We start from the raw sequence: 144179 nt of genomic DNA, 5'->3' as shown, positions 1-144179 counted from the left end.
AGTGTGACTCTTATGAATGAATGCTGGATGTGTATGGTATATACACAGATCTTCAACCAGGGTGGTTGCTTCCAGCAAAAGGGCCAAGAGTCAAGGAATGCTTGTTGAATCCAACACAGACACCTCAGTAACATATAAGTATAGCTTCTGTTAAAGGACTAAGTTTGATACAGTGTTAGAAACCATTATGCTTGTATAGCCCTGCTTTGGAACCTCTAAGCTACTGTACATAAATAAACTTAACTTTGTTTTATTTTAAAGTTCAGGCAGTGTCCTGTGAGTTATACTTCTTCCCACGCAGCTCTCAGTTATACTACCAAGAGGTCGTTGGGACACAATCTAAGCAAGAAAAGCTTAGTGGTGGCAGCAAGAGCTTGAAAAGGGAGGAAGAGAGAAGAACATCATTCTCTATAAAACTGGTCCCCAAAGTCATATAATTATTAACCTCCCTAGTTCTGGGAACAGATCCCACTCATCAGCAATGTCTCAGAATGGTGAGCAGGGTACAGCTTGTCACAGTGTGTCATTGTGATGGATATTAGGAATAAAATCACGTAAAAACACATCCTGAAAAACAACTGAGTTGCAGGAGCAAAAGTTGTAGGTTGAAAAATGGTTACAGGTAGGTCATCATCACAGGTGCCCCCTCTCTTACCTATGATCCCAAGGTGGCAGGAAAGTCCTAGTCAATCGCCTCAGGGCATGCGCCATGGCTGGAACCACAGAGCAAATACCAGGCACCATTGAAGGAGAATGGGGCTTGCGGTATTCGTAATATATACACCAAATGGTCACATTATATCATTATGTAATCATTTTATTACATTATTTTTATTAAATAGAAAAAACCCTTTCCCCCCTGGATTTCCCCCCCTCCTTTTTGAACTCTTCCCTTTTTTTAACTTTTCCCCTAACTTTGGGCTTCAAGCTCTAGCTATAGTTTTTGTGATTTTTCTTTTAATTTTTCACCTGGTCTTCTGTTCTGGGTTCTATCCTTTGTATTGCTGAGACTAACTTGCAGATTACCTGGTGTGGGAAGATACCTACTGAATTATTTAGACTTCAGAATTCTTAACGAATTCAGAATTCATTAAGACTTTTTAAGATTAGCTCTTCTAACCTTTTTGTAATTTAACTTGAAATGTTAACTTGATTTCTGGAGTGTGTGCTTCATTTTCTGGGTAGCTGGCAAGCAGTTGGTCAAGAGTGTACCCAATAACGCCACAGCTAAAATTTGGCTACTGGGGGATATTGTTAACCACCCAGATGGAAGTCTGAGGCAGTGTACAAATCTGATAAATAAATAATAAATCAATCAATAAACATTAGTAATCAATAATTCGAACACAGTGCCAGGAAGACTCGGTGAGCAGAGCCCACCAGCTAATGCCTGGCATGAGGCTGAGCAAGGAGAGCCCCAAAGTGGCAAGAGATGAGCTTGCACAGCCAGCAAGCAGGGCAAGAGGGAGGAGGCCACAAGGGCCGACTGGAGAGCAAATGGGAGGCACTTACCAGCAGTGGGTGCAACAATGGGTATTTCAAGATGACAATTTTAAATATAATATTTTTAAAAAATAGAATTCCACTATAAACACAAATTGCAACAGGAGATTTTATGAGGCATCCAAACAACATTAAAGTAAGTTGTGTAATTTCTTAGCACCTTCTATTGGTCGTCTGCTGACACTTTTTCCAAGTCAGAATAAATATAGTATTTTAAAGCAACAGGTTTTTCACGATTGTCAGCAGACTTTGCTAAGAAATTATACACCGATTCTAAACGTCAGCTGGATGCCTCATAAAATCTCTTGGCACACTCTGTGTTCATGTTGGAATGAGCTGCCATCTAGACAGACCCAACGTCCGTGGTTTCAGCATAATGTTGAGACATAAGAAGCTGCCCTATCAGGCTATTGATCCATCTAGCTCAGTATTTTCTACAATGACTGGCAGTGGCCTTTCAGGCTGGTTTCAGGCTGGAATATTTCTCAGCCCTGCATGGAAATGCTGGAGATTGAACCTGGGACCTTCTGCATGCAAAGCAGATGCTGTACCACTGAGCTACAGCCCTATCCCCATTGGAAGGGGGAGTCTATGTGCATATAGCCTAAACAGCTTGGGCCCTGGGTATTTAAGAGAACATCTTCTTTGCTATGAACCACACCACCCATTGAGATCATCTGTAGAGGTTCGTCTGCAGTTGCCACCAGCTCATCTGGTGGCTACTTGGGGACGGGCCTTCTCCACTGCTGCCCCGAGGCTTTGGAACAAACTTCTTGCTGAAATAAGAGCCTTCCCATGACTTACAACTTTTAAAAGGGCAGTCAAGATGCATTTGTTCACCCAGGCTTTTAATTAGATACTATTTTAATTGTGTTTTAATAGTTTTAGCTTTTTAATTTTAATTGTTGAAATGTTTTAATCTTTTATTGGCTGTTTTTATTGTTTTGTAAACCGCCCAGAGCAGGGGCGTAGCTAGCCCGCCGGCGGCCCATATGTGGCCACAGCGGGCGCCCCGATAGCCCCGCCCCCTGCGTCTGACGTCAGACACAGGGGATAGCCACACACCCTGCGTCTGACGTCAGACGCAGGGGGGGCGTGGTCTGGCTCCCGAACGGAGCCTTGAGGCTCCATTCGGGAGAAGCAGCTTAACTGCTGAAGGGGCCGTACGACCCCTTCGGCAGTTAGACAAAGGCTGGTGCTGCGTTTGCAGCGCAGCCCAGGAGCAGCTCTTCCCTGCAGGGAAGAGCCGCTTCTGGGCTGCGTTGCGAACGCAGCACCAGTCATAGCTCCTGAAGGGGCTGCGCGGCCCCTTCAGGAGCTAGTTAGGCTGGCACTGCATTTGCAGCGCCAGCCTTTGTTTAGCTCCCGAAGGGGCAGCGTGGCCCCCGCTCAGGAGCTAAACTACAGCCTCCACATCTGACGTCAGACGTGGGGGGCGTGTCAGGGCCGCGAATGGCAGCTCCTAATTGGGCACGGCTCGGGTTCTTTGAACCCATTCGCCCAATTATAACTACGCCCCTGGCCCAGAGAACTTGTGTTTTGGGCAGTACAGAAATGTATTAAATAAATGTATTATTAAATAAATATAGCTGGATTGGAAAATAGCCAACATAACATCTTTTTTAAAAGGTAGAATCCATGGGGGAGCCAAGAAATCACAGGCCAGCTAGCCTAACGTGTCCCAGAGAAAATGGTGGAAAGTATTATTGAAGTTAGAATTGTTAAGAATATAAGACGGAGGATTCTTACTGAGAAAGAAACAGCGCGACTTCGGCCAAGGGAAGCCCTGCCTCACTAACCTTTTGGAATTTTGAGAGTGGCAACAAAGATATAAACAGGGGTGATTCAGTAGACTTTATACACGAGGGCTGTTATAGCCAAGATCACCCAAACTGGGCCAGAACTACAGGCCTAGAAAGCCAGACTTCGGCTTATGTCAGTGCCAGGCATTCCATTAAGGGAGTCCCTGGTTCATGGCATAGTTTGAATCCTGACTGAACTGGTTAACTCCTGAAAATCAAGCCCAAAGGCTTTTGCTTTGTTCTTATGTTAATAGGTCTGGAAAAGACAGGAATTGATCCTGCATTTCCTCTGGAAGAAATTTGCAATGCTGATGTAACCTACAATTGCTTCCAGGCGCGTAACAATGATAGGGCAAGGGGAGACAGTTGTCTGGGGGCCCCACTGCCTGGAGGGGCACCCCAGAGGCACCTCATGTGACTCCCCATTGCCCCCTGCCCAGCCCCATAGCCTCTCAGCCACTTGCCCTCTTCGCCGTCTCTCCTGCTTGTTCTGCTGCCCGCAATCGAAGCAGCAGGCAAGCTGCAAAGAGCTCCTTTTCTCCCGCTTCTCAGCTGATCGGCGGGTGGGCGGGGCTTCCACGGAGGCCTCCGTGTAGGCCGCAGTGAAGCCTGAACTCGAGTAGGGCCCAAGCAAGCCAGGAAGGAGGAGGCAGCTAGAGTGTTCTCTGCAGCAGAAGACCCCTTGCTGCCCTGCTTAACCCAGACCAGCATTTGCCGGGTAGAGTGTGAACTCCTTTTTGTGGTTACCTTTCCCGCCCCCCCCCCATATATAGGGATCTGCTTGCCATAGGGCTTGGATATGGGGGGGGGAGGGACCGAGAAGTCTCTGAATATTTATTTTGAAACAGCTTGGAAAATTTGCTGACTTTAAAAAAACTATCTAAAAAGTCCTATAAGTGGCTTGTTTCATGGCAGAAAATTGCAAAAACTTCTGGAACAGTATTTTATTAATTTTATTTATTCATTCGTTCATTTATAAATGCACTTATGTTCAAGTTGTTTTGCAACCCAGAAGGTCTGAGTGAGAACTGTGAAGCATGTGTGGTGCTTTTATTTTATTTTTCTTGTGTGTGAACTGCTCCCCAATAACTTGCAGGGACTTCAGGGTAAATCTGGCCAACATGTGAATGCAGCACCTCCATTCCAGAGGAGATGTGTCTTAAAGGGCTTTAAAAGCCTCCTGTGAAAAACTTCCTGCAATCAAACTTCACTGAATTTGTTCAGAATTCTGAGAAAACAAACATAGGTTCACCCTGCATGGTTGAAAGTCTCCTTTGCTAATCTGCAGCGAGGGGCCCATTTTAATAATTCATCTTTCTAGTGTGTTCTAGGCATTAAAAGTAATACAAATGTATAGCACTCAATGTATATCACTATATATTGTGATGTGTGTGTGTATTCAGTGAAATGTATTTCTAGGCAGCATACTTATTTTGGAATATCAGACAAATCCTTGGGGGCCTGGGGTGTGCGGAGGCCCTGGACTTTGGGGGGGGGGGCATTTTAAAATCTTGTCTCTGGGCCCACTCCAACCTTGCTACGCCCCTGATTGCTTCAGTTGATTGTGTTAGGTTTCCTTGTCTCACGTATATTACCGATACCACTCTAAAATGTTTAGATATGAACACCAATTTAGAATGACAACCATCACACCTTGATTGCTATCTCTGAAGCACCCAAGATCCCTTCCTCCCCTCTACTGCCCTCTCTTCTTGATTTCTAACACCTCCTTGGGGGGTCTGTGACACAGCACAGTTACACAATGCTGACCACAACTATGCAGATTGTTGACAATCACTCCCAGGACAGGGGCTTCTTGATAAAGAAGAACAGAGATGGTTCTAATTTTTGTTCTCTCCTTGAGAAATGGACTTGATAATGCCCTGAGCCTATTGTTTATGGTTTTAAGCCATTGACACTTTTGAAATTCATGACGGATGTGTCTCTGCTTGGTGTTCAGATCAGAGGATTGTACTACTATAAGAATCAGGCACTCCAGGCATGGCTTCAGCAATCTTTTGCTCATATGTTGTCCAACTGGATAGCGAAAGCAGAGACTCACTACAGACAGCATCTGCCTGTGATTCCCTCCGCAGGGCAGGGATGCAAGGCTAACTCTGCTCTGTCTTGCTTCAGTCTTTGGTCCAAGATGCTATCATACAACGCACACCAGCAATGGACTCTAGCACACATCCTGTGGCAACGCTGGGATCTGGTAATCACGCTTTCACTGGAATACTACTCAGCCTCTGCCTTCCTTGGCATGATGCCATCCCTTGCCTAGAGTCCTTTCCTCCCTCCTCTTCTCCTTTCTCTCTCTTAGAATTGAACTTAGGTTATCTAGCTAGCTTAATACTGAGAACACACGCAACCAGCACATTTATCAATTAGGGTTTATGCACTACACTTAGAAACATGATTGACCTGATTGATATGATTGATTTGCTTGATTGCATTGAGAACCAATTTGCCTTAATAAAAACCATTGAACTATATGAGAGTATCTGTCTGTCTTTCTACCTCCGTGTCCAGATCATACATGGCTGCTGTATCAAGAACTTGTGCCACTAGGTGGCGAGAGTGAACAAGCCTCCTTCACATTACAACTAGCTCCAAATCATATACAGAGTGTGAATCAGGCTTGGCTCACAACAGGGCTTCCAATAAGCTCTTGACAAAGTCCCTCACCAAAGGCCCCTGAGTAAACTCAGCAGTCTTGGGTAAACAGAATGGGTCCTCCTATGGATCGCTAACTGGTTAAAGAACAAGAAACAGGGTATGAGCCATCTGGCAGCATTTGTAGTAAAGGGAAATAAACAGTTGTTATCAGGTTTGCTCTGAAGTGCAGTTGTTACCAACCTTTGTGAACTATGTTTTGGCTAAAGCTGGGAAGTTAACTCAATTGGGTGCAAAGCTGCGTACAGCCAAATTATTAACTCAGGTACGAGGAAAGATGGTTGTGGGTGATTGATTGTTAGATTGATTAGATTAGATTAGATTGGGAAGAGCATAAGATTTCAAGTTCCCTCCCTGGCTTCTCCAAGATAGGGCTGAGAGAGATTCCTGCCTGCAACCTTGGAGAAGCCGCTGCCGGTCTGTGAAGACAATACTGAGCTAGATGGACCAATGGTCTGACTCAGTATATGGCAGTTTCCTATGTTCCTATGTTCCTATTAAGTGCCATCAAGTCAGTGTCGACTCTTAGCGCCCACATAGATAGATTGTTCACACAGAAAGGCTGACCACATAGAAAGGTTGTGGGTAGGATACCCCAAAATCAGGATGACCGGGAAGGAGCAACGGAGTCAAATCAGGGTTCTTGAATGCAAAAGCTAAGTTTTATCGAAGAACATGAATTTATAAGTCAAAAGTAGTAATCAGTGCTCCGAAGAACATGAATTTACAAGTCAAAAGTAGTAATTAGTGCTCCGATAGAGCTGCTGGCAATGGTCTCCTTTAAGGAGTTTTAGTGTAGACCGTAATGAGCCACTTTAGGTTGGACGGTATATAAATTGAATGAATGAATGAATGAATGAATGAATGAATGGGGTTAATGCTCTGAGAATGGCACTTAATTATCTCCAATACACATTCAGAAGTAACACTGAGATGATAGACTTAAGGGCAATGGACAGAGAAGGAGAGTAGGGATCAGGGGCATCATTAGGGGGTGACCCATGGGGCACCATTAGGGGGTGACCCATGGGGCACAGGCCCTCAATGAATTGCTTAGAGTCCCAAAACTCATCAGCGCAGGTCCAGTGTAGCAAAATATTTTCTTAGCCTGTCAGATTTTCTTACCCAATAATATTTTCTGATGGACAGGAATGTACGTTTCTCTTACTCCATCAGATTTTCTTGCCCAGAGTTTTCTAATTGACAAGAATGTAATTTTGCATTACCCTGTCAGATTTCAATACTGGGGCAAGCTTTTCTTATGGGTAATGTTTTCTGATAGACCAGATCATACGTTTTTTATTACCCTGTCAGATACCAGTACAGAGATAAGCTTTTCTGATATGTCATGTTTTATGATGGACTAGACTGACATTTTCCAGCACCCATTCACAGTTCAATACAGGGGTAAGCTTTTCTGTTGGGTGATGTTTCCTGAAGTATTGAACCATTGTTTCTCATTACTCTGTCAGATTTTAATATTTTTCAGTAATGTTTTCTAAGGGACTAGACTCTGAAGGATTGGACCATAATTTTTCATTACTCTGTCAGATTTTAATATTTTCAGTAATGTTTTCTGATGGAAAGGAAAGGAAAGGAAAGGAAAGGAAAGGAAAGATTGTGTTGCCGAGTCGGTGTCAATTCCTGGCAACCACAGAGTCATATGGTTTTCTTGGTAGAATACAGGAGTGGTTTACCATTGCCTTTCTCCTGCGCAGTATGAGATTATGCCTTTGCCGTTGTCACTGAAGTGAGCATCCACTTCCAGCACCTTCCTATATTGCTGCGGCCCGATATAAGTGACTACAAATATATGTTTACTAGGCACAGTCTGGGAAGCACACCGGCAGGGATTTGAACTAACAGCCTCTTGCTTCCTAGGCAAGCTGCTTCCTCGCTGGTGGACTGTCACGACTGTGTTATAATTGTTCATTACTCTGTCAGATTGCTGTTTTTTCCAGTACCCATTCACATTTTAATACCAGGACAAGCTTTTCTGATGGGTAAGGTTTTATGATGGACAGGACTGAAATATATCAATACCCTATCACATCCCAGTGCTGACATAAGCTTTTCTGATGGGTAATGTTGTTTGATGGACTACACCATAACTTTTCATTACCTTGTCCGATTTCAGTACCAGAGTAAGCTTTTCCAATTGGCTGTCTCTGCAGTTCTCCCCCATAGGAAAGGAGAGCTGGTCTTGTAGCAGCAAGCATGACTTGTCCCCTGAGCTAAGCAGGGTCCACCCTGGTTGCATATGAATGGGAGACTTGATGTGTGAACACTGTAAGATATTCCCCTCAGGGGATGGAGCCGCTTTGGGAAGAGCAGAAGGTTCCAAGTTCCCTCCCTGGCTTCTCTAAGATAGGGCTGCGAGAGATTCCTGCCTGCAACCTTGGAGAAGTGGCTGCCAGTCTGTGAAGATAATACTGAGCTAGATAGACCAATGGTCTGACTCAGTATATGGCAGCTGCCTATGTTCTATGTTAATGAGTAACATTTCTGATGGACTGGTCATAATTTTGTATTGCTCTGTCAGACTAAGGGCACTGGCCAGAAACAGAGAGGCTGAGCATGCTCTTTCCTTGCCAGCTCTCCAGGAGGCTTTACAGACAGGGCTGTTACCCTGAATTCTCTCCGGAAGAGAGTGTGTGCATTCATGCACCAGCCAAACTTACCCCGAAGTCCATTAGAGATCCTTGGAAGCACTCCACACACAAAGCAGGCTTTGTCTACTGACTTCTAGCTTATCTTGATGTATTTTCGAGTTTTTAAAATGCTGGTTTTAAGTGAGTTTTTCTGAAAACTCCAGAGCAAATAGGGAGAGGCACTGACATAGAATCATTAACATGATAGGAGGGATACAGTCTTTAGGAATGCAGAGATAGGCTTTAGGGAGATATATATACACACACACACCCATTGGCTAGAAGGAAAACACAGAGTCATGCAATGTGAACCTGCACCAAAATAAAACCCGAGAGCAGAGGGGAGGGGCTGCTTCCCTCAATGCCGAGAGTGTAATTCAAAGTGGCTTTGCTCAACATTTAACCCGCAGCATGAAGCCATGTGCGAATAACTCACAGGCATTTCACAGCACTTCAAATTTTCCTTAAACACCACTGTAGTATTTCCCTTTTTGGAAAAAATTTTAGAGTTATTTGGGTGCAAATAACGCAAGCAACAAAATCTCATGTTTGTCTGTAGAATTTGGATTTGTTTCGTTCCCATTTTGAAGAAGGTAATAAAATCCGACCAGAATTGTGGGCGGAAAAAAGAAGCAGCTTCCTTTGATCATACTGAGCATGCTGCACTGCAGCTGAGCATGCTCAGTTGCACAGGGTAAGAAAATCTGACAGGTAAGGGGGGGAAATTATCTACACCGGCCCTGCATAAACCACTTCCATGATCTCTTCCAGAAAAGAATTGATCATAGTGGTACCTGCACAGAATATGGGAGAGAGCTCCTAGCCTTACCTAGCTTTCTGCTGCTTCCAACTTCATAGATGCTATAGAGACTTTATTAGAGACTTTTAAATTATGGGGGGGGGGCGTTATGATTGAGTTAAATGATGAAAAGGAAGACAGCAGGTCTGGGCCCCAGGTCTTTTAAGTACAAGTTATATCTACCTATCTTAGGTTTGAAAGGTTTGAGTTTGAGGGTTGCAAAAATGCTGGCTTCCTCCTTGGAAGTGCAGGGAGGAAACTGAAGCAGCAAGGCTTCAGACCATGAGGGGAGGCATGCCAACCAGTGGCAGAGCAGTGCTTCTCAGGGAGGCACTCCAAAGGATCCTCCCTGGGAAGATAAGAAAGCAAAATGCTGCATGCAGGAGAACAGATCTCTACATGCACATGCAAGGATGAGATACCTTTGAGAAGATGGCAAGCACAGAAAGCGGCACAATAAACACACACACTGATCCCAGTCTGTGCCCCAGAAAGCAATGAGGCGGGGGGGGGGCAGGTCTTATAGTCAGAAAGTGACCTGGGGACATGACTCGTTGTGATGAGGCTTGTTGATGGTCATAAACAAAAGGAATGGCAGTGTAGTGGCTGCTGAATAGCAAGTTCTTCTCAGGTACTCCTCAGGCATTTCTGTTAAGATAAAAGGAGATGTAGGGGCAATTTTTGGTGTGGGTTCTCTGTGCAAAAAGGAGGAATGTTCCGTAAGACTCATCCTGTTTAGCACTGGGATCCTTGTAGGAGCTGATTAACTGCATTTCTTGGCATAAGATCAGGTATGTAGCCTGGGAGTGCTCCTGGACTCAAAGCTCTCCCTGGTTTCTCAAGTTGAGGCAGTGGCCAGGAGCGTTTTTTATCAGCTTTGGCTGATTTGTCAACTACATCCATTTCTAGAGGTCAGTGACCTTAAAACATTGGCACATATGCTGATAGCCTCCAGACTTGATTACTGCAATGCGCTCTATGTGGGGCTGCCTTTGTACATAGTCCAGAAACTACAATTGGTACAGAATGTGGCAGCCAGATTGGTCTCTGGGACAACACAAAGGGACCATATAACACCAGTTTTGAAAGAACTGCACTGGCTACAGATATGTTTCCGGATGAAATACAGAGTACTGGTTATTACCTATAAAGCCCTTAACGGCTTGGGACCAGGATATTTAAGAGAGCGCCTCCTCTGTCATGAACCCGCCCGCTTTTTATGATCTTCTGGAGAGGTCCAGTTGCAGTTGCCACCTGCTCACCTGGTGGAGACTCAGGACCAGGCTTTCTCTGTGGCTGCCCCAGGGTTTTGGAATATGCTCCCTGCTGAACTAAGAGCATCTCCTTTTCTGTTTGTTTTCAGGAAGACCCCCAAGACTTTCCTGTTCTTGCAAGCTTTTTATTAGAATTTTAATAATTTTAATAATTTGTCTTATATTGTTTTTATCATGTTTTATGTATTTTAACCTGTGATTTTAATGCTGGGATTTGTACACCGCCTAGAGATTTACATATCATGCAGTATAAAAATATGATAGATAGATAGATAGATAGATAGATAGATAGTCTTCCTCCAAGTTGCTCTATTCTGATACACTCTGTGTATGCCCGGGAACAACAAACCACCACAGCAGTATTTCCCAATCTGCTGCGATCACATTATTGATCTATGAGCATCAAGACTGTACCCAAATCAGAAGAACTAATCTCCTTTCCATAAACTGGGGAGACATGCCTGTAAGGGTGTCTTAGCTAGAAGCAAAGATAACAGTGTAGCTATTGTGGAAAACCCAAAGATTAGGTCATGAGGGGTGCAACTAAGCCAGGGATGTGTGGTAATAATTCCAAGGATCTGTGCTAGGATTAGTGCTATTTAACTTGTTCATAAATGATTTGGAATCAGGGTGAGCAGTGAGGTCCCTAAGTTATTGAGGAAAACCCAGCTCCCTTGAGAAGTCCGTAATGCTGGGAAAAGTTGAAGGAAAGAGAAGAAGAGGACGACCAGCAGCAAGGTGGATGGACCACTGAGAGACCTTAAAGGCCAAGCTGAAGACAGATAATCCTGTAGAGAATCTATCTATGTGGTCACTAAGAGTCGACACTGACTTGACGGCACTTAATCAATCAATCAAAAACCATTCAGGATGATGAAAACCCCAGCAGTCCATGAAGCGCTCCAAAACTATATCTGGGCAAATATATCTATATCTACAATCTCTATCTCTATCTATTATCTTTATCTCTATCTATATATATAGGCAAAATATATATCTGATGAATGGTGGAGGAGGGGGGGAATGGCAAATGAGATTCCATGTAAGAAAGTGTAAAGTTATGCACTTCAAAGCAAAAGAACCTAAACATTTATAGCCTGATAGAGTTTCAACTGGCAGTGACAAGCCAGGAAAAAGAAAAAAGGAAAGTGCTCAATGAAAAAATCATCTCTGTGCAGCAGCAGGGTGGGGTGGTGGTGGTGGGAATCATTCTAAGAATTATTAGGAAACCTATTTTCAATAAAGCAGCTGACATATACATCAATGGTAATGAGAAAAGCAACCCACCCACCACATATAACATTCTATAGATCCTGATCTGTTATGAACATAAAAACCACAATTTTTATTTTCACTATGTAAATTGCAAACATGTGAAGTCACAATAATAAAAACACTAACCAAATGAAATTCCATAAAGTAATTATACTGCCATTCCTGCAACAGGTAAGTAAAAAAAGTGCACTGCAATCGTGCGTATTGGAGCTTGCCCAAAGTCTGTGCTCTTATTGTTGGAATTCCTCTGAAGAGTGTGTAGTCAAAGTTGTTCCTTTATGCCAACCAAACGCATTTCGATCCTCCTGATCTTCCTCAGTAGCTTTTGGAGCAACCCTTGTATAGCTTCTTCCTCCACTACAGCACTATAGAAATATCATATGTACATACATACTTATAAACTTATATACTTATGAATTATACATACATAATTATAAACATAAAACATCCTTACTTACATGGCATTCTCCAGGTAAAAAAGTACTTTTAAACTGTAGGTTTAAAGCCACTGAGGAAGATCAGGAGGATCGAAACGCGTTTGGCTGGCATAAAGGAACAACTTTGACTGCACACTCTTCAGAGGAATTCCAACAATAAGAGCACAGACCTTTGGCAAGCTCCAATACACACAATTGCAATGCACTTTTTTACTTACCTGTTGTAGGAATGGCAGTATAATTATTTTATGGAATTTCATTTGATTAGTGTTGTTATTATTGTGACTTCACATGTTTGCAATTTACATAGTGAAAATAAAATTGTGGTTTCTATGTTCATAACAGATCAGGATCTATAGAATATTATATGTGGTGGGTGGGTTGCTTTTCTCATTTCTCTTGGTTCTTTTACCCGCTACAAATTCCTTGTTGTTTTGTTCATATTCATCAATGGTGCAGTCCCATTTGGAATATAGTTTATTGTGTGATTCATTACATAATATAAGAACAGCCGTGCTGGATCAGGCACCAGGCCCATCTAGTCCAGCATCTTATTTCACACAGTGGCCCACCAGATGCCTCTGGGGAGCCCACAGGCAAGAGGTATGTGCATGCCTGTTGTTGCTCCCCTTCAACTGGTATTGAGAGGCATCGTGCCTCTGAAGCTGGAGATGGCCCACAGCCACTAGACTAGTAACCATTGATAGACCTGTCCATCATGAATCTGTCTAAGACCCTTTTAAAGCCATCCAAGCTGGTGGCCCTCACCATATCCCATGGCAGAGAATTCCATAGATTAATTATGCGCTATGTGAAAAAGTACTTCCTCTTGTCGGTCTTAAATTGTCCAACCTTCAGTTTCATGACCCCTGGTTCTAGTGTTCTGAGAGAGGGAGAAACATTTCTCTCTGTCCACTGTCTCTACTCCATGCATAATTGTATACACTTCAATCATGTCTCCCCTTAGTTGCCTCTTTTCCAAGGTATAGAGCCCCAGATGCTACAGCCTAGCCTCATAAGGAAGGTGCTCCAGGCCCCTGATCATTTTTGGTTGCCCTCTCCTGCACCTTTTCCAGTTCTACAATAGCCTTATTAAGATATGTTGACCAAAGCTATACCCAGTAGTCCAGATGTGGCTGCACCATAGATTTGTATAAGGGCATTATAATAGAAGCATTTTTATTTTCAATCCCCTTCCTAATGATTCCTAGCATGGAATTAGCCTTTTTTCACAGCTGCCATGCACTGAGATGACACTTCCAATGAGCTGTCCACCACAACCCCAAGATCTCTCTCCTGGTCAGAAGATCTTGGAAATCATTCCAAGATTTCAAAGTGCTCAAAAGGTTGCAGAAAGAGCAAACTAAATGATCAAGGGACAATAATCCTTATAAGGAAAGGCTAAAATGTTTTTAAGACTTTTAATATAGAATAAAAATGACTCAATCTAAACCCATTTAAACTGGTTTTCAGGCAGATTATGGGGTGGAGACTGCCTTGGTCAGCCTGATGTATGATCTCCAATGGGAAATTGACAGAGGGAGTCGGACTCTGTTGGTCCTTTTGGATCTCTCGGTGGCTTTCAATATTATTGGCCATAGTATCCTTCTGGAGCATCTGAGGAGGCTGGGAGTGGGAAGCCCTGCTTTGCAGTGGTTCTGCTCCTAAGGCAGATTAAAGATGGCATCTCTTGGAGACTATTGCTCTTCAAAACGTGAACTTTTGTATGGTGCGTTGTCCCCCAGGGCTCTATACTGTCCCCAGTGCTTTTTAACATCTACATGAAACCATTGGGAGAGGTCATCAGTAGGTTTGATTCAGGGTGTTAATCTATATATTTAATTCTCCTGGATGTGCCTTTAGAATGTGCGTTGCAGCACCCAGTTGATTGGCTGGGCAGCAGAGGTGCCTGATAGGCTGAGGCCGGGCCGCGCTGCGCCAAAAGAAAGGAATGGCCGGGTCGCGGCGAGCCAGTGGGTTGCAGTGGCAAGGCGATGGCAGGCCTGGCTGTGGCAGCGGCAGTTTGGCCTGGAGGCAGTGGCGAGGTGGCAGCTGGGTGAGGAGGCGGCTGGGCCACCAGGAAGAGGATATGGCCCAGGAGAGGACAGGCCAGCTTTAAAGCCAGCCAGAAACCGTGAGGGGGGAGGGGGGGAAGGACCAGCCCAGGTGGGAAACGCCAGCCTCAAATACCACACAGCTGTTCTGTGCGGGGTCAGCTAGTTTGTTTATATTACTGTAAACCACCCAGAAACGGAAATTTGGGGCAGAGAACAAGTATAACAAACAAGCAGGCTGGATAAAAATTGATATACATATTTTAAAGATTATATTTAAAATCAGATTTTCTTGCCTGGGTTGGATGTTTAAGTCCTTTAACATTTTAGTCTTTACTAGTGGTTTCTTTTTAAAAACAGTCTGGTTTAAAGTCTGAATTTAATACAAACATGTTAAAGTCTACACTTACAATTAAATCTTGATCATCTACCATACCCTAAGTTAAAGGCTGCTTTTTTTAATATAAAGGAGAGGGCATGGTGACCGAGAGGCCCTTTATCTTTTGAAGTCAACATCAAAAGTGACACAAAGATATAAATTATTTGTATTATATATATTACAATGAACTTCTTGCTGGAGCCAGGGACAAGCAAGTTACCACAAGTGCTAGAGTCCAGAGATGCCTTCCTAGCAGATGCCACTTGGAACATCCACTGAGCAAATGAATAATCTTGTGTGCCTATTTTATGTCCTTCATCTACCTGATCACTGCAATATGTCCAGTGCTCTAATAATAAATATTTAGGACCCTGCCTAGCAAGCAGCATAGATATTCACTTTCCATCCCATGGAATAACATTATTTTACCCAGTATCTAGCATACCTTGAATCTGGAGAGTTCCTATCTTGACATTAGTTAATATCCAATCCTATCGCTGGAGCTGAAAGGAAGCCCCACTATGTTCAATGAGACTTACTTCCCAATCAGTGTGCACAGTATTGCAGCCTTAGGGCCAAACCACGTGTTTCTTTAAACCTGTAGTTTGCCCTTGTGTATTTCATTTCCCCTCGAAACTTTAAAATAAAGTGGGGCAAGTGTTCAGCATCAGTACCATGGTACATGGGGAGTGGCTACTTAACTCTTTCTCTTCACACTGCATGGCACCATAGACATTTATTTATGTAATGATGCTTTGCTTCTGGAAAGTACTTGACATTTGAAAATCACTATCAGTCCCAGGATGGAAGCTCTCACTGGCTCCAGATTCAAGAAGGGCAATATATCAGTCTGATATATTGATTCTTGATATCAGCTTCAATAAGGGCAATTGTCAAATGTCAAGAAACAGAAACAAAGCATAATTAGTGGGCAAAATAATGTTTCTCCAGAAGATGGGAAATAAATGTTTGTGCTGTTTGTTAGACAGAGTCACAGATATTCATAATTTGAGAACTGAACACATTGTGCAGAGTAAGTCCTTGGAGGACATAAAATAGAATACAATATCATCCATATGGGCTCACTGGATGTTCCTGGAGGGATACAGCATAGCAGCTCCTGGACTCTAGCATCTGTGGTGACCTGTTCATCTCTGTAGGAAGCCCACAATATATGTAATGGTGATACTTACTATAGTTTCTAGGGATGTGCGAAAAGTTTCAGATACAAAACGTTTTGTACCCAAAACAGCCTGTTTCGGGTGTTTTGTAGACAAAACAAAACACCCATTTTCCAGATCCAAAAGTTTTGTATACATAACAAAACGTCCCTGTTTCGGCTACAAAACGTTTTGTTGTTTCGGACCTCCATTTTGTGGTGATCTCTCAGTCAGTCTCCATTTTGTGTTTGACATCTCTTTGAATTTCCCACTCTTCCAGCCTTCTGATCAGTGACCTAAATCATGGGCTGACCTGCTGATAATTCCCTCCTTGTTCCCCATTGGCTCTTTTGCTTCTTGCCACTCTTTACTGATCCCACATTGGCCAGGGAAAGGGTTGCTAACCTATGGGATGCTGGGTTCTGCTGTTTTTGTGGTGTTCTGAGTGTAGACTCTATGGTAGCATATTTATTTAGTTAGTTAGTTAGTTAGTTTTACATTTCTATACTGCCTTTCGTTAAAAACACAACCCCAAGGCGGTTTACAAAAATTAAAACATACAATAAAAAAGCAATAAAAAACATCAAGCTAAAAACATATAAAAACAGCCATAAAAACAATACAACAGATAAAAACACACAGAAGCCGCAGTAAAATTATGTAAAAGCCTGGGTAAAAAGCCAAGTCTTTACAAGCTTTCTAAAAGCCGTGATGGAGTCCGAGGAACGAATGGCCACTGGGAGAGTATTCCAGAGTCTAGGAGCAGCAACAAAGAAAGCCCTGTCCCGAGTGCACGACAGCCTGGCCTCCCTCATTGTCGGCACCCGGAGCAGGGCCCCCTCAGATGTCCTCATCAGGCGGGCAGCAACCCTTGGGAGCAGGCTGTCCCTCAAATACCCCGGGCCCAAACCGTTTAGGGCTTTAAAGGTCAAAACCAGCACCTTGAATTGGACCCAGAAACGAACCGGCAGCCAGTGCAGCTCTTTCAAAATGGGGGTGATATGTTCCCAACGGGCAGCTCTGGATAAAACCCTCGCTGCCGCGTTTTGCACTAGCTACAGTTTCCGGATATTCTTCAAGGGCAGCCCCACGTAGAGCGCGTTACAGTAATCCAGCCGCGACATGACTAAGGCGTGGGTAACCGTGGCCAGATCTGCCTTCTCGAGAAAGGGACGCAGCTCGCACACCAGCCGAAGCCGTGCAAAGGCACCCCTGGCCACTGCCTCCACCTGAGCTTCCAAAAGCAGAGCCGGGTCCAGTAGTACCCCCAAGCTGCGTACTTGCTCCTTCAAGGGGAGTGCAACCCCATCCAGAACCGGTAGAATCGCCTCATCCCGACTGGCTCTCCTACTGACCAACAGTACCTCCGTCTTATCCGGATTCAATTTCAGTTTGTTACCCCACATCCAACCCATCACGTCCAGCCCCCGATTCAGGACATCCACCGCCTCCCTAGGATCAGATGACAAGGAGAGATAGAGCTGAGTGTCATCCGCATATTGCTGACAACTCAGTCCAAGTCCCCGGATGACCTCTCCCAGCAGCTTCATGTAAATGTTAAACAGCATGGGGGACAAGACCGATCCCTGTGGGACCCCACAGGCCAACGGCCACGGGGCTGAGCAGTAGTCCCCCAGCACCACCTTCTGGACCCTCCCCTCAAGAAAGGACCGGAACCACTGCAACGCAGTGCCTCCGATTCCCATACTCGAGAGGCGGCCCAGAAGGATACCATGGTCGATGGTATCGAACGCCGCCGAGAGGTCCAGCAGAACCAACAGGGACTTACTCCCCATGTCTAGTTCCCGGCGTAGGTCATCCACTAGAGTGACCAAGGCAGTCTCAGTCCCATACCCCGGGCGGAAGCCAGATTGAAAAGGGTCCAGATAATCCGTATCATCCAAGACCCTCTGCAGCTGGGATGCCACCACACGCTCCATCACCTTGCCCAAAAAGGGAAGATTAGACACAGGTCTATAGTTGTCCAGGTTGGAGGGATCAAGGGAGGGCTTTTTAAATAGCGGTCTTACCACCTCCTCCTTGAGGCACGAGGGCATCCTGCCCTCCCTTAATGAAGCATTAACGATCACCTCCAACCATCTGCCCGTCCCCTCTCTGGCAGCTTTTATTAGCCATGAAGGGCAAGGGTCAAGAGCGCACGAAGTCGCCCGCACACTGCCCAGGATCTTGTCCACATCCTCAGGCCGCACCAACTGAAAAGAATCCAACACAACGGGACCAGATGGTACCAGAGGTACGTCTGCCGGAACTGCCAAAACTCTGGAGTCCAGGTCAGCACGGATGCTAGCGACTTTATCTGCAAAGCCACAGGCAAACCGATCACAAAGAGCTGTAGATGACTCCTCCCCCATTGTCTGGGGGGATGTGTGGAGCAAGGTTTTTACCACACGAAACAGGTCTGTTTGTCTGCACTGAGCAGACACAATGGAGGCGGAGAAAAAGAAAAAGCACCCACCACCACGGCATAGTCCCTAAAATGGGCTCTAGCCCGTGTTCGGTCGGATTCATGGCGACTCTTCCTCCAGCGTCGTTCTAGCTGTCGTCCGAGTTGCTTCATCGCCCTAAGCTCCGAGGAAACCCAAGGAGCAGATCGGGCTCCACCAAGCCGGAGAGGGCGTTTAGGAGCAACCGTGTCAACAGCCCGGGCCATCTCTCCATTCCAGAGGTCAACCAGGGCCTCGACAGGGTCACCAGCTCTGGACACTGGAAACTCCCCGAGGGCCATCTGGAATCCAAGCGGATCCATAAGCCTCCAGGGGCGGACCATCCTAATTGGCCCACTACCCCTGCAGAGGGCAGACGGAGCAGTCAAACTAAACCCCACCAGATGATGATCTGTCCATGACAAAGGAGTGATCTTAAATTCCCCCACCTCCAGATCATTTATTTCCCGGTCTGCAAAAAACAGATCCAGAGTGTGTCCTGCCATGTGGGTAGGGCCCGATACCAACTGAGACAGGCCCATGGTTGCCATGGAGGCCATGAAGTCCTGAGCCGCACCCACTAGGGGGGTCTCAGCGTGAACATTGAAATCCCCCAAAACAATAAGCCTGGGGGAACCCAAAGCCACCTCCGAGACCACCCCCGCCAGCTCAGGTAGGGAGACTGAAGTGCAGCGGGGTGGTCGGTACACCAACAGAATCCCCAGCCTATCTCGAAGGCCCACCCTCAAGGACAAACACTTGAAATTCTGAGATTGCCTGACCGGGCACCTGGAAACTGCGAGAGTCTCTCGAAAGATGACTGCGATGCCTCCTCCCCGACCCTCAAGGCGGGGCTGTTGCACGATCTGGAAACCTGGAGGGCAGAGCTGAGAGAGACCAACCCCGCCCAGCTCATCCAACCAGGTCTCCGTCACACATACCAGGTCAGCACGCTCATCCATAATCAAATTGTGGATGAGAGAGGTTTTTGCATTAACTGACCTGGCATTCAGCAGCAGGACCCTAATCCTCGAGGGAGTGTTCTCAGAGCTCCCTGGGGTCAGAGGGTTGGGAGAAGGGCCGGGAAAAGGAACAGGCCTCAATTGCCTGGACTGGTTTCCCCTGTAACGGCCTGCCCAACTCCCACCGCCATACCTCCCTCTGCCGGCTACCCGTGATATTACTGCCCCCACTCCATACCTACTTTTTCGCTCTCCCAGACACATCCCCCCCGCCAGACTAACCCACCACGGCTTCTTGGCTTAATAAAAACCAGAACCAGACTTGCGTAATCTTCTGCTGGCTTCTTAATTGTGGGAAGACGGATCTTCAAGGCAGAGGAAAGAGATCTACTGGGCCCCAGGCAGCTTGCCCCACAGCTGAGAGCCACAAGGATGAGAGCCCTTGTGCTCTCGCCCTTCGGCTCGCGCCAAGAGCCTCGCGCCCTTGGGCCAGCCAGCCCTATATAGCAGCCAAACCCCCACCCAAGCTGTTCCCTCTGTCTTCTTCCCCCAGGGCCCTTGGGCCAGCCAGCCCTATATAGCAGCCAAAGCGCCAGCACAGCAACAGCCCAAGGAGATGATGTTACACACCTGAGGAGGGGCAGAAACACAGACAGCATATGAGAGTGGATTCTTGTTTTTCACTGAAAATCTCATATGCTACCAGAGAATCTACAATGAACACCTCAGAAACAACAAAACCCAGTACCCCACAGGCTTGTGGGTGTGGGGGTGGTTGGCACCCAATGTGCACTACACAACCCCTCACTCTGGTCAACCCCAGTGCCCCCCAAGTGGAATTATTGGGCTGCTGAAACCTCCATTATTCCCCATGGGAGAAATCTTAAAGACACGTAAACTTCAACAAATCACAACTGATCAGCCCTTTGCCCAATTCCTTTGAAATAATTCTGGAAGTTTCCTTGCCCCCATTGGGCACTACCACCCACAACACTCTGCTCTGGGTGTCTCTGGTGACATTCTGCCCTTTCCCCTTGATTTGAAGCGATACATTTGCTGGAATCCCCATTATTCCCTATGGGAAAATTCTTAAAGATGTGTAAACTTAAAAAAAAAATCACAAAAAAATCAGCCCTTTGCCTAATTCCTTTGAAATTTGGGTGGTAGCTTCCACCCATTGGACACTACCACCACCACCCACTCTTTTTGCCCTGGGACCCTTTTAAAAAATCCAAATCGATTCGGATTTGGATTTGGAAAATTTGGCTACAAAACAAAACAGGGCTGATTCGGATTCAGAAAATTTGGGTACAAAACAAAACAGGGATGTTTCGATTCGGATACAAATCGAAACAAGAAAATTCCAAAATGCACACCCCTAATAGTTTCCCCCATGTCCTTCAAGTAAGGGCAAAACTACACACCAGGCCATTTTGGATATTACTTTCCACCCCAAACAAATCCATGTGCTTAAGAAGGGTGAAGTGCCAAGAGTATATCCACCCTGACATCTTTCCTGGTGCTTGATGTCCTTTTGGTGCATTTCTTTATCATTTGAACCATCGCTCTACACATGGCCCCAAAGCAAGTTTAAACTAGTGTTTAAATTGGTTTGTTTGTAGTTTAGACTAGAACTTGGGTTTGCATGTAGAGAGCGGTTTGGGTGAACTGCCTCCCAGCTGATAAATGAACATGCTGAGAGGATATTGTGACATTTCAGAAAGATGTCAGGATGTGTTTTGGCACACTCCCCTTCTTAATTGCACGAGCCAGTTTGGGTGGGGAATATTGTTTGAACTGTCCCATTACGTTGCAGTCAATGGCAGCTTCTCTCTTGGGGCAAATCATTTTTGAGAGGTCCTTTTCATCAGGACCACAGCACAGGGAGAGAGACTTTGAGCTCTTCCTCCTTCCCTCATGCTGTAGTCTCAATCCTGATCTCCCTGCAACTTCTATTTACAAGCAAAAACAAAAGGCCAAATGTTTAACACAGCATCTAGTATGGTCCTAAGTCATCTTGTTTAGTAAAGTGTTTTCAGAGAGAAAGTAGAACAGCAATCTGCTTGGTATAGCAGTCATCTTATCACTATGACATCACATAATAGAGGTTTATCTTTCTTTAATTGAATTATCCTCCAAATTTTCAAAAGATACCTATATTGAAGTTTGCAAATACATTTAATAAATCAGTTAGTTACAGGAGAGATAACTAAGCAACTAAATATTTAATTGGTTGATAGAGGTACATTTTAGGGCTATTGTTGGATCTGATATCATCATGATCTAATTGGATGGGATGGGGGGGGGGAGAGAATAAATCTACATCTTTGGGACAAGCTACTGTCTTTGGGAATGAGCATGTGTTTGTTGAGAGAGAGAGAGAGAGAGAGAGAGAGAATTTAAATACAGTATCTGTGAGTTTTTCTATATCTCTGCTTGTCAATAGCAAAACACATGCAGACCTGTTTCAAACATTATTATGAATGAGGTGGGAGACTGCATAAATTTGACCCCTTCACATCTTCATTCTAAGCACTCACTTCAGCAAGATCCTCTCCGTACATTTCTTCAGTCATCAAATAAATATTATGTTCATGATTTCTATATATCATGAATATATTATAGTATAATATTAATCTCTTCAGTCTAAAACCCATAGAGTTAACAGCAGCTAATAGTACCACGGCAAATTCTATTATTTCATAAGAAAGACCTCTCTGTTAGGTAAACAGATTTACCAAAGGTTCCCCACCACCTTTTCTTTTTCTTTTTCACTGTTATCCAAGTGGATGTCTTATCTGTACACACTGAAAAAGTTAAGGAGACAAAAGTAGTACTCTGGCCCTTTTTAAACAGAGGCTTAAAAAAAAACAGAGCAGGGGGAATACGTATTTCCATTGCTCCAGAAGTTTGGCAGAAAAATAATATACTTGGGGGTGAGGGGAAGCCTTGAAACATTGATAACCAGAGCCTGAGTATTTTGCAATTGCGGTGAAAGATCTGTCATATCGGTGTCGTTCTTTTTGGTTTTTTCCTGCCAAAACCAGAAACCAGTTTCTGTCTTTACATGCCCAAGTAAACAGCTGGTTAATATTACAGCTTCATTAGGAACAAAATCTCTTAATGATACAGACGAACAGCTTGTTCCCCCACCCCCCTCAACACCACCTTTAAGATTTATTTGCTTTGGACTCTATAGATCTATGTTTTAAAAGATACAAAAACATATGTTGCAAATGAGAGATAACTTACCAAGCAAAATGCAAAGAATGAGATTCCATACATATTTCCATGGCCCCATTATTCCTTTGGGGCTCTTTTCCGTACCTGTTCCATTAACGAGACTGACATTTTGCACCAACGGTTCTCATGCTATAAGCAGGGTGAGGCTGCACTGTCACATTCTCACCTGTAGTCATTTCTCATTTATCAGGAACAAACATTTTTTTTATTGTTCCAACAAAACAAAACAAAGACTACCCACTTATCCAGAATGGCTGTAGATCTTACATTATCATATCAGGAATTTTCTTGTTTCGTTGTTGCTTTTTAATTGCAAAGCTGAAACTTCATTTGGAACTCAGAGGCAAAAGAAATTTCAAATTTTAAGAGAGCAGGCTTTACCATGGGTTACTGCAAGGCTTGACTGCGAGTTCGAAATGCCCTTAAAAACTTATGCAAAGAGTGGATTTTTAAAGATCGGCTTACACTCCAACATGCAATGAAAAAACCCAAATCGTGTGTGAAGTGCTCCCTGATAACTCGCAGGGACTTCAGGGGTAAATCTGGCCAATATGTGAATGCACACCCTCTATTCTGGAGAAGATGCAAACTAAAAGCCCTGTGTGAAAAGCTCCTGCGATTAAATATTCAAGACCAAGGACAATGAGTCTAATTCTTACTGAGTATTCAAATGTACATACTGCCTTTAAACTCAGAGGTAGCATAAGACCATCAAGACTCGTAGCCAGATAGATCTGTCCTTCATGAATTTGTCTAATTCCCCTTCAGAGCCTTCTAAAATAGCAGCTGTCGCCACATCTTGTGGCAAGGAATTCTATAGATCAATTGTGTGCTGTCTGAAGAAGCACTTTCTCTTGTCTATCCTAAATCTCTTGTCAATCAGGTTTTTTTTAATGACCTCTGATTCTAGTGTTTTGAGAGGAGATAATCTTCCCTCTATCCACTTTCTCCACACCATGCACAATTTTATGTCTCAATATAAGCTTCAGCCATGGCCACCTTTCCTTGTAAGGATGATGTTCTGTTCCAATCCCCTGATCATTTTGGTTGCTGTCATCTGCATCTTTTCCAGTTCTACAAAATATTTTTCAAGAGTTGGACCAAAACTCTACACAGTATTCCAGATGCTGCTGCACCACAGAGTCTGTATGAAAACATCATCATAATAGCGGGTTCATTTTCAGTCCCTTTCCTAAGGATCCCTTCCATGGTATTTGCCTTTTCTACAGCTCTTGCACACTGGGTCACTGGTGTAGCTAGCACATGGGAGGCCTGTGTTCACCCTCCAGCATGTGGTCTCACTGGTAGCACTTGCCCCCTACTCACCCGCAGTGATGGGGGCCCCAATTTGCTCTCTGCCACTTCCTCCTCTGCCTGCTGCCACCTCTCCTCTCTGCCTGCTTTTCTTTCCATCTCTTCTTCCTTGTTTCCCGCTCATGCTGTATGCAAGTGCTTCCTGCTTCTACCAGAAGCAGGAAGCACTTACAAGTAGTGTGCAGCACATGGGCAGGAGAAGAGAGAAAGAGGAAGAGGCTGACAAGGAGAGGAGAGGTGGCAGCGAGCAGCTGGAGTTGGAGGCAGGAGGGCAGTGGAGTAGAGGTGTGCACGGAACCGCGGAGCTGCGGTCCGGCACTGGGGTGGGAGGTTCTAACAAAGTACGGGGGGGGGCTTTACTTACCCCCCAAAGAACGTCACCGTATTCTTTTGAGTAAGCGGGCGGCATACCTCCTTGCCGCCCGCTTCATTCCCCCTCTGGCGCGGCTCTTCTCCTTTAAATTCTCAACCGGGCGGCAGGGTATCTTCCAGTCCCTGCAGCCCGGCTCTTCATCAATGTCCCCGCTCGGCTGCCCCCTGTGCAGTCCCAAGACCCCTGCCGCCCCTTCCCTTCCCATTTCAAGGGGTCGGCAGGAAAACTCCCCTGCCGACCCCATCCGCTTCCCCGCCTGCGCTGCAAATGGCTTCTAGGAAGCCTTTTGTGCGCCTGCGCAAAAGGCTTCCTAGAAGCCATTTGTAGCGCAGGCGGGGAAACGAGCGGACGGCAGGGAGTTCTCCAGCCGCCCGCTCGCTAAAGAACTAGGACTTTAGCGAGCGGGCGGCGGGAGAACTCCCTGCCGTCCGCTCGCTTCCCCAGCTGCGCTGCAAATGGCTTCTAGGAAGCCTTTTGAACAGGCGCGCAAAAGGCTTCCTAGAAGCCATTTGCAGCGCAGGCGGGGAAGGGGACGGGGTCGGCAGGGGAGTTTTCCTGCCGACCCCTTGAAATGGGATGGGAAGGGGAGGCAGGGGTCTTGGGACTGCACAGGGGGCAGCCAAGCGGGGACATTGATGAAGAGCTGGGCGGCAGGGACTGGAAGATACCCTGCCGCCCGATTGAGAATTTAAAGGAGAAGAGCCGCGCCAGAGGGGGAATGAAGCGGGCGGCAAGGAGGTATGCCGCCCGCTTACTCAAAAGAATACGGTGACGTTCTTTGGGGGGTAAGTAAAGCCCCCCCGTACTTTGTTAGAACCTCCCACCCGAACCAAAACTACGCGTGTCCGGACTGGTCTGGAGGCCTTTAGAATGGCCTCCGAACCGGTCCGTGCACATGCCTACAGTGGAGGCAACAGGAGCAATCAGGTGGCAGGAGGTGGGGGCAGATGGGCCTGTGTAGGCGGATGGGTCCGTGTTCAAGGGACACTGCTAGCTTCATCACTGCACTGGGTTGACATTGGGTTGACATTGCTCTATCCACCACAGTGCCAAGATCCTTTTCCCCAGTAGTCAATAACAGCTTATATCCCAACAGTGCATATGTATGGATTATCATCATCATAATCATCATCATCATCTATATATTTATTTCTCCTAGCTATACCCGTTGCTAATCCCATGTGTGGCAGCTCTTGCGAGAGCAGCTGCCTGGGGGATAGCAATGGGGACAGGGAGACAATTTATTTTATTTTATTATTTTTTATTTAACACACTTCTATACTGCCTAAAACTCACATCTCTGGGCAGTTCACAACAAGCAAACAAAAAGTTAACACATTAGTTAAAATAAATGACCAAAAAAAACCCATTTTAAAAAGTTAAAACAAAATAAATGACATAGTAAAAGCTAAAACATTAGAACAATTTAAATTTTTAAAACAACATTTCAAAACAATGTTAAAACTATTAAAACAGTACTAGCTGACCCCACACAGAGCATCTGTGCAGTTGTGTACTGAGCCAGTGACATCCCTTGCAGCTCGCTCTCCCCCCCCCCCGCAGCTCGCTTGCTCTCCCCCCGCAGCTCACTCACTCTCTCGCTCCCCCCTGCAGCTCACTCGCTCTCTTGCTCCCCCCTGCAGCTCACTCGCTCTCTTGCTCCCCCCTGCAGCTCACTCGCTCGCTCTCCCCCCCCCCCGCAGCTCTCCCCATTGGGCAGGTCAGGGCCAGGCCATCCCACCACCACCTCCCACCTTCTCCTCCCGGCTGGTAGGGCTTTGCCCGCCATCTGCCCACCTCCTCACCACCACCATCATTTCTCCCTGCCACCGCCTCCTCTTCCTGGCCGGCAGGGCTTTGCTTGCAGTCCACCCACCTCTTCTGGCCGAAGGGGCTTCGCCTGCCGGCCCTCCACCTCTGCATCCTGACCACTGCCATTATTTCTCTCTGTTTCAATGCTGGAACTCTTGCACGCTCTAGAGCATCTGCATGTTAGTACTTGATTGCTCCCCTCACCTCAGACATCTACCCACCCTCACCTGGTCTGCACTCCAAATCCTCCTCCTCCATCCCATTGCTTCCATCCTCCTCACCCTTCTTTGTCGTGGCTGCAGCATTGCTGCTGCCTATTGGCCAAGCTGCAGTACCCTATCCCCAGAGACCTCCCCACCCTCTATAAGAAATAAGTATATAGATTTAATTAAAAGCCTGGGTGAACAAAGCATCTTTAAAGACTTTCTAAAAGTTGTCCGAGATGGGAGGGTCTTATTTTGGCAGGGAGTGCATTCAAAAGCTCTGGGGCAGCAATGGAGAAGGCTTGGCCCTGAGTAGCCAACAAACAACCTTGTGGCAACGGCAAATGGACCTCTCCTGATGATCTCAATGGGCGGTGGGGTTCATAACAAAGAAGACATTCTCTTAACTACCCAGGGCCCAAACCGTTTAAGGCTTTATAGATTATAAACAGCACCTTGTATTTTGCCCGGAAACTTATCGGCAGCCAGTGTCTTTCAATACAGGAGCAATATGGTCTCTCCAAGATGACCCAGAGACCAACCTGGAACCAGCTGTAGTTTCCAGACTACATACAAAGGCAGCCCCACATTGAGTACATTGCAGTAATCCAGCCTGGAGGTTACCAGCATATGTACCACTGTTCTGAGGTTGTTTATCTCAGAAATGGACGCAGCTGCTGTATCAGCCGAAGCTGATAGGAGGCACTTCTGGCCACTGCTTCAACCTGGGAGAGGCTCGGATCCAGAAGCACCCCCAGACTGCGTAACTGTTCCTTCCAGGGACGTGTGACTCCATCCAGAACAGGCAGATCAAACTACTCTCCCGAGTTTTAACCCCGCACAATGAGTACCTCTGTCTTATCTGGATTCAGCCTCAGTTTGGTATCCCTCATCCAGCCCATTACCTCCACCAGACAGGCATTTATGGAGGTTATGCCCACTCCCAATGATGTTGACATGGAGAAGTAGATTTGGGTGTCATCAGCCTACTGATGGCATCCTGCACCAAATCTCCTGATGATCTCTCCCAGAGGTTTCATGTAGATGTTAAAGAACATCGGACACAATACAAAAGTTCAGAATTTGAAGAACAACAGTCTCCATGGGACACCATCTGAAATCTGCCCGAGACGTAGGAGTGGAACCACCACAAAGCAGTGTCTCCCATTCCCAGCCCCCTCAGACGCTCCGGAAAGGCACTATGGTCGATAGTATCAAAAGCCGCCGAGAGGTCCAAAAGGACTTACAGAGTCACACTTCCTCTGTCAATTCCCAATTGGAGATCCTATAATAATTGCATCCTTAAGACAAGGAGGAATCCTGCCTTCCCTCAGAGATGCATTTATAATCTCTACCAGGCCTTCTACAACAACCCCCCACCCCCCACCAGATAGTAAATGCCATGTCAGGCAAGGGTCAAGAGAACAGGTGGTAAGTCACATCATTCCAATCAGCTTGTCCATATCCTCAGGAGTCACAAACTGGAATTGATCGAATTTAACCACACAAGAGGAGTCACTGGACACCTCCACATCAGACACTGAAGTAATTGTGGAGACAGCATTTAAGTTGGCCTGAATACAAGAGATTTCCCCCCCAAAGAATTCATTAAACACGTCAGCAGGTAATAAATGGTTCCAGATTCTGATTCAAGGGAGGAGGGGCACATACTAGCCCTCTCACAACCCTAAACTGCTCCGCCAGACATGAACTTGTGGATGTAATATGGGCAGAAAAGAATCATTTCTTTGCAGCACGTAGCATAGATGTTTGCATGTGACAGTTGTAATCTGTCAGATTTGAGTAGAGTCTTCCTCCACTTGCGCTCCAGTCATCTACCTCGCCGCTTCAGCCCCCGTATTTCTTTCATATACCAAGGGGCCAATTTTGAAGCAGATCAGAGAGGACACTTAGGAACGATCATGTCTACTGCCTCGGTGAGTTTGCTGTTCCAATTTTCCACCAGGGAATCAACAGGATCGCCAGCAGAGCCAACACTTAATCCCTCCAAGGCTTCTTGAAATCCTATTGGATCCAATAACCTTCTCGGGTAGACCATCATAATAGGTCCCTCACCCCAGCAAAGGTGGGAAGTTACTGTAAGTCCTACCTTAACCAGATGGTGGTCCGTCCATGACAATGGGGAAATCGCAGGAGTCCCCACCACGGAACACCACAGTGATCAGAGTGAAAGACCAAATCAAGCGTGTGACCTACAATATGCGTCGGTCCCGAGACTGCTTGGGATAGGCCCATAGTTGTCATGGCCACTATGAACTCCTGAGTCGCCCCGGACAATCTGGTCCCAAAATGAACGTTGAAGACCCCCAGCACCACAAGCCTGATGATATTTTCAAAGAACTCTAAGAACGTATTGAGGCAGGACTTTTCTTTGCTGATTCTCCTTCAGCAAGTTTGGTCTTCTAAATGCTTAACATTTTTATCTTTAATTATACTTTCCACCAATTTTCCTGGGAAAGACAGGTAACCATAAACAGCTAATCCAGTTTCCTGGATCCCCCTGGTTCCCTTCTTGTGTCCCCCTATCAACTTAGTAATGCCCAAACCAATGTGAAACAAATCAGGTACAGCTGAAGGGACACATAGGGACACCTCAACGGCATAGCTTGTGGTGATGTCATAAACCCTGATTCAAGATGGTGGACGTGTAGACGTTTGAGGTGCAAGTGGGCTAACTTGTGAACTGCTTAACCAATTTGAACCAAATTTGGTACAATTGTAGTGAGTGACACACAGGGTTACCTCAATGGTCTAGTTTGTGATGATGTCATCCATCTCCATTCAAGATGGCAGACATGTAAATGTTTGAGGCATGTGGGCTAACTTGTGAACCACCTAACCAATTTGAACCAAATTTGCGACAGCTGTAGGGACACATAGGAACACCTCTGTGGCATAGTTTGTGATGATGTCATCTACCCGGATCCAAGATGGAAGACATGTAAAGGCACAAGTAGTATAACTTGTGGACCTCCTAACCTATTTGAGCCAAATTTGGTACAGTTGTAGTGCGTGACACCTCAAAGGCATAATTTGTAATGATGTCATCCACCCCAATCCAAGATGGTGGACACGTGAACGTTTCAGGTGCAAGAGGGCTAACTTGTGAACTGCCCAACTGATTTGAACCAAACTTTGTACAGTTGTGAGTGACACACAGGGATAGCTCAACAGTGTGGTTTGTGATTATGCCATCCACTCCAATTCAAGATGGAAACATGAACATTTGAGAACCAATTTGGCTAACTTGTGAACCACCTAACCAACTTGAACCAAATTTGCTATAGGTGTAGGGACACATAGGGACACCTCAAGGTTTGCAATGATGTCATCCACCCTGATTCAAGATGGTGGACACGAGAATGTTTGAGGTGCAAGTGGGAACTGGATTGGACTAAATTTGGTTCAGTTGTAGGGACACATAGGGACACATTAAATACATAGTTTGTGATTATGTCATCTACCCCAGTTCAAGATGGTGGACATGTGAATGTCTGAGGCACAAGTGGGCTAACTTGTGAACTGCCTGACTGATTTGGACCAAATTTAGTTCAGTTGTAGGGATAGTGAAAGGAAAGTAGGCAGATTAGTTCTTACTAGAACTTGTTATTTTTGTTAAACAATGTTTATATTATAAGAAATCACACGGAGCCCTTCCTTACTGGAAAATCAACTTACGTTGCTTTGACCAAATATCAATATATTTATAATAATTTAGAAATTTGGATAACCGAGATGTGAATATGGAAGCTCTACTATGTATGTTAAATGCTAGCATATTGCTGAGGAACTGAGTTGTTATTTAATGAAACAACTTAATAATATCACACTGCTACTCAACAGAAGATCAGGACTAATGCAAAATAGTGGTTCTAATTCCTCAATCTGTAAATGAAATTACGTTTCATGTTGCACAACATTTTACATTTTTGTCCTGTATACTTAATTTCTCAGTTTTATGTGGCAGTTAACTTTGTTGGGGTGATCTGATGTGCTGAAAGTCTTCTGAATGCTTAGACACATGTCAAAATCATGGCTCACTATGGCCTAGAAAACATTCAAAATGGGGTTGAACCAGGACAAAATCAAAATATCACTAGACAGATCAGCTGGTAACTTCTTCAACAAGAATGATCACATAACATTTAGTCCTTTTTCAACTTGGAGTTTCAATTGGGTTATAATTCCAAACTATGTTAAAGTCATAATGGCTTTGTTCCAGTTAATGGTAGTCAAGACTGAGATCATAAACATATGTACATTTGTCTGAGACTAAGCCATACTGAACACAATAAGACTTACTCTGAGTAAGCATGTATAGGACTGAACTGTAAGTCCCATCGAAAGCCATGGCACAAGTTAATTGTGATTAATTAAGTTGTCCCATTGGTTACATTGGAACTCAGTCATTATTATGTACTTCCACTGCACTGGAGCCTTAGAATACATTCCCAGTCTTTAGAATTGTTGTGTTACTGGCTGTCCATTACTTTGTTTGGTGGATTGCTGGTTAGTAGCCTAAGGCTGATGTTTCTTCAATAGGAACTGATGATTAAGAGATTCTCTCTCTCTCTATGAGAGACCAAAATGTGGGAAAGGTGGCACTGGCTGTAATGGCAACTTGGAGGTATCGTGTATCTATCTCTGGGGATCTGGTCATAGGGTTGCCAACTGTCCCTCATCACGTTGTACGTCCCTCATTTCAGGGATGAAATGTTGGTCCTTAGAGGGACAGGATTTGTCCCTCATTTTGGTGGCGGGGTGAGCAGCTTCTTATTTTGAGAAGTTTTTCGTTGAAAAGTGGTATAACAGATATGTTCTAAATAATAACAATGCTGGCATTATTCAACAGCATATAATTCAATTACATATACATCAGTGATGCTCAGGCTCTTGATTTCCACTGCATACACCTCCCGCCCGCCCCTCAGCCAGCCTCCCAGCCACCCCCACCCCCACCCCCCCAAAATCTTGTGTCCCTCATTCTGGCAATGAAATGTTGGCAACCCTAGGTGTGGAGTAGCAGATCTGCTATCTTGTGCTCTGCCTTGTATATTTGGAAATAAAGCAAATATTACAAAAACACCATAAGCCTCCGGTGTTTTTTTATACAAAGAAAACTAAGCCCCACGATGCTGCTCCTGAAATCTCTCACTGCTCAAGGAAGTGGGGAGTACCAACAATATCAACAGAAGTGTTGCTATTGGTGTGGATTGCATCTACACATTTGAGTGTTTGCTAGCTGGGTGTCTTGTTTGAGAAGAATATGTCCTGTTACCTCAAGATAAGGCATAGTTTATTGTGTGACTACCTCAAACAAAGTAGTTAGGGTCAACGAAGATATCACAAAGTAATGAGCAAGTTTTGAGTTCTGCAGAATTCGTCTTCTAAGCAAAAAGGGGTGGAAAAGTCAAAGTTGGGCATGATAGAAAAGCTCTAAGATCTGCAGATTGTATCAATCTTGAAATGCAGAAGGTTTTATCCAGACAATATGATTAGTTTCTGTTAAGACTGATTTCAGTTTGCACTGAGGATTATTGCAGCAAAGAAACAAAAGTGCTTGTTCCTCAGGGTGTTGTGGTTGGGTTTTTTTGGAAATTCTAAAAACTATTAGTTTCTTAGATTTGTCTCCAGCACTAATCAATGGAACACAAGGCAGAGAGCAGAAGTAAAGAGGAACATGGTAGTCTTTATATTAGAAAAGCTGGAGATTAATTTTAGATGTTTTTCACTAGGTAGAGAGTCACTAGGCCAAACTCGCTATTATTACCTAGTGGCTGGAGAGCATGTAACCAGCCCCAGCACCAAAATGAGACCCCTTCTTCAGATGGTAGGACTATACAGTTGGCCTTACTGCCAAAACAAGACCCATAAATAAGACAAGGACCTCAGCTAGTAAATTCACTCCAAAAAGTGTGAAGATAAGGACTGTTTTTACCTGAGATAGGTTTCTTGGGTGCTCTGCTCTCTTGCAGTCTGCTGAGCTTAGGTTTGTGCTTGAATATGGGAGAATGCATCTAAGTAAATGTTTAAATTTGCATGTTTTCTGCATTACACATTGGAACTAATAGAGCAATGTTTCCATTTTAAGGATTCTAGCCTTTAAATATTCATTCATTCATTCATTCATTTAAAATATTTCTATACTGCCCCAAACTTGCATCTCTGGGTGGTTTTCAATTAGAATAATTTAAAACATTATAATGTCAATTAACAATAAAAATCACTTAAAAGATCAAAAACATTTTAAACCCAGTATTAATAAGTATTAAAATTATTTAAAACTATAAATCTAATTAAAAGCCTGGGTGAATAAATGTGTCTTCAGTGCCTTTTAAAAAATGGCCAGAGATGGGGAGACTCTTATTTCAACAGGGAGCGCATTCCAAAGTCCTGGGGCTGCAACGAAGAAGCCCCGTTCCCAAGTAGCCACCGGACGAGTTGACAGCAGCCTCAGGAGAACCTCTCCAGATGATCTTAGCAAGCGGTGGGGCTCATGGTGGAGAAGACGTTCTCTTAAATACCCCAGGGCCTAAGCTGTTAAGGGTTTTATAGGTAATAACCAGCACCTTGTATTTTGTCCAGAAACATATCAGCAGCCAGTGTAATTCCTTCAAGACAGGACTAATATGGTGACTCCTAGATGACCCAGAGGCCAACCTGTCCACCCCGTTCTGAACCAAATGCAGTTTCCAGATTACATACAAGGCAGCCTCTCATAGAGCGCATTGCAGTAATCCAGCCTAGGGGTTACCAGCAGATGCACCACCGTGTTGAGGTCTTTCATCTCAAGAAACAGATGCATCTGGCATAGCCGAAGCTCATAAAAAGCACCTCTGGCCACCGCCTCAACCTGGGACAACAGGGAGAGGTTCGGATCCAGAAGCACCCCCAGACTGCGTACCTCTTCCTTCCGGGGTATATTGCCCCATCTAAATGTTTAGTGTGCTTGTGTGATAAATAAACCAGATGATTTAATGCTCCCTAAAGGTTTAGCTAAGGTTGCACTCCTGACAATGCAAATGACATGCAAAGAAAGATAGGAGTCAAGTACCTTTAAGGGAGTATTGGCAGATGCAGCTTGTCATACCATGATGAGAAAAGCTGCACTTGCTGAAATTCACTTTTGTACAGAACTATTAAAGGTCCAAGAGCCTTGTCATCCTTTCCATCTGGCGATCCTATTGTGCAGTTGGGCAATCCTCAGTATCTGTTTACAACCTTTCAGAATATGGAATAAGATCTCAGCTTACTCCACAGAGCTCAGCTTTCTTGATCTACCTACTTTTAACGTTATTCATAACTCGGGTTGTTTTCATTGTCTGGAAATCTGAATTTTTACTCTGTTAGCTATGTGTGCCAATTTACCATATAAAAAAAAAACCTAGCCTAAAAGTTGAGGGCAAATCAGAATGACATATTAATTTTCCTTCTTAGAATGGACACTTCAAAACAAGTAATACAGAGCCATGCAGGACTTTTTAGAACTGGTCCTGTTGTTGACTTTTCAACAGTGTTCCCTCCCAGCACCTTGGTTTTGGCACATGGCTCCAATAAACTTCAAACCTGGTTTTTCCAGCTTGCCTTTTATGTATGCTTTTCACTGTCTTTGAGGAGGTTTACACTGCAAACACTTAGGCATGAAAAGTAAAGCTTTGAAAACGTATGTCATATACAAAGCAAGGGAATGAGAAAGTATGCAAAATCAATAATGAATCAGAACCAGCTTTTGACGTGGCATGCCATAGAAAAAAGCCCCTATCCAGAGAGTCGCATGGGGGTGAGTCACACAAACATCCTGGGAAGGTGCGAGGGCTGGGGGGAGGCTGAACTTAACCTACCTCCCCGCCAGACGACCAAACCACCCGTCGTCAGCACACCTCCCACTCACCCACACGGACAGCCCTGTTCCATGGAGCTCCATGAAGCATGGAGCAGGGCGGAGGGATCTGGGGCCGGAACTTGTTATTCTGGCCTCCAGGCATCGCTCAGTGCAATGCGCAACACATTCCCACATGGGACGGATGCTCTATGCGAAAGGTAGCCGAACTATATTTTATGCTAAGAATGTGTTTAACCCTAGAATGCTTAGTTTTTCTTTACTTAATAGCAGCCCATGGAAGGGCCTATCCGGGATGGGGACAAGGGGTGGGGGGCAGGGTAGCTTTCCCCTCATCATCCTGATCTGAATCGTGGTGCTCAAAATTGCTATTTGCCCCAGGAAGCAAGCTCCCATTGGTTTTAATGGGAGCTTTATTCGCAGGACAAATAGCAACTGCAGGAGGGGAGCAATCCAGACTGAGATCACAGTAAGGGCAAAGCCCTCCTCCCTCACACCATGGTCCCAATCTGGATTAGCACCCTCTCCCCAATGACTGCTGTTGTGTATGGTTTCAAATGCAGTCTGTGGCAGAAGGCTCTACCGCTCAAGAGCAAGGGCAAAAATTTCACTGATCATGCCAATGCACAAATTGTTGGGCATGTGCAAAATAACTCCTGAAAATAATATAAATATGAACCAAATAAACATTATAACATATAATAATTTTAATAAAAACTTCAAAAAAAAATCTACTCCTTCTTTGGAATGAAACTGAGAAATGGCTATTTGCTTCCCAGTGATTCATGTGATCAATTAAATTGACTTGGGCAGTGCAAAAAACAGGCAATTGGAACACAGAGTGCATTTGTGGCTAATAAACTCATTTTTATTGTATCCTCGTCTGGCAGATGCCCACATTTAAATTCTGCTAGCTACTGGCCAACACACTAGAGGTTTCATAAATATGTATATTACGGGTTTGGTCGCCTTCCCACAGGAACAAGGTTTCCTGTGAGCCTCAGAGCTTTACTAGAGAAAAGGGGAGGTTTCATTTACCTGGGTCCCCACTTTCTAGGCCAGAAGGAGGCTCTACCACTCAGGAGTCACAGGGCTTGTTCTGTACCCTCCTCCATCTCCAGCCCCTCATCATCAGCCACCTGGGCTTTAAAGACTGACCTGCAAGCAGGGCCGGTGTCAGACTATTTTGCGCCCTAGGCAAACACATGGATACTCTACACTCTGCGCCCCTCTGAGGTCTGCACCCTAGACGGCTGCCTAGTTGGCCTAATGGTAGCACCAGCCCTGCCTGCAAGCCTCACAGTTCTTGTCCTGGGAATGTCCACAGGCTCCTGGTAACAAGGAGTCTCTGGTAACAAAATTTATTGTCATGACTGAAGGCAAGGAGAAGAAATATATAAATGTACTCTAGCAACTTGTTGATAAAATAGTAAATATCCCATCTTTGTAAGTTAAAGTCTGACCTGCAAGCCTCACAGTCCTTGCCCTGGGCATGTCCACAAGCTCCTGCCACACCTGGGGAACTGTGAAGTATCTCCTTCATCCCACACTCCTCTCTGAGTGGGACCAGCCTACCATCTGACCATCAGTTGCAACCGGCGCATCTCACACCACATCATCAGATGGGGACAGCAGACGGTGAGTGTGCATCCATAAGCAAGCTTGGCCGGATTCTGCTGAGGCGTCTCCTTGCGGCAACTATGCTGCCACCAAACCCCAACAATGTAATCAGATGGGGGAATACTTGATGGGTGATTGGGCTAAAAGGATCCCCTCGTAACAAGGGAATCACATCTTGGGACATACATAAAGCTACAAGCTGAACCACTTGTATATATACTAGTGTCATGTATTGATCTTAGGCTGGAGTGGCAAAAGCTGATCTATGCTGAGTTCAGTGCACTTGAATTGTCATGGACGTGACCAGCTCATCTTGTGGCAGTGCAGGTGGAAGTCATCACTAGCTGACTGAAAAGCATAATTGCCATGGGATCAAAAGGTGGCATGAATAAGATCCCATTCATACAGACAGGAGTGGCTCCACATTTCAAGGGGCTCTCAGCAAACTACTCTTCATGGCCTGAGTGGGCCCTGCGGAAGTCACTCTGCCACCACAGAGGGCACCGAGGTAGTTTCAGGGAGCAGCAGTAGACAGTGGTGGCTCAGGGGGTGTGTGGAAAACGAGCCACGGGTACAGCTCATTCACAGGTACAGCCATTCTCAGCCTGCCCCAGCTGCCTCCCTTGTCTCACCCTGCCATGGCCTTAACCCCAGGCATGTGGGCTGGTCATTCAGCCAGTTCTCTAACCCAGCGAAAGACCAGCCCAGTCACCTGGGGTTAACGGCATAGTGGGGTGAGGCAAGGGAGAGTGAGGCAGCCAGGACGAGACGAGAAGAGTGGGAACAAGCTGCACCTGCAGTTCATTCTAACCCACCCCACCCTTCTTGTATGGGCTGCCCCTGGCAGTGGACCCTTTTGAGGGCCCTGGGCTCTTGGCCCAATGATACTGACTCCTGATATAGGCCCTGCAAAAGTGCAGAATTAGCAGCTGGGAGGGTTTCCTGGGATGCACCACTTTAGGCCACAAATGGGGGGTCTCAGATTAAAACGAAACCATCCCTGCACAAAGCTAAAATATCAGCGAGAAGGGTTATAGATTATTTTCAGTGCTTTTTTCATGGGAAGCATTCAGTCATACAACTTCCCGCATAGGCACTCAAGATAATTTCAGTCCATGAAGAACTATACCATGTACTTTATCTGTATAACTGAATTCATCCCATGGGATTGACAGACATCCCTTTACACAACACTTTATATTTAGAAGGACATTGTAGAACTGGAAAAGGTGCAGAAGAGGGCCACCAAGATGATCAGGGGCCTGGAGCACCTTCCTTATGAGGCAAAGCTACAGCATCTGGGGCTCTTAAGTTTGGGAAAGAGGCGACTATGCGGAGACATGATCGAGGTATATAAAATTAAGCATGGAGTAGAGAGTGGACAGAGAAAACATTTTCTCCCTCTCTCAGCACTAGAACCAGGGGCCATCCCATGAAACGGAAGGCTGGGAAATTTAGGACCGACAAAAGGAAGTACTTTTTCACACAGCACATAATTGATGTATGGAATTCTCTGCCACGGGATGTGGTGATGGCCACTAGCTTAGATGTCTTTAAATGAGGCTTAGACAAATTCATGGAGGACAGGTCTATCAATGACTACTAATCTAGTGGCTATAGGCCATCTCCAGCCTCAGAGGCAAGATGCCTCTGAATACCAGTTGCAGGGGAGCAACAGCAGAAGAGAGGGCATGCCCTCACCCCTTGACTGGGCTTCCCAGCAGCATCTGGTGGGCCACTGTGTGACAGGATGCTGGACTAGATAGGCTTGGGACTGATCCAGCAGGGCTGTTCTTATGTTAACACTTTAGTATACTGCCATGAAACATGACAGTGCACCAGCTCTACAACTATCTTATGCTGACATTGCAGGTAGAAACACCAGTTTATTTAGACCAGTTTATTCATCCAAACAAACTGATGCTTGAAAATTCTTAGTAAATATGCTCGTCATGTGGGAAAGTATCTTTGCGTAGACAACTTCTTAAATTATATTTATTCTTGCTTCTGTAATGGGGAAAGAAAGCAATTATGGGCTTGCAAACAACACTTTCTACAAAGTCTGAATGTGTGGTGGTATTATGGTGGTGCACCAGATCAAAGCTTGACCTATAGTAAACAGATGAAAATGGATGTCTACAGTTGACGAATTCCATACAAGTGCTGACTGCTTTTAAAACAAGCACCATTCCCTTTCCTTTAATAACAAACACACCACCTTAACTGGGTCCAGGTCAACAAGTCTCTTAGTTTAACACTTAGTTGACAGCATTTAAACTGGGATTAATCTTTAATTGCCAACCACATTTCCTGAAACTAGCCAACTCTTGATCCCTCCTTATACCTCTTTGCTTAATGTGTGGCACTATTTCTGAGCCTTTACATCAAAGTGCACTGAGAACATTCTGATGAAACAAGGACAGCTTGTCAGAGCTTATGCATTTAAGATCAGAATTTGCCCTAGCTTGTTTGTTTAAGCCTTAAAATTAATTTGTACTAGTCTGTTGCTTAGCAGCTGAAGTTAATAGTAGCTCTTTCCTGTATTAGAAGAATAGCACTGTAAACTTTTCATTCCCATTTGATAATACTCCCATATAAATTACAATACTTTCAGAGGCCTAATGCGACCAGTTTGCAATATACCTTATTGATAAAACTGTTCAGATCCACTCCAACCTGGAGTCTAATCATGTGGAATGGAGGTATCCAGAGCATCCGGAGAGGCGAGCTGGTCTTGTGGTAGCAAGCATGACTTGAACCCTTAGCTAAGCAGGGTCTGCCCTGGTTGCATATAAATGGGAGACTTGATATGTGAGCACTGTAAGATATTGCCCTCACGGGATGGAGCTTCTCTGAGAAGAGCATCTAGGTTCCACGTTCCCTCCCTGTCATCTCCAAGATAGGGCTGAAAGAGACTCCTGCCGGCAACCTTGGAGAAGCCGCTACCAATCTGTGTAGACAATACTGAGCTAGATGGACCAATGGTCTGACTCAGTATATGGCAGCTTCCTGTGTTCCATCTGCTTGTCAAGTTTCTGTGGATAAGCTTCAGCTGATATTGCCTAAGAATTTGTGACAAGATTCTTGGGCTTTGTGGCCTACCACATGCCTTCTCAGTCCTTATCCATCATGGCCAGTTAAGGCTAGCAAGGCAATCCTGTGTCTACTAGACAAGGAGGCTATTCTCAATACCACGCAAAACCAGGCTAAGCGTCATGTGCAGCACCGGAAACCGCATGGCTCCCAGCTGCTAGTCCTCTAAAATGCCCCCTCCTCCCCAAAAAACATATATACACTTCATATATATATGAAAAAAATTCTGAATATACTTCCCAATTACCTACAGATACCAAATTTTGCATGAACAATCCTGCCACTTAAATTAACCAAATATACTACTTTTTACACTGGAATATGCTGAAGAACAGTTTGATGTATTTTTTAGAAGAAATTATGAATATAATAACTGTTATTGTTAATTGTTATTGTTTTCAAAAGATTTTTAAGGCTCAATCAGATCAATAATTCCAAAATGACATAATGCCCAAGAGAAGCAGATGATCTTTCTTAAATACAAATTTATTATGATTCAAATTTACCACATATGGTAATTATTCAATAAACTAAAAAATGTTTGAAGTTTAAATCCTTCAAGTTTCAAACTGTTCTTTTATTTCTTTTTTGCAAGCACTTCAAGAACTTTAATAAAAATTCTATCACATGTATTGAATTGTTTGAACTTTTCTATAAATGTAATCTACTCAGTATAACTTTGCTCGGTCAACTGCAGGCCTCATCTACTAGTCTCGTATATTTTGAAAAGTTTGTTTGTGCAAAATACTTACCAATTACCTACAGATACCAAATTTTGCACACATAATCCTGCCATTTAAATAAGCTGAATGCACTACTTTTTACACTGGGCTGTGCTGGGTGAAAAGTTTATTTATTTATTTATTTATTTATTTCTAAAAAGCAGAAATGCAAAATATAATGATCATATCTTAACTCTTCTTGTTCTCTTATTCAAATCAACTCATATTGTTGATTTTTAATGCTCAGTAATCAGATCAATAATTCAAATACAACATCATGCCCAAAATAAGCCAAAGATATTTCTCAGATTCAAATTTACTGTGATTCACATTTATTATGCATGGTAATTATTCCATAAGATAAATAATATATGATGTTGAAATCCTACAAATTTAAAACTGTCCTTTTACTTCCCCCTTTAAGCACACTAATATAAAATCTTACAGCATTTATTTCATTTCTTGAACTTTCCTATAAGTGTAACCTGTGCAAAATTACTTTGCCTGGTCAATGATGGACTGCATGACCTAGAGGTGATTCTCACGATTACCCGGCTGTGCAGCTGTAAGGGTGTAAACCTTCTCTTCCCCACAGACAATCAAGGAGGAGGTGGTGGGAGCGCGCACCACACTCCCACATGGGCAACCCAACTCCAAGAAGCACAGAGCAGGGCAGAGGGGGCCGGAACTTGTTGTTCCGGCATCCTGGCATCCCAGAATGTGCGAGAGCACTCTTAACATGGGCTAGCAGCCAGGTTTGTTTAGAGGGTTAGGCGGGTGGGGAGCAGAAGGAGCCCACTGTTTCTCACAAACACCCACCACTTCTCACAACCAGCCGACCCTAGGTTGGGCTGCCCCAAACTAGGTTAGGCTGGTCGTGAGAACAGCCACCTAATTTGCTATAACTGTTGACTTGTTAAAACACAGCACTACATATTAAAGTTACCTTACCTATCAAAGTTCAAGGATGAGGGGTAGAAAACTGAAATAAAACATTTCATAATAGAACACTCTGAGTTGTAGTCCGTTTATGTTTTATTCTAGAGAAACTTCAGCTGTATATGGTTGGAGAACTGTGATGTAGGAGTTAACTAAAACAATCTAGTATAAGCCACTTTAATATGTTGATATACCAGTATTACTCTTTAGGATCTGTAATGGGCTTACTTTTTAATGGTGTGGATGGTTTATTTCTTTAATATGGTAATTGGTGAGTTATATGGTTAGTCAACCATAGCAACAGTAGAGTACCTGAAACTTCATGCAGTTTGCTTGTGGCATTAAACAAAAGATCAGCACCATCAGTTTCTGTTTACCTTGAATAACATAAAACCCTAGTGTTGATTTTATAATGAAAACATGTGTTTGTTTGTTTTTCCCCTTGGACATTCCTTTCAGCTGTTCTCATTCCAACCCTCAAAAATCAATGAGAATATTCAGGTTTTTGCAAGGGGACTTGAGCTCCAGTTACGTGAGTGTTTTGACAGCAATGTAATGATCATACAGATAAACTCTCTTCGAGAGTTGGGGTGTATCCTAGCATCACAGCAGTTATTAGCAACAGTAATAACAACTACAGTAGAAGGAAACTGGTGCAAAAGTTGACAGATAGTTGGAGCCCGAGCAGGACAGCCTGGTTTCAATTTCAGTTTAGCCATATTCTCACGAAGTGGCCTTGATCTCCAAGTCTCAGTTGCTCATCTGTAAGATGGGAATCTTAACAACTGTCTTCAGAGAGCTGTTATGAGTATGAATGAGATAAAGACGGTGGGCAGGTTGACACTTAACATGGAATCTGTGTGGCCTCCCTCAGCGCTGGGAGCACACATTCCCACCTCCCATCAAGGCGCAAAATGACTTACTTTGTAGGGTAGCATATGCTGTTATGGCCAGCACTCAATTTTCAGTAGGTGTCTGAACTTAAATTGGCAAAAGGGCCTGAGCAGAGCCATTTTGACTCAGGGGGAAAAACCATTTTGTACTGGGTTTTTTTCACAGCCCTGTTTTTTGCTGAGAACAGCAAAACAGCAGGAGCACCTGTTGATGTGCACTCTGCGCATGGCCTTCGCTGCTAGTCAAAGTAAGGCCAAGGTTGGGGCATGAGAATGAAATCACTGGCTTTGGGCTTGTTTTGAATTGGGAGGGGGGAAGTGCTCATGCAACTGTTTATCAGAGGGCAGTATTCTCAGGGCAGAAGGGGAAAGTCTTAAGTGGTTATCAATGTGGATTTGAAACACATAGGATGGAGAAGTTGACTTGAAAAGTGTGTTAGCAGGCCCTGGGGGGTGGGGAGTGTTGGGAATTCTCTGTGGTGAGAGAATCCCTTTCACATTATAGCAGAGTGCACAGAGGCACAACACAGCGGATTTAGTTAGGCATGCGTGTATGCTGAGAGTAAAGTAACTTGGAGCCAATTCATAGTTTCAAATCAATATAAAAGGCATTTATTAAGGAACTCCATTCTAGATAGGAAAGTGAGGAGTTAGGATCTCTAATCTATCTAGCTAGCTGGATGCAGATGGATTCTGCATCTTCTCTGCACATATGGTGCAGGGAGAGAGGCTTGCCATGTTGCAAGGCAGAGGAGCAGGCGGGGAAGAGAGAGAGGAAGAGGAAGTTAGTCCCTGAGATTAGCAATCTACATATCAAAGGGATAGCATCAGAGCAGTGGAGAAGTGATGACCAATGTCTTGACTCTCTAGCCCTCTGACTTACTAGTCTGTCCTCCACTGTCTGAGACAAAGAGACAGCGCAAAATCCTTTAACTTCCAACAGGGAGCATTTTCTTCTGAAGCTTGCCGTTTTTTGTTTTGCTGCTTGCTACTGTCTTTTTGAAACTGCATACCTCAACTCAAGTGTGTGCCTTGCTTTTATATCAATGGCTGTGTTTTGTTATTCTTTGTCAGGAGCAATAAAAGAGATATTAGGGGAGATAAGAATCCTTTTTCTTCATTTTTATACTCGTCAGGACAGTGCTTGGCCTAGCAACAGCCTAGGACCATAGGGTTCCCTTGGTTGGGTGAAAGACCTAGCTGGGATAAAGTCAACATTCTTGGCTGGCACACTCCTCTCCCCATCCAGTGATGTTATACACATAACAATGCGAAGATTGGTCACAATGTACAAACCCACCAATCTTGGCATAATGCTTCAAGGAACTGGAGATCAGCTCCTGAAGCTGAGAGAGACTGCACACATCTTGGGCTCCGTGTTAAATAAATGTGAACCCACTCAGTAAAGCACATGGCATTTTAACAAAACAAGCCTAAACATGTCCGCCCCCCCCCCCCCACACACACACACATTTTCTTTGCATTTGTAAGCCTCTTGAAATTCAGTAGTACTTGGAAAGTATTTTTAGGATTGTAGAACAAGGGTCAAACTACATGTTACATTGGAGTTCGATGACTGGAATTCTCAACAGAACATTTTTCCTGTGAAAGTAACCATTTGGTGTCATTTGGATCAGGGCCATGGTGCTTACATTGGGAGCAATTTGGGTGCTGCGGGGGAATGTGATATTCTAGCAACAGAAATGCTGTCTTGGTGAAAATATGTAGCACATGCAATTTACTTATATTAGAATAACTGAATGTTCATTGCTCTCAAAAATTATTGTTTGAGGCTTATGAACTGGATAGGGTCTGATCAGCATGTTCTTTGAATTATTCAGAGACTGATAAATAGAAAACCACATGTATACCACGCATGGTCCCCTGTCTGTTAGGAAGCCAATGAATCAGGGCCTCCCACAGACAAAGTTGGGAGAATACACAGAAATGCGGATTAGCTTGAAGATGTAAAAGAAAGAAAAATCAAAACAGCCTCTTGAGGACTGAGCATGCTTATTGCCCTCAAGAAGCCATGAAACGTTGAGGGCAGTTAAGTATTACTCAGTGTATATACTGTATGGCTCATGCTCAGAGCTAGATGAGCAGTTTCCTTCTCACTAGTCATGATCAGTGTTCCCTGTAAGAGGGATTCCCAGATGTTGTTGACTACAACCATAATCCCCAGCCAAAGGCCGTTGCAGCTGGGAATGCTGGGAGCAGTGTTCTCTCTAATTTTTTTTAATCTGTTTGCAGATTGAGTTTTGTTCTGGGCAGCAGTATAAAGGCAGTGTGTGTGCACATGCATTCAGAGTGGGGCCTTCCAGATTCAACCTGAGTGGGATCTAAAATTAACTGAGTGGCCATTAAAAAACTTGTGAGCGTGCGCACGTGCACACACCTTAGAGCAAGCCTGCTCAACTTCGGCCCTCCTGCAGATGTTGGCCTACAACTCCCACAATCCCTGGCTATTGGCCACTATGGCTGGGGATTATGGGAGTTGTCCAAAAACAGCTGGGGGGCCAAAGTTGAGCAGGTCTGCCTTAGAGGGAACACTGGCTGGGAGTTGTAGTCAACAACATCTGGGAATCCCTCTTACGAGGAACACTGGTCCTGAGCCTCAGCAAGACAATTGTGCTGCAGAATTAGACTGCTGAGATTCAAGGCCAGATGAGCAGAAAACTACTCATCTAGCCCCAGAGCTCAATAGCTTTGTGCTAGTCTGTGATAGGGGACACTTTTCCCAGTCATGCATGCCCTTACGATACCTCACAGGTTTCCAACTTGGTTATTCTCAAATTGAAAGAAGCAACACAGGTGAAAAAGAATGACATGTGTGACATGTGATCCCATTCAACCAAGGTTGTTTGAGTTTACTTTTCACAAACTTTTCTGTTTTCTGCAAATATTTGAGGAGGGATTCTCAGGCAGGCAACTGCTAATACAGTATTATAATGTTGCCTATGTGCATCACATGCAAGGCACATATGCCATTGTAGAAGTGCAGTCTTTGGTTCTGAAATACTAGCACAATGAAGCTGCTGAGAGATCCAAGAGAATTAACAGGGTTGCACTCCTCCATGTCTCTCTCTCTCTCTCTGCATAGGTTATCCCACAGGGTGACCAAAGCAGTTTCTGTTCCAAAGCCAGGCCTGAAGCCTGATTGAAATGGATCTAGAAAGTCAGTTTCCTCAGGAAGGGAATATTGGCCACCTTAAATAGTTACATGAGCATGGATTCCTTTGAACTCAGTGGGACCTGTGTAAAAAAGCACAGGATCTGGCTACATTCCTCCTGTTGTAATTAGACATTATTTTATTTAACACTGGAAAGTTTAAAGAACCTGTGCTCCAAGAAATGGAGAAGTCCCTAAGGAATGGGCAACAAGAACTGAACGTCTCTTATTACCAAGACCTTTTTTAAAAAAAACCAAAACCCTTGGCTATGGAGGTTTACCTGCCCTTCTGTGTGTACAGTCTTTCTAAAGGACTCCTGTTCTTACAATGACAGCTTACTGTGAAGAAAATGTTTGCAATGACTCAAGTTAAACACTTGAGTCATCTTGACACAGGACACTCTTTTCTGTGCTAAACTGAAAAATGAAATTATGTCCTGCCGGAAATAATTTTAAAATACAAATGCTTACACTGTTTTTCTTTATACACTGTGCTTATACCCACATGGAGTTTATGCTATTTCCCTTGGGGAAAAGCTTCCATTGGTGCTTATAGATCCCCCCCCCCAAAGGGATCTAGTACACAGGGTAGGGAGGGGGCATGTTACCTGGATGAGGGTCACTGTGGGGGCAAAGTGATAAAAAACACCCTACCCCCCCCCGGTTCTGATCTGGTTGGCACACCCCCACATACTCTGTTTACAAAAGGGTGGGGGGAAGCAGGGTCAAACTAAATGCATTTAATGTAACATGTAGTGTGACATCTAGTATCATGGGAAAGTAGTTGTATTTACTTATTTTCATGAAGAATCCTGCAAAAGTTATTATTTTTTATTTATTGTATTTTTGCAAGTGACTTACAAGTGTGAAGCTACTTACCCTTTACACAGGTCTTTTGCTTGGGTGCACAATATGCTGAGCAAGAGTGAAGAATCGCTTTTACAATACATGTTGACTTTGGGCTGCACTATGCACGGGTATAGCACCAGGAAGGATTGTACTACTTCAGAGTACAAGTGGAGGGTGTACATTTGCATGTTCTCTCATCTGAAGAACTCACTGAACATGGAAAGTTAACTAGTATGTCTGGAAGAGAGAGGTGCTACTCAGAGATGCTAGCTTTCTGCATGCAGGCAAGACTGTTCCTCACCCCACCCCCTCCTGCCAAATGGGGTAACATTCAAACGCTCTACTCCCCAACCACATTCTGAAGTAGTTTCCCACATGATATTTCTGAGCATGTACATTGAAAACTTGATCTTCAGACTAAGAAGCTCCTTCTTTCCTCATTCATATGACTGCATCAACTTTTAAAGTGGCTGAGAATGGCAGTCACATTAATAAACATAGGCTGTTTCAAGAGCTCAGTATGTACAAACACACATTAATATAATAAATAATGATACAAAAACATGGCATTTATTTTAAAAGCATGAGATCCAGATGAACTGCAATTCTGTGTGCATAGGAATAAATAGGTACACATGGGCCTAAATCCAGTGAAATTATCTAAGTTTTGGAGAGCTTATATTTTTATAATATAGCTCTGCTGTGGTATTTATAGGGGTGTCCTTCTCTCCACATTATTGCCAGTGCCTAGTATTAATCAAAAGGGACAAAAACATGTTGTCTGGCTTGGCTATGAACCCATCCAGAGGGCCCTGTTTCCCTGACGGCAGAACTCTATGCAAAAGTATGCGGCAGAGGTGTTACTGCTGGGCATTACCAAAGGTCCACATTAGAGAGCCAAAGATCTCAGTGGAGATCCTATGTCTCCTTGCTGTAGGGTATTCTTCCTTCCTGCATATTTGCTGTGTAGCAAATCTCATAAATGTGCAGATATGCCATACTGTGTGTCCATTTGACACTTGTATTTCCATGTTGGATCATGGAAGTTCCTAGCTGACCAGTCTGACTAGACTATTTTACTCTGGTAGTGACTGTCCCATTCAAGCTAGAGTACCATCAATGGTGTCTCCTTGATATCTCTCCTCCTGCAGTGGGGATTCCATATGCAGATAGGGAGGAGGAGCCTGTGAGAGTGCAGATAGGGGGAGGAGCCTGTGATGGTTAAGGTCAGTTGGAATGCAACTGTTACTGTTTGGAAGATGTTCTTGATTGTTGAGGAGAGGAATCCTCTATAATAAAGCCCTTGAGTGTAATCCTGTGTTCCTGCCCATGTCTTTCTCAGCTGTTCTGGGCATGCGCAGAGCGCATGCCCAGAACGTCCGAGAAAGATACGGCCGCAGGGACACGGGTGGCCATGTTGGAAAGAGCGGCGGAGAATGAACGGGCTAAGGGGAGGACAGAGTAGCAGCGTGGAGAACGGGGCGACAGAGGTGGCTGCGAGGGGACCGGGAGGGCAGCGGGGGCAACGGAAAACAACCGCAAAGACTTAGAGAGCGGCGGGCGCAGAACGGACAACGGAGAAGGCAGAGACGGCAGCAGGGGGATCAGGAGGGCAGCGGCGGCTACGAGGGGACCAGGAGGACAGAGACGGCTGCGGCGGAAACAAAAAAGCTAAAAATAAAAACAGCAGCGGCGGAGAGATTAAAAAGAGGAGATGAGAAGTGGCGGAAACAAAAAAGCTAAAAATAAAAACAGCAGCGGCGGAAAGATTAAAAAGAGGAGACGAGACCGACTGCACCCCAACAAGGAACACAAAATGGCGGCCATAGCGGGTCAGAGATAGCTCCTCTTACCCTGATTGGCCACGCAGTTCCTGAAAAATCGCTGCTTGCCACGCCAGCCCTTTTTAGGGCAAGCCCCACCTCTTATGTCAAAGGCGGCGAACCGCCCGCACCACTTTGGCGTTTGAAGGCAGCCTATGAAAAAGCTAAGCGTCGCCAGCCAGAAGCTTGGCGAATCAGATGCATCACGTGAGACATCCTTCTCTCCTCTCCACCGCTCCCCCTCCCATCTTATAGGAGACGCGTCACTACTTTGACGTAGACAGAGGAGTTACTAGGAGGGCAGGGCGAACCGAGGAGAGCGAGATTCTGGCATCTGCCTCCCCCACCTCTCCTCCCCTCGGAAGGCTCGGAACGTTCTTAGCGGAGCTTTCGCTTAAAGTATGCATGTGGAAGGAGCGCGCGGCGGCGGAGCTGACGGCGACTCCTCCGACAATGCAATGGCAGTCATTGGTGCTGGCGCTGCTGGTGACGAGACCGGAGAAGGCACTGGGCCCAGGCAAAAGGAGGAGGACGTGGTGCAGCCAGAGGAGGCGGAAATAGGTGGCACCAAAGGTCTACTAGCTGCCATGGGCCAGGGACTGAGGGAGGGAGGCAAAGACAGAGAGAGAGAGAGAGAGAGAGAGAGAGAGAGAGAGAAGAGTGAGGGAGGAAGGAGTGAGGGAGGGAGACAGGACAATAGAAAGATGGAAAGAAGGAAAGAAGGAAGGAGAGAAAAGAGAGAGAAGGGAAGGAAAAGGACAAAAGAAAAAAGGAGGGAGGGAAAGTAGGAAAGAGAGAAGGAAGGAAGGAAGGAAGGAAGAAGAAAGAAAAAGGAGAAAGGAATGAGGGAGAAGGACAAAAAAAAGACAGAAGGGAGGGAGGAGCAGCCAGCCCCAAAGAACGAGCCCGTTAAAGAAAGAAAAGAGGAAAAGGAAAAGAAAACAGAAAGATGGGAGTGAGAAGAGGTGGAAGAAAGGAAAGAAAGGAGAGAGAGAGAGAAGAAAGGAAGGAAGGAAAGGAAAGAGAGAGAGAGAGAACGAAAAAAGGAAAGGAAAGAAAGGAGGGCGAGAGAGAGGAAGAAGGAATAAAGGAAACAAAAAAAAAGGTACTAGCGCCTGTTATTTTAACGGGCTTAAAATACTAGACTATATATAAAAAAGGATAGTGAGATGGGCAGGTCTGCGAAGGTCTGCAACTTTACTTGCAAAGGGGGCATGGCCTCAAGCTCAGGAGAGCCCCAAGTGGGCTCTCCCCTGTCATTTCAGGAAGCGTTTGCTGCCTGACAGCCTCTCTTTCCCTTTCTCTTCCTCATGGGAGGGAGAGAAAGGGAAATAAAGGCTGTCAGGCAGCAAACACCTGAAAATGACGGGAGAGCTTACTCAGGCTCTCCGGAGCCCGAACTGGGTGGGAGAGTTTACTCAGGGCTCTTCTGGAGCCTGAGCCACGCGTCCCTGCAGGTTTCAGCAGCCCTTTCTATTGGCGGGCTGGGTTCTTTGAACCCATTCGGACAATGGTGGCTGTGCCACTGCCAATAATCCAATAGGGAGGAGAGCTGGTTTTGTGGTAGCAAGCATGAATTGTCCCCTTTGCTAAGCAGGGTCCACCCTGGCTTGCTTATGAATGGGAGACTACATGTGAGCACTGTAAGATATTCCCCTTAGTGGATGGGGCTGCTCTGGGAAGAGCACCTGAGGTTCCAGGTTCTGTCCCTGGCATCTCCAAGATAGGGCTGAGAGAGATTCCTGCCTGCAACCTTGGAGAAGCTGCTGCCAGTCTGGGTAGACAATTCTGAGCTAGATGGACCAAGGGTCTGACTCAGTATAAGACAGCTCCCTATGTTCCTAGTCAGGAATGATGGGAGTTGTGGTAATCTTTATTACTATCACAGACCAGAAAAATCACAAGATGGGAGTTGTAGTCCAGCATCTGCAGGAGTGCCAAAGCTGTGCAGCCCTGCCTTAGGGTGTCATTATCCATCCAGCATGTCAGACCAGTGACTCTGAGAACAAAGGGGCAACTGTGCCAACACAGGAAAACACCTTGCCTGTAGACTCACAGGAACCAGGTAACCTACAAACTTCCCAACTAGAAGGACACTCCACGGAACCCCTGCTCCTTGATCTTCCAGAGCAAGCTATGCCAGCCCCCATTCCTAAAGCCTTAGAGCCCCAGATTGCTTCTTTCCAGTTAGGGTTGCCAACTGTCCCGCACTACGTGGGATGTCCCAATTTCCTGAGGGGAAATGCTCATCCTGGTTGGGACTCAATTTCTCCTGCTTTTTCACCTATAGAGGGGAAAATTTATTTTCACACTTTTAAAGCTGCCACTGAGCAGTGGTGGATCAGGGACACAGCAGTGAGAGCTCTCCCGATTCCCAAATGCATGGCTCCGGATGGGGCGTGGACAAGGCTTACTGGGGCAGTGCACTGGTTACAGGTGTGCCGCTGCGGCCACGGCACTTACATTCACGGAAAAGCTCTGACTCACCGCCATTCACTATAGGAGGGAGGGGAGGAGCTGGGAGGGAGGGGAGGAGCTGGGAGAGAGGGTGGGCAAAAGGCTTCCTTCCTTGGCCCGTCTGCCTCAGTTGGTTTTTCATAGCGTGTTATTGTGTAGCCCTATTTATATCCAGGGTAAAACAATCCACTGTTTGTGTCAGTTTTTTGGGACAACTTTGAGTGTGCAGCAAAGCCTCCCAATAAACTTGTGGTAAAGCCTGCTGTGTGTAAAAGTCCCAGGCTACCTTGCTACTGCTGTGCTTTCCTGCTATTCATCTGAATGTGTTTCCTCTGGTGTATCTTCAATACTGCTGCCTGTGGGTGTTTCTCCCCTTAGTGATTCTCAGCTCCAGCTGCACCTGGAAGTTTTTCACACCCAGCTTTTAGTTCGTATCTCCTCCAGAATGGAGGGGATACATTCACATATCAGCCAAATTTACCTTGAAGTCCCTGTGAGTTATCAGAGAGCACTTCACACATGATTTGAGTTTTTTATTTCGCATTAGAGTGCAGCCAAATTTATATCCAGAGTAAAAAAAAAATTCCACTTTTTGTGTCTTTTTTTTGGGGGGGGTGCACTTTGAACTCACAGTAAACCTGCAATAAAGCCTGCTGTCTGGGAAAGGTCCTGGAGCCTTTCCAGACTGCGAGCTTTAGTGCGAGAGGAAGTGGACTAACATTGGACAGCTTAGGATGAGAATAGTCAAACCCCATTTTTGGTCAATGGGGTTGCAGAGGAATAGCCTCCTTCCTATTCAAGTGTGTGGTAGAGAAGGAGCAGGTATGTGTGTAAGTGTGGTGGAGACCCTACATTATTTTAAACCTTTACAATTTAAAAAAATCATAGACATTTGATGCATTATTTTAAAAAAAAAAAGTCATGGGTCTTGCACAAGGCTGCCGTGTGTCTCTATAGCCAGCTACAGGGTTTTTAAACACAGAAATCAGTGGAAAATGGGGGGGGGCTTGGAAGAGCTGGCTATGGAGCTCAGAAACCAGATAGAGTTGTAGCACAGGATAGCCGGACTCTTGGTATTAAATTTGAAGCAAATCCGTCACTGGATTGATTTTTAATACATTTTTTAGACAGCGGAAGTTTCCCCTTTTTTGTTTCCCCTTTGATCTTGCACAAGACTGCCATCTGGTGTAGTGGTTAGCCAGCGTGGTGTAGTAGTTAGAGTGCTGGACTAGGATTGGGGAGACCCGAATTCAAATTCCCATTCAGCCATGAGACTTGCTGGGTGACTCTGAGCCAGTCACTTCTCTCTCAGCCGAACCTACTTCACAGGGTTGTTGTGAGGAGAAACTGAAGTATGTAGTACACCACTCTGGGATGCTTGGAGGAAGAGTGGGATATAAAATGTAAACTCATCATCATCATCATCATCTGGTGGCTGATTGCAGCCTTATGTAAGATCAGCGGGATATTTTTTTAAGTGAAACACCATCCCTGTCTTTAAAAATTATTAAAAAATCATCTGAGTGACAGATCAGCTTCAAATACATAGAGTCCTGCTATCCTGTGCTACAGCTGTGCCTGGTTTCAGAGCTCCATGGCCAGCCTTTCCAAACTGATGATTTTTTTCTAATTTCCCATTGACTTCTATGTCAAATAAACAAAACCTGTAGCTGGCTATAGAGACATGTGGCAGCTTTGTGCAAGACCCAAAGCAAATTATATTTTTTTAAAAAATAAATCTGGCTTTTCAGGAAGGAGGAATTTTCAAAATTAAAGGAAAGCGGGGCGGGGATAGAAAAGAATGAACAGAAGTTGACTCTAGGGCACAGGAAACAAGTCTGCCAAGAGTGCTATCATGTCAGCAGACATTCGGCAAAACCACACCTCCATTTCACCTTGATCCTCTTTATCTGGTGGGGTGGGGGTGGGTCTCTCCATACATCAAAATCATAGTCTGCAGAAGGAGCATCCCAGGAAGTTTTTAGAAAGTGCAACTATTTTTGGATGCAGATACTCTGCATTAAGCTCCAACCGTGAAGATAAAACCTGAATAGTTCCACTTGTTATATGAAGGGTACCTTGCTGTCTCCTTACTGGATTCAGGCTAAATCCTGCCCTCAACCCTCAGTATGCACCCCAGCCCGCAGTATGCAAAAGCACTGCAAATGCCCTGGGCGGAAAAGCTCCTGGTAAGAGGAACACACCGCTGCGCACCCTGAACCAGCACTCTGCCTACCTCCTGTACTGCTGCCTGTGATGAGTGGACCCCCCCCCGCCCCGCTTCCATGAGTCATGAGGCTGGTGCGATGCCTGTTGCAGGACATAGGGGATGGCATAGCTCTGCATGCATGCAGAATGTTCCAGGTTTAATTCCTTACACCTCCAGGAAGGAGTGGGAAAGACTCCTGCCTGAAACTTTGGAGAGCTGCTGCCAGTCAGTGTAAACAATACTTAGCTTGGTGGACCAAAGGTCTGGCCCATGAGGTACATTTCCTCCTATCTTTGTACCCTTCTGGTCATCTCATGGGTTCTACATATTGAGGGATGTTATAGGATCACCTCTGACATACAGTCTGGGGAGCATCTCTCACACTCATCTCTGCTTGCAAAGAAAATCAGATACAACACATCTGGTGCAGCTCAGGGTTGCACTTAGTGGCATTAGGGGGGCATTATACTGCCATGCTAGTCTTCCTGATAGTATCTTTAGGAGGGATTGAAACTCTCTCCTTCAGCCATGCAGAGGTCTTGTTTCTTCAGTAAAGCTGTGTTCTGTTTAATCTCATTTATTGGTGCCCATCTCTTTCTCCCCTCCCCTCTGCAAATCCTGTTTGGAAGTGGTTGAGCTATCTTTAACAGATTTGTTCCATGATACAAGGATGTGGGTGTTAGTGTACAAACACAACATAATCTGACAGCACACAAGTGCAACCTCAGATAAGAACTTTTCACCTCTCCTTCAGCTGCTTCTTGAGTTACCTTTTCATTAATTACTCCATATGAAATGCTTCACTTGAACAGCACTTTTGACCTAGGAATACTTCCATCATCCCTAGGTTTCTCACATTTCCTGAAGAGGAAGTTGTTTTTAAAAAATGAATACCTTTTAATCGGAGCCAAGCTTTTTGAAGAAGAAATTGAAAATATTTCTGTGCTTCTTTAGAGAAAGCCATTTGACTGATAATATCAGTTTTGCAGTTTGTGGACCATTTCTGCTCCACATGTTGGCTGACATCCTGACTAAAGCGACGTGTGTGCAGCCAAGAGATGCACACCTCCCCACTCTTGAAATGCAGGTGCTAACTTGCAGGGGATGATTTTAGCTGATCTTCCTTTCCCCGAAAAGGTCTCTGAGCAAAGCACTATCATGTGCCTGAGGGCTGCACAACCCTCAGGGACATAATTGTCAGCCAGGGGCATAGGGAGTACTTGGACGGCTGGAGGATGTAGTCCTGCCGGTGTCTCCCCCATCCCCTGTGATTGTCTCATGTGTGCACCCCAAGCCATGACCCCTGAGCCTGATGTCAGGGGCCATAGCCATTACCGGGACTGAGGCCAGTTGGCCCCTGCAGAGCTTCCCCAGTCAGCAGTTCATTGAATCACTGACTGGGACTTCCTTTCCTTACCTCCTCGGGGGGAAGGGAAAAGAGCTCCTAGTCAATGATTCAACAACTGCTGACTGGGGAAGATCTGCTGGGACCAAGTGGCCCCATCCCCAGTACTGGCCATGCCCCCTGCCTCTGATGTCAGAAGCATGGGGTGTGGCCATTGCCTGAGAGAGGGTCCGTTCATCCTCCCCAGTCAGCATTTCAGTGAAACACCAGCTGGGGAGGAGAGGGTGCACCTCACGCTCCCAGTTAGCGAGCGCTATGTTCTCTGGCTGAGTGTGGGAGGGGGCAAGGGGGTGCCCTGGCTGTGGGTGAGGGGATGCCTTGGCAGCACCCACAGACCCTGGCAGCTGGGGGACAGTCGTCCTCTCTTGCTCAATGGTCCCTGCATCCCTTTTGAAGCTTTAGAAGCAAGGACATTACTGTTGCATACAGGCATCATTTGCACACACAAGGCCATAATAAGGATGTCAGCCACCATCCATAACAGCTTACTAAAGTTCGTTGAAGTGATTCAGATATCACTGCATGCATGTGCACACCTGAAAAGTGGTTGGGGCTGTATATTCATATCTGCATATGGCTATCCACCCAAATGTATGGTGTGGTGCAAATGGGGGCAGCAAATGGCATTCAGCAAAGGAAATTAATTCAAGGAAGCGTTGCTAGATCAGGCCAAGCGTGTGGGCCAAGTCATAAAAAGTTCCACTCCAGCAGTGCACTGAGAGGGACATGTGGCTGCTGAACTTAATATAGACCTTTTAGCATGCCACTACAGCTGAAAGTACAAGGGCAATTACAATGCTAAAAGCCTACTTGTGTTGAACTCAGCATACTCTGTGTGTGAGCCACCGAAGACCCTGCTTGTTGTATTAAGTCTTCACTGCCCTAGGCAGCAGCCCTGCTATTGAAACACTCTAGCTGTGTGAGAATCCTGTATGAGATGGGCCTCCCTCCCAGACACCTTCTCATTCTCACCATCTTGGTGGCATCTTCCATGTCTGCCCTAGCCTTCCTGCCAAAGGTCAGCCCCGCTTGGCTTCCTTCCTGAACCACAACCCTTTCCACAAAGGCCATGATGGCCACAGCCATGTTCCTCAAATAGATGTCACAACCTCCCTGGGTCAATTGAATCCTATCCCCATTGCCTTTCCAAAGACAATAACCATCTGCCTAATAACCAAACATGTTGCCAGGCAACAATCCTACTCGCATTTGTGTTTTCTGTCCTTTGAACCCTCTTCACTCCAGCAGGGTCCAGTGTGCCATAGCCTCCTTGACAGCATCTTTACCTACACGGCTATGACCCCAGGAAACATTGTTGAATGGGCTCTTAAGGCCACCGAGTCTCTCAGCAGCAACTCCCTCTCCCTGTCAGTCACAAATGTGGGCTTCCAGCAGGTATTGCTCCAGCATCTTACTTCTTCCATCACCAGGCCGCTGGTTGCATTGCAAGACTGACAAACAGCTCTGTTGTTCATGGGCACCGTCTATCAGCCTGCCTGCGCATTGTCACATGAACCAAAGAGCCAATCCCTGTGAAGCACACCCTATAAAGCCCTATTCTCACAGTTTGTTCTTCAGTTTGAGCAATTTATCTGGTGTGAGGATAGTGTCTATGCTTGTGCTCCTTTTTCCTGATGGCTGCATTGGCTCTCAACCCCTATCTAGCTTTGGGAGACATGCCTGCTTTGTGACCTGTGATCAAATATAGCACATAGGGTTTTGTTCTGCTTATCTGATTCAATTCAGGATGAGACTCAAAAGAATGTTCTGGCTATTGAAACTAGCGATGGATTTCAACTTAGAAACAGGGAAGCAGATAAGGGTGGACCAGAGTCACCCCCGCCCCCACCCGCTGGACTGATTGTACGCTGAGCTCAAATGCCACCAGAGTTTGGGCCCAGTTAATAATCAATTCACCCCAGCACTGTCACTCTTTACCATTACAGCCACCTCCTTTGCTTCCCTCAAAGTTCTTGTTGCTGCCTTCCGTCTGGAGTTAGCAGAACTGGTTTGCATACTGTGCTGTGAGCCGTCACATCCAAGAGGGAAACCTAGAGGCATATTGGCTTTTTTGAATGTAATGGTGTCTTTTGTCCCAGTGCTTGTGTGGTACTTTCCAGTCTGTTGGCACTCCTAGTGCAAACAGAGCAGGCTCTGTGCCAGTGCACTGTGTATCAGAGCAGCCGCACCCGACTGCCATCAGGAATGCTGGGAACGGTGAACAGCTTCTCTGATGCACAGCATTGCGTGCATGGAGCCCCCCCCCCCCCCCCCGCATGTGTGGCAACAGGCTGGTAGGTGCGGCACAAGCAGCAAGCTCATATCCCTCTTGGTGGGCCACGGATACGCCCTGGATTCTCTCTTGCATCTTGTGCCAGGATGAATGAAAGGGATTTTGATTTCTGATTCAAAACTACAGCCTTTTTATATGGATAGCATCATATATGAATATCTCTCTCTCTCTCTCTCTCTCTCTCTCTCTCTCTCTCATTCTTTGTATTTCCTGAACTGTAATTGTATCTTTACTGTGGGTTGTTTTTTTTTAATAAACACAACTTTTGGCTAAATAAGGCTATGTGTTCTGATCAGTGGGGATTCTAACTAATCTTATTTCACCCCATGTTAATACTTCTGTCCTCTCAGCCAACTTATTGAAAATGTGTATACTCCCCCTTATTGGGGAGTTACAAATTGGAATCTGTCTCCTTGTTACCCTGCTTATAGTCTTAATAAGATGAGCCCTGCTGCTCTTTAACCTAACAGCTGGTTGTAATTGTTGATTTTTTGTGGATTGTATGGTAGATTTCATCCCACTGCTAAAGTGTGAGCATCTATACAGTGGCGGACTGTCTGGGTGGGACGGGGGGATGGAAAATGAGCTGCAGGTGTAGGACATTCACATTCTTCTTGCCCCACCCCAGCTACCTCACTCTCCCTCACCTTGCCCCGACACAGCATTAGCCCCAGGTGTGCAGGCTGGTCACACGCAGTTCCTCAACCTGCCAGATTACCAGCCTGTGCACCATGTGAGGGCAAAGCGAAAGAGTGAGGTGGCCAGTGGGTCAATAAAAGTGGGAATAAGCCACATCTGTGGCTTGTTCTGGGACACCACTTCCCCAGGCTGACAGGCTGCCAATACTGCACACCCATCAAATCTAGTTTACTAAGTGACCTTCGGGGGTACCAGGTAAGAACTGACCCAGGAATATCACAGGAAAGTTGAAGAAAAAATAATCAGGAACTCTGCAAACACATCTGAGTGCTCTAAGTTAAACTCAATTGTGAACAATGCTAAATGTAGTTAGTAACAAGTATAACTTAATTGGCTTGTTAAATTATATTATGTTTAACTGCACACTGTATCATGCTACAAACTATTTAAGTAATGTTTCTGAGTCAATAAAAACCAGGATTAAATGTGCTGCCTTGGAAACTGGAAAAATGGCATTATTTCCTTCTCCTTGCATATCAGGTTATTAACATTCCTTTTTAACCAGAAGCTGTAGGAGATACTGAATATTTTTTTATGGTTAATAAGTGAGAGAGTACTGTTTTTATTAAATAACTTGATTTAAATATTGGATAACATTTATTCCAGCCAGGCATTCTGCTGCGTACAGTTTTGGTCACCGTATCTTAAGAAGGATATTGTAGAAATGGAAAAGGTGCAGAAAAGGACAACCAAGATGATCAGGGGCCTGGAGCACCTTCCTTATGAGGCTAGACTACAGCATCTGGGGCTCTTTACCTTGGAAAGGAAGTGACTAAGGGGAGGCATGATAGAGTTCTATAAAATTGTGCATGGAGTGAAGAGAGTGGACAGAGAGAAATTTTTCTCCCTCTCTCACAACACTGGTACAAGGGGTCATCCCATGAAACTGAAGACTGGGAAACTGAGGACCAACAAGAGGAAATACTTTTTACACAGTGCATAATGAGCCCCTGGTGGTGCAGTGGTAAAACTGCCGCCCTGTAACCAGAAGGTTACAAGTTCGATCCTGACCAGGGGCTCAAGGTTGACTCAGCCTTCCATCCTTCTGAGGTCGGTAAAATGAGTACCCAGAATGTTGGGGGCAATATGCTAAATCATTGTAAACCGCTTAGAGAGCTTCCAGCTATAGAGCGGTATATAAATGTTATTGCTATTGCTACTGCTATAATTAATCTATGGAATTCCTTGCCATGAGATGTGGTGATGGCCAGTAGCTTGGATGGCTTTAAAAGGGGCTTAGACAAATTCATGGTGGACAGGTCTATCAATAGCTACTAGTCTGGTGGCTGTGGGCCATCTCCAGCCTCAGAAGCACTATGCCTCTCAATACTGATTGCAAGGGAGCAACAGCAGGAGAGAGGGCATGCCCTCACCTCTTGCCTGAGGGCTCCCCAGAGGCATCTGGTGAGCCACTGTGTGAAACAGGACTAGATAGGCCTTGGACCTGATTCTGCAGGCATCTTATTTTCTTATAATCTAAGTCATCATTTTTTAATGATATTACTTGTATATCAGCTGCACAATTGGACTTAGCCTGTGCATTCTATATCTTTTTTAAATATCAGGAGGAAGGAAATAAACAGTTTTAAATGGTCAGTTAGAATTTGTCTATACATTTCCTGGCAGATAGCAGGAAATTGATAGCAGAGCAGTGCACCTGTATTGTGTGCTGAACTCACTTTGTGCTGTCTTTGAAAAACAACCATTCTAATTTAAACCTTTTTAAAGGTGACATAGTGTCACTGGTTTAATAATATTTTTTTCATAAATATTTCTATCAGATTTATTCTTTAAAACTAAGTGTGTAGCAGTTAAGTTCTATATAATCTCTCTATATAATTACCTTAGACATACCCATTGCTAATCCCATGTGTGGCAGCTCTCGCAAGAGTTCACGAGAGAGCTGCCGGGAGGGGAAAAGGAAAGCAGCAAAGATAAGGCCAACGGGTGGGTGGGGAGAGAAAGCGGGTGGAGAAAAAGTGGCATTCGGGGGAGGGGGAGAGGAAAGCGTCAGAGATGATCAGGCCAACAGGTGGGTGGGGAGATAAAGTGGTCAGGGGGGTAGAGAAAAAGTGGCACCTGATGGAGGGGGAGAGGAAAGCAGTGCACTAAAGGGAGAGGAAGCGTCCAGGTGGGCCAAGAATGAGGGAGAACTAGAGGCACAGATGCTCTGCACCCAGGCCAGCTGGTACTATTTAAATGGCCTAGGAATAGAATCGTCATATCACTTTACCCCATTTTGATAGTTAATTAAATGGGTTTCATATGTCAAAGTCATTTGCAAGTTGAATAAAGAGCAGATAAGCAAATGTATTTCTAGGCTGGTATTTCTTTTTATAATATAACCAGGAGATTTGGAGCAGATTGTTATCAACATGCTAATGACAGCCATATCTATTTCTCGGCTGATACGTCATCTACACCCATTTCTGGAAGTAAATCACCTTAAAACAGTCATGCATATGCTGGTAACCTCAAGGCTCAACTACTGTAATGCACTCTATGTGGGGCTGCCTTTGTACGTAATCCAAAAACTACCATTGGTACAGAATGCGGCAGCCAGTCTGGTCTCTGGGACAATTTGAAGGGACCATATAACCCTGATTCTGAAAGAAGTGCAGTGGCTGCCGATATGTTTCCAGGTGAAATACAAAGTGCTGGTTATTACCTATAAAGCCTTTAATGTTATCATTACAGTTATCAGGCAGCAATGTGTGCTCAGCTTTTATTTTGGAATACACAAGATAATGCTTTATTATTAGAACAATCAAATATAGAGCTGCCATTGAAAGAGATGCTCTGAGTATATAACAGAAGTGATCGCCTGACAATTAAGATAAATGCATGCACAAATGCATTTTACTTGAACTGACTTGGGTTGAAAGGAAAACTCAGCCCTGGGTTATTCCCCTTAACAGCATTCTTTTAAAACCCCAAAATCCAAAACAATGATTTATTGGGAGATGTTCCAATTTTTAAGACACATTATTTTCTCTTTTTGCATTTAAAGACCTAACTCCAGGTGGGGAAATGAAATCATAAACTCAAATTAAGCAGCTGATAGGTGATATTTACAAATTAAGCATACAATACAGAAGTGCATTTATACTTTGAATCTGTGTTTTAGGCTCACAAAAAGGGGGATGGGTAAGTAGCATATACAGATTGCTGATAAACAAATGACTGAATAATTAAGAATTATGTATGTGGTGTTTGGGCTAGGGGTTTAATGAATTAAGCATCTCAGCTGGATGAAAGAATTTCTATAGATGTCAGAAGTCCTGCTGTAGGTTCAGTTGAATGTTAGTTGCCAGGGAAGAATCTGGAAGAAAGGAACTTTGACTGGAAGATAGAAAATTTTAACTGGTTGGGTTTTTTCTTGGAAAGAACCATCTTTTGTTTTATTTGTGTTTTTCTTTGTGAAACAATAAATCCTCTATATTTAAAAAAATATTTGGATGTTCTCTACTGGAAATAACACTCCATGCCTAAAACATAGTCATAAAGCATTCCCCCACTATCAAGAGCAGTAGATATTATAAGAGAGGCCTATTGAAGATAAATGGTGGCCACAGATACAAGAACCATCACGCATCTCAACACAAGTATCAGATCAAATGGGATGCTAAAATAGGTTATATTGCACAGGAGGCAACATGGCCTCGGTTATGGAAAGGCCCTAATTTTCTGTTCAGTGTAAATTGAAAGGAGAATTGTTATAAGTTATTACTGCAGTCATGGTGGTACCCGACTCCCAGAGATTAATTTGTATTTATCCAGCATGCATTGATCAGTAGATGTGGGAGTACATGTGCTGACTTAATTCATATTTTTTGATGCTGTCTAGTAACGTCTGGGTTTTGTTGGAAGAATGTTATCAGCATTCGTGACATTTTGAGCTATCCATTATCCTTTGACCCGCTGACCATTTTATCTTGTCATATAAAATCATCAGTATATTCCAAAGATCGGAGAATGGCAGTACATCTTTTAACCATGATGATCAGTAAGAATGGGGAAACCCCTACTCAGGGGTGACCCTTTCAAGAGGCAGGGTGAGGCGGTCACCTCAGCTGCAGCCATGAGCAGGGGTGCAAGAGTGGTAAATACAGCCACCTCACTACCACAAGTGCCACCCACTTGCCTGCTTTCTTCTGCCCTTCCTCACCCCATTAGAGCATACTGTTCATTTCCCTCTCCGTACTCAGCCAGGGCACACCTCTTCTTTCCCCTCTTCCACTCTCCAGTGTGAGTTATACCACATAATTATACCACTGCCTGGCTGGATGGCATAGTCTGAGTATGCTCATGTGTTGCCACCACTGCTGAGCACCCACCTGCAGATGGGGGTGGGAGCATCATATTGTCTTTCCTCTCAGGCAGCAAAATGTCTTGCACCACCCCTGCTCCTCCCTCATGTACCTGGCAAGAGTGCGTTATTAAGGTTTGGGACATGGTTGCTTGTATTAAGTTAATACATTATAATAAGTGGTGGAAAGGTACCTAGGTGGATTTGTTCACAATTGGAGCTCATTTATAGTATACTGAAAAAAATAAAATATCGGATAATACTTTTCAGGTGTTTGGCATGGTATTCTAGATATATATGCTATGTTGCCAGACACTTGAAGTATAGATTTCAAGGTTAGATTAAGGAAGCTTAATTGCATATTGGATTGGGATTCTTTTTTAATTCTATTTTTATACTATTGTTTCTAATATACTTCTGATTAGTGTTAACTAATATTAACGAAAATTCTAATACACTTAAAATTTAAAATGATTTTTAAAAATGTAATATAAATATCAGTTTGTTTCACATTGAAGCCATTCATCTGACCTACTGGGTGGATGTGAGGGAAGGTTTCACAAACCTTGCCTACCTCCTGGATGGTCATGCTGTTTGGCGGGAGTGCGGAGTGCGCTTCCACACGATCAGCACTGCATCGGGCAGATTGCTCTGAGGCCAGGTCTTGTCCTGGCCTCTGGATATCCCACAGCACATTGCGCCCCTAGAGTGGTGCACTGGAGAATTCCCTCAGGGGATGGGTGTTCTAGGCCCCTGTCTCTGTGTCAGTGAGAGCTGCAAGCAGCCCACGCTGACACGCAGTTATGGCAGCCGGGTTAAAGGGGTGCGTGCAACCTCAACTTGGGCTAAGAGCTGGGCTTCAGCACTGGGTTTGTTGCCATGGTACCGCCGGGATCCATGTGCCTAAGCTTGGCTTGGATGCTCGTGAGTCATGAGAACAGCCTCAATATGTTTCACTGTGGATCCTAAAGAAACAAATTGGCCCACTGAACATGTCACTTTGATCTATAAATTGTAATTTGTTGTGAACCACTTTGGGTATTTTGTTCTGATTTAAGAGAGGTGGTACATAAATATTAATCAAAAATATTATTAAACAGCTGGCTGACACTTCATTCCTAAAAACATTTAGGCTAGAGACAAATAATAGGTGGTTTTTTTTTCCCCAGAGACCTGAAGGTGATATGATGGAACAATCAATGCCTATGATGTACACATTTATTTTGCCTCTCCCTCTATTGCCTTTGGCCAAAGAGGTTTCATAGATTTTTCATAGTGTTTCAAAAACCTGTTCAACCAAAGATAGCTGAACAACAACAAAAGATGTACACCACAAGCAATGATGGTTCTATCAAACTACCATCAGTTACTTTAAAACAGTCTTTGAAATTCAGTCCAATCAACAAAAAATTACATACAAGCAAGTGTAAGAACTTAAGTATTACTTGTGACAAAGATCCCAATGATAGTTTTGCAGCTAAGAAGTCACAATCATCTCTAGTGCTAAGAAGACCGTTTGTCTTGATCTGGGACATGACCTTACCATTAAGGTCTCCTGAAGGTATCAGTAATTATTTTGACACTGCTCTGTTTGCTTGCTTTTTTGCTTTTTTTGCGAAAAGTCACCAGCTAATTCTTTCATGCCCACTGATTAGCCTTGGATTTGCTCCATGACCTTTATTACTATAGTCAGACAACCTCCAATGAGACTGCAGTCATTGTAATATTTTTCTATAAACAACTATTCATTTAGATGAGGAAGCATGTGATGACCTATTGCATTATTTGTTTAACCTTACTGGAAATTCTTTCTAATTAAATCTGAATGAACTGTGACCTCGTTCTGTGTGTCTGAGTCTCATTGGAGTTCATATAGTTCTACAAAATAACATTCCCAGTACCTTTTGTGTGGTTACCAAAATGTGCAAATAAACATATGTGAATGTACCACTAGAATCTTTTCTTTGTTGTATCTATTGCAATTGCAAATCAGAATCTCCATCCTAAACATGCACTTCCAGTGTATGACTGCAGGACTGGCATAATGACATGCATCATGATGGTGCACTCCACTGATATAGCTGTTCATACAATCCATCCAGTCACTTACAAGTCTTAGGTCCCCCGCTCCTGGCCCCTGAGGAATCTCTGCTCTAGGGCCCTCTCTTCTCTTCCAGACTGTCTTCAGCTCCCTGTGACTAGGAGGAGAGAGCATTGGTGGTGGCTGTTCCACTGATACTTGGTAAGGGAGAAGTGATAGGCCAGCAGAGGCCAGCAGAGACCAACAGCGTGGAGACACCCCCTGCCATCTGCTGCCTTCATCGGCCCATCTCCTAAGGTGGCCACTTCACAGCCTCAGGAGTGAGCCAGCTCTGTCTTGCAGTGGCCAGTGGGCATATTTAGGAGAAAAGAAGGAACTAAAAACCCCAAATTACATTGGCCAGTCACCTCACTGTAGCAAGAAGGGGTGCCAATGAGGAGAGTTTAAATTACAGTCCCAGAGATGTACACATCTTCATTTGACAGCAGATCCCCTTGACTATTGTTGTGAAGAATCAGCTCACAAATAAATAATATATCCTTGCTGGAATATGTACACAACCCTTCCCAAGGGAATGGGAGATGGCATTTCAAAATTAGTCCTAAATATACCACATAACTTCATAAATGTTATTGCCCTAGTCTGCACCACAGGTAAAGCAGATCAATGCTACACTCTTGAAAAGTTCAAGAGCACTAACTGTTGCATTAATGACTCTAAGTAAGGATAACCCAGATTACCTCTGTGTGGAGGGGAATTCAGAGCTGTTCTGAACATGTTGCACTCCTCTGATGTGAAATATGCCAGCATCAGTTGTACTTGTTGAAAGTAGCAGAGCAAATTGCTGGAAGGACATATCAGTTAGGGGAGAGTTCTGTAGTGCTTTCCTGTACAGCCCCTTTGCTCATTATTGGACCCTAATCCCCACTTTATATGTGATTGGAGACAAACTTGGTTTCACAGAGCTGCTGCCATTCTATGCAGGCTGACTCTGATTAACAGCCCAGGCCAGGCAGGTGTCAAAAGCTGGCATTGCTGGGCACCTGTCAAGGCTCACATCCCAGCAGGGCACCCACTGCAGACTCAGGCATTTTCCGGAATACAAGATTTGCAACAGTTGATGTGTTACAAACTGTGACAGGATAGTGCAACGGTTTCAAAATGAGAACCAAGGGTTGCTTAATGCTTCATTGTAAGCTGGTGGCCATTCATATTTTCCGTCTGCTGAAACATATTTTCCAAGCAGGAGTGTCCATATTCTCATTGAGATGCATTAAGCTGCCCCTCCTCCTACTCCATTTAGGCCAGTGGAGTCGTGGGGGGGTGTGATGTGGAGACCTCTCTCTCTCTCTCATATATATATATATATATATATAAAATTTCTCGGCTGCCTTGCACTACTCCACCAGCAGGGGAAAGTGCTGTTCCAAGACAAATCCTTTCACTCTTGCATCTTTGCGGAAGTGATTCCAGGAACATTTTTTTAAAAAATTTAATGAGGGAGCAAAAGGGAATCCTGGGGTGATTCTGAAAGAGGGGAAGAGAGGAACTGGCATGCCCGGGTGGGCACTCTCTTCCATGGCAACAGCAGCCAGCGGCCCCTCAGCTCCCCTGCCGGGGCTGCTGAGGTAGCTGTAGCAGCCGCTGTCTCCGCCACCTCTCCTCAGTCAGTGCCCCAGGCAGAACCTCGCTAGGGCCAAGGAACCTTGTGGCGGCAGTGGGGTGCCTTTCTCCTCTCCGCCGTCACCCTCACTGCTTCCCTCCTGCCTGGGCATCTCCTGAGGGGGGAGGATGGCAGCGGACTTCCAGAGAAATAAATAAATAAATAGAAGGGAAGAGGTGGAGGTGGGGCGAGCGCTCCTCCAGTGAGGGCTGTGGGATTGCACAGAAGTAAATGAATCATGAGTCAGTACAATGCACTTCCTTTTAAATAAGTGACTGTTCTCTCTCCCTGCCCTTTGCCTTGTAGTAAGCAAGTGGGATTGCACAGAAGTAAATGATTTAGTTCAATGGGCTTCCTCTTCAGTAAAAAAAAGTGCATGAGAAAGGGTTGGATTCAGAAATCTGCTCAGCTGCTCTCCCCTCCCCTTCTGTGTTGACAAGCTCAAGTTATCTTGGAAGCAAGGGGAGGAGGGGATAGGTGTATGGTTTGGGATCTGTGGGGAGGAAAGGAGGAGAAAGCCAAGATTTCTCCCTGCCTGTTTCTCTCCCCGCGGTGAGGGGGCAGAGGAAGCAAGCACAGGTGTGTGGGGTGGGGGTGGGGCAAAGAACTGTCCATATTACAAAACACTACAATGCATAAAATGCGGGGCAAAACTCCCTACAACCAAAAAATACAGCTACTTTCCTGCAGCGCATTTACAATGTTGTAGAGCAAAAATGCATCATTAACATTCGAATCAAGGCATGGGAAATACGAACGGCACCCTGCTGACAACATGACAACAACGATGTGGAAACCCATGCAATATGGAGGGGCACTTAGTGGATACATTGCTAGTTCGTTGCAGCATGTAATCTGGGAAACGCCCTGGAGTGATAGCAGTTCTGCTACTCCTTGCTGTCACTGCCTGCTTACCTGCCCACTGCTGGCATGCAGTTAGTGACAAGAGAGAATCAGCAGCAACCACCACTAACTTTGCCTTCTCCCTGTAGGGCCTATACAAGGCAATAGAGCAGACTGGGCCCAGAGGGAAAAGTCAATGTAATGGAAAGTAGTTACAATGGCAGGAAGAGGTGGGCCAAGTGAGGGCTTTTGGCCCAAGGCCCTACTAAATCTGGAACTCACCCTGTGCTCCAGCCTCGTGTTGACTCAGATACTCTCCCACAGAGTTCAATGAGGGTTACTCCCAAGCAAGTGTATAAAGGATTTCCACTTAATTTAGCAGCTTCTTATACCCACAAGCATGTACAGTAGATAAGCATTTAGTCTTCAAAGCATGGGCTTTTCCTGGGTGGCAGCAATGGCTGCAATCCTCTACCCACTGGAAGTAAGCCCCATTCAGTTCAGTTGGGCTGGTTCAGTCTATAGGAGAAGCAACTGCCTCCCCATGCTTCAAAGGCTGGTCATTTAGGCAAAAAGAAAAAGAAAAATCACAACTGAGTTTACAAAATGTATTTATTAAGGCTGCAGACGTCAAGGCAATAGTATCAATCTGTATCTAATTCAGTATTGAGATTTTAATCAGCATATATCAAATACATTTTCATTTATCATAATGGCATTGCAAGCCAAAACTGCAAAAACAGAAGATTTTCCAGGTGCAGGAAACCAAAAAAAAATGAGCAGGAAAAAATAAGAAAATTAACTGGGGAAATGAGATACCATTTTGCAACAGATCACTCTTCATTAGAACTATAGTCCTGCAGTTCAGCTCCTCTGGGAGTGTTATTCTGAAGTTGCTATTGTTTCAACTTCTGATGAAGAGCACTGTTCCCTCTAAAGCGTGCACATGCTCACAAGTTTTTGGATGTCCACTCAGTTCATTTTCGATCCCGCTCAGGTTGAATCAAGAAAACCCCACTCTGAATGCACATGTGCACACACTGCCTTGATACTGCCGCCCAAAACAAAACTCATTCAGCACAGAGATGAAGAAAAATTAAAGGGACCACTGATGAAGACTGTCTCAAAATGCATTGGGACTACAGTTGATTTTTTACTATTAAACTGTCTTCTGCACCTAGTAGAGTGTCTGTCATTTCATTTACAACTTCTCATCAGTGGTGGAGCCAAAGAACAGAGGACCGGGTTCTGCCCCATCCCTGGTGGCCTCGCCTAGTGTGTGCCGTCCGTGCCAGTGACATCACGCACACATGGATATGGACCAATCGCCGGAGAGCCCAGCCCGCACAAGCCCTCCGGAGCACATTCCCAGCCAGTGTTTGCTGGCTGGGTGCATTTATTTTATCTTGCTGGAGGGTGAGAAAGGGAAATAAATGCAGGCAGCGGGAATGAGCTCCGGAGGACTCATACGGCCCTTCCATGGCTCATGGCCAGGTTCTTTGAACCCATCCATTCAATAGTGGCTCCGCCCCTGGTTCTTATTTTTAGCTAACCCAGTAAAACTCAGATGTGATCTACAAACCACTTAAGGCGGTTTGACTAGAGCCACTTCATTTATTACAGTCCCTGCATGGATTGCTATTACATGGATTTTGTTTTTGGTAGCCTTCATGTGGGGGACAAAGCATTTGTAGTAGCCCTCAATTCAACTGACTTTGGAGGCACACTTAAGTCATTTATGGATAGCAATGCCAGACTCTTTCCCCATATCACAGTGTAAAAGCACAGAAACCACCAACTATTAGAAACATAGTTCCTCTTTTCCTATGTGCACACAAGACAAATTGTGATCTTTAGAATAAAAATTTACAGTACATTTACCAAAAATATAGCAACTCCTAAAATAAATAAAGTAAAGAGAGGTTTAAATGCTTTTTTGAACCTTCAAGCTGTCCCAAAATGTTCTTATTATTATAACAGGAATCAGGAATATTATGAAATGATTGCCTTTGTGTTCAGATCAGCTAGCACTGCAATGTAAAACAAAGGCAAGAAAATAGGTTCTGACCCTTATAACGTATATGGTGCATCCTGTATTTCCTGGGGGATATCCAAAATATTGGAATAATCAGACTAAGGACACTGACACCAATCCAGATGTGATTACGTTTTCATGGGTCTATACTAAGGTTGACAGCTTCACCCCCACCCCCTTTTCAGGGCTTCTGTACCTTTAATAGCTGTGTGACAAGTAGATTCAGCAGGCAAGGCTATTCCCAATAAGCAAACACAGTGATGAGAAAGCAAAGAACCAAACTGTGACTTTAAATATGTACTTGGGCTCTACATATTTGTTGTTTTGAAGTTAAATGACAGCCACCGTGGGCCCAATCAGGATCAGGACCATGGTGTGTGGGGAGGGGATATTTAAGCCCTTTCCCACTGTACTGAGATCCCAGTGGAAATTGTGCACCCATTGCTTCTATCATCCCCAGAAACGAAGCCTACACTGGTGTCAATTGAAACTTCCCTTCCAGGGCTAATAGAAGCTTTGGAGGCACCATTTTCATTGGAACCACAGCTTAGTGGGAAAGGCTTCATTATCCCCTCCCCAGACACCATGGCCCTGGTCCTGATTGGGGCCCCTGTGGCTGTCATTTCACTTAAAAAATAAATAAATCAATGAATCAAACTGTGTGGCTGGCATAAAATGTAGCTTGGCCATAAGCCAGCTAGGTTTCTGTATGACATGCACCTTTTACAAGCACTTTTGGTCTGTCAGGAAGAGAAAAAGAGGGAGATCAGCTGAGAGTCCATGAATAGAATACATTGGGGGTTGTAGTGTATTGTCACTCAAGATCAGAGGCACCATTAGGCCCAGACCTCAGGGCACAAGTCCAAGGTCCTAGCCTCCCCACTCTCCTGGAGGGCCCCAGCAGCACGCCAGCCAGCCGTGGGAATCTCCTGTTCACATGGCTGCCAGTGCAGGTTCTGCAATGCATCCCCTCCTGTCCAGCACGCCAGGGGCCTGGTACTGGCCACTGAGAGACTCTCTCCCTGCCAGCTGCTTCTACTGCTGCTGCTCTTCCCACTTGCTGTTCAGCTGTTCAGTGAGTGGGTGAAGCTAGGATGGAGGCCTCTGCCTGCCTCATGGCTCTTGAGCAGAATGGGATGGAAGGCTGCCCAGCAGCAGAGGGCTGAGCCTGGGATACAGGGGGCCCATGCTGACTGCCTCCAGATTTGTACAAACCCTCTGCTCTGCCTCCCATACCACTGCCTGCTTGTGTGCTGTGCCTGCCTTGTTGTGGGAGCAATCCAAAAGGTTCATGGGTGGGATTATATGGCACTTGCATGGGTTATCCCTCCTTTGTGAATTTCTGAAATGGCTTGGCCTAGGGCTTTGACATTCAGCACAGATGCAGGTCAGGGCGGGGGCTCTATATTTAGATTGGTCAATCCATTTATTTTTAATAATTTTTGGAACATTTTAAACTTTTTAAAAGTCCTATAAGTGACTTGTTTTATGGCAGAAAATTACAAAAATGTCTGGAAGTGAAGCTTCACCCCCTTGGACCATCATTCCACCCCCACATGGAAGAATCTACTCTTTGCCTTCATTTAAAAAAGGTTGAAGCACTCAACTTTTCTGCCCAACTCTTTAGATCTCCTGGAATGGCTTGGCATAGGATTTTGAAATTGGGCACAGATGTAGGGCAATATGGGGGGACTCTGTGTACTTAATTTGAAGGAGATGGGTCAATACATTGATTTTTAATTGATTTTTGATTTTGGTTTTTTTAAACTTCAAAGCCATATAATTGGCTTGTTTCACGGCAGAAAATTACAAAACCTTGTGGGACCATCATTCCAACCCCATGTGGAGGAATCTGCCCTTTGCCTTCATAAAAAAGGGTGGAGCACCCCACTTTTCTACCCTACTCTTTAGCTCTTCTGGAATGGCTTGGCATAGGGTTTTGATATCCAGAACAGATGCAGGACAGAATGGGAGGTTTGTGTATATTTAATCTGATGCAGATTGATCGATCTGTTGATTTTTAATAATTTTTGAATGTTTTTTAAACTTTTAAACAGTGGGAATTGTGCACTCAAGAATGTTGTGTGAAACCATTGGTGTAAGTGAGAGAATGGAGAGGATGCTTATTTTGCAAGGGGGGCCCCTGTAAGCCCACTAGGTGCAGGCTCCAAATTACCTAGCTGCACCTCTGCTCAAGCAAACTCAAGCATAGGCTTTTAGTCATAATGTACCCAACTAGACTGTGAGGTCATTCACACAATCAAAAATGGTGTTCTACCCAGATTTGGGAGCTGTGTGTGCTCCCAATTTTTGGTTGTGTGGAAGCAAGATTAGAGGAAAACTGGGGTAGAAGTGATTGTGTGGAAGCAAGGTTAGAGGAAAACCTGGGTATGTTTTTCTCCTACCTTGCTTCCACACAATCACTTCTACCCAGGTCTTCCTGTAACCTTGCTTCCACACAAGCAAAAATTGGGAGCACACACAACAACCAAACCCGGGTAGAACACAGTTTTTGATTGTGTGAATGTCCTCTGTGATTGCTGCATTGTATATTGGAATAAACAGTCTTTTGCTCTTCAGTTACTCTGCATGCAGAGTTGCCCATCAATTGAAGGATGATTTGTCTATTGCTTTGGTAAGGAAGGTTATGGATAGATCACATACTTCCTTTTCGTGTTTGAAGCTCTACTGCCTGAGGCTGTGAGCCACTGCTAACAGATGAAAATTTAACAAGTTTATGGGTATGTTAGCTTGCACTGAACGATGTATGCACTGGAAGAATTCACTTTATTCAGAAGATACTTAATGAGGATGATTTCTGACTTTTTTCTCAGTGGGTGAAAAATGTTTTCCCCTGGCATGGCTAGACCAATTACAGAAGCTTCTCTCTCTCTTCACTGTTTTGAACCACATGTTTAAAATCGGATATTGGTTTTTCAAAGCTTATCTGAAACAACTTGGAATTAATTTTAAATAACAGCTTCAAAATGCTTTTCTTGGCAATAATTCAGCACTCATATTGCACACTTAGCAAGTTTGTTCTCTACAGGTTAGGTCTTGCATCTGGCAATACTATGGTCCCTTAATTAAGTGCCCAAATGGAATAATGAAGGGTTTATTCTGCAACTGTCTGAGATCTCTTACCACACTAGTGAAAATATTCTATCTTGCAAGATCAAATGATATCAACAAGGGCAGAACTGTGAAAGGGATAAAAGAAGGCCCAAGAACATAATTGATGGTGTTTGTTTTTTCTCCTGAAAAGGTGCAAGAACTGTAAATTGCTAATAGCAACTTAATTTAATATGTTCTCAGAGGTCTGGTGAAGGGATACATCTGAGTATTATTTGCTTGTGATTAAATTTGGTTAGGTGCATCATGTCCACCATCTTATGGAGCAGTGCGATATTCATAGAATGTTTCCAACTAGAATATTAAAAGAAAATAATATATTTGATTAGTGGCAGAATTCTATCTATCCAACTTATATCTTACCCTTCCTCCAACAACTTTAGGGTTATCCCATTTATCTTCACTTCATGACTAGATTAGGCTGAGGGAGTGTGGCATGCATAAGACCACACAGTGAGTTTCATGCCTGAGCAGAGAGATTTGAACCCAGTCCTATCCACTACACCAACTCTCTGTGGACACTGAACATATACAGTATGAAGGCAAAATCACTTTCCCTCATTTATATACCTTTGATATATACTGTCTGAATGCAATTCAGGAAAGAGAGTTGGTCTTGTGGTAGCAAGCATGACTTGTCCCTTTAGCTAAGCAGGATCCACCTTGGTTGCATAGGAAAGGGAGACTAGAAGTGTGAGCACTGTAAGATATTCCGCTCAAGGGATGGAGCCGCTCTGGGAAGAGCAACTAGGTTCCAAGTTCCTTCCCTGGCATCCAAGATAGGGCTGAGAGAGATTCCTGCCTGCAACCTTGGAGAAGTCACTGCCAGTCTGTGTAGGCAATACTGAGTGAGATGGATCTATAGTTTGACTCAGTATATGGCAGCTTCCTATGTTCCTAAAAGTACAAGAAACCTTTCTATGTATTGATTGTCCATATCCCTGTACTCCAAACTTCTGTGGAAGAACTTAACAGGAAGCACTTGGAACTGTAATTCAACAGATTGCTACACATTCTGCTCTTCCACAACTGGTATAATGTTTCAGGGCAGGGGCAGTACTACCTGGGTTTGGCTCACTCTGGAGGAGAAATCATTAGAAGCGCAAATCATTCTTGTAATTTCGGTTTATTTACAAATATCTAGCACAGGTAGAGACAAGCTGCATGTTCACCTAGCAATAGAGCCACTATCCCATATCAGATCCCTGCCTTCAGTTCTTTCTCCCCATCTCTCTCAATTCTACAAATGCCGGCTCTAAGTTATTTCTTTTGTTTCCACACCTACCTACCTTGCATCAGTCTCCTCCCACTAGCTGAGCGGGATGTGATGTGATGTATCACCTTCCTCCAGCTCTGATGGCTTTCCCCAATTCCAAGTATTCCAGAGACATTTCTGTACCCAGAGACCATCTCCTAACAATTAATCTCCATACATTACTGACCATTAAGGAGCATTAATATTATTTTGTCAATTTTCAGACCCTGGTCAGGCATGACTGTAATGCAGAATCATTTCATAGGCCTATTTACAGTGATCAGACAACACACCTGTTACAACATGATCGAACTTACATGTGGCAAACTTGAAATGCTCAGTCATAGAACACTTGGTAGTTAAAATTGTCAGACTTGACTTTGAAGTTGTATACCCCAGTCTTTCGTTGGTGATGGTAAAGCAAAATACCTGCTATTACCAGGATAAAACCAAATACACCAATGACAATGAGGACTATATAACCTGCTCCTAAACCAGGCTTCTTCTCTTCATTTAAATCAACTGAAATAAGAAAGAAAAGAGGACATGTGAGACACCACAAATTGTAAGTAAATTTATATAAAACTTGATCAGACATGGGCATTACAAGCTGACTTTAAACAACACATTTGCTTGTATGAATACATACCCTCCAAGGTTTCACTGATGAAAATAGGTATATGCCTGTGTAGGGGATGGGGCCAAATAACCTGGGAGGCATGGTGCACAATTCTAACTACAAGCTGCTGCTGAAATGAGGGCTGTCTCTCCACTGTGCATACAATGCATGCTGGGATATCCTTGCAGGACCCAGCTCCATTTTCCCATACCAGAGTGCCCAGCTGCCTCGCAACGCCCTTCCTACACAATGAGGAGGCCCATGTGCAGGCGTGAGAGAAGCTGGCGCACCAGCTGGGGAGTGGGGGAGGCCTGTGTGCTGGCCGGGGATGGGGGAGAGAAGCCCGCTCGCCACCGCCACCACAGGTAAATGGGAAAAGACAGGAGTGCATGGGGGTGGGGCGACGGGGCCCTTATGGGCCCCTTGGCCCTCCAAGCCAAGGGACATTTGCACCCCCTCATCCAATGGACGCTACACCCATATCGGGAAGGGCTTTTCTCTGGCCATATTGCCCCCTCCCTCCTCACAAGGCTGATGACTAGGGACCTAGTAGATGCTTTCGGATGGAGAGCCAGCGTGGTGTAGTGTGGACTAGAACTGGGGAGACCCGAGTTCAAATCCCCATTCAGCCATGATACTAGCTGGGTGACTCTGGGCCAGTCACTTCTCTCTCAGCCTAACCTGCTTCACAAGGTTGTTGTGAGGAGAAACTCAAGTATGTAGTACACCACTCTGGGCTCCTTGGAGGAAGAGTGGGATATAAATGTAAAAATAAATAAATAAAAATAAAAATAAATACTAGACAAGCTATTTGTTAACGTTAACGTGTAATGCACAACTGTACCACAATGTGAATAGCACTGACATTGTTCACCACCACCATCACCATGCTGCCTGAGAGAGCAGATATAGCAACCATGGGATACTGCTGTATTTGCACAAATGGGGAAATATAGGAGGGTGCTGTGGCTGTGACACTCTACTCAATTCTTACCCTTGCCCTGACCTTTTCTATCCTGGCTGAGTGGGGTGGGGACCAGAGAGGTCAGTCACTGGGCAGCCACAGTGGGCCACTGCATTTTCCTACAATGGGGACTCAGCAGCATGCTGTGGCTATTGCTTCGGCACTCATCTTTCAAAGGGCATAAGCAATCCTCTGGCTGAGCAACAGAGAAGAGCTCCAGTGACTGGAGCAGAACTGCAGTACTTCCCCCCACAGAGAAACAGAGTACATCTTCCGTCCTGTCCAGCCTCCTGAGAGACCTGCCTCTTCTATCTAAAGAGGCACAAGAGCAGAACCACCAGCTGCATACTGCAAACAAGCCCCGGCTGAAGCTTCGTAACAAAATGCAAGTCTTTGACTGGCTGCTTGGATCATGGATCTTTAAGAAATCAAAGGAGCTCAGAGGGAAGGGTGGGACTTAAGAGAAGTTTTTCCCTAGCTCATTACTAATTAAAGTATCAGTTGGTGTAAGACTTTGTGGGTTTAATACTTCTCACTGGACTTTTGGCTAGCCAAGATCTGAAGTTTTGAGAGCAGTTTAGAGTAGGGTTGTGCAAACAGGTTCGACGTCAAAAGGGTTCGACGTCGAACCAGTTTGGTTCAACAGTTCAGGGTTGAACCGAACCACTCCCTGTTCAGTCTGACTCCGGACTGAACACCCCTGGCTGTTCAGGGGTTCATGATTCAATTTCTTTAAAAAAAAAAAATTAGTATTTACCCCCTCCGGGTGGCTTCTCCAAAGCCATGGGGCGGGTCCACAGAAGTCTGCCCCTGCTGGCCTTTCTTGTGGCAAAAATAGCCTGGTTTAGGCATTATTTTGCCCTTTCCGGGTCTTTCCCCCATCTTGGTGGCCATTTTGGAGACTGCCGTGCATGTGCAATGGGCCCCTGCATGGCTGGGTTGTGACCGAGGCCATGCAGAAGCCCATTGCACACATGTAATTGTTGCCATATGGAATGCCAGCAGGGGGAGGGGAACCTCCACGGACACACAACCCCGGCCTCAGAGAACCCACCTGGAAGGGGTAAGTACTAGAATTATTATTATTATTATTATTTAAATTGACTCGCAACTCCCCCCCCCAAAAAAACCTGAACCTGGGGGCAGTTCGATGGGGGGCAAAACCGAACTGGCCCGGTCCTGTTCAGGTCCAGTTTGGATTCAAACCAAACTGAGTCAGCCGGTTTTGTGCACACCCCTAGTTTAGAGGGCTTGGTTCCAAACTGTCCCAGGCCTTGCCTGCATGCAACCAATCCTATTATCTTAGCTACTAGACATTTAAGCCTTGCCTGTTCTGTGACCTGTTCTGTGGCCCTTGCTGATTTACTCACTGTTAGATTTGCGCAGAGGCCCCCAAGATGCATTAGGCGATTCAATTGTTTTCCCAGTCCTCATGGAACGGGCACCATTGCAGTTCTGTAAAAATTCAAACCAACAATGGTTAAGGGATTCTCTCAATACAAAACTTTATATAGATATACACCAAATAGCTGTGAATCATACCCTACTTATTTATTTATTGCATTTCTATACCACCCCAAACCTGCATCTCTTCTGTATTTCACTGTATCCTCACAGTCCCTACTCAAATCATGAACCACTCAACATGCCATGCCTCCCTCCTAAATTAGGCCAAATTACACATTACATGAAGAATGTGCTTGGCCCTGCATGCTTAGATTTTCTGTGCTAAATAGCAGCTATGGGAAGGGGCTGATGTGGCTTGGGATGGCAGCAGGAGTGACGCTGAACCCTTTGCTCCTACTACAGCTACAGTTTAGCAGACAAAAACTAAGCATGATAGAACCAAGTCTTGTGGTAGCAAGCATGAATTGTTCCCTTTGCTAAGCAGGGTCCACCCTGGTTCACATTTGAATGGGAGAAGTGTGAATACTGGAAGATATTCCCCTTAGGGGATAGGGCTGCTCTGGAAAGTTCGTCTGCATGCTTGCATGCAGAAGGTTCCAAGTTCCCTCCCCCGGCATCTCCAGATAGGACTGAGAGAGACTTCTGCCTGCAACCTTGAAGAAGCTGCTGCCAGTCTGTGTAGACGATACTGTGCTGGATGGACCAATGGTCTGACTCGGTAAAAAGCAGCTTCCTATGTTCTTATATTCCTTCCTATGTTCCAGACATGCTATTAATACAATGTGTAGCTTGGCCCTTACTGCTCTGGAGCCCAGTCTTATGGGCTGCTGAAATCAGTGCTAGGCTCCCATTGCTGGCTCAAGCTCACATATTTTCTGCTTGCTCCAGGATAGCTCTACTCTGTGCGTTGAAGCAACAGCAACCATCAGTGCTAATGCAGAGTACTGAGAAAGTGCAGCACCAAGGTGAGAGTGATTATTAATTTCAGTGGAACAATTTTCTTCAGACATTTTTAGTCTAATCAGGAAGATCAGAATCACAGAGCTGAAATGTGCATGAAAATCATCTATCCCAATCCTGTGTTTAGAGCACGCTCCTGCATGCACCAAACCACATCCATGCTGCACAATAAGTTGCCTCTTGTTTAATTAACTACGCAGACTATTAAGGTAGGCCCAAGCTCAGAACAGACTAAAGAAACCCAAGATGCCTTATATAATGCTATCCAGTAATGTTATTACATTTTCAGAAGCTAATCTAAACAGATGCACTGAAGTAGCTTCCACTACAGTTTTCCCTCCTGGGACTGGGACTAGCAAGTTGCTCCTATTATGAAAAAAAGAAAAATGTTTTCTATGTAATATTGTTCATTTCAGCATTATAAATCTCACTTGCAAAATGCACCGAGGAATGAAAGTCTCTCCTATGTTCTATTTTTTAAAAATCATCATCATCATCATCATCCAATGTTTGTCATAAAAGTGGTTTGTAGGTATGGTTCCACATGTGAAATTTATAGCCCTATGGGTAAGGTACCCACCAAAAGAAACTTACTAAAAAATCCTATTTAGTTTGCAAGTCATAACTTTGCAGAAAGATTGTAAATTGATCATCTGGGGTTTTCCCCCTACCTTTTTTTTTTTTTTTTTAAAGAAACTTCATAGGAGAAAATATTTCTCATAAGTTCCCTAAGTAATGAAACATGTGACTGTATTTCAGGAGTTCTGGAAAATGTAAGAAAGAGGTCTTTCAACTGGTCTTTGGAGTCTTCCATAAACATCATTGTCACCTCTAATTTCAACATAATTACCATCACCCTACAGATTTTACTGATCCTTAAAGACTTTAGTCAGGACCAACACCTAATTATATTTACTTGGTATGAGAGATTCTCCCAAGCACAGGTCTTGAATCCTGAAAGTTATTAATGTTTAGCTATTAATTTCATGCCTTAACATAAGTACACTCAAAGAAAGTGACGGACATCCTGACTAACAAGGCACCAGATGCTTCTCCTGCAACAAGAGATACATCGGTAATTCTGAGGAGTTCACTAACTCTCTTCCACTGCTGGCTCAGATGTGGGGGCAAATTTTAATGATCTCCCCTCCTGCATGAAGCACTTTGTGCTACCTAAAACTATGTTCCTGAGGGTCATGCAGCCCTCAGAGACATAGAAGCACTGGTGCTTCTCCCGTTACACAAATGCTTTGTTAATCAGGATGTCAGCCAGTAAGCGTAAGGAACAAAAGGAGATGGTGAGGCAGTGGGAAAAGTGGTAAGAGCCCAGGGCTTCAAGATAGGTATTGCACAACCAAGGGCCAGTTCAGGCAATATCTTTCCAGCCCACACAATTAGGAAGAGGATGCAGCAAGACTGTGCCCATTGTGATATCCTCCATGGATATCCTGATGCCCTCCCCACACTTCTCTTTGTCATGAGGGGGCACAGTTTGTCCAAATAACCTCTCCACTCACACTCCAAACTGAAGCTTATGTAGAGGGGCAATTTGAATGAACAGTTCCCCCACACAAGAAAGGGACAGACCAAGAGGGCATCAGGACATGCACAGAGGATATCATGACAGGCCCAGTTTTGGACTTCCTAATCACATGGGCTGATAATGTATATCATCCAAACTGGCCCCAAATGATTTCAAACTACACTTTTTTCTGAACTGTCATTGCATTTACAAGTTTCTTTTCTTGTAGCTGTACTTTGTTATAGTCATATACAGTTTTCTTCCAAAATTAAATTTTGTTACTCATTTCCTACTACTTTATTTACCTGAATCCAAGATTAGTTTTTTCCCTGGTTTTTTGATATTAGAAATCAGGAGTTCATTTTAAATTCAGAGTCCTGTTCCTTTCGAGTAAATGCAGGTATAACTTATATTTAACCCCTACTTTTTAAGTGGCCGTCTTAAATTCAGCGTCATCTTCAATTTGGGTAAATACAGACAAAGCTTTTCAATTTTATGCATGAGATTTGGACGAGTTTTATCAGACCCACATTTTGTGTCCATTGAAGATGAATTCTCAGATCTCAACTGATGTGTGCAGCAGAGCTTATCTGTGCACACTTCTTGTGCATGATGACTCCTTCACATTACCTGGCCAAGAATTTTCACCCATATTGTACTCCCTCATGATGTAATTCTTTAAATTGCATAGAGAGCATTAGTAAGTATGCCAGAATCATTATACCAGGCCTCATTCATGCACTGGATGATATGTATTCTTTTCATGTGCGGCGAAGCAGTTATTGGATTGAGTCAGTACTTATCTTGACCCACAATGGTTGGAAGTCTTTGTGGTAAAATCTGGAAGTGGGTACACAGTGAAACATGGGACTCAGGACCAATACTCTCTCTAACAGGGATTCCCAGATGTTGTTGACTACAACTCCCAGTGTTCCCAAGCAAAAACCATGATATCTGGGGATTCTGGGAGTTGTAAGTCAACAACATCTGGGAATCCCTGTTAGAGGGAACACTGCTCAGGACATGTGCTAAAAGAATCAAACAACTGTTTCACCCCATATGAAAAGTAAGCACTGATCATATAGTATATGCATGTACTGCATGAATGAGGCCTCAAATTATTTTCCAGCATATTTGATAGCATTCTATCAAGTTTAAAGTCCTACATACAATACATATTTTATGCAAATATCTCAGAATTTAAAGATCTGCAGTCCATGTCTGGCCATTTTAAGCAACGGAGAAGCAAACACTCAAAGCTTTGCTGCTGAGTAATATACAAGTCAAACATTAAAGAAATAAAACACATGTCAATGACATGTTCTATAGTCTTGGACATATCCGATCATATCCCACTGCTATTTACTTTGTAGAGTGAAGATAATGATTCTCACTGACCTTGAACTGTTTTGCTAGTACTGTATTATTATTATCATCCAACTTTATGCTGGATTATTCCATTACCCAATAGTTGTTTCATAAATGCAGGCCCAAATTTAATCCAGGATGAATAAATGCAGGTCTTTAAACTTCCAAAATTATGAAGCTGACTACAAACCAAACCTAGAGCCCTTCTTCCATCTCTCAGTTAAACCTCCATGTTTCTTACAGGATGCTTTTCCTTTCATGAAGAAAATCAGAAAATAAAATACTTCTGGTTCATATCCATTTCTAAATACCTCAAAGGGGAATTCTTCATACTGGGGCTGTGATTAATAATGCAGAGCTAGAGCAGACTGGTAAATAACTGGCAAAATACTGAATGGTTAAGGAAAATATCCTGTCATATAGATCTTTGGGAGAGAAGAAAATCCATCTGCACACAGTAAAAAGATAGTCAACACACAGCCCGTGTTTGTTTCATTTCCATGGGCAAACAATGAGGGGAACAGTACATTTGACATACCTGGAACTGAAAGAGACAATGTAAAATATGTTATAGACTAGGTCAGAAAGTAAAGTTTCATATAGATATAATACCAGAAATTAATATAAATACTTTAAGTTCTGAATAAATAGCACTGCAGAACAAAATCCATAGAAGTTGCCATGTATTAAGCTTAATCTAATAACCTTTCGGATATTTATTAATTCTATAAATTGCGGAGAGCTGGTCTTGTGGTAGCAAACATAAATTATTCTATTTGCTAAGCAGGGCCTGCCCTGGTTTGCATTTGAATGGGAGACTACATGTGAGCACTGTAAGATATATCCCTTAGGGGATGGGGTTGCTCTGGAAAAAGCACCTGCATGCTTCCATGTAGAAGGTTCCAAGTTCCCTCCCTAGCATTAAGGATCTGCGAACAGGCTTGAGGTTGAGCTGGCTCGAGGTCGAACTGGGCAGGTTCGAAGACTTGCCCTCAGGCCGAACCAGCCGCATGAAGAATGGGGCCGCTGCAAGTTAGAGGTGAGCCACCCCCAGTTCAAAGCCCTGACCCACAAGCAGGCTTGAGGGCTCAAGGGGCATACTTGTAAAGGAGAATCTGGCAAGGATTCCGCTTTACAAGTAAAGGGTTTGGCCAGTAGTAATTGTGGGTAGGGATGTGCTAACAGGTTCGATTCCAAACCTGTTTGACACCGAATGGGTTTGGTTCGATGGTCCGATATCGGACTGAACACACACACACCTCGGCCTGTTCAGGCGGTTCTAAGTTGTTGTTTTTTAGTTTATTCACCTCCGCGGAAGTACCCCCTCCCCCCACCGCCCTCCGTTTATGCCCAAATTGCCTGTTCTGTTGGTTTCCAGCCCATTCCATGGCCCATGGCAGCACCCCACAGAGGGGATGGGTACATATTTAAAAACATTTTTAAAAATCATGAAACACCCCCCTTCCAAAACAAACCGGGCTGGGGGGAGGGTTCAGGGGTGCCAAAACCAAACATACCCTTACAAGTATGCCCCTTTGAGCCAACTCATGAGCTGGCTTGCAGGGCTCGATGGTCGTACTGGACTGGGGGCAGCTCAATCGAGCCCGAGCCTCCCAGTTCAGTTCAAATTCACCTCAAATTCAAACCGCACCAGGAAACCCAGTTCAGTGCACATGCCTACCTGACATCTAGAGATAGGGCTGGGAGATGCTCTAGGTTGTAATCTTGGAAGAGCCACTGCCAGTCTGGGTAGACAATACTGAGCTCGATGGACCAATAGTCTGACTCAGTATAAGGTAACTTCCTATGTTACCACTTTTTAACACTAGAGCTTTTGTGATGCCCCCAGTCATGCTAAATGCATTGAAGCCACTTGCTAATTGTTTTCAAGATGTCACTTAGAGGTCAACAATCAATATAGTGGGGTTAAGTCGCTTCTACCTGACTTGCTCAACCCAGAGTTCAAAGGATCCTTAGTATAGTTTGTCAAAGTCTAAGAACACATCCACATAAGTGAGTTTTTGAGTGATCAACTCTCTGAATCTGAAGACTGATCACATGCAAGCCCCATGATTAGATATAAGTCCAGACTAGTCTTGACTGCTAGTCCAGACGGCCTAGCAGGATCATCATGGGAGGTAGAATCACCATTATACCAAAACATTGGTGGTCATTCTAATATCATCCCCACCACCAGTGTCTCTTTCGGGGGGACTCTCTGTTGCATTTTATATTTCGACACTACCTTTGCTAGAAAGGGATATGGAAGCCCCATAATTTGGTAGTCTATTAGTTCTGTGGGTGTTTTTTAACTGGTGTCACACACACAAATGGAAAAATATATTCTTTTATTGGTTTATTACAACTTGATTTTTCAATTGAATTTCCAATATTGTTTACATAAAGTAGAAAATAAGTAAGGTTGAGGGGAAAATAGCTTACCGTTTTGCAAGTGCCTGCAACAATTTCCACACAAATATGGATTTTGCAGTGTAAGTAAACCACTGAGTCATTGACAAAGGAAAAGATTTTCAGCTTAAATCGGGCTTTGTTGGAGACTCCATTCGCAATGATAGAGGTATGTGTATTTGAAATTGGGCAGCTGAAAAGAGAAAAATCAGTAAGTAAAACAATAGGTCAGGCATATAATTCAGGAATGCCTGTGCTAACCTGTATATGTATGTATGAGCTTCCCTCAGAACTGATGGTAAGCATCTAGAGACTACTGAATATGAAACCAGCACATTTCCATTAGTAACTATGGACTGGCTTAACAATAACAATTAAACTTATCATTTTAAAATTTATTTTGTTTCGTATATATGGCTAAGGATGTACATGGCAAGCCCCACCCCTGCTGCAGCCACGACGTGGGGGTGGGGCTTGATATGTACAGCCTTAGACCGAAGCGGCAGAGAGGGTGGCGAAAGCTCCCTCCATGAGCCTGCCTTGGGCGATTCTTAAGGCACGGGGAAGGCAGGGCAGGGGGCCAGATCGGCCGGCGGGGCAGAGAGAACCACATGTCAGCGAAGACACAGCCGGTGGGGTGCAGGAGAGGGGTGGTGGAGGCAGCAATACCTCCTTCCTCGGGCCCTCCTACTGTCCAAATGACAGGTCGGGCCTTTTTCAACCCATTTCAGGGCTCTCTGTGCGCATGCGCAGAGAACCCTGAAATGGGCTGAAAACTGCCCAACCTGTCATTTGGGCAGCAGGAGGGCCCGAGGAAGGAGGTTTCATCACCTCCACTGCCATCCCAAATGGCAAGGGGCAGCTGGTGGGGGGAGGTGGGGCAGGGAGCTAGAGCAAAAGTGGTGGTGGTTAGAGACAGGGAGAACTAGTGCGCTGATGCTCTGCGCCAGACCAGCTAGTTATTCATTATTATACAAATGATCTTATATTTTATTTTAAAAACATGAAACCCACTTTTCAACATTGTCTATCCTCTTGCACCCAAACACAATTAGTTAAATTAACCATGGAGGTGGTATCCTGTACTTTGCGTAACCAGTCCTTCATAAACTGTGAATTAATTTGTTTTATTTTTCCACTCTTGTGACAAAACCAGTGTGAAGCCCTCAGTGGGTATCTCTCAGCCTCTATCCTCTACTCTTTGTGTCCAAACAAAACACACAAAGGCTCTGCTGGTTTAGATCACAGGCCAAGACAGGTGTACATCAAAAACAGCCTCACCCTGTTGTGAATGCATTTTAAGCTCAGTTCTGAATGTACATAGGCTGCATCTGCACCTTAGCAGAAGAGCACCTGCTTTACTTGCAGAAAGTTCCAGGTTTAGGGCTGTGTGCTATGTTAGGTCCAACTGAGCTGTTGAACCTGACTTCCCCTATGTCTGGAATTGTTGGGTGGAGTTCTGCCACAGCAGCGGAGAGCCCTGCAATCATGGCAGAACTGCGTTGGAGGTCTGGGAGCTGTGTCAGGACCTCCTTCCTTCTGCTTTCCCTCTGCACTACACTGCCTCCACTCCACCTTTTCCCCACGCACCCCCCACTTATGAAATACCCATCCTAGAATAGAAACATAGCCCATAACTGGGGGGTGGGCAGGGGACAGGCTGTGATGTGTGATCTTTGCTCCAGAAGGAGCACACAGGGAGTTTCCTTGCCTTCCGTGGCTTGCATTTTAAAATAAAGGGAGACAGGGTCCTTTTTACTTTCCCTCTTGGACCTGGAATTGGCTCAGGTGCTTCTGAGAGTGGTCGTTTCCCCCCCTAGGGCTGCAACCATAGCCGATAGAATCACTAATATGCCAATAGAATCACTAATATAATGATAATAATATAGACACAGGTATATTGAAAAGAGAGCTCAAAGCGCATTCAAAACATTTTAAGCCGCCTTTCATGTCAGTCTGTTTCGCTGACCCATCATCACTTCAACATGATTACTGAGACAATGTATAGGAAGTGCTTAGGTCACTCTACAGCATTATATCAATGTTAAGTATTCAGTATATATTACATTTTGCCACTTAAGGGAAACTTGGCATTTATAAATTTTACTTGCTGCTTTATTTATTTTGTTGACATATATTCTGCCTTTCCAATTCTAAAATAATCTCATAGCAGCCTACAAAGTTCAAAACCATTCAAATACAATGCAGGTATGAAGCCCAAAAAACTGACAGCAATGAAAAGCAATCCCAGTCCAAAGAGCCAGGAGGCTTTTCAGACAGGAGCCTTTACTGCGAGTTCAGGGCATAATAGATACTCTGACACAAAAAGAGGATTTTTTTTACCCTGGACATAAATCGAGCTAGGTTCCAATATGGAGGGAAAAACCCAAATCGTGTGTGAAGTGCTCTCTGAAACATCGCATGGACTTCAGGGTAAATCTGGCCAATATGTGGATGCACACACACCCTCCCAAAGTAAAGTCGCAGTAAAAATGCCATCTGAAAAAACTCCAGGAGAGGGGGAAAATCACATCCCCAGAAAGCACAGATCAAAACCAAAGAGAACACTTCAGAATGCTCAAGCCAGTTCAGATTCATTATCTCAGCGATACTGACAACCACCCTTTAAAGGTAGATCAATATATGGTAAGTATCCTCATATTTCAGACAGAGGGCTGAGAGATAATGGCTTGCATAACATGCAAGTGCTGTCATTAACGATAGCAGTTGTCATCAAATACAAATGGGGCAGAAGTTGAAAACTTTACTCACTCAGCAGAGCAGAACTGCATTTTGAAATATGCTTTTTCACTATCATCTAAATTTGTGTGTATGGGGAGGTCAGCTTAAGGAATCACTAAATATGAAGGAATCACAATCAATATGAAGTTATACTCTTAAAGACTGTATCTTAATTTACATAAGCCTTTTGAGGATAAAAGCATATATATTGTACTTAATAGGGCCAGGCTTATGCATAAACTGAGATCATATACTGTTAATGTGTGTCACCTTGCATGTGTTGTGAATACAATACCTGCCACGTATAAAAGGAAATGACAGATGATCCATTGAGTTGTTCGATGGAGTTGCCCAACATTCACTGACAACCACCTTGAGCCTATCATCATCTTTCTTCATTCCCACCTCAATCATTATGTCATCACTAGCAGAGATGCTGAAATTTTTGGGAATCGGAGAATTTCCAATAAACAACTGCATTGCTGTTAAGAAACGTCCTGATCCATGTAAATCCTCAAAAATGGTATAAACTCTGCAAGAGAACCAGCCAATATTACACTTTTTTCAAGCTATATTTCTCTGCCCCATATGCACAATAATATTGCAAGGGGGCTTGATACCCAGCATTATTGCTAGCCTTTGCAAAAGAAAAGGATGGTGTCTTGTTCCATTCCCAGCTAAGAGACACTGAAGAAATTTGCAGAGGGACTGCCCACACACCCCAGAATGAAGACACACAAGACATTAGATTGGTCTTAGTCAAGGCCACAACTTTGTTCTAACATAAAAGCATCTGCAATAAGAATGAGCAAGTGTAAACTGCTTAAGCTCTACCCTAACAATGAAGGCTTCCTTAACTTTATTTAAAACAAGGACTAGGAGACACAGATCCACTGGGCAACTCCAACCTGGCACCAGGTTGGTTCTTAAACGAACAATTTCTCACTGCCAACTTACCAAAGATGTGCCAAGGAGTCCTGGACTGACTCACTACACCAGAGCTGATCAGCCCTAGATGGAATGGGTCAGTTATGGCTCCTTCTCCTGTCTCATTGAGCTGCTCTGCCATGAGATGCTGGGGAAGCAGATGCCATGCTGATGCCGCAGTGTGCTTACCAGGGTAGCCTAGCCTTACTTTCCCTCCACATTGGCAATGAATCTGACATTTGTGACAAAAGAGCAGAAAAGCTAGCTTATGGGACCGTAGCATGTGTTTTGCACGCAGAAGGCCCAGGTTCAATCGCTGGCATCTCCAGGTAGGGTTGGGAGAGACTCCTGCTTGAAACCTTGGAGAGCTGTAGCCAATCAGTGTAGACAATACTGAGCTAAATGGACCAATGGTGTGACTCAGTATAAGGCAGTTTCCTAGGGTTTCTATAGTTCTAAGACAATTGTACTATACTAAATTCAGTCTCAGTCCAGAGATACCAGCAGTTCACTGTTGTAGGGGAGTGGGGAGATGCCATCCCAGCTCAATTAGAGCAGGCACCCAAACATTCCTGTGTTCAGTTCCCCAGAAGGAGACTGGCTAATCACACACTTCATAATCCCAGGGAGGGTAGAAGAGGTTGTCACCATTTGGTACACTGAAGCAGGGTTGTCTGCCACTGAAGGCACCTCATGGTCTCCCCTCTGATTAATCAGGCAGCAATGCATTCCGCTGCTGGCTGGTAGTCTGTCTTGTGCTCCATCCTATGAAAGAGGGTGGGGCAAACAACTCCACCTGCAGCTGTGGGAGGGGAGAAATATTGCTGCCAGTGACTCATATTAAAAGAATATGGTTCTTCTCTATAGAAAGAGATTTTTTATTATATTTTCAACAATTGTCTTTTAAAGAGCAAATACTTTCCAAAGCCCTTATATTGTTCTCTTGGACCCCTCCACTTTATTTGACATCACTGATCACTACCACTTCTTCTTTAAATCTCTTTGATCCTTAGGATTCTGTCCTATCTTTGAGAAGTCATTTTCTCAGGGCTGATATTAGGTACAGATTCTCCAGATACTGAGAGCAAGCAACTTTTTTCAAATGTGAGGAGTTCATGTGTGTAAAATATGTTGCATGTCCTTTTATAATATTTAGAAGCAGGGTGTGATTCTTTCCTAGCAGCTGCTTCTGTGTATCTTACAAGGACACACACCAGATGTTACCTGCCTTTCACATTTAATGAGAAAGGCAAGCATTTTTACAATTGTGCCTGCACTTGATTATAGAATGCAAACTGAAAATCAGCTCTGAGAGCCCTCCTCTCTTTTGCACTCTGTTTTTGGACATTTACTGTTCACTAATGTATAGTGTAAAAATAATGAACACAGAAGAACGAGATCCTTAGTTAATAAGAGTCCATTTACCCTTCTGGAGTGTATCCAGATGAAGTTAAGACATCATTCTGAAACACACAGTGAACTGTACTAAGAACCTTTGAGTGATGGACAATTCCCAGTCCAGACTTATCATTTCGGAGCATTGATTTCACTATGGTATGTGTTGTATTCTGCAAAATAAATGCACAGAATGAAAAAATAACTTAGGTCGTTCTTCTAAAAAGATAAATTAGAGGACTTTCACACATTCCAGTTAACAGCACAGACAAAATTGAATTATCACAGAACATCTTCCATATGAAGGAGGGCTTAAAGAATAAGGTCTCTAAGAGTAGCAGTTGAGTGCAAATATGACTGAAGTGTATAAAATCATGAGTGGATTGGGGATGAAAAGTAAACATGGGGAAAATCTTTCCCCTTTCACATCATTCTAGAAATGGGGAGGGTTCTAAAATGAACCCATAGAGAATATTGTTGTACACTGTACACATAGGATCTGTAAGAAGCACTAGTGGCCAAGAAAAACTGGGATCAAAAATGAGTAGACAAATGGCCAGAAGATCAACAGTTATTAGGAAAGAGGCCCAGTCTTAATGCATTGAGTGTCCTTAATGCTTAAGCTGTTGCCATGCTAAATTTTCTCTGGAATTGCTCTCCTTTGTTCATCCCCTTTTTACAGTGAATCTACAAGATATAGCTGGCAAACAGTCGCATTCCAGGGTTTCCTTTGCTGCTTTCCTATGTTAATTCCGATCTTATAACACATTTTTTGCTGCAAAGGCAAATGCAAAGGCAGCACCACCCTTCTAGTGTGCGCAGCCAAAGAACTACTGAGGCTTTTAAGGGCTATTGTGCCTTTAATCAAAAGCTTCCTCTTTGCAAGTTCAATCCATTTTTATTGCTTCTTGTTCAGCATTAATGATGGATTCATAATGAATTGCCCTTTCATTAGTCAACTTCTGTTGTCTGCAGGGAGATGAGGTTAAACTATTGGTCTTGCTCCACTTTTTTGCTTTCTCGTATAGCAAATTAGTTCTATTTCACCATAAGAAAAAAATAATGAAAGGAAACAGGGCATTCAAACCCCACTCCGTCTCCACAGGGAACAGAAGCTGATGTGGCAATTCACCACTAATCCCACAGCTATGCTGAACATGGAGCAATAAAACAAGCAAAATCTATACAAATGAAATGGTTAATTTGCATCATCTGGGACTTTTGCTAAATGGGGTTTACTTCTGAGTAAACATTGTAAAATAATCTTTGCCATGGGAAAGAACATTGTTAGTTAATATCGTACACATAGTATACTAAGTACTGTGCAAAATCTCCTTTTTAATTCCATTTCTAGATGACTACAGAAGTGTCATGTATTAGGAGCAACCCCTTTTCAAGCCCCAACTATCTGCTTCTGGGTCTCCCAGGCAGGACTTTTTCAGATCCAAACTGGCATCTCTGGTCATTACCAGAAACAAACAGAAAAAGACATTTCGCAATGGGAGCAAGAGAAGGTTTGGCATCAGTGCCCCTCTCCCATACTTAATTTCAACAACCAAAGGGCTGAACAAGTTGAGTTACCCAGATGACTTGGGAAGACCCTAGAATAATGCCAAAGAAGTCTGGTATGCATATACTGTGAAGCATTCCCTAGGAAATTAAAGATAATCACTAATAAAGGAATTCTCCAGCAGAGCAATTTCTTGTCAAAGCATGTTTCCTAGTACTGATTAAATCAGCCTTGAGGACTGGAGCCTCATGATTAAATAAGTCTTGAAGGATGAGCCTCACATCTGTAGTGTTTCCTACCCTTAGGCGATTCAGCCTATCTGAATATTTCAAAACAATAAACTCAGTTGCAGAACTTTGTGGCTGCCCATCATCGATACCCAGATAAGAATTCCCACTTTAGAAGGTGGAAGGTGCCTCAATCTGTGGGGTATAAAACCCCTCCCAAGTTAGTACTTTTGTTCAGAATTTGTGTTCCATGCTATTCAGTGTTCGGATACTGTTTAGCTCAGAGTTTGTGGTTCAACTTGTAGTTAGCTTTACCCAACTCGCTAACCTCCTCATGGATTTACTTCTACACCACTGTTCCTGGGGATTGAGGCCTACCTAGTTCTTGTTACCTTGACTATGCACCCCACTGAAAGCCCAGATAGAGTACATTCTGTAGATGAGTTCTTGAGATCCCTAAACCTGATAATCTCTAAGGTGAAATCACTCTGATCTGCAGAAAGCACAATTTACCCAGCACTTGCTGAGGCCATTTACTTAATTAGCCAATAGCCTGTGAACTCTTATTTAGAAGCAAGTTCCACTGAACTCAGTGGAAATTACTTCTAAATAAATATGCATAAGATTGGGAAGTAAGAAGATAAGCTTGCTCTGTTTCAAAAGGTGAGGACTGGCTGTAAATGGGTATAATACATTAAATTCAAAAGAGGCCCTACCTTTACAACTTAACACAGTTTATTAATATTATAGATTGGTAGAAAAAGTAGGAGCTCACTCACTGTTCAAGTCTTAACCTGCTTGCACGCTCTCTCTCTCTCCTCTCCCCGCCAATACATTGGCTACTCAATATAGTTCCTTCCTAGTTTTGTTCCTAAAATCACAGCAAACAAAGCTCTGCAGTTGTCTGTTGGTCCCTAGAGAACAGGCTTCCCCTCTCCCTCATCATGCCACTTTGACTATAAGAGCAGTCTTTTTTGCCTAATCATCCCTATGGGGCACTCAGCTCCAAGCCAATCTTAGCAGGGCTTCAGTTGCCTCTGCCCCACCATGACACACTTCTGAGGCCATCCACTAGACCTACATTTGAACAGTTTTCCTTAGAGATCATGGGTAATTTTCCATTTTTCTTTTATCTTAAGGTATCTGTTCTTACCACCAGTTCTCCACCAATTACACCTTGTGGGAATTCGAATAAATTGTGCAATTATTGTTCCAATAATCCTTGGTCCTTGTTATATCAAGGCACCCATTTAATATCTTCCATTAAATCCCTTCACAAATCAATGTGACTTACACTTTGTACCAACGTTCCACATTCATTCCACCCAGTCCTAAGTACGACATGACTGGAATTGCTGCTGCTAACGTTGCAGTGAGGCTTTCCAAGGAAGATGGAGGATTCCAGCATAGATTCCTGCTTGAGAAAGACTTTCCGAATGCTGATGACAATTCTTCCAATCTCACAGAGCACTTGAACTGCATTCTTAATGGAAATCTCTCCAGCAGGCTTAGTGAATGATAAAAAAGATTTTTGCAGTGAATTATGGAAATTCATTTTTGGTTTTGTAGATAGCTTGGTAATTAAAATGTTGGTGGTTGTATTCACCGAAATTATGGCTGTGGAGACAGAAGAATCTTCTCTTGAAGGTGATGGTAAATGGGTTGGTGTATACGGATATGTCAAAGGTAAGACCGTGCTGCTCCTGCCTTTCGTCTGTATACCTCCATAATGGTGGTTAGGAAGCAGTACTAGAGAGTGAAATACATAAAGGTACTATATTTTAAATTGCATTTAAAATTCATTTTCTTAAAGAGTCAGCTAGAACACATTATCAAATATTTTGAAGAGTGTGTTTTAAGTAGGAATGCACCAAATATTCTCCTTTTTCAATGTTCATGTCAAAATAATACTTCCAGGAGGACTGCAATATTTCCTCTTTAAAAGTGCCCTACATTGTTTAAACATTCACCTCTTTTTCCCTTGTTTGCTGCTCTTGTTTTCCTATCTGCTGCTACCTTAGCACATTTTTTATTTCTAAACAGTTATTTCCACCAAGACCTCTTTATTGCACAAAGATAAAATATCCACCAGATGTTACAGATTAAAAGCAAAACAGGTTCAGTGTAAATACACCATCTTTAGTTGCTAATACAGATCTAATGTCTCAGCAGTTTTTTAAATACCTTCCCGCAAGAGAATAGTAGGCGTTGAGGGGAAGGGAAGAAGGAGAGAAACATCACAGCTTCAGGAGAAGAATAATTAATGCAGCTTCCATCATTCAAAGACTAATGAATTTCATAACCACAAACATCTTATCCTTATCATTAATATCTGGTTTTAACTTCTCTAGATACATTGCCTTCTTTCTTTTACGCATCTGGTTTGGCACAACTCCCATTATATCTGCTATCAGACAAATGCTCATTTTATCAATCTCTTAAATGTCTTCCAGTTTCACCTATATAGAAGGAGGAGACCTGCTGAATGAGTGGCTGGAACTAAAATCTCTGTATTGACGGTGGAAAGAAATCTGCAGAACCATAAAATAAAGGAGGCAATTTATAAACTGAACTGAACCTGTTTTGCTTTTAACCTGTAACATCTGGTGGATATTTTATCTTTGCACAATAAAGAGGTCTTGATGGAAAGAACTGTTTGGAACTTAATATGTGCATAGCATCATCAACTTACCTTTAAAAAAAATTCTTCCTTTATTAATCACATTAGCAATCTCAGCCAATCATGGATCATATAAATGGGGTGATGTCATCATGCCATTTAGACAACCAGATTTAGCTATGTGGTAACATCAGTTATAGCAAACAAAGTCAATTGAGAATGAGTGTGTTACTTCCTGGATCATGAGTAGTAGTAGTAGTAGTAGTAGTAGTAATCCCAGTCTACTAAGAATTGTGTAGAAAGTGGGATGATAATGTGATGATAGACAGCCAATCAGATTTGGCTGCATGCTGCTGTCACTGAGCACAAATAAAGCCAATTCAAGGGAGGACAATTTTCAGGGCTGGTGCCAGGGTGCTCTAGAACCTGAGCCAAGGCAAGGCTCTGAGCCCTGCAATGTGAGGCCATAGCTTACTGGGTAGTGGGGTGTAGCTATAATTGAGTGAATGGATTCAAAAGAACCTGGGGGCTCCCCAGCTCCACCGCTCCCTATTTTCTTCATTACCTCCCTCACCCTGAGATGCCGACCAGGAGAGGGACAAACACAGGCCCCCTCTCCCCTAGCTACACCCCTTCTGGGTAGTTGGGCAGATGACAGCAACAGTGGCAATCTTCTTCCTCGTTCCTCACAAACCTCAAAGGGGGGGAGGCCTTCAGTAGCAACTTCAAGTCCTCCCCCTGCACCAGACCATAACTTTCTCCCAAAAGCCCCTGCACTATTTCAAAAAGTCTTTCTGCATCTGAAACAAGAATCATTAGTGTAAGGGAATGGGTGAAGGCCTATTGGCTGAAGATGGAGGAGCTGCTTCACGAGTCACTGAGATAAGAAAATATAGACATGCAATAAGTATGTATTTTCTTATCGTCATATGCAACTCTATACTTTATTATCTCTGCATGCAACTCATGCAGGAGCACCTCCTTGACTTGCCCTCCTCATCAACTTTGGGGAGCTGCAAAAATCTAGTTGCCTGTATCTGAAAAAAATATAGTTGCATGTAGATATTTTAAAATATCTACATGAAACTAATCACTGTGCAACTATACTGTATATTTTTGCAGGAATCTATCCCAGGATCTGATCAGAGGTAGACTGGGCCCTTAAAGCATCTGTGAGCTCAGACTAGCCCCTCCTGGGCTCTGCCTCCCTTCCCAGAGAGGGGAAGCCTTAAAGGGGAAGCCTTCTAGAGTCGGACACTCTTTCTCCACTCTATCTGATCCTGCTTAGCCTGTTGCCAGTGCTGGTGTGGGCTTAGTGGTGTGGAAGAGGTCAGTTCTATAGTGGGCTTGTGTTCTGATGGTGATGCCTCAGAGCACTCAAGCTCTGATGGAGCTACCTCTAGCTCGAGCTCTCTCAGGTTCTGGGTTGCTGTCAAGATCAAGGGCTGGTGCTGGCCCTGCCTCCTCTGTGTCCGACACAGAGTCATTAAAGAGTGGGGGCCACGACAGAGAATCTGGAAACCTGGAATCAGGTGGAGTAATGGGAATCCTGATGTGGAGCAAATTGAAAAGGGGAAACAGAAAGTCAGTGAGATACAGAACAAAAACTAGGATCCTAGAGAGCAAAGTAATACAAGTGCTCCTTGTATACAAGGCTCCCGGTGCTCAGCTCTCAAGAATGTATAATCTAACCAATCCAGAAGTAATTTACTTTATATTGAACAAAATGTTTAACACTTGCTACAACAAGATCTCCATGAGCTGCATTGTAATCCTACCCATGGTGAATAAGACCTTATGATTTCATGAATATAAGGGGATCACAGTTGGAATTAGATGAAAATAAATGTAAATTGCCTTCACAGTTTCTCCCGGGTCTCTCAGCATTTACATTGGCAAACCCTTCTTTGCAGTGGCATTCATAGGATCCATAAGTGTTATTGCAAGATGCATCAGGAGAACAATCTGTTTCTTCTCTCTCACACTCATCATAATCTGTTTTTTCCCCCAATTTAAAAAAGAGAACAACAGTACATTAGTCTCACAATAATCATTATTTAGCGACATTAGCAATTATGGCACTGATTCTTACTTCTGGGCCATAACTTTACCTGCCCTTGCTTCTTGAAGAAGCAAAAGGACGGAGTAAGGCAACTGTAAGATGGTGCCAAGTGAGCATGTTGCATGCAGGTTGTCTAGAGCTGTTGCCAAGAAATGCTGCCCCTTGCTTGCTTGCTTCATGCATTTATATACTGCCCCAACATGCATCTCTAAGTGGTTTACATAATACAATGCAGCGTAAAGATTAAAACTGAGCCTTTTTTGGAAGGGCGGTATATAAACCAGATAGATAGATAGATAGATAGAACATTTTTAAAACAGTGTAATAGCAATTACTCAAAGAATCGTGTGTATAGGCCTAGCCCAAGTTTCTCCAGAACCTGAAGTGGCATGGAGAGCCACCGCTCCCACCTCTGTGGCATTCAGAATGTGCTGCACACCAATTTCCCTTCACATGCACACCCCATCTCCCCACTCAACCCTACACAGCATGGAGTGTGCTGCACACTGATCTCTCCCCACCCCACCTCTTCTTACCTGGTGGTGGCAGCAGCAGCAACATAACCAGGTAAAGACTCTGTTATCCCTAGCAGGATTGGCCTTAGGCCTTTTTTTTTTTTTTTTGCAGTCACAGAGAGGACCCTACTGAGGACTTATTGTGTTCTCTACCCCAGAGATGTGTCCCCTGCTCTGCTCTTCTCAGTCTAGTCATTCTCTTCCTCCAGTGGAGAAGCATCTTCAGAATAGTACTCTACAACATGTATATAGACAGGGCTGGCCCACCAGTGAGGTGTGGTGAGGTGGTTGTCCCAGGCGGCAGACTCATAGAAGTGGCCAGGGCACCCTGTTTCTGCCTCCCACTGATTGTCTCACAGGCTGCCTACACACTAAGGGTGGTATTAGATGCCACCTCCAGACCCGCTTTCCTCTCACTGAACTCATCCCATCCCTTGCCTTTTCAAAAGGCAGAAGATAGGGAATGGAGCAGCAGGACTACCCTCTATATGCATGTTGAGTGTCACTCAAGATCAGTCTTGCTAGAGGCAACAGAGCCTTTATAATGCATGGGATGATGCTACATTTGTGGTCAAACATCAGTTGTTCCAGCTTTGGGATGCCAAGTCATTTGCTTTATTTTGTGAGATAAATAGGAGAGAGAGGTTAACAACAACACTAAAGGTCCCATAATAGCTTTTCACTCATCACCTTTGCAGCTGGCCTTCTTTTAGAATGAATCCCAGTCTGAAGTCTAGCTCTGCTATTTTTCAAGGTCTGAGAAACTACGGCACTATAAACTACAACTTACCATGAACTGAAAGACTGCTGTTATCAACCATGAAATGGCTGCTGTGCTGAAGGGCATCAAGAAAAGCCCCAGAAACATTCCTTGCATCCATATCTGTGGCAATCAGGAGAGTGAAGTTGACCACTATGCTTCCATTAGTAACACTTGTTATCAACATTTTAATCACATCTGCATCCATTTCCTGAAGAATGTTAAGTGGCAGAGATGTACGGACCTGATATCAAAAAAGAATATATGCACTGTATAAATACGAGTACTGAGAGTGATTTCAATTGTATATTTTGTAGGCCAGATGTTTCACAATAAGAAAAGACATCAAATACTAGGGTTTGCTTCACATTAAGATATAGAACACTGAAAACATAGCGATGGTCCTCCTGCTGCATAAGGTAAAAGAGCCAATAGCCCATAATTATTTCACAACCACCTTCAAACTGATTCGGCTGGGATAGTTTAATTCTTTATTAATATGGAAAATAAATCACAGAAAGGTTGAAGCAGAACACTAAACCAGAAATCATGAAGACTACTTCACAGAGGCATATCCATGACTTGATATCTCATCACTTGATAACTCTCAGCTGAATGTATGGGAAAATATTGTGTTTGCAGAGACGGAAGATGACAAGAAAGAATTATCTCTGTTTTATTGCTGATGGCCCTTTCACACTTGGAAGATATGACAATTTTCAAGTGATAAATATGCATGTGTGAACTTGCCCTCAAGTTCTTGCCATAGGACTGTAATTCCCTATCTATGTCCTAGATTGAAAATCACCACACACATAATAACGTCTATTCAATATATAATCACGTCAATTGTATACAATACTGAGTTTTCCCAATTTTAAAATATTTAATTACCTCAGTTAGAAACAACTGTGTAAAATTCTGGTATTCTTCACTACTTGAGTTGCAGAAGTTTGAACTATAGTTCAGATTTTTTATCCTGACTGTCCCATTAAATTTCTGGGCAGCTGCAAGATTGAAGACAACAACAACTGTAAGGTACTGAATGAAACAGAATGGCGTTACATTTAGATTATTGTTTGCTATCAGAATGTTCTGCTCTTATGAATGAGGAGGAAGAGACCCATAAGGCATGACAAGTTTCAGTGAAAGTTCTAATTTTTAAAAAGCATTTAAAAACCCACCTCATTTTTAGCTTTTAAAATGTTTAGGGTTAGGGTTTTTTATTTTTAAATTGTCTAAATTGTTTAAAGTGTTTGTGTATGTTTTAACTTGTTTTATGTTATTATTAACTGCCCAGAGATGAAAGTTTGGGGCGGTGTACAAATTAGATAGATAGACAGATAGATAGACAGATAGAATAATTGCCTTGGTTGATAGAAAGCTTAGGAAGGCTCTCACTTCCTAAATACTAGGATGATGCTAAGGTCACTAAATATTTACTCATACCTAATGGCCTTTTATAAATACAGACAGATGTCCTTTCTCTCAGGGATTTCTAGGACCCTAGATTCATAACATGAGCTTATAAAAATATTACCTGTCTTTACTTTCCGCTGTATTGGTTTACTTTTATTTCCACACACCTCTATCCTAATTTCAACAGTGTACAAGATGCCAGGTTCTAGTCGGGAAATAGTCAGATTGTTGCTCTGGGTCTTAACCTCCTGTATAAGATGCTTTCCCTCAAGCAGCAGAAACTGGAAAGTATGATTCAGTGTAAGATCTGTGGTCCAGACTACATGAAAGCTGGTACTAGTTACATTAGAAAAAAACATTTTTTCAGCTGGAAGGGACACAAAGAAGAAAAATGATGGGAAACATTGAGAGAGAGGAAAAACAAAGAGTTTGTACTTAGAATTACAACAACAAATATTTATATACTGCTTTTTAACAAAAGTGCTCAAAGTGGTTTACATAGAGAAATAATAAATAAATAAGTAAGTAAGTTGGATCCCTGTCCCCAAAGGGCTCACAATCTATCATATTCATTACATTTGTTAATGTAAGGGGGGGGTTGCCACATGTTCTGCTTCAGACAACAAAATATCATGTGCCAGCACTATTTTTGCAAATATTTTATATTTACAGGGTAACACTGGCACAGTATTCAAGCGCTAGAAGAACATCATTGCTTCTCTGATTGAAAGTTGGTTGAAATTATGTCAATATGGCTAAACTCTTGCAAATAACTGCGTAATTAAGTGGTATCTAATTTGTGGGAGCATTATAACATTAAAGGACTTGCATGAGGGGGGAAACAGAGAATATTGCCACATGTCTAACTACAGAAGAGGAGTTGCAATCTAATGAAAATTTCTTCCTTCAACATTACACTACTCATGTGAATTAACCATTTATGTGACCAGTTATTTGCAAGAATTTTGCTGGTTCAGTGTCATCTGAACCAACTCTGGTGAATACTGTTGCTCTTAGTATGGAATTATAGGTACAGCAGCTGAATTATAAAAATGTGTGCTTATCTCTGTCCAAAATTCCCAGCTCAGTCACCTGATGAAGGCAAAGATGGAAGCCAACAGCATGACTATATGGTGATCTCTGCTGCCAATGCTCATAGGAACATAGCAGGGGCGGAGCCACCATTGGGCAAACGGGTTCAAAGAACCTGGGCTGCACCCAATCAGGGGCCATGCCTCATGGCCCTGACATCCCGCCGTGTCTGACAGCAGATGAGGGGGTGCTTGTTTAGCTCCCAAGCAAGGGGCCGTGCAGCCCATGTTCGGGAGTTAAATGGCCGCTGCGTTCGCGGCGCTGCCAGGAGCAGCTCTTCCCTGCCTTTAAGGCAGGGAAGAGCTGCTAACGGCTGTGCTGCCTGCCAGCCCAAGTCTAGCTCCCAAAGGGGCTGCACAGCCCCTTCGGGAATTAAATGGCCAGCGCTGCATATGCGGTGCTGCCAGGAGTGGCTCTTCCCTGCGAATGCAGCCCCAGCCCCAGTCTAGCTCTCGAAGGGGCCACGCGGCCCCTTCGGGAGTTAAATGGCCGGTGCTGCAAATGCAGCGCCGGTGAGACTCCAACTCGCTAACAGAGCCACGCAGCTCCGTTTGGGAGCCAGACCACGCCCCCCGCATCTGACGTCAGATGCGGGGGGTGGGGTGAGCGGGCCGCCGCCGTGCACAGACCACTGGTGGTCAGGCTCCGTGCCTGGAACATAGGAAACTGTCTTATTCTGAATCAGACCATTGATCCATCTAGCTCAATATTGGTTACACAGACTAGCAGTGGGCAGCTTCTCCAAGTCCCAGCCCTATCTTGAAGATGCTAGAAAGGGAATTGGGGACCATTTGCTCTTCTCAGGGCAGCCCCATCCCCTAAGGGCAATAACTTACAGTGCTCACATACCGTTTCCCATTCAATTTGAACCAGGGTGGACCCTGCTTAGCTAAGGGGACAAGTCATGCTTGCTAGCACAAGACCAACTCTCGTCCTCATGACAGTATGCATTCAGGGGGCTTGTGCAGTCATCACACCACACCAGTTTCTGGTAGCTGACATAATTCATAGTCTACTGTTGATGGCAAGAACCCACGGCTGCTGTGCAACTTCAAAGGCAGCCCTGATGGTGTAGCAATGGGGCTGCTGTGGAATGACTTGAATCTATTCTTTCCAGTGGAAAGGAGCACTGTGCTGTTGTCTGGACATTCTGCAGCAGCTACAGACTTTAAATACATTCACTGGGAAGAAAGACCTAGGAGAAGGGCCGAGGATCTTCCCAGAGTTAAAAACAGACTTACTTGTGGTGCATTTTTGGACCGCGGAACATACCAAAGAGCACAATATCCCGAATGGTTCTCTGAATATGGTGCTTTTTAAAGGCAGATTGGCTGCCTACAGTTGTGCTGCAGCCCCTGACTGTCAACAGGAGATTGTGCATCATGACAGCCGGTGGTCTGAAAGGCAAGACTTTGGGGGAAAGCATAGTTTTTCTGTATGCTTGGGGGTTCCTCCCCATCTATAGGACCCCTTCAGTCCTTTTCCCTTTCATGTGGTACCAAACATGTCCATCTTCACACAGGGTACCTACTTTACAAGCAGGAGTAGGGACTCTTATAAAATGTTTCTAAATCAAAATAAACATTGATTATGAAGTCCTGATTAAATTAACTGCCCACTTGGGTCATGTTAATTCCAATGGGATTTGTACTGCCTGGCTTGCAACTATCCCCTTCTATTTGTATTTTTTGATTACCATAATGATCTTTATCTTTACAATGACCAATGACTTTTAAGGAATATTCCAGGGTAAAGGCATACTCACCACCACAGTCTGTGACAAGGGAGGCAACTGTGGTAGAAAACAGTGATTGTTCTTCAGAAGAAGCTGGCAACCATGTTGGCGATTTTTTCTCTGACCAAGAGCTGTTGTCTGTTCCCATCTCATTATCGAGAGAATGATTTAGAGCATGAAAGTTGGGGTGCTCTGTAACAGGTGAGTCTAAAATTTGATCTCTCTGAGAACTCCCATCGGGGAGGAGGCTATGCGTACTAGTGTCTCCTAAGGACCCATTTCTCACAGAAGCATAAACGGTGGTATTTAAAACTGTAGGCAATGTAGACAATGAAGAATTGTGCTGTTCTTGCACTGTTGATCCTTCTTCAGTTAAGTTTCCATTTGGTGTAGTTATGCTGTCCCATTGTTCTGTCACAAGAAGGGGTATTTCTGAAGTGGTGGTGTTATTCCTGAAAGACCCCGAAGTGCTCAGTCTCTGAAAAGAAGTTGGGAGTGTTTCGTCGGTTGGAGGAGTGCTTGATTCTTGGGTACCACTTGAGAGCAGCACAGGAAGTATATCTGATGTCTCACTGGACTTAGATGTGAATGAAGTCACTATCATTTTTTCCACTGACAGAGAGGGGGCACTTGTCACAGGGAGTCCTTCCGTAATGGATTCAAATGTAGGTACCATTCCTGTAACAGGATCCACTATTTCACCTGGAAGACAGCATTTTTGCATGCGATATGAACAGAAACTTTAAAATATATCAGATTGCTAATTTCTTAGAATTCCACTAGACCCACAAGTCCTGGACAACCACAAATTAATTCAATTAATAATAAATATGATACAAAGAAGAATTCTTTTCAGTTTGTGGTCAGACTCCCTCCCCCCTCCAATAATAATAATTACATTCATACATACATACATACATACATACATACATACATACATACCAGGGGCGTAACTATAATAGGGCAAGGGGAGACAGTTGTCTGGGGGCCCACTGCTTGGGGGGGCCCCCCAGAGGCAAGTCACATGACTGACTCCCCCAGCCGCGCACCCACCCGGGCTTCCTTCAGTTGTATTCATCCTCCGAAATTGATGTGAGTGTTAAGACCTGGAGCTACCAGAACAGCATGTCTTTCTTTAGTACCATTAAATGACTTTCATCGTCCACAATTTACAAAACTTTTGAGCTGAGCTTCAGTGGGGTGGGGTGCCCATTTTAAAATCTTGTCTCTGGGCCCACTCCAACCTTGCTATGCCCCTGATACATACATACATCTAATGAGATATAAATCTGATTCTTACCCTCACAGTTTCTCCCTGGTCGGGATGGATTGGCATCTGTGTCTGTCTTGCATCTGCACATATAAGAGCCTATGGTATTGATACATTGTGCATACTTACAGCAGTCATTCTCTGCTCTAGATGCACATTCATCCCAATCTGAAATCCAAAATTCAAACAAACTTAGGCCATAAACAGAGGGACTAAGCTCAATTTATGCTTCTGAGTAGTGATGCATAGGATTGCACAGCTGGGTTAACTGCCACTCTAATTAGAAATAATATAGTAATCTCTGGTTCTTAAAGTTAGAGAACCAATCTGAATATTGTGCTCTTTGGTATGTTCAGGGATCCAAAAGCGCACTGGGAAATTTTTTTAAAGGCAGTTGAGACAGAGAGAGAAGGGAGAGAGTTGGAGTTAGTTGTGTGGGAGTAGGGGGTGTTTGGGGCTGAGAGTTGAGAGATTGGTTGGTGTGTTCTGAACAGGAAAGATTGCTCGGGGGTTTTGTGTGAAGCTTGAAGGGTGAATGTGTGGAGGCTGGAGAACCAGCAGTGTTCTGGGCAGCTCCTAGTAACAGACAAGAAGATCTGGAAGAATTCACTAAGTTCACAAACCCAGTTTTAATTACCTCTGTTCCAGTTATCTCATCCCCCCTATATGTTACATTTTATGCAGATGAGATGAAACACTCAGAAAGTTGAACAGCAGGTGTTCCTAGTAACTTGGTAGAGAAACCTGTGTGCCCTGCTTTGCAGAGATCTTTATTCTAATCAGTAAATAATAAACTTATAATTGCTTTCGTTTTATACCTCATTTTGTTTCATTTACTGTATATCCTGAAAAACTGAATAAATTCCCAGAAGACTAAATTGTCATAGAACAATATTTAAAAAACAAAACAACAAAAAAACAAATCACCTCCCTGGAATTGAGAGAGGCATCAGGGAAGGACCCTGACACGCCGCAAAAAAGTAGTTGCCTTCCACCTGCCCCCCAATTCTGCTTCAGAAATCTGAAGTGTGGGACACAACTCGCCCACCCAGAAATTCACTTTGACCTTCTGTGCATTTTCCCTCCTGGGGCTGCTACTGCATATAAATTAGGAAAGGCATTTGAGTAGTTACTTTCCAGTTTTTCTCCTGTCTTTTCAAATAAGGGATTCTATGTACAGTGGCTTTGAGGAAGACTACTCTTCACCCAAACTAAACTGATTAGAGCAGGCTTGCTCAGCTTAGACACCTCCCCCAACTGTTTTTGGACTACAACTCCCATAATCCTCAGACACAGTGGCAATAGCCTGGGATTATGAGAGTTGTAGGCCAACATCTGCAGGAGGGCCGAAGTTGATAAGCCCTGGATTAAAGTCTTTTGCCCTGCTAACTGGGAAAAGAGGCACCTTTTACCGTGGCGTTTCTCTTTATTTAGCAGGGGGAGAGTAACTGGCCCTATCCACCCCCAGCACAGTACCTCCAATGACTGTTGCTGGTGTCTATCTTGTGTTTCTTTTTAGAATGTGAGCCCTTTGGGGACAGGGAGCCAACTTATTTATTTATTTATTATTTCTCTGTGTAAACCGCCCTGAGCCATTTTTGGAAGGGCGGTATAGAAATTGAATTAATAATAATAATAATAATAATAATAATAATAATAATAACAACAACAACAATATCCCAGCATCTGAACATGTACAAAAAGCAGGCTTATAGGAACCCTCCACTGCCCTGTCTTACTCATTAGCAGTTTCTGCCGACCCCATAACTGGCAGGTATGCTGGCAGAAACGTTTACGATCACAAGAGGCATACTTAATGTACCCTACTTTCATCTGTGATGCACCTGTGTAATAAACACAATTCGACATTAAACCAGATAGCCTACCTTCCACTATAGTGCTCTGTGGGTCAAGAAGCAATACAGAACTGTTGTGTAGTGATGAAATCATTGTTTCAAATGCAGACAAGTCTTTTGGAAACTGGGGGTCTTCTATTATGATTTTAAGCCTCACAATGATACTACCAGTTTTAAGGGAGTCCATTTGTACTTTGAGCTTTCCTGTTTTGTATAATGCAAACATATTTGATGGAAATGAATTTCCAATCTGTAAACAGATAAAAGGAATAATGCTATTTTTGCATCAAACTTCATTCTTTCTTTTTTTTACTGTCTTTCTTTATCACATTATCAATTCAGAGTTTATAGGAAATCCACACAACTTTATGGACCACTAATACTTATAAGAAAAAAAATATAGTAATTAGGTCTTATGAAGCTGCATGCCACTTGCATTGATTCAGTTGGATCTACCCTTTCACCGTGTTCCACAATGGAACTTGTTCCACAATGGAAAGAAGTAATAATTTAATAGGAACTAGCTGGGCTGGGTGCAGAGCATCTGTGCCTCTGCCGGCCCGCTTCTTCCCCCCACAACCGCTTCTCCCCACACACACCCAGCCCACTTCTTCTCCCCCGGCCCACTTCTTCCCCTGCCTACCCACAGTTTCTGGCTGGTAGGCTAAGCCGGCTTCTTCTGCCCGCCCCCCAAGCGCTTTCTGGCTGGCAAGCTGGCCAGAAAGTGGCCTGCCACCTACTCCCACCTGCCCGCCAATTCCCGGTGGCCAGGTCGGCCCAGCCCGCCACTGCCTGCTCCCAGCAGCCAGCCCACTGCTGCCTCCTGTTCCCGGCGGTTCTGCCAGCCCGCCACCACCTCCTCATCCCTATTTTAATCCCCATCACTAGTCTGGCAGCTGCTTGCAAACGCTTGCAAGAGCTGCCATGCATGGGATTAATGACGGGCACACCTAGGAGAAATAAATATATAGATAGATGGGACCTTAATTAGTAATGAATATAGCATTCAACTACAGTCATTCCTCTCCAACTGCAAGGGTTCCGTTCTGGCAAAACCTCGCCATTGCCAAATTCATGGTTGGCGAGACAGTAAAGTCTATGGGAAACAGGGGGTTAGGGGAACCATGACCGCAAAACAATCTAAGAATAAAGGAAGAAATTTTTTAAAAAAATTTAAAAATCACAAAAAATCCTGTAATATCACCAGGAGTCACGAAGAAGAATGAGCAGATCAAACCTCTGGAAACTTTTTGAATCCCCACCCCCAAGGCATTTTAAATTGGCAAGGGACTGCAAGGTCAGCAAGGGTCACCAAGAAGAATGAGCAGATCGAACCTCTGAACCTCCCAAAATTTCTGAACCCCACATCACTAAAAAAAACCCTCTCCAACAGCAGATACTTGGGTTGTGGTTGGCAAGGCCTGTCACAATTTCCTATTCACATATACTCAAAACAGTTGGTAAAACTGTGGTTGGCAAGGGATGATTGTAAAATCTGCCAATTCATAATGCACATCTTTCCTAAATTACCTGTTAACATTTCTATGGATATGTGGTATAAAGTCCACAGCTGTCATTGCCATCAACGTCGCTAGAGAATTGCCCTGGCAGGTTAAATGAAATTTATATTTATATGCCACCCTTCATCCTAATACCCCAGGGTGGTTAACAAGATAAAAACAATTCAATAAAAACATAGAAACAGAACAATACAACTAAAAGTTTAAAAAGAAGAAAGGACAGCTCATTGGCCAAAAGCCTGGATAAAAAGATCAATCTTCACGTTCCTCCTAAAGGCTAGAAGAGAGGGAGCCGTGCAGGTCTCATCTGAGTGCAAGTTCCACAGCCTGGGGGCAACAACTGAGAAGGCCCTGTCTCTCATGCTCAACAAATGGGCCTCAGCAGGTGTTGGCAAGCAGCGCAGAGCCTTCCCAACTGATCTAGTCAGGTGGGTGTATTCAGCTGGGAGCAGACGGTCCCTGTGATGAAATGAGATTGGAGTGTACATAGTTTTCTGGATATGAAGGGGTTAAAGCCCAGTAGCTGAGTCCAGGAAGCCCCTTGTTAGGGAGGGAAAAACAGGACAGTTAGAATTCAGTTTGAGAACGTCAGTTGGAGCTGAAGCTTCACAGAGCCTGCATTCACACATAATGGCAAACTGTGGGTGGACAAACCCAAGGTTAATTTTTGTAACTGTGAATTGCATTACAGATGTCCATCCAACTGTATCCTGGAAACATCCAGTTTCAGGATAGGGGAGCCCCGCCCTCTTCCTGGTCCACCAAGTCTGCATCCCAGTAAGCTCTGTAGCACTCACACAGCAGCCATATGTGTGCTGGCATCATGTAGCGGTACTGGGGGAGATTGCCATGATTAAGGAACTAACAGCGAGCAGTGGAGGAGCAGGTATGGACCTACTTTCCTCCATGTTAAAGGCTGGGGCGTATCTAGCATGGTGCAGGCAGGGCACATGCCCCGGGCGCCACTTGAAGGGGGGCCATTTTTAAAAAAAATTTTTTTTTAAATGGCCACTGAAAACAAAATGGCCACTGCGTGTGCTCAAATGCCATGCCAGGCCTCGCAGAGGTCATTAGAGCATGCATGGTGGTCATTTTATTTTCAGTGGCCATTTTAAAAAATATTATATTATTATATATTTTATTATATTAAAATATTTTAAAATATATATATTTTTAAAATGGCCACCGCACATGCTCAAATGGTCCCTGCGAGGGCCTAGAGGCCAGCAGGGGGAGGGGGAACCTTTGCAGACTCCACCCCACGGCCTTTAGGAAGCCCCCCAAAGGGGCTACAAGTTAAAAAATAATATAATATAAGTCACAGTATGTATATTCAGTTTGGCACTATGTACAGAGAATCAGGGCTTGTGAATACTGAGCTTATGAGCTAGGATTGTATTCATTTGCTCTAACTTTGCTTCTTGTGATAAGTGAGTTAAATGTGATGTCTTAATAATATTGCTATTAATGGTGAGTTTGTCTTTGAATCAGTGTGAAATCCTTAGTATTAAGACCCACTGGGAGTTTCTTGCTCTTTTTCCTCTCATTTTAACTGTCTTTCTGAAATACTAGAATATATTGCAAGGCACACAGTTTACTCTGCATAACCTTTAATAATGTTCAGAGTATCTGGGAAAAGTCAAATTCTCCATTGATTTTTAAAACTTATGTAATAGTGATGCTACAATGCATAGCAGACAATTAGACAGGCACTTCTGTTTGGTTTTCCAAGTACACCTCCACATAGTATTTGGGTATTTCATAAGCCCCAGCATACTGAAATTTGTAGTTTTCCAGTATTTTTTGGTCTGGCTACATCCACTGCTCAATAGTTTTTGAAATATTAATAGATTAATGAGCTTGACTTGTATTTTTCAGCTGATATTATGGTAAAGTTATCTGAAAGATGAGTGTCAGAAGTTTGGACAGGGGGCGCAATTTCAGTGCTTGCCCTAGGCACTATCTTCCCTAGATACGCCTCTGGTTAAAGGGGATGTATAATCCCTCCATGTTAAAGGAATGTGCTGCAATTCGGTGTCTGAATTGCATTTTGTGTGCATCTATAATTCTTGCACCCAAGCAAAAGGGGCTGGGGCCCCCTTCCCCAACTTTATAGTACAACAAATACAGAGGGTGGAATTACACAGAGACATTCAATAATCCCTGGGTGGGGTTGCCTTTTAAAGCAGACGCCAGGTATCACTGCCCTGGCCGTATGTTATATTTGAAGCAATCTAATCAAGTTGCCCAGTTTATGGTGCCACCGTGACTGCATGTGCTTGTGAACATACTGTTTGATTGATACGTTTTTGTTAACCAACACACATAGTGCCCGTGCTTACATCCCTCCCCCTTTTTCTTCTAGTTTCCACAGTGGGGAACAAGAGACCCATTGGAAAGTGGGCATCCCCTAATGTCCCTTTGACAGGCTTAGAAACTGGGGATGGGGCAAGGTGACATCCTTGTTGCTGGGTAATGCTTTGAGAAGCATAGAGACAGGGGCAGGGCAAGTACTAGGACAGGCAGCTATCGAGAAATGCAGGAGGCATGAAGCAGGTATGTTCCTGGGCAGGTCTGGGCTGCCCTCTCTATGATTTTGGTTCCAGAAACAGCACGAAACCATGGTTATGGCAGCATCATATGTAATGCTGCTGCCTTCAAACCTCAGGTTGTAGCAGCAAAACTCACGCAAAACCAAAGGTTAAAATTGGAGTTTTGTGAGGGAAACTGCAGGTCCCTTTTAATACAAAACCACGGTTTCACGCATTTGGATGTACACAAATTCCAGCCTCTGCCCAATTCAACTTCAGTTTGGCATTAGGTGCGAATGGGGCCAGAGTGTGTATTTGAGATACAGCTTGGAAGAAGGCAGGGTTAAGGAGAACCAGAGAGGGTTCTGAAAAAAGTAAATATAGTTGTAACACTAATATATGAGCTCTGGGAGGAAAGAGTGTTTAAAACCAGACTCATAGAATTATTTAAGCCCGAAGCAAATGAAAGAGTACTGTTCTGTAAAAGAAACAATTGGGTAACTAAGTAAGAGAACTATGTTCTCTATAGAAAAACAAGCAAACCTCAGCAACTGTAAATTAATTAATCTTTGTTTTGTGAAACAACCAAGGAGCCTTGGTTGGAAACAACCAAGCCCTATAAAGAGAGGTCCTGATTATTAAGAGAGCATATATGGGTGGCAGTGAAACAAGACCCTGTTGGGAGGATTAGGAAGTAAAAACACACAAAATCTCTTTTCCCCTGCCCTCAACACAGCCTCTAAGTTACCCAGGGCCAAAGCCATTTAGGGCTTTAAATGTAATAAACAGCAACTTGAATTGTACCCGGAAAGAGATTGGCAGCCAATGCCTTCAAGACTGGAGTAATGTGTGCACTGCAAGCAGTTCCAGAAATCAGTCTGGCAACTGCTTTCTGCACCATCTGTAGTTTCCAAATACTCTTCAAGGGCAGCCCCATGTAGAGTGCATTGCAGTAAACCAAATGTGGCATGACTAAGGCATGAGTGACAGAAGCCAGATCAGCCCAAGGAAGAGTTACAGCTGGTGCACCAACCAAAGTTGAGCAAATGCACTCCTGGACGCCGCCACCACCACCACCACCACCTGATTTTCTAGGAGCAGCACTGGGTCCAAGAGAACCCTGAAGCTGCAAACCTGCTCCTTCAGAGGGATTGCAACCCCATCCACAACAGGCTGAAGCCCCATACCTTGATCAGGCCTTCTAACAACCACCATCACCTCCATCTTGTCAGGATTAAGTCTCAGCTTGTTAGCCCCCATCCAGCTCATCACGGCTTCCAAACCATGGTTCAGAACCTCCTCTGCCTCCCTGGGATCAGATGACACAGTGAGATAGACCTGTGGGTCTTCTGCATATTATTGACACCAAAGCCCAGAGCTCTAGATGATCCCCTCCCCCTCAGTGTTTTCATGTAGATGTTCAAAAACATGGGGGACAAAATCAAGCCTTGTGAAACCCCCATAGGCCAATGACCATGGCACAAAGCAACACCTCCAGTAACACTTTATGGACCTGACCCTCCAAGAAGGACCAGAACCAGTCCAAGACTGACCCATTCATAGGAACATAGGAAGCTGCCATCAGAGGCGTAACTAGGGAAAATGGCGCCCAGGGCAAGCACTGAAATGGTGCCCCCCACGCCCCCCCCGTGCCACAACATACTACATTATACTTAGGTTTTTTCCTCACAAGCGCCCGCCGCCGCTGCCAAGCCAGGCCACTGACTGGCCACCAGGCGCCAGCAAAGCAATGGGGGGGGCGCGGACGGCGCGGAAGGGACCGCTCATGCGGGATGGGCTGCCGACGCGCTCCCTTGACTGCTGCAGCGCTGCTGCACTGAGCAGGAAACATTTGTATTAACAAAAAATTAAAAAAAAATTAAAAAAAAATTTTGTCATGTTGGCGCCCCCCATGTGACCAGAAAAGATGGCGCCCGGGGCACATGCCCCCCCTGCCCCCCCTATAGTTATGCCTCTGGCTGCCATATACCAAGTCAGACCATTTGTCCATTTAACTCAGTATTGTCTGCACAGACTGGCAGCAGCTTCTCCAAGGTTACAGGCAGGAATCTCTTTCAGCCCTATCTTGGAGATGCCAGGGAAGGAACTTGGAAGCTTCTGCATGCAAGCAAGCTGGTGCTCTTCCCATCCCCTTAGGGGAATATCTTACAGTGCTCACACTTCTAGTCTCCCATTCATATGCAACCAGAGTGGACCCTGCTTAGCAAAGGGCACAAGTCATGCTTGCTACCACAAGACCAGCTCCCTTCCTTAACAGTACCTGGTATTCCCAGGCAGTCTTCCATCCAAGTACTAACCAGACCCAAGCCTGCTTAGTGTCCAGGATCAGGCAAGATCAGGCATGTTCAGGGTGGTATGGCCATGGGCAACAAAAGATGTCAGGACTGGGATTTGAACCTTCACCTCTGGTGGAGACTGCATCCTAAACACAGTGCTTTGGACTGCTCAGCCATCTTGACCGCACTCAGCCCCAACTCAGAGAGAGGGACCAGAAGGATACCATGGCAAATGGTATTGAATGCCACAAGAGAGGTCTAGCAGAGCTAACAGGGATGCACGCTCCCATTGTGTTTCCAGTATAAATCATTCACCAGGGTGACCAAGGCTGTTTCACTCCCATAACCAGGTCAAAAACCAGATTAACGTCATGGTGGTGGTGGTGGTGAATTCAGTTCAAATACTGTGTGTCATCCAAGACCCTCTGCAGCTGGGCTGCCACCACACACTCTATCACCTTGCCCAAAAAGGGGAAATTAGAAACTGGCCAGTAGTTATTAAAGCTGGAAGTATTGAGAGAGGACTTTTTCAGTAAGCATCTCTTTTTTAGCAGATGGAAACTTGCCCTCCCTTAATGAAGCATTAACAATAGCATCCAGCCACCAAACTGCCCCCCCCTTTGGCAGCTTTTGTTAACCAAGAAGAGCAAGGATCAAGAGCACACAATGACGCCCACATACTGGTACTACTTAGAATCTTGTCCACATCATCAAGCTCCACAAACCGAAAGGTATCAAGAATGATTGGACAAGAGGGCACCCAAGGCAAGTTGATGGGCACTGCATAATTCTTGGAGTCCAAGACCTTATGAAATTCTCACAGGAGCCAACACGTAACACTTAAGGCCAGAAGGAATTTACATGGGTCATGTGACCTGATTCAGCAATCTCATTATGAAATGAGGCCCACAATATGCACAGAGCTCACCTGCCCTCTAGCATCATCACATTTTCACCTGGCCACTGTTATGTTAACAGTGACTTGATATATAGACATGAACAGGTGATAATTTTAATCTCCATGCTGTCAAAAGCTTCACTTGCTGATGTTTGCCCATCGTTACGTTTAAAAGCAGAAGATCAGACAAGGTCTATTTTTCCTGGTCAGTTGGCAACCCATCCACTTTAATGCTTGATTAAACTTCCCCATCAATTGTAATTCAAAGAACTGTGGCTACGCTTCACTGAAATGAATGCGGAAACCTGTACCCACGATAGCTGTGCTTCTGCATGGCTGTTCGCCTATGTTTTGGTGGCAATAAAATGAAGGAGTGTTGTTGTTTTTAAGCTTTCTATGACAGTTTGCTATTGAATAAGATCCTTTTATGAGAACTGGCAACTCAGAAGGAAGCATAGCTTTCTGTAAAACTTAATCCAAGCTTTCAAAAGTGCAAGTTGTTTAGTCATACCTCAGTCACCACAGTGTTGGAAAATGTCTGATATTCTATGCTGCTGATGTGGAGTAACTGGTCCGTGAAGTTAAAGTTCAAGATCCTTATGGTAATACCAAATACCAATGCATCTAAAAGACATGGTATTAAGAGAGTGGTGTAATTGGTGGCACAAGAGGGAGTTCATTAGAAAATAGACAGATTAAGCAAAACACACCTCTAAGTTTAGATGTAATTTAACCTACATGACAATTAAGATGGGGCAACTCCAATCGTTAAGAAGATCTCAGATTAAGTATAATTAGGTTGCTTCCTTATAGTAGATTGAGCACAATGCAGCTAAAGTTTGATCCAAATTATGAACACAGTATTTGGGACAGTGCAGATTTGTAGCAGGAATACTGAAAACACAAATTAGGGAGTTTTCAATGGCAGGGATGTAAGCACCACCCATTCCACAAAAAAATGTAATTGGGGCATTTGTATCCACCTGTTTATTGTATTTCAAATGAATGAATGAAGATGTTGTTCATTGATGGTGAAATATAACTAGGGTAACATGGATGTTTGTCACAAGTTTAAGGGGGAGAGCTGTGGAGATCTAAATAAATAAATAAATAAATCTAAGATGATAAATACCAGTCTTCACATTTCTGTATGAGGTGATGTTTTTGCCACAGACTTCATAACTGATCTTGACTGTGTACATTACACCTGCTTCCAGTCCAAACACATCCAGTTTTGTATCAGTGGTTTCCATTCCTTGAATGAACTCCTTGCCTTTGTACACTTTTATTTGGAATGAATGGTTTACCATGGAATTTACACTCCAAGAAACCTCAAAACTGCTGCTAGTAACATTGAAGATCCTGTGGTTTCTGATAGGAACAAGATCTGCAATAACAATTGTGAGAGATTAATCAATCAAGGTGTATACATTCATAGTGTATTTATATGAAATTGCCTTGTGACTTTAGATGAGATTTGATTGATCACCCTACTTCATTTACTCATCTGCATTTTTGGCATATCAAATCTCAAAAGTCATGAGTTAAAAATTTATTGTTTTATTTTTACAATAGTATTTTTCATTCAAATTTACCAGTTTTACCAAATGTGGCACAGATAGTTATCATGAGAAGCCTGAACTCCTTCACCATCATTGCTATACACAGCCCTAATATTTGCTCCAAATACAGAGCTGTATATACATTCCTTTGTGTTCTTGGAGCATCTGTGAGCTGCCTCATTCATTTTAATAGAGGATGTGGCTTTTCACAGAGAGAGAGAGATGTGTGGAGCAGCCCTTACACAAAAGGTGAGCAAAATACCCTACCAAGATTCAATTTGCTTGCAAAAATGTACCCTAGACCCCTTACATCCCAGGATGGCTTCCATGTGTATCCAAGGGGACTTGCCGGGCTATTTACTGTTGGCTCCAAGGGTTGAATGGTCAGGGTAATAGCTGACCCTTCAGATTGTGAGGGGCACGGTGATGAAAGGTGAAAAGTGGACTTCAGGGTGACATTTTTGCTTTGTGACTAAAACTCTTAAAAAGAAAAGGTAACTTACAGCATTCAGAATCCACTGATCCACCAGCTTCCTGTGATGTGAATGTTGAGTTTATCAGCAAAGCAGAAGTATTGCAAGTTTTGCTCAAAATATCTGGTGAACTTGAATCAGAATCTGTCTCATTAAAAAGGAAGGGAAAGGAAAGGAGACATACTGTTAAGTAATTCAAGAACTCCCCTGTTCTTAAGCGCCATCCACCCCATTCTCCAGAGTCCCCTGACCCTGGAGAGCGGCTTTTCAGAAGACTGCTGTGAAGAGAAGAGGATGGGGAAGTTTGATTGCACAGACTTCCTTCTACCAACAGTTCTTAGGATCCAGCCCAAGGATCTGAATTTCATCTAGCTGATACAGCAGCAAGGCCCCCATAGATGATAGCTTCTTCAGTGTCCCATATTGTGGGAGACACATGTACATTTCTTACACATGACAAATTGTATGTGGGATTCACACTATTTCTATCATGCAGAAAGTTTATTCTTGTGTGAATAGGCCCTAAGTGGGTTGAGAATTCCTCTCCAGACTGGGGATTCTTGTTCCTCGTATTCCTAACGTTTTAAATAATTCTTTTGTAAAACTAATCTTTATAATCGTAATAGTTTATATTTTTAATTTAACAGCTCAATGTCCTTATTCCAAGTTGACAGTGAATGGTCTTAGCTGCTGTTTTATCCACTGTATATCATTAATACTGCTTTTATGTTTTTGCTGTTTAATCTGCTACTGTTGTGTTGGGAAATGTTGTTTTCCATTGTTTTCTTTATCACTCTTTTAGTTGCTTTGGAAATTTTTATATTGGCTGCGTTCTGACAGTCATGACAAACATGGTTGAAGGGCTAACTGCGATCTCCAAGCCCCATACACTCCCGTGGAACATGACATGCAAACTTGAAATTTCCGGGCAATTCCAGTCAAACTGCTACAGTGAAATAGCATTTAACTGGGATTGATAACCAGATCATGCTTAACTGCCATTTAACCACAGAAATTTGACTGGTTCTGCGGGAGCACATATGACTTGGCGATCACAGTTACTGTAACTCTTTAACTGTGCTCATCATAATTGTCAGAACACAGCCATTGTAAAGAGGGTTAATAAATATTTCTTATAAATACATAACCAATCTAAAGGCAAATGTCTTTGAAATAACAACCTTGCACAACAATGTCGATTACTTCAGACACTCTCATCACAATGTCTCTCAGCAAAGAAGAAACGTTCACCAATGGAACCGGCTGTTGCAGCTGAATCAGGATCTGAGAAGCTAATGTCTCTGCGTAGGTTTCTGCCTGTGTAGTCTGGACATGGTACACTGAAGCATTCAAAGGCCATAATGCTCCAGTAATCTGTAAAAGAGAGGAAACTCTTTTTCATGTGTTACAACACAACTGTATAACAGTGAACTGTATATCATCCAATCCATCTTTTGATGTTAAATACTTGTTTAAATTGTAAAATACAAAATGTCAAAAAACATTAAATAAATAAAAAGTGGTATGTCCGGTTTTCTGTTTCTCTATTATATTCATTCATACATACATACATACATATTCATATATTGCTTCATAAGGAAAAAGATGAGAAATATGATTCTTTCTTGGGATTAATACCGATGTTACAAGAAGAATGCAGCCATGTAGCATATGCAGGTATATGTTTGCCTCTTTTCTTGGGTTCCAGATCATGGAGGGATAATGAGTAATAACATAACTGGACAGACAAGGACGCATTTGCTCATGTACTTACAGATCTGGATATGACTTCAGGAATATCAGCAATAAACTATTTTATTAAAAGCAGAATTAGGGAAGAATGGTAAGAATGGGACAACTGCAGGGAGGAGGAGTTCATGGATCTTGCCCAGATATTGGGAATTCTGGGGTCTTTAGGGTGCTGACAGAGCACTGTATTTTGTGCAGAACTTCTGCCAGTATAGAAAGACATGAGAGTAAGACCAAGTTTTGTAGTGCATGATGTGTAAGAGCATGGCTGTGTCATAGGGTAAGGCCATCGCTCAGTGGTAGAGCATCTGCATTGCATGCAGAAGGTCCCAGATTCACTCCCTGGCATCTCCAGGTAGGGTTGGGAGACACTCCTGCCTGAAACCCTGGAGAACTACTGCCAGTCTGCGTAGATGTAAATGGACCAATCATCTGGCTCAGAATAAGTTTCTGGGTACATAGTACATATGTTTCTATGGACTGTGTACTGTGGGATTGTCCTAAGTATAGCACAAATAAGAGAAATTGTTTTATAAAACTCTGTAAGCTTTGTACCAGAGGGTTTGGAATGGAATTAAGGGACCTAAAGAGTTTTGTGTTTTGTTTTGTTTTGTTTTGTTTTTTGTTTTGAGAACTACTGGATTTATATAGATTCTGTGTTTACTTTCTGGTCCAGTAGGTGGCAGCCAAAGAGCCAGCTTGAGCTACGCTACAGGAGCAATCGGGCAACAGCTGCAGAAAGATGCAGCAGGTGGAAAGACATTGGATGTATTCATACCATAGAGTGCAACAGGCGTGAATGATTCAGAAGTCTTGGATCCACTCTGATTAACTGATTGAAATCCATTTTCACCAGGACTGACACATTATACCAGTAACTTTTCACTGTTTTCTCTAGAATGGAACAGAATAAACAATTTATTTTGAATTTATTATTATTAATAATAAACTTTGTTAGCCACTCCATAAGAAATAAATGGAAGGATACCCCATTATCACAGTGAGCTTCTCATTTACAGAGACCAGGCTTAACTTGATCATCATGATAACCAAGTATAGGACTCAAAAATTCTACACTGGAATCAATCATCTCAAAACGATTTTGTTTTTAGTCTTACAGGGTTCTTTATACCAAAATTAAATGGATGTCAAGATGTCTTCTAAACATGAGTAACTCAGCAGTTCAGTGTCTGTCAATCTTTCGTGCATATCACCCACTGTTGGGGATATCCTGCATTTGTTTGTAAAAGTTCTATAAAACTGTTCTTCTATTCTTCGTTGGCTTTCCAAAATTCTACTTTGGCATACATTTGGCCTTTCAATGGTTGGGAGTTTTTTGAAGGGTGAACCAGGCATCAGACAAGCATGTTCTTCCATGAATGATGAATCCATTCATCTATTAAATAAAGATGGATGTCTCTATAGATAATCATTGCAAGTAACAACTAGTGTTTTTTCACAATATTATAAGAATGCTTTTGCTTTGGGGGCAGGGCCATAGCCATGTAGTATTTCAGCCCACTCCCTGCCCCCTGCATTTTCAACTTGCATTGAAAGTTAAGTCTCTAATCCTTCTGCTTATGGAAACGGAAGAAAAAGCAGAAGGTGATATCCATCTACCTATTAAATTTGTTCACTGCCCCAACTTCCGTCTATATTCCATTGATATTCTGCCAACCCAACTGCTCACTAAAAGTAAACCTGCTCCAGCCTGCCAGTATACTAGCCAGCCAATATGCTGAAAGGCACTTGGATGGCTGACTAGCACTAGGCCCTTATTTGTAAATGGCAGGATATTATTTTTTATTTTATTAATATGTAATACAACTAAATAACTCTAAACATATTAGGCTACAAGTACTTAGGTTCTGCACCAATTCCCTCCCACCCTCTGCCCTTTGAACCCTAAAGTTGTAACCCCCTGGCCTCAAGCAGCAGCCAGACTTTGACACATGCTCCAAGTGCAGACAATGAATGCAAAAAGCAAGAACTGACAGAGAGGCAACAGAGTGTTGGGCTCCAGGCCACAAAAGCCTAGTTCCTTCAAGTTCTCTTCTCCTCAGGAAGGGGGTAGAGTCTGAGAGATGTAATCAGGGCTCAGTCAGGCCCCCAGACCTTGCCAGAGCCAGTTGTTAGCTTGGAGTTATCCACAGTTCTGCTACTCCATTCCAAAGCTACCTTCTACTGTGACTTGCTGGGTCTGTGCATCCACCCAAACCTCTCTTGCCTCCTGGGCTCCAACTTCTTGTCCTGGCAGGATATCTAAGACCCCCTTCACCATAACATTTCTAGCTATGATCCTGTTGGAGGAAGACACAAAATTGGTCAAGAATATACCTTCTGGTACAGGATCTGAACAACCAGTTCCTTTAGATGTCTCACAGCATTTTTTATTTTCTGGACAATCCAAATCAGCTGTACATGAGACATTTAATGCTTCCACTTCCTTTGTTGGACAGACACCAGGCTTTGAGGCAAATTCACTGGATCTGTTTAGGGCTGAAGAACAAAACATTTAAGAGACCACACCCACCTTCATCGTGTACAGGATGCGCCATAAGCCCATTTCCCTCATCTCCCATCAACAATCTCCCAATCTTCCCAACAGTCCCTCTGATCTCCTCAGCCTCACCTGCTATGCAGAGAGGATGGTGCAAACCCATTTTCCCTGACAGTCAATCCCACCTCCTTCTCCCCTTACCTGGTGATAGTAGTGGGGAGAAACGCTGCCTCTCTTCCTCCGCCCACTCACCCATCCTGCTTTCTGTGATTTGAAAAGGCAAGGGGTGGGACACAGCGCAGAAGGAAGAGTGTGCAGGATCCCACACTTCCTTCTGCTCCATGTCCTGCCCTTTGTCCTGCAGGGAGCCTGAGATGAGCAGCAGGAGGAAGAACAGTGGCAGCAGAGATGTGAAGGACAGGGGCGTAGGTTGGAGTGGGCCCAGAGACAAGATTTTAAAATGTCCACTCCCCTCACTGAAGCTCAGCTCATGAAGTAAAGAAATCTTAAATGAGGCTGAATAGTGGTAACAAAAAGCATAGATAGATAGATAGATAGATAGATAGATAGATAGATAGATAGATAGATAGATAGATAGATAGAATGTGGCACCTATGTGCCACAATAGCCACAATAGAACATCATCTTAAATTATTTTTTTAAAGGTTTTGTAAATTGTGGATGATGCAAGTCATTTAACGGTACTAGAGAAAGACATGCTGTTCTGGTAGCTCCAGGTCTTAACACCCACATCAGTTTCGGAGGATGAATACAACTGAAGGAAGTCCGGGCAGGTGCGCGGCTGGCTCATGTGACTTGCCTCTGCCCCCCCGCCCAGGCAGTGGGCCTGCAGACAACTGTCTCCCCTTGCCCTATTATAGTTACACCCCTGGGAAGGACCAGAAGAAAACAGAAAAATGCAGGGACAGGGGTTGGGGATGGGTTTGTTTCTGGTTTTTCCCAAGACCAGAGATAAAGAAGAAAAAAGAAATTTTGGAAAAATTGAAAAATCTTTTGAAGTATGTTCTCTCTTAGAGTGATGCATGAAATGCTTTACAAGGTTTGAAAACATTGTTATCACTTTGTGGCTGCTGCTCTTTCAAAATGTTAGCATTGTGCCCGTTCAGATAAACAGTCTCCTCTGCATGTGAAGAAGACGGGGCTGCAGGAGAAAGCACCCTGGCTAACGTCACTAAACACTTAAAGAAGATTTTGAAGAACTTGTTGAGAGGCAATTTAGAATATACAGCCATGTGCACCTAAGAACACTGGAATGAATAGGTTCCAAAGGGAAAACAACAACATCAAGCTACATAAACATATCATCATTACTAACACAGAATCAGAGTTCGAAAAATTTCCCTGAGAGTCTTACCTGCCCTCCATATATCTCTATTCTAGTGAGAACATATAGTGATTAAATGGGAATTTGACACAATCTATATTCTATTTCTAAACCTAGTCAGTCCAGGCTTAAAAGTGGAGGGCTGGACAGTCTGGATGGCCTGCTAGCCTTCCACCCCCACCCCACCCCACCCACCTTTATATTTCTCACTGCCACTTCAGTCACAGGAAAAGTAAAAGGGAAGTTGGGCAGCAGAAATTGGGTGATGGGGAAAAGAGGTGGGAATTAGGTTGTGGGTCAGCAGGGAAAAACCTGTGCGTGTATGTCTGTGTTTGTAGGTGTAGCACACGAGGGAAGGATGAAGGTAAAAGGTGACATCCTTATCTCTGTCACATTTCCTCCACTAATTCTGTGTGTGTGTGTGTGTGTGTGTGTGTGTGTGTGTGTGTGTGTGTGCGCGCGCACATGTGCGTGCGTGCGGGTGTGTGCACATGAGCACACATTTGCTTCTATGTGTATGTACCTGTGTGAGTATATAGATGGAACAGGAGGACAAAGAACTTGTTGAGAGGCAATTTAGAATATACAACACTGTCCTCCTAAGAACACTGGAATGAATAGGTTCCAAAGGGACCTGGAATGAATAGGTTCCCTCTGCAGTTTCATTAACATAGCACCTGTGTATGTCCATGTTTAATGCGCAGTGAGTATGACGTCTTATGTACAATCATGTACATAATATGCAAAGTGTTCATACATACAAATAAGTGTTCATACGTGTACATAATATGCAGAATGTTCATACAAATTATTTGCAGTGGGTGGAGGAATGAGTGCAGATCAGCCTTCTGCTCTTCTCCTACCACCACGGCAAATAATTCTTTCAGGTGCTTAATGCTCATGAATACTTCCATTTCATTCACCCATGAAAGTTGCAACAGATCAGGGGTGTAGCAAGGTTGGAGTGGGCCCAGAGACAAGATTTTAAAATGCCCCCCCCAACTGAAGCTCAGCTCATGAAGTAAAGACATCTTAAATGAGGCTGAATAGTGGTAACAAAAAGCATAGTAGAATAGTAAAATCTCCAGTGTGCCACAATAGAACATCAACCTAAATTATTTTTTTAAAGGTTTTGTAAATTGTGGATGGTGCAAGTCATTTAATGGTACTAGAGAAAGACATGCTGTTCTGGTAGCTCCAGGTCTTAACACTCACATCAATTTCGGAGGATGAATACAACTGAAGGAAGCCTGGGAGGGTGCGTGGCTGGGGGAGTCAATCATGTGACTTGCCTCTGGGGGGCCCCCCAAGGCAGTGGGCCCCCAGACAAGTGTCTCCCCTTGCCCTATTATAGTTACACCCCTGCAACACATCATCAACTTCATTTGGCCCCAGTTCATTCATTTTCTTTGAGGAGCAGCAATAAATAGTGTACCACTATTAGGCTGGATGCACCATGTGAGCGTCTCCCTCAGCCATGGAGAACTCTAGAGAGTCTGGATGAACTGAACTCTCCATTGCACCAGATGCCTGGTGTGCATCAACTGAACTCTACAAAAATCAAGGGAAGACTGAATTATTGGGCACATACATGGTGGGTCCAGTTCACATTTAAAGCTATTTTCACGGTGAAGGAGAGGTGCTGTGCTGATTATGTTGGCTCCTACTGCATATAAAAACTGGGGCATCAATTTGCAAGTCCTCAACGTAGAAACACACTGATACTGATGAATGTTCAATAGTAACAAGATCAAGCACACCTCAAGCAAGGAAAAACACCTAGGTGTTGTTTTTTTACACAGGACTTTTAGCTCTCATCACCTCTGGAATGCAGGTGGGCGTTCACATATCGGCCAGATTTACCCAGAAGTCCCTGCGAGCTATCGAGGAGAACTTCACACATGATTTGGGTTTTTTATTGTGTGTTAGAATGTAGCCCAATTTATATCCAGGGTAAAATAAAATCTACTTTTTCCGTTGGGTTTTTTGGGCAACTTTGAACTCACAGTAAAGCCTCGCAGCAAACTGGCAGTAAAGCCTGCTGTCTGAAAACTCTCCACACTCTTCGCTCTTCAGAAACTTCTCAGATCAGTTATGTTCTGTTACTTGCAACAGCTGCAGCACAAAAATATTTGCTGACTAGGCCTCTGGCAACACAAGACACTCAACCCACTTTGACAAACTCAAGCAATCTACAGGTGCCAGCTAAGCAGATAGATAATGGAAATAATCCAGCTCCCATCAGAACAAGACCATACACCACTCCATTCAGGGAGATGTGAACACCAGCCCCACCCATAAGCTTACTTAAGAAGGTCAATGACTAAGAAGCCAAAGAGTTCCCTACATTTCAAGAGTGATGTTATGGCTTGTAGTGTGATATCAAAGGCAGGTGATGGTGCTGCTTTTATTGTTATCATCATCACCATCAATGAACTGCTGTTGTTCTAATAGCACTAAAAGGTTTAGTTTGCTTCTACAAAATACATAAGAAACAATACACAGAAATGGTTTCTAATGCAGAAAAATAAAATAATGGGGAGGGAGCATTGATGAAGATGTGCAAATAATAACCCAAATTTATTGATCCAAGAATAGCACAGAGCAGCAGCTGTAAGCAGAAACAGGCTTCAGGTCAAATTCACAAAAATAAAATGTGTAAATACAAACTGTGTGTGTGTATTTAACTTTAAAAATATTTAACTTCAAAAATAAATGGCAGCTGTGGCCAGGGGATCAGGATTGGGATAGCAGTACACAAAGGGGGATTATTTAATCCTTTCTTGCTGTACCATAGTTCCAATAAAAATCAGATCCCTGAAGCTATTATTAGTCCTGAGCTGAAAGTTTCCATTCACAATTTTCATTAGGATCAGGGCATGGCAATAAAGTATTAAATAATCCTTTCACATGCACTGAGGTCCTGATTCCCTGTCTCTGTAGTTGCTATTTAACTTTTAAAAAAAAAACCATAGGGCCAAACTGTACATTGGCCTTTTGATGTGTATATCTGCCCCCCTGCTCCCCTACTGTAGCCACTACCATGGAAGGAGCTGAGCTCTACTAGCATGTTTTACAGCCTGGGTGGGTGAGAAGATTCTGTTACAAGAACTACATCTGGTTGTGAGGTTCCAGCCAGCTGGCATGCTGGCTGCAGCCCCACCTGAACAGCAACAGCCTCACCATGATAGCCTATTGACTTGACTACTACAGTGCATTGTACGTGAAACTGCCCTTTCAAAATATGTCTGCAAGGCTCTTACCTAGGAATGACCAGAAGGAACATATCTTAATAATTCTTAAACATCTCCATTGGTTGCTGGACTGTTCCAAAGCACAAAGCCATCATGGTGTAGTGGTTTGAGTGTTGGACTAGGACTAGGGAGACCTGAGTTCAAATCCCCATCCCCCTATGAAACTCCCTGGGTGACTCTGTGCCAATCACTTATCTCTCAGCCTAACCTACCTCACAGGGTTGTTGTGAGAAGAAACATAACCAGCTACACCACTCTGGATTCCACTGAGAAAGAGTGGGATATAAATATAAAAATGAAATGAAATTTCAGTGTGCTGTTTACCTTTCCTCAGAGACATGGGTACCCAAAGGAGTGTTTATTCCCAGCATCAACCTACTCATGTTCTGACATAATTGCTGAAGTCCCTCTTCCAGGTGCCCCATCACTGGAGCTGAGGCATCAGGAAGGTGGACCTTCTCAGGTGTGATGCTCCATTGATAGAACTCTCTCCCCAGTAAGACCCATCCGACACCCATTCATACCTCTTTCCAATGCCAGATGATGCCTTTTTAAAAATAATAATTTTCCAGGTTTGTAACTTGTGAAGCAATTGTGTTACTGCTGCTGTCTTCTAATATTCTGTTTATTCTTGTGTTGTTTGAGGCTTATATTGCTTTTATTTTCACATTGTAAGCTGCCCTGGTAATATTCACATTAAAAGGTAGCATACAAATGTATTAAATAAATAACATTAAATATGTACAAAAGACATAAAAATTGAACAGTTTAATAATAGTGAGCTATTACCTTGAGATATTTATGTTCTTCTTTGAACCGTATTACCCTGCTATCTCCCTTATTAAGCTGTCACAGCAGGACTCCCAGCTTTAGCTTAAGTGGCTTTAGTGCTCAAAGCAGCTGTTTCTTTTTCAAAGGCTGACATAAACAGTCTAACTAGTCACAGATGTGGCCTGAAAAACCAGCACAAGCAACTGGGGAGTTTTACAATGCTGGCCCAGAGCCATAGTAGCCATTAATCTGGTGCCAGGGTCATCATTTTTGCATCAACCCAAACACAGCGACAGACCCACAACATGTCCCTGTCAAAGTCTATCAACCTGTAATTATTATGGAAGCAAGTCCCAGAGTGAGGCCATCTGTCAAAGCAACCCCTGAAAGGATAGAAACCAGTCCATGGGTTCCTTCAGTTAGCAGAATCCCTCCTGATTTGTTCACATAAATGGTGCACAGTTTACATGCATGGGAGATCCATCAAAATTAATAGGAGGAAATTGGAATGACAACTTGGGTTGGATTAACACTGCCACAGTGTCTCCTTCCCAGACCAAAAGAGGCAGAGTAAAAAATTCATAAATAGCTCAGGGGTGGTGTGAGCTAATGGCTGACATTCCCACTAAATTACTTAATGGACATCCTATTGAAATTAAATAGTTCTCTACATAAATTCCTGAGTAGTAATATTGAGTAACGTTCATTGACTGACATTCTTACTAATAAAGTGAGGACACAGTGGGAAGCTATGACCTTGCGGCCAGAGGCTTCCACACTACTGCAGCCGGGGGCAGGGGAAGAGCTTATCTTTCCTGCCTTCCAAAAATATATCCCTGAGAGTCCTACAGCCCTCAGGACTGTATCTTCAGAAGGCACAGGGCATTTCAAGAGGTAGGGGAAATTGCTCTCCCCCCTCTCCACCTGCACGTGCTGTAGGAATAGGGAAGCCAGGAGTGTAGCAACCGTAGAGCAAGGAGGGACAATTGTTCCCAGGCCTGGAGGGTCTGAGGGGCCCCCAAGGCTTGCCCTCCACCAGAGTGCTTCTTTCCTCACCCTTCACCCAGCCGGCAAGCAAAGCCCTTGCCGGCTGGGAGCACAAGGTATGCCCCTCTCCTCTCCAGCCAGCATTCAGTGTTTCAGCAAACACCGAAACACTGGCTGAGGAGGCACAGACTGTCTCCCAGACTTTGGCTCCGCCCCTGCATCTGATATCAGATGCAAAACACCAATGCGCCTGGTGGAGTTTCATTTTCCCTGTGTGTGTGTGTGTGTGTGTGTGTGTGTGTGTGTGTGTGTGTGATTTGTTCATGGCAGGACTAGAGGACTCTGTGTGTTTGGTGTCAGGAGGTTGAGAATATTGCTCAAGTTTATCTAGTGTGAGAAGCAGGGGTGAATGTGTCTCAGAGAGGGTGGAAAGAAGGATGGGGGTTATTGGCAATGGGCAGGAAAGAATGAGGTGTATCCTGTTTCTGCCAGCCCAATCTCCACTCATTTTCTCCAAACAATACAACTTTACAGACAGCAACCTTAGCAAGCCCCACTCTCTTCCACTATGGACCTCCTGGGCAACCAATGAGGTTCTCGTCCCCATTCATCCTGCTGCCTTCATTTCAATCCATTTCCAAAGCTAGATATTAAAAGATGGAGAATTCAACAGGAAGGATTCTGAGAGTGGGGTACATCTGGCTGGGAGTCTTGGAAGAGAAAGGAGAACAGGGTTCACCAAGGTGCAACTTGGAGAAACCTGACCTTTGTGGAAGGCATTTCATAGGTTTCTCTATGACCCTGTTCTGAGTTTATTGGATCTGAATCTGGGCAGGGATGAAGCAGCAGACCAAAACTCAAATGGCTTGTGGATTATGGGAAAAGTAGAAGTTGGAGAGTTTATCAGCAGTTCAGGAGGAAGTTCAAAGGGAATTTCCTTTCCAGGAAACAAACCGGTTACAGGGGGAAAGTAGTACTGTTCTTGGCATTGGCCCCGCCCCTTGCATCTGGCATCATACGAAGGAGGGATGGCTGGGGTTGCGCTAGACAAACAGAGTGGACTATGACCCCTGGCCATGGCCAAGCTCCCTATGCCCCTGGAGGAAGCCTCTGGTTGTGTTAAGAGCAGCCTCCTGCTGCATTCTTGCTTCATTATTCTGGATCTCAGCCTTATTTTTTACCTTTGTGCAGTCAGTGCCTAGTTTTCTTAGATGACTGCATCAGCGAACCAGAGAAAGAGCTTAAAGGGCTGGTGCCCATTTGCTCCTTGTCTACTGCTTCTCTCCTGGCAGTCACCCATAATGTCTGAAGGGGAGACCCATGTCTGTGCAGTCAACACACATTGGGAAGATGCAGGCAACTGGAGTTTCCCAGTGGCTGCCTACTCTATGTCCTCATGTGTTAATTAGTGATGTAGTGTCAGTAGTAGTTACCTAGCATTCAAAAAAAAATAGCCACTGTACAAAGACAGCCTCGTCAACAGAATGACAGTCTAAACACAACGTCCCTCCTCAGACTTCATGGTATGTGCCCCTGGTGGAGCCCCTGGTGGCGCAGTGGTAAAACTGCCGCCCTGTAACCAGAAGGTTACAAGTTCGATCCTGACCAGGGGCTCAAGGTTGACTCAGCCTTCCATCCTTCCGAGGTCGGTAAAATGAGTACCCAGAATGTTGGGGGCAATATGCTAAATCATTGTAAACCGCTTAGAGAGCTTTGGCTATAGAGCGGTATATAAATGTAAGTGCTATTGCTATTGCTATGTAAGGAGGCACGCAGTATACAAGCAGAACATTTGCCTGCCATTTGCATTGGCCCTAAGTTTGCCATCCAGGTAGAAATAAATTATGACTTCTTAAGAGTAAAGACTGGAGAAGATTATCAAGGGGAAAGTCACACTGCAGAGCCCCACAGTTCTCTTCCCTCCATTTGCTTAGAACCCAGAGGAAGCTGCTTCAAATAACATCTCTGGACAATAGTTCAGAGACACAGTGTGAACTCCTTCCACTCGTTGTCAACCTCCTTGTTTCATAATTTATTAAAGACGATGTCTAGGCAGTGCATTACCATTCACAGAAGCTATGACTAAGACTGTGAGATTCAGAGAATGGTCGGAAGGCAAATGATGCAGTATTTTGAAGCTAGATGGGTTAGCTCTGAACACAAATGATCTAAGCAGGGAGAACACGGGGAGGGTGATGCTTCTCAGTACTGACCCAGGTACTCTCTGGAGCACTGTACGTGCGTACAGCATCCTTTTATTTATCTGTGTATTATTCATATTTATGTACAACCTAATATATGCATCTCCAGGCAGTTTGTATAAATATTTGAAACAAAACAGCAATTTATGACAAACAATAAAACAGTTTAAAACAATTTAAATTTTTTCACATCTGAACCGGGCTCCTATGTTTGGAGAATGTTTGGGGGATTCAATTTTCTCTGTTTCTGGCAAACAACTTATGTGGTGGTTGTGCTCCATCCAGTTCTAAAACCCTGTCCTGTTCCTGGATGTGTTTGTACTGAGAAGGGTTGAAAAAGTTGAATGTCCAAGTCACTCTCTGTCATGGCTGATCCATGGCACCACAATAAGGCTCAAGACGGCAGCACCATCAGAGTGCATGCATCACTGCAAAATGGGAGAGAACTCTCAGAAAAGAATTTTTTTCTGAATGCTTGTCCAGAAACAATGTCATTGCTGAGCCTATTCCAAATTGAGCTGAGCGGAGTTCGCCCATCACTACTTCAAAGGCAAGCCTTGGGATGATTCTCCTATTCTCTGCTGCCTTATGGCAGAGACTATAATGTGCTCCTGATGAGAGTTTAAGGCTTAGGAAAGTCTGCCCAGAGAAATGTACAGAAAGAATAATGCTTTGCTCCTCATAACTGCAAGTTGCAGAAGGGATCAAAAGGGACCCGGGATCAAGCAACAGAAGTAAGAATCAAAACATACACTGGCTGATATCTTGCCTAAAGAAGCACCGGTGCAATGGAAGAAGCACCAGTGTAGCACGAGTGATTCTGAAGAGCTGCAGACTAACACTTCACTGGTGCTAGTGTGTATATGTGTGGGGGGGGTGGGGGGGTGGGGGGTAGATTTCAGCAATCTCCCCTTCCCGCAGAAGCCCTCAGTATCACTGAAAAAATATGTCCCTGGTGGCTGCATGACCCTCAGGGACATATTTTCAGTGGTCACAGAGTGCTTCCTGGGGAAGGGGAGATAGAGTTCCAGGTGAACAGACCAGAGAGAAGGAGGACGTTTTGCCTATAGGATCTCTCATACTATTCTCATTGAAAAAAAGCAAGGAGCACAGCACTAGTATTTGCAGGATTACATCCTTAAACTATATTATTCTTCTAAACCATCTCTAAGCTCTTGATTAAAAGTGGTGTGCAATAAAACAGAGCTTTTTGCAACAAGGTGGATTCTAACAATATATTGTGAGTCTTGGTAGTAAAATTCAGTCATGTTAAATCTCATGACATCATACAAAATGTAATTTAAGGCAAAACTTATATCTGTCACAAACTATACCTTTACTAGATAGATGATTTGTACAGAAAAATGAATTAAGAGATAGTACTTCTATATTCAGGTGAATGGGAATACTGTGTTATACAGAACTGCCAGTTAAGGTGTCATAAATTACCAGTTGATGTGCAGCGTACAACTTATCAAAATTTTCTCTATAAGAAACATAACACATTTTGGATAGGATTAAAGGTTTATTTAATGGTGATTGGCAGATATTAGATATTAAATACTGTGTTATACAGAACTGCCAGTTAAGGTGTCATAAATTACCAGTTGATGTGCAGCGTACAACTTATCAAAATTTTCTCTATAAGAAACATAACACATTTTGGATAGGATCAAAGGTTTATTTAATGGTGATTGGCAGATATTAGAGTGGTCGTAGCCTGACCTGAAAGCAGATGAATTTTACTAAGGCCATGCTCTCCTGACTACAATTCCAGAAGTAGGAGGAGGAGCACACTTTTGAGAAGTGGTTGTTTGTGATGGAGAACATTAAGAAGAGGATCTGGAAATGGTTATGCATTGCAAGCCATCCTGGCAGGTTGGTGCAAGCAGCCAACATTGGGTTGGCTCCTCCATCTGGGGTGGAGGAGGTTGGTGGCTCACACCGACCTACTGAGAATGTGTGAAAAACACAATAACTCCTTAGGCCTCCTGACAGTCCCCTGCCCTTACCACCACTTCTTGGGAGCACACGAGGCTCTCAAATCCTGGCTGGAGCCTTCTCCTCTCAAGATTGCCATTGTGAGAACACAGCCTAAGACATTTCATCCTCAGACTTTGGAATATAAATATATACAGGCCCATTAAACTTCAGTGGAATATGACCTAGATGCACTAGAAGCATGGAGTTTTAGCAACTGGCAAAAATGTGGAAATGCACAAGACCTTCAGAGAGCTGCCCCTTAAACTAGATGAAATCCACAGATTTCATTGAGAGTAAAGGTTTGTTTGCACATGGCTTGGGCAGGTAGGTTATCTATCCAATAGTTATCCATGCAGGAACAAACCTTGACCCCCACACCCTTTCCCCAGCAAACATATAAACTGCTGTGGGAACTGGAGCCTATGCACAGCGCCATGAAATGATGGCGGGGTGGGGTGGGGGGCTATATGCATAGACTGCAGTTCTCATTACAGGGATGATGCACATGCTCAAAGCTATCTTCTGGACATGGATAACCTACATGTCCAGGCTGTGTGTGAACTGACTCTAAGCTATCTGCAGCTATTCTGGCGTTATAGTTTTGCAGCTCACACCCCAGTTTAGTGCTTTTCAATATTAAATTAATACTTACGTAAGGAACAGTAGACACCAATTTGTTCATATCCATTGCAGCAATCTGTCAGATTCACAGTCTCTGAGACCCCGATACTATGATACTCTTCTTTGTAATAGGTTTTGGAGCAAAGTGTCCATGGAATCCATCCTCCACATGGTGCTTGCTTCTTATATGAATTTTGGTAGGCAACCATTTTATTCACATGTTTGGACACACTATAATTGCATAAATGATAGCCCAGCAAAGAGAGGCCTTTCTCTAGAAAGAGAGAAAGAAAATAAAATCATAACTATTACATTGGAGCTAGTGACACAGAAGGAGATTGTTTTTAAAACCTACCTGCCGACCTACCTATTTACTTGAGACCAGCAACAGGTGACCAAAGACTATTATCATAACATGACCATTAAAAAGTTCAATATTATACTCTGCTATTATGGGCTGGAATTAGACTCCAGCCCTGGAACTTTTCTTTTCTTATTCCTTTTGGTTTCTAAGTTAGTGTGTTCTGCCCAGTAAGGGAAAGCATATTGTTTCCATTATTCTGTGTGCATTATTTTCAGTGGATAAACTCAGTCAAGCAACTATGTTTGTTCAACTGTAGGTCGCAGAGGAACAAGGCTGTTCCACAACACGGCAGGTGCAGGTGGTATTTTAAACACATGCAGGGGCGTGGATGGCACTGAATCCCCCCCTCCTCCATGTTTTGCTGCACAGTATGTGAGCCATATAAATAATATATTTAATTTATATATTACAAAAAAAGTTCTCAGAGCGATATATATACATATATATACACATACACACATACACAACAACAACAACAACAAACTATATGAATGAATTAATTCCAAAAGGATAAATATCAAACATATTCATTGGTAAATGTTGCTGATTGTCTATTGCTACTATTGGACTTCTTATAACAAAATTTGCAAATATGATTCAGGTCACATGTGAAACTTGTCCAACATTAAGAACACAGGAAGCTGCCATATCCTGAGTCAGACCATTGGTCCATCTAGCTCAGTATTGTCTACCCAGACTGGCAGTGGCTTCTCCAAGGTTGCAGGCAGGAATCTCTCTCAGCCCTATCTTGGAGATTGCAGAGAGGGAACTTGAAACCTTCTGCTCTTCCCAGAGCGGCTCCATCCCCTGAGGGGAATATCTTACAGTGCTCACACATCAAGTCTCCCATTCAAATGCAACTAGGGCAGACCCTGCTTAGCTAAGGGGACAAGTCATGCTTGCTACTACAAGACCAGCTCTCCTCTCCTCTCATTGAAAAACATATTTTTCCAATCCCTTGCTGCAATCACTCTTCTAGCATCAGGAGCACTGCATGGAGTAATCGGAGCCTGAAGCCTCCCATCACTTAATTTAGCAAGGAGACTCTAGAAAAAGCAACTCTTTAAAAAAGCAACTCAACCAAAACCAAACATGGGGAGCCTTTAGTCTTCAGACAAGGTGCAGAATGAAGAACATGGGGAGCTCTATTTTCGAGTCATGAATTATTGTTTCCTCGCCTACCAGCATAATGTAGAAAGATAAACACAGTATAGCCTTACATACAAAGAGATGACTCCATCCCTCATCTCCATCCAGTTCCTACTGCCCTGTCTTCTAATGTGAAAGCCCCATTAAAATGGAACTTGCAGGAGCGAACTAAGTGAACTGTGCTCTTTTGAAACTTCCGCATCTGGGAAAACAGGTCTATTGTCTTGCAGAAAAGGAAAGCACACAATTTTCTGAGCTGTGGGGAATTTTCAGGACTGATCTAGGGGGCAACCTGGGCATACCTTTGATCTCAGAAGAGCTATTCTTTCACACAGTGTTAAATGTGTGCCTAATTTCATCTGACATCTATTGGAGGTAATTACTGTGCAGGTGTAGCAGGTCAAAAACTCATCCCTGGGATTTCATAAAAGGTTTTGCCTTGCTACACCTGTAAAGGCTCTTTGCCTTGTTATGAATATACAGGCTCTTCTTAATCTTGTGTTCTTAATGTACTGGGTCAGAGCTAAGGAAGCATAAAAGCACAGGTGCTTCAGGGCTCCAAACAAGCCCAAAAAGAGGCCAAAAAAAGCCAAATGGAAGCAACACAAAGAGGATTTTCAGACACGAGTTTATTCTAACATTAACACAAAAGTCTACAAGAGATTTCCCATGGGATCCAGATTATGTCAAAGGACATCGTGCTTTGAAAAGGGACAGATTTTCTTTGGATTTTTCATGGATTGTCAGCAAATGGCCAGCAGATGGCGTGTCCCATGATGATCTCTGGATCCTCCAGAAAATCTCTTGTAGGAATCTGTGCTCATGTTACAATCAGTTGCTGTATGGAATCCTGAAAGACAAAACCAAACAGAAAGCCCTTCCCCTCACATAAATCCAGAAATCACACATAAGCTGTGCCCCCTTAGCAAGAATGATCAGTACTGACCAGCTGAAAGCAAGATTGATTAGAGGCCCTGAAATGTACACAGTTGGCTAACAAAGCACTAGACTGAAATCTAACATCTGTGCAGTTTCTTGTTGGTGAGGCAAACAAAACTCTAGCATCCAACCAGTGGAAATTGTCATCTGTTGTCAATACTATGAAGTATTTGGAAACTTCAAGCAGTCCAGAATAGGGTGACCAATTTATCAATCAATACTCAATGTAGTGAACATATTTCACCGGAACTTAAAACATCTGCAGCAATTCCCAGTTTATTTCCAGGCACAGTTTAATAAGGGTGTGCACTGACCATTTTTTGTGTGGTTTGGGCCAAATTCGGACCAAACTGCAGCTCCGTGAACTGGTCAGTCAAATTGTCTGGTTGGCCTGGTCTGTTTGACTGAACCAGCTCGAACCAGTTTGCCAGTTCGAGGCACTATGCTTGTCAAGAGGAACCTGGTGAGGATTCTCTTTTACAAGCAAAGTCATGGTAGCGGTACCGCTCCTCCTCAAAGGCCCTCCTGGCCCAGACCCAGCGCGCATGTGGCGCTGCTCAAATGGCAGCAGTGCAAGTCCAGAACTGACCTGGCCTCCACGCATACACAGAGGGTAGGTCAGTTCTAGACCTGTGCCACTGCAGTGCAGGCAGGCTGCTAGGGAAGCATCGCATGCTCACTTGGTCTGGACCAGGGGGGCCTTCAAGGAGCAGCGGTACCACTACTGTGGTCGCCGCTGGACCAGTAAGCCCTTTACATCTACTTTTAAAGGGGCCCTCTCGCTGCCCCGCCCCCAGCCACGCTTTAGAAGCCTGTTCAAGTATTTCCTTTTGCTTGTAAAGGAGAATTCCCCTTTCAAGCATAGCCCCTCAAACTGGCGAGCCACAGCAAACCGGTTCACCATGGACCGGGCTCGGTTTGGGCAATAATATTCTGGCCGGCCTTGCTTAAGGACGGTCCAGTTCAGAATCAAGCCACTCAAACCGGCCTGTTTCGTGGCAGACCAATTTGCTGTGAACCGTTCGTGCACACCCCTACAGTCCAAGTGCTGGTTTTAATCTGTAAATCTTTTTATAATCTGAGACCATGGTAGCTAAGGGACTTTCCTCTCCTGCCAGTGGAGATCCTATTTGGAGTCCCTGCTCCAGGTATTCCTGCTTTCAGAGATTAAATATGTGGCTACCAGAAGCAGGGCCTTTTCTGCGGTGGTGCCCCAATTGTGGAACTCTCCCCTTTAGCATATTCACTTGGCACCAACATATTTTTTTTCCAGTTCCTTTTTGCTGGTTGGTAGTACACGCTAGTACTTGATTGCACCCCTCACCCCCTGCCATAGCCCCCCTCACCTCAGAGATCTCTCCACCCTCACCTGAACCGCACTTCTGCTCCTGCTCTGTCCTGTTGCTTCCATCCCCCTCACCTTTCTTGGTTGCAGCTGGAGCATTGCTGGCATCTATTGGCCAAGCTGCAGCCTCCTGTCCCCAGAGACCTCCCCACCCTCACCTGAGCCCCGCTACTGCTCCTCCTCACAGGAGCAGCAGTTGACCGGGCCCTTCCTCACTGCCACCACCACCATGGCCATTCGTTACCCTCAGACCGCTAACAGGCCTGGGCTTTTCCCTTGCCTCCCTGCCTGCCTCCCTCTGCCAATGGCCCATACAGCAGCAGTGGTTGATTGGGCCCTTCCTTGCTTCTGCCTCCATGGCCGCTCGTTCCCCTCAGGCAGCTGAGAGGCTCAGGCCCATCCCTCACCCTTCCTTCTTTCTCTGTTCCCCTCCCTTTCTCCTCCTCCACTTGCTTTCCCCCTCTGTCTGTCTTCCCCTCCTCCCTCTCTCTCTCTCTCCCCGAGTTAACAGATCTTGTTCATCTTGGTTCCTCATCTAATTCACACAATGGCTGCCTCCTTCTCCTGAAGGGGCTCTTTCCTCCCTCATGACCCCTCTCTTCGCAGACCCCTGCCAACTATCCTTTTATATATATAGATTCCTCTCCTCTACAATCAAGAACATCTTCTGTCCAGTAACAGTTGTATTCCAACTGACCTTAAGTATCACAGGCTCCTCCTCCCTATATGTATATGGAATTCCCATTGCCCAACCACCATAGTGCTTCTGCTCTCACAGGCTCCTCCGTCCTATCTGGATATGGAATCCCCATTGCCCAATCAGGTGCTTTTGCTCACGAACTCTTGTGAGAGCTGCCACACACGGGATTAGCCACTGATATGCCTTAGAGAATTAAATATATAGATAATCAGGGGAATCGCCTAGTTCTCAGAGAACTGCTATTCCCCTGTGTGGAGTTGCTAAGCAAAGGTCAGATAATGTTTGCAAATTGGCATTCTCTGCTCCTTAGCTACCAATCACAAGGATTAGAATGCCATTAAACTAATTAAAATGTGTTTTGTTGAATAGCTCTTTACCAATTACAAGCTGGAAGTTTCCAGTGAGACCATAATAAGGAGAGTTTAAATATTTTTTTCTTGATTATTGCCTTTTGCAATGCCCTTTTCCACCTATGTAATCAAATTTTTGACAACAAAAACGTTATTCTATCAACTATCAACAATGGCAATGTTGAAGGTTTGCTCCACTATAATATTTGTATGCTTACTTGTTATTTTCTGTAAGGTGCATAATCCTCCATAAAATAAAGATAGATAGATAGATATATACGCACACACATACACATTATAACATTCATAGAAGACTGTGGCATGTTTTCTGGTTCGAAGGTCTTGCAATCCTGCAGGAGTATTCTTGCTTAAGACCATTCAGTAAAATGGAATCACTAACCATGTGCGAACATAGCAGGCAAGCTTAGATAACACATTGTAAACAACATGGCAAATAATCACAAATGGAAGTGTATGATGATGTGAACTAGTGAATAAAAAACCAGATTTGAGTTTTTTGTTGCTAGTAACATTTTTTTAAAGTTTTCTATTTTGCAACACAAATAAAAATCATCCCCACTCTAAGCTCTCTCCCCCAAGGGCAAGATAAGAAAAATCTCAAATGGAAAGCAAGCAAATCAGTCAATGATGAATTGCTCAGACTACGATGAATATGATGAGTGCTGAGAATATGGTTCACAAAATAAGTTTGGTGCAAGTACTGGAAGGTTGCCAGTTTTTCCATGATTCGTGAGCTCCTCTCACTTCAGACACCCAATATAAATTATTCCAGCTCTTCCCTCAAACTGACATGTAATATTTCAACTACACTATACCACCTTTCTTCCTCCATTTCTTTGTTTCTCTTTTCTCCTGCATGCTCTCTTTCACAACCCCTACCTAGATACCTGCAAGTGTTGCCATCCTAAGAGTCCATTAAAAGTGTTATTAAAAACAAAATAAGTGTTATGGAATTCTCCAGATTAAATGAAGAACTGTAGATCAATGCATGTGGTTCAGCCGTCATAGAATTTAAGTTACACTTTGCAAACCAGGCATAGGTGATTTTGTTCGGTCTCATCCAGCACTGAGACTGACACACTTTTACACATTTTCACCCTTCCTGTTTCTGTCTCTTTCCTGCTTATTTCTACTGCAACAGCCAAAAATTCCCTTAAGTGCCTAAAATAAAATTAAAAAGTTGCTTCTTCTCTTCTTTGCCATGAACTTTTTCTTTTTCTTTCTTTTCTTTTTTTTACAAAATTCACTGTTTAGAAGATTTCCCAAACGGTTTGGGAAATGAGCTGTGCAAGCTAGCTGCCATTTCAAAACTTCACCTTTATACTGGGACAAATCAATAAAAATGAGATCTAAGAACACCGATGCCTTAGAAAGCATGAAAATTCAGCTCTGCTTCTCAAAATCATGAAGTTCTGGACCAGGGATATTCATTATGCAATCACACAGCCTCCAACCCAGTAGGCTTCATATGCAGGTATAGTGGCTACCACAGTTTGGAACTGATCTGAAGACTTCATGAATATTTTTATTATCCACATCAATGTTTGACATTTACACAGAACAAAAGAACATTTAGAGCGCAGATAAAAATCCAGCCTAAAACTTAAAGATTATTTAGAAATAAAATCAGTGTTTAAATGCCAGTCTGAAGACTGATTTTTTAAAAGGCCTAATTGTGTGTGTGTGGGGGGGGGATCCTCACAACCCAAGCAAGGCTGGCTGGCTGGGAATCAGAAGATTTGCAAGGTATTCACACATTCCCAATTTCAAATTATAAGGACCTGGAAATTTTGGGTGATGTTGCGTTGGCACTGTACTAACCTGACATTTAAGCAGGATTGGTTTGCCTTAGATTGAATCCTAGAGTATCAATCCCAATTAATTGTTGAGTTGGTGCACTGAAAATGTCCAGGTTCTTATGACAGGAAACAAGGAGCATGCACAACTCACTAATCTCCCAATTCCTGGTCAGCTAGCTTTGTGCGGGTTGTGAGAACCTGCCCAAAATCTCATTATTCCTATCTACAACTAGACTGAAAAGCATTGTGATGGAAGGATCATATTATGGGGACATGTGATTCTGAACCATATACCTCATGTTTTTACACACAAAATCACACCCACATACACAACTTCCTTCACTTTCATCTACCACATCCTCAGTTTTAAATACTCTCCAGAACTGAATTAGCTGATCATGTTACCAATGTGAATATGCTCACTGTCTCCTTGTCTCATAGCAAGGAATTTTAGAGGACTTCAGAGTGAGAAATAGAATGGACACCATCTCCATATTAACAAATTTTCTGACAATTGTGACACAGCAGGTATCCACATGCAAATGGAGCCCTTCTGTCTAGCCTTTATAGCCTAGTGGTTCATAGAGCCTGTTCCACTTTTGCATCTCTTTTACAGAGCCTATAAAGCTGCTCCAATTTCCACCCAGAATCTTATATCAAAAGGATAGCTAAAACCAGTGGCTAACATCCAGATTAGATTAGTTGGGTGCTCCTATTGAAATCAAGTAATTATTTAGAGCAACTCCTGATTAGTACTACTCAGTAGCTTGGTCTGGATTTCAGCCAGTATAATTGCCAGTGCAGTAAGGTGAGGTGGTGAATAACAAGAAGTGTAATTATGAAAAAAGAAAAGAAAAGGTCCTCCTTAAAGTACAAACACAGTTTTGAAAAGCATAGTTCAGTGTCTCATCCACGTGAAAATTCTATGTGAAGCGAAGACAGTTGCAGTGAAGTGTATCGTTACTCACCTGTAAAGGTGTTGTCTATTTCCTGCCCTGTAATGGTGCAGATGAAGAAAACAGAAACTATAAGGATCCTAGTCACTGAACCAAAGATGCTCCTCATTTTTAAATATCTCTGTTCCCAGAGAACAAAATAACTGTTGGTATTACATCCAGATTTTAGGGAATAAAGCAGTAATTTCTTCTTTTTCTTGTTTGTATACGGATAAAACAACTGGCCTCAGAACAAAGAGAGAATACAGCCAGTATCTTGCTTGCGTAGGTTCATTAATGCTTTCCCCATGGACTGCCTTCATCTCAGTTACTTGGTCCTCAGCAACCTGATGTAATCATTTACAGAATAACACCTTTATTAGTGCACACTTAACTTGGAACCAAGCTCCACTTAAGTCAATTGGACCTACAACTATGTTTAGCATTGCTGAGGGAAGGTAAAAAGAAGAATGGGAGGGAAGCTGCAACCCCTTGTAAGAGAAGGGATATGAGCAGAGGGGGAAGATTGGGCTGGCCAGAGGGAGGAGACTCCCTTGCAGGGAGGGGAATAAGATGAGAAGGGAAAGATGGCAATTCAATATGTGCATCAGTATCCTCTTTTAAAGCAATGCCATCAACTCCATTCCATAACATCTACTCACAAGGCCTATCTCTTATGAAATACCATCATAGCTCTCTTATCAACTGCAAAGAGCAAAATGATGCTATGCAATGGGATTGCCCAATTGATGTTCGATGTCAGATGAAATTGCCCTTTGTTTAGTTCTGGAACATCACTTGTTGTCTCACTTTTGTCCCATTGTGTCCTCTTTGTGCATTCACAGTTCAGATACTCAAAGGCAAGTGCAGGAATAATTAAGGGACAATTTTGTCCAACATGCAAGACAAAATGTGCTCTCAGTGCTCCAGTCTACTTGTGAGTTAGTATCCCAACCTATCGTTTTAAGAAGCAAGCTTTCAGAGGCAATATGTGTTTTCCTAGCCCCCGTGTGGAATATTGCAAGGAATACAGCACCTCTTCAATGATGTGCTGACTTCTCCGGGGAAAACACATACACAGTAAAGCCTATTCACTTAATCAACTTGGTCTAGTGCAGTGTGCATAAGCTGTTTCTGGCGTGGCCTGAACTTATGCTAGGAAAAACAGGTGATAGCAACACGTTCTTAGGGCAAGGACTGGAGCTACAGAAGGTAGTTTGGACCAAAGTGATTTCCCCCGCTACAAAATATCTGAGAGAGAGGAGGACATAAGAAGAGCCCTGCAAGATCAGACTAAGAGTCTTTCTAGTCCAGTATGTGGTTTCTAACCATGGGCAGCCATATGAAGCAACCATTGTTTGTGTCTCCCACCCACACCTACCAAATACTATTCAAATGAACAGACATTTAGCTACTGATTGTCCTCCATAAATTTGTCTAATCCCATTTTAAAGCCATACAAGCCTCTGGCTACTACCACATCTTGTGGCAGTGAATTTCATAAAATAATTATGTCAAGTGTGAAGAAGCACTTTATTATGTCTGTCCTCAATAGACTATCAGTCTATAAGAGAGTGGGGGAAATCTGTCTGACATCTTCGTGAATTGAAATCTAGCCTCAAGTTCCTTCATATATAGCCTATCTATCTATCAATTAGATTTTTATAGTGCCTCACCCAGATGACTCTACACTGTTCACAAATATAGAAACAGCTAAAAACAAAATAAATAACTCATTAAAAACAAATAAAATTAAAACCAATTTTAAATCATTTTAGAAATCACTAAAGGCCAGGCTAAATATATATGTTTTCAGGGCTCTTTTAAAGGCTGCTAAATATTAAGCCTCTAATATCCATAGGGAGTAGGGGTGTGTAATTTGGATTTTTGGTGTTTCGATTCGGATCCGAACCGAAACACCCCTGTTCTGTTTTGTATCTGAATATGGCCCATTCGAATCACCCCTGAATCGATTCGGATCTGAATTAATCCAAATCTGAATCGATTTGGATTAAAAAATGGGTCCCAGGGGCAAATTAGTGGGGTTGAGTGGTAGTGCCCAATGGGTGGAGGCTACCACCCAGATTTCAGGGGGATTGGGCAAAGGGCTGATTTTTGGTGAATTTTTGAAATTTTAGTGTCTTTGGGGCAGATCGGGGGCATAACGTGGGATCTGGGCCAAAAGAGTGGGGTGGGATGGTAGTGCCTAATGGGTTGAGGCTACCACCCCAATTTCAGAGTGATTGAGCAAAGGGCTGATTTTTGGTGAATTTCTGAAGTTTACGCGTTTTTACGGTTTTCCCCCATTAGGTATAATGGAGAGTGTATCGCTTCACGTCAGGGGGAAAGGGGTGGCCTAGAGCTTTCTAACCCATGGCGTACAGGGTTCTGTTGTTTCTGAGGTATTCTGAGTGTGGATTCTATGATAGCAAATTAGAGTGGATTCATGGTGTCTCATTGAAAATCTCATTTGCTATCATAGAATCCACACTCAGAATACCTCAGAAACAACAGAACCCTGTACCCCATGGGTTAGAAACCCATGGGGGTGGTTGGCACCCTATGTGCACTACACCACCACTTGCTCTGGGCCACCCCAGCACCCCCCAAGTGCACTTATAGGGCTGCTGAACGCTCCATTATATTATAACTTATGAGGAAAAACCTTAAAGACGCGTAAACTTCAACAATTAACCAAAAATCAGCCCTCTGCCCAAATCCTTTGAAAAAATTCAGGTAGCTTCCTTGCCCCTACCCGGCACTACCAACCAACCCCACACCGCTCTAGGCCACCCCTTTCCCCCCGACGTGAAGCGATACACCCTCCATTATACCTAATGGGGGGAAATCTTAAAGACGCGTAAACTTCAACAATTCACCAAAAATCAGCCTCCACCCATTGGGCACTACCCCCCCACACACACTCTTTTGGCCCAGATCCCACATTATGCCCCCTATCTGCCCCAAAGACACTAAAACTTCAGAAATTCACCCAAAATCAGCCCTTTGCCCAATCCCTCTGCAATTGGGGTGGTAACCTCCACCCATTAGGCACTACCACCCCACTATTTTGCCCCTGGGACCCGAAATTCGAGCAGACGTCACATCAGACCTTTTTGCATTGAAGTCAATGGGAGGCAAAAAGGCGGGAAATTCAAATAGACGTCATTGCTCAAAATGGAGGGGGATCTATTGGCCACAAAATGGAGGGCCGAAACATCCGAATATTTCTGATCCGAAATTATTTGGGCCTCTTCATGCTTGATTCGGTTCGGATCCGAATCTCCTGAAATTCACTGTTTCGGGTACAGATCGTTCTGTACCCAAAACGTTTTGCACATCCCTAATAGGGAGTGCATTCTAGAACCCAGGAATAGCTACCAGAAGACCTGATTCCGAGTCGCCATGAGACAAGCTAGTAACAGCCAGAGATGGATCTCTTCTGGTGACCTTAATGTGCAGTGGAATCATACTGAAGAAGACGCAGTCACAGGTAACCTGGTCCTAAGCCGTTTAGGGCTTTAATGGTAATTACCAGTACTTTATATTTTGCACGGAAACATATTGGCAGCCAGTGCAACTGTTTTAAAACAGGTATAATATGGTCTCTTTGAGCAAGCCCAGAGACCAATCTGGCTGCTGAACTAAATGAATAGGGATATGTACAAAACCGGTTTTGCTGGTTCAAACCTGAACTGGATTCGAACAGACCCAATTTGGTTTTGGGTCCAGTCAAACTGTTTCAAAACAATTCAGAGGTCTACTGGTAAAGGGGAATCTGGCAGGGATCTCACCTTGGGTGAATTGAGCTTCAATGTGTCTGGGTCTGTCTGGAGATGGGGAGACAGGGGGTTCCACTGATTATGGGGCAGCTATTATGTTATCCACTTTATGTTATCCACTGATTATGGGGCAGCTATTCCAGCGGCGGTGGGGAATAGAAGTAACATTGAAAGGTCAGCAGGCTGTTGCATAGGAAGGGAAATCAGAAACTTAATTGCTGTCTCCCCTTCTGGCTGTCCTGCCAACTCTTTGACCTTGGAAAGCAATGCTAACCAGTCACAGAGCCTCATCTTGCTCCTTTGTAATGCTAGGTCAGTCCAGAATAAACCTGAAATCATCCATGATTTGATTCTGGATGAAGGGGCCGATCTGGTATGTATTACAGAGACTTGGTTGGGGGAGGCTGGTGGCCAGTCTGGTCCCGTCTTCTTCCTCCAGGGTACTCTGTTGAGGAGCAGGGGAGGGGAAGTGGGTGGGGAGGTGGAGTGGCTGTGGACTACAAGAGCAATATCTCCCTTACCAGGATCCATGTCAAAGTGTCTGACCATATTGAATGTGTGTACCTAAGTTTGGGGATCAGGGAGAGGCTGGGACTAATGTTGGTATACCGATTGTCCTGCTGCTCAACGGAGTCCCTAACTCAGCTGATGGACTTGGTCCCGGGCTTGGCATTGGAGTCACCCAAGCTTGTGGTGCTGGGGGACTTCAATGTCCACTTTGGGGCCAATTTGTCCAGGGAGGCTCAGGAGTTCATAGTGGCCATGACGACTATGAGCCTATCCCAGGTGGTCTCGGGACCAATGCCTATTGATGGTCACATGCTTGATCTGTTCTTTCACTCTGAGCAGGGTGGTGTTCCATGGGTGGGAACTCCTGTGATTTCCCCTTTGTCATGGACAGACTACCATCTGGTTAAGGTTGGACTCATGACCACGTCCCACCTCTGCAGGGGCAGGAGGCCCATTAGGATGGTCTGCCCAAGAAGGTTACTGGATCCAATAGGATTCCAAGAAGCCTTGGAGGGATTTAGTGTTGGCTCTGCTGGTGACCTTTCTTTGATGGAGAATTTGAAAAATCAACTCACCAGGGCAGTGGACACGATTGCTCCTAAGCGTCCTCTCCAACCGTATTCAAAACTGGCCCCTTGGTGTACGGAAGAACTACAGGGGCTAAAGCAGCGAGGTAGACGACTAGAGTGCAAGTGGAGGAAGACTTGACTTGAATCTGACAGATTATTACATAGAGAGCATTTGAAGATCTATGCTCAGGTGATATGTGCGGCAAAGAAGCTATTCTTTTCCTCCCGTATCGCCTACGCAAGTTCACATCTGGCAGAGTTGTTCAGGGTCGTGAAGAGGCTAATGTGCACCCGTTCCCTCTTGAATCAGTACTTGGAACCAACAGTTACTCGCTGTGACATTTTTAATGAGTGTTTTGTGGACAAAATCTCTCATATTCAGGCTGACTTGGATTCAAACTCCATAATTGTTACAGAGTCTAATGCCAAGGTGTCCAGCAGTTCCTCTTATGTGATGACTCTGGATCAGTTTAAGTTTGTGACTCCAGAGGATGTGGACAATTTTCTTGGAATGGTGCTGCCTACCACCTGCCCTCTTGATCCTTGTCTGACATGACTTGTACTATCTGGCAGGGAGGTTGTAGTAGAGGGCCTGGTAGAGATCACAAATGCTTCTCTGAGGGAGGGCAGGATGCCTCCTTGACTTAAGGAGGCAATCATTAGATGGCTGAATAAGCCTGCCTTGGATTCCTCAGAGTTAAATAATTACAGACCTGCCTCCAACCTTCCATGGCTGGTCAAAATGATTGGGAAGGTGGTGGCCTCCCAGCTCCAGGTGGTCTTGGAGAAAATTGATTATCTAGACCAATTTCAAACTGGCTTTCGGGCGGGCTATGGGGTGGAGATTGCCTTGGTTGGCCTGATGGATGATCTCCAATTGGGAATTGACAGAGGGAGTTTGACTCTGTTGGTCCTTTTGGCTCTCTTTGTGGCTTTCAATACTATCAACCATAGTATCCTTCTGGAACGTCTGAGGGGTTTGGGGGTAGGAGGCATTGCTTTGCTGTGGTTCCACTCCTACCTCACGGGCAGATTCCAGATGGTGTCTCTTGGAGACTATTGTTCTTCAAAATCTGAACTTTCGTATGGTGTCCCTCAGGGCTCCGTATTGTCTCCGATGTTGTTTAACATCTACATGAGACCATTGGAAGAGATCATCAGGAGATTTGGTGCAGGGTGTTATCAATATGCTGATGACACCCAAATCTATTTATCTATGTCAACCTCATCAGGAGAAGGCATAACCTACCTAAACACCTACCTGGAGGCAGTAATGGGCTGGATGAGGGATAACCAACTGAGGCTGAATCCAGATAAGACGGAGGTACTTATTGTGCTGGGTCGGAACTTGGGAGATGATTTTGATCTGCCGGTTCTAGATGGGGTCACGCTCCCCTGAAATGAACAGGTGTGCAGTCAGGGGTACCTCTGGATCTGAACCTCTCCCTGGTGTCCCAGTTTGAGGTCAGAGGAGCTTTTTGTAAACTTTGGCTAATACACCTGCTGTGTCCATTTCTTGAGATGAACGACCTCAAAACAGTGGCACATCTGCTGGTAATCTCTAGGCTGGATTACTACAATGCGCTCTATGTGGGGCTGCCTTTGTACGTAATCTGGAAACTGCAGTTGGTTCAGAACGTGGCAGCCAGGTTGGTCTCTGGGTCATCTAGGAGAGATCATATTACTCTGTCTTGCATGAATTGCACAGGCTTCTGATACGTTTCTGGACAAAACACAAGGTGCTAGTCATTGCCTATAAAGCCCTAAACAGCTTAGGCCCTGGGTATTTAAGAGAACGTCTTCTTCGCCATGAGCCCCACCACCGGTTAAGATCACCTGGAGAGGTTCGCCTGCAGCTGCTGCCAACTAGTCTGGTGGCTACTCAGGAACGGGCCTTTTCCCATTGCAGCCCCCTGGACTTTGGAATGTGTTCCCTGTTGAAACAAGACCCTCCCCATCTCTGGAAACCTTTAGAAAGGCACTGAAGACGTATTTATTCACCAGGCTTTTAATTAGATTTATGGTTTTAAATAATTTTAATACTGGGTTTAAAATGTTTTAAATCTTTTAAATAATTTTAATTAATTGATTTAATGTTTTAAATGATTTTAATTCTAAACCACCCAGAGACACAAGTTTTAAGTGATATAGAAATATTTTCAAATAAATAAATAAATAAATAAATCAGCTTCCCTAAAGGTAGAGCAGGTGATAGGGGAGTCAGTTACTACTTACAAGTCTCATTTGCTGCACCGGTGGCTGGGCAGGTGGGGCAGCAGCAACAGATCCCCACCAACCTCCCCCAGAGTACCTAGGCCTTCTTCGGCCTGGTTTGAGCCTCTGCACACATGTGGAGGCCATTTTAATTGCCTCTGTGCATGTGCAGAAGTCATTAAAATGGCTTCTATGCATGCGCAGAAGCTCAAACTGGGCCGCCACCAGCCCTGGCTACTCTGGGGGAGGCCAGTATGGTTGGGGAGGAGCCGCCACCACCTGCACTATGTCCACCACAGCAGCCGCTGCCAATGGGATTTGAAAGTAGTAACTGACTCCCCTCCCACCCGTTCTATCCTTAGGGAAGCCGCCCTGCCCCTTTACTGGTAAAGAGAAATCTTCACTGGATTCCCCTTTACCAGTAGAGCTCCAAACCAGTTCAGTTTGAACTGGGCCCAGTTCAGTTCGGTTCAAACTCGGACTGGCAGAAGCCATTCCAGTTCAACCCTGAACCTTTTGGGCTGGTTCAACGTGAAGCCCGGCTTGAACCAAGACAGCACGCACATTCCTATAACTGAAATTTCCAAAGATATACAACTGTATTCCCACAAAAAGCGGATTGCAGTAATCAAGCCTAGAAGTTACCAATGAACGCACTGCAGTTTTGACATCATTACATTCAAGGAACGGGCACAGGTGTAGGGGTTTGAACAAAACCGGGTTGTCTGGTTTGGTTTGGGTCCGAACTGGATTTGAACTGGACCGGGCATGTTCGGTTTTGCCACCTCCCAACACCCCCCACCCCAGGTTCGGTTTGTGTTAGGGGGAATTTGTAAAAATATTTATTATTTTTTTTTTTTAAAATCATTAAACTCACTGCCACCCAGTATAGGAGTTCTATGTGGTCACGGGGGGGGGGGTCTCCAGAGGCCCCCACCCACCAGCCTCCATTTAATTCAAAATAGCCAGGTTTGGGCAGTTTGCGTAGTGACCCGGCCATGCAAAGGCCCATTGGGCATGCAAGGCAGACTCCAAAATGGCCACCACCACAGAGCACAGGCCTGGAATGGGCCAAAGACCGCCCGAACCAGGCTATTTGGGATTAAATGGAGGCTGGCAGGGGGAGGGAGAACCTCTGGAGACACACACACACACCCTGCAGCCACGGAGAAGCCGCGGGTGATGGTGAGTTTAATTATGTGTAAAAACAGGTTTGTTTGTTTTAAAAATTAAATGGACCCCCAAACCAGTGTTCCCTCTAACACGGATTCCCAGATGTTGTTGACTACAACTTCCAGAATCCCCAAACAAAAACCATTATATCTGGGGATTCTGGGAGTTGTAGTCAACAACATCTGGGAATCCCTGTTAGAGGGAACACTGCCCCAAACCTAAAATGGGGGTTGTTCGGTCCGAGATCGGGTCAAACGGGCCGGTTTGGTTTGGAATTGGTTCTGCATAGAACCATCGAACTGGCCATGGTCAATGTCAAATGGGTTTGAATTCAAACCCATTCACACATCCCTACACCGCTGTCGTAGTGACTGAAGTTCATAGAAAGTGCTCGTGGCCATAGCCTCCACCTGAGACTCCAGGGTGAGGCCTGGGTCCAGAAGCACTCCGAACCCCATCCAGAACAAAACGTTCTATCACATCCCTCAAATTAAGGCCCCCATTAGTACCTTCATCTTGTTTGGATTCAGCTTCAATTTATTATCGCTCATCCATCCCATTGCTGCCTGAAAGCCAGCATTTAGGGGAGTTATGGTATTTCTTGATGATGAAATAGATTTGGGTGTTATCAGCATATTGATAATACCCTTCTCCAATATAATATTATTACTTTGAGAACTGTGGCCAGGGGAGAAGCAACCATTGACCAAACGGGTCCGAAGAATCTGGGCCACTGTGCCCCTGGGGATAATGCTGGTCCCCCAGCCACCCCCTACAGCTGACATCAGACACAAGGGTATGGCCAAATGCAGAAACAGGGGCGTGTGGCCCCATTTGCAAACTGTTTCAACGGCCAACAGCAGGTTTACAGTGTGGCCAGGAATGCCTTTCCCTGCTTGGAAAGGCAGAGAGACACGTTCCCAGCCACAGGTCTGTTTTTAAGAAGCTTCAGCCAGTGCATCTCTCTGCCCTCCCAAGGCCATGCTGTAAACCTGGTGATATCAGATGCAGGGAGCGTGACTGGGCACTGGGGGCTGCAGCCGTGGACTGAACCAGGGCCACTGCTGGCCTAGCTATAGCATTGACTGTGGCTAATGAAGGGGTGTGTGTGTGTGTGTGTGTGTGTGTGTGTGTGTGTGTGTGTGTGTGTGTGTGAGAGAGAGAGAGAGAGAGAGAGAGAGAGGGAGAGGGAGAGAGAGAGAGAGAGAGGGGGAGAGCGCGTATCTCATCCTACCTTTGTGCCAATACATCCTACATTTGTGCTAACACATCCTACTGGGGAAGAGAGCTGGTCTTGTGGTAGTGTGCATGAATGACCCTTTGCTAAACAGGGTCCACATTGGTTTGCATTCAAATGGGTGCCTACATTTTATTTATTTATTTATTTATTTATTACTTTTTTGTATCCTGCTCTTCCTCCAAGGAGCCCAGAGCAGTGTACTACACACTTAGGTTTCTCCTCACAGCAACCCTGTGAAGTAGGTTAGGCTGAGAGAGAAGTGACTGGCCCAGAGTCACCCAGCTAGTTTCATGGCTGAATGGGGATTTGAACTCGGATCTCCCCGGTCCTTGTCCAGCACTCTAGCCACTACACCACACTGGCTCTCATGTGAGTGCTATAAGATATTTCCCTTAGGGGATGGGGCCATAGCTCTGTGGAAGATCATCTGTATGGAGAAAGTCCCAAGTTCAATTCCTGGCATCTCCAGGTAGGGCTGGGAGAGACCCCTACTTATAACCTTGGAGAGTCTCTGCCAGTCAATGCAGACAATACTGAGCTAGATGGACCAATGGTCTGACTTGGTATAAGGCAGCTTCCTATGTGTCTGTGTTCATTAACCTTAGAAGCTGGTTTTGAGCCACTTGATAAGAAGCTGCCTGTCACTGTGTTGTGTTTTTGTGTGGTCTAGTCAGCTGTCTGTAATTACTTGGACTCTGCTGAGATAATATTTTCCCCTTGGGATAGTACCTGGGGGAAAATTGGGAATGGGCTTTGGGCTCATACACACATTCGTACACTCCTTGCCACAGGGAGAAGTGACAACCAAAACATAGCAGGTGCAAGTTTGGTCATTCAAGCCCTCCAAAAAATTGGGGGAGGGGCATAGGAGGGGCAAGGAAAGAATGTGTGAGCCTCAAGTCTTCTCCCTCTTTCTCCCCAGATGCAATCCCAGAAGAAAAATATCCTCTGAACAGGGCCTTATACATGGATGTTGTAAAAATGGTACACGATGTGATTAAATGGAAGGGGAGCATTTTACCAAAGCTGTTTCCAGTAAAGACCTGATGGGACATGAGCCAAACTTGGTATGAGAAATGCTGAGAATTCCTGCTATGGATAAAGCACATATGTAGTCCTTATTTGTTGCTATTAGCCTTATCCAGCTGTTTTAATCTGTAGTCATGTGCACAGCAAAACAGTTATGGAGTTCATAGTTGCAAATTGTTTGTTTTTCTAGTAGGATTATTCATATATACTTAGTGTTAGGTGCATGTTCAAATTCTGCATTGCAAAATTGGCTTAATCAAGAAACAGTAGAAGACTACTAGGCAATCTTATCAACCACCTTTAAAAAGAGTTTTC

General features: G+C 44.0%; 1 protein-coding gene across 2 annotated transcripts; it reads right to left on the bottom strand.

Moving 5' to 3' along the window:
* Nucleotides 1-71460: 71460 nt before the first annotated feature.
* Nucleotides 71461-114545, bottom strand: UMODL1 (uromodulin like 1). 2 transcript variants are annotated; one of them, XM_053309256.1, is made up of 20 exons: nucleotides 114421-114545; nucleotides 112862-112977; nucleotides 111516-111708; nucleotides 110365-110478; nucleotides 109432-109686; nucleotides 108811-108923; nucleotides 101084-101303; nucleotides 99228-99365; nucleotides 97958-98629; nucleotides 95222-95467; nucleotides 94576-94688; nucleotides 93712-93925; nucleotides 92202-92339; nucleotides 89331-89473; nucleotides 89019-89231; nucleotides 86018-86160; nucleotides 83961-84197; nucleotides 80957-81116; nucleotides 74628-74712; nucleotides 71461-72196 (listed from the first exon to the last, which is right to left on the bottom strand). In XM_053309256.1, exons 2-20 carry the CDS (start codon nucleotides 112928-112930, stop codon nucleotides 72012-72014), a joined length of 3651 nt encoding a protein of 1216 aa, XP_053165231.1. In that variant the 5' UTR covers nucleotides 112931-112977; nucleotides 114421-114545; the 3' UTR covers nucleotides 71461-72011. The 2 variants fall into 2 exon arrangements, with proteins under 2 accessions (XP_053165231.1, XP_053165232.1); XM_053309257.1 differs by lacking the exons at nucleotides 71461-72196; nucleotides 74628-74712 and adding an exon at nucleotides 78862-79058.
* Between the last annotated feature and the right edge of the window lie 29634 nt (nucleotides 114546-144179).

Source organism: Hemicordylus capensis, chromosome 3 (genome assembly GCF_027244095.1).
Source record: "Hemicordylus capensis ecotype Gifberg chromosome 3, rHemCap1.1.pri, whole genome shotgun sequence".
Taxonomy (NCBI): domain Eukaryota; kingdom Metazoa; phylum Chordata; class Lepidosauria; order Squamata; family Cordylidae; genus Hemicordylus; species Hemicordylus capensis.
This window is presented reverse-complemented; position numbering and strand designations above follow the sequence as displayed.

Coding starts and splice junctions, on each gene's coding strand:
- UMODL1 (XM_053309256.1), bottom strand. CDS start 112,930: ATGGATTTCAATCAGTTAATCAGAGTGGATCCAAGACTTCTGAATCAT. Junction 93,926..94,575: donor CACAGTTGTTTCTAACTGAG/GTAATTAAATAT, acceptor TTTTGATATCAG/GTCCGTACATCTCTGCCACT. Junction 81,117..83,960: donor TTTCCTTTTATACGTGGCAG/GTATTGTATTCA, acceptor TTCTCTTTTCAG/CTGCCCAATTTCAAATACAC.